Source organism: Pholcus phalangioides, unplaced genomic scaffold, assembly GCF_987345545.1.
Source record: "Pholcus phalangioides strain wild (caught in Gottingen) unplaced genomic scaffold, Ppha-v1.0 ptg000006l_1, whole genome shotgun sequence".
NCBI classification, from domain to species: Eukaryota; Metazoa; Arthropoda; class Arachnida; order Araneae; family Pholcidae; genus Pholcus; species Pholcus phalangioides.
Window position 1 is genome coordinate 3585731 of NW_028301599.1, and position 144179 is coordinate 3729909.

Consider the following 144179-nt stretch of genomic DNA (forward strand, 5'->3'; position numbering starts at 1 on the left):
CGTGTATTAGGAACCCCCTGTTTGTCAAAAATTGGGTCCCAAAAACGAGAGGGGGTTTCTTATACAGGAAGAGTATTATAGATATTATTTTTTCAAATTTCTAAATTTTAAGTTCCTTATACACATTAAAATACGGTACTTGAAATTGAAAAGAAATTGAAGAAAACAATTCCAAAAAAGGAGCTGAAAAATTAAAGAAAAGTAGGACGTAAAAACAACGACGTCTTCTTTTCCTGAAAGCTCCCCCACAACTTCGTCGAAATCCTGGAAAAACCGGAGAGAAATTTTCCATGTGAATTGCGTGAATTTACCGCATGATGTCGCTACTGGCATCCAATGAGTGCGTAAGGTTTTCCGCCCTCCCTCCCATACCCTCTCTTGAAAAGGAACAGAGAAGTAGGAAAGGAGGGGGGTGTAGGGGGTTAGGTAGTAATCCTACTTACCTTCGGAAGGTGGAGAAAGAGAAGAACAAGATATCCACTGTGTGAGTGTGTGGGTACGAAGTATAACGCAGACTTCCAAGTACGGACACAGTCGATGCTCTGGTTTTCATTCGGAGAGGATGTACCGACTGACCATTGCTCCGAACGAGACAACTAATAGTAATATGTGAAGGGAGATTGGCGTTTCTTTCATCTTAATTCATTATTTTTTTCCTGACGTTGGACTTGATCATTGTGCGGACTTTTTTTTTCTTTTTCCTGAAGGAATTTTCCTAATAATAGTAAGAATTTTCCTCAAGTAAAGGTAAGTTTTTTTCTCCTTTGGAAACTTACGAATTTTATGCACAATAATTTCCATATAATCATGACAATGACTCAAAAAAATTATATGACATTTGTTTTGTGGAATTTTATCCTAGAAAAATGGAAATAATTAACGCGAAGTTCTCAGTATCCACTTGGTGATCGATTGCAATTAAATTCCATAATTGCCAATTTTCTTTGGAAACTCGTGAAGGAATTTATGAGCATGGTTTTTGAACGGATTTACACATTAACGTATAGTGGAAATAATTGGATAAATTAAGCCTAAGAAGTTATGTATATCGAGATCTGAGAGGAATTTATTGTGGTAATTAGCTTAATAATACTTCCGGAAAAGAAATTACCGGAGAAATAACTACCTTGTGACACGCATTGAATGTGTTTTTCTTTTTTCCTTTACATTATAATTGCTATACCGAGTGGAATTCTTAATATCCGACTTAATGAGAGCTAATTAAAAAGTTCGGATGATTATTGGAACTCTTAATTTCCTTTCCGTCGTAATTAAGGAAAGTATCAGATGGGAAATACATTTTTGGAATATCATTCGTACGTGATTAGAGGAATTCGCCGGTAATTTAAATTTCTATGGGAATAATTCTTTTTTATATGATTATAAAAGTGTGCTGTGTCAGTGTGATTTTAATTGGATCTATTTCCTAGTAGCGTGGGCTTATTTTAGTGCTAATATATGTAGCATCACGTGAATTATTGACGTCCAGGTATGAGTTTGTGGAGTACCCTGTACTGTTTTATCCATGCTCGTGGAATTTTTTTCGGAATAACACTATATGAGAAACTTGTTTTCAAAAGGGAACATTTCCACTTTTTGCGTAATGCACATTTCAAATGTTTCTGAATCTTTGGATGAACTCTTTTGAATTATTCAACCGAGGTTATTCGAACGGGAATAGTTTTGGTAGAAATTACAATGTTTTAAGTGGGTGGTTTCTACCAAAAAGTTATACAATCATATATATGTAGGAACATATTAGTTTTGTCAATTCACTTCGGTATTTTTTATTCAATTGGGAACATAACAGAGCGGTTGTCCTATCGACGTCAAGAATTTTTTTTTCAAAATGCCACATTTTTCAAAAGTTCTGCACTTGCAATGTCGCACTGTTCAATAGAAGCTCTCGATAACGGACAACCGTGGAATTGAAAATTTTGTCTGCTAAAAATGAGAGAGTATCCGTTAATGGATAGTAAAATACATTGAGACCCGTTGATGTAATTCAAGAAAGTGTCCGTTAGTGTAGGTGTCAAAAGGTGTCCTCTAACAGGAGTGTCCGTTATTGGAGGTTCTGTTATAGAATGATCGTACGTTACTCACAAGAGAGAGAAAGTAAGGATATCTTACTTGGCTAGGTGAAACCTTCTGGAATCGACGGGTGACGTAGAAATTTCCAATTTTAAAACTTAATCAGTTCCAATCTTGATCAAAAAAGTAACATTTCCACTAATTTTCTTTCAAAACGGAACGTTTCCAAATTTTTGTATGCAGAACTCCATTGAATGTTGATCAAGAAACACAGAATTTAAATATTCTTGTACCACTGCCTCACGATATCTTTAGTCTTTATTTGCTCTGTAAAGCATAATCGCACGATTCTTATCTCCAATCAATTCCCCATGTATTCAGTTAATGTAATATTTCACTATGCATTAGGCCCACAAACTCAGCATATAAAATACACTATTTCATTAACTAAACATTGTTTAAGTGAGTTCATCTAGTTTAACCGAGTTTTCTAAACGTGCTGATTCTTCGTCCTAATTACGCCGGTTGAAACTACTGCACATGTCTTGAAAGTGAAAATCTTTATCAAGTCCGACATAACGACTATGAGTTATAACGTACTTGCTATAACGAGTAGTTTGTTAGTGGTGATCAAATGTTAAAGATGGGGGGGGGGGAAACGCTCGGCTATAGCGAGTTGAAAATCAAGAAACTTTTGCTTCAACGGAAACAAAATCCTATCATCATCCTATATTAAACGGCCAGTTTTTCCCTCCCAAGAATTAGATTGAGAGTATAATTGTTATTACCACTTATCATCGCAAATGTTTCTTGTAAATATAACCCTGAGGCACTTATGAGATAGAAACAGAAAAGTCACATTTTTAATCAACTCACATTTTAATCAACTTAATATTTTTAGGCTTTCCCGCTGTGCACATGAGATGTGTGAAGATTTTATTGGACTTCTGTATATCCCAGTGACACGAAGTTCACGGTCATTGCCAGGGATTATTTGAACGGAACTTGTCGTTTGAAGTCTGTGAATAACTCGTGTTAAGATAATCCCCGACTAGCAGAAAAATGAACGGAGTCAGTGCAGTCATAGAAATGAGCAGTGATACAATAATTGAGAATTTTAATTGTTCACTCAGTGCTCCTAATTGTTTTGAGAATGACGAATTCTATGCAAGAGACGTCTGGGAGAATCAACTGCTGCAAGAATAATACAATTTCACGACTAAAGTCATTCACTAATATTAGAACGCAATAATCATGAAGACGATTATAATGCAGATATAGGAGGGATTTTCTATAATTTTAGTAAAAAAAAGTAATCTGTGTTTTGCAGTAGCTGGCGGAGCAAAAAAATGGAATTCGCTTATGATGATAAGTCGGTTGTAAAGACGATATTCCCGGTGATTGTGTGAGTTCTCGTTATAACGGACTCTCTTACAATGTACACATCTTACGATAAATGCGATAAATTGGTTATCATCCATAGCCACTTGTAATTATGCATAATCAGTCATCATCTCGGAAAGGGTTGATACATTTTCCTACACTTTTCCCTTTTACAGGTGATCATGAATATTCAAAATGAGGTTGGTAAGTAATCACACTAAGGGCGGTATTCACCGACATGGTTTAAACTATAGTCACAATTTTTTGATAAGAGATCAACACGGATTGGTTAAATTCAGGTTTTTAACCAATCTATGTTGATCTCTTATCCAAAAATTGTGATTACAGTTTAAATCATATCGGTGAATACGTTTGATACCCTTTGTCGTTTTAAGAATACGAAATTATGCGAAAACGTCTTAAGACTAAAAATCATATCGACACATCAATTAAATTCAACCACATATCAGTTTCTTCCGTACGTTATGGGTGCGCTACCATAAAAATTAGATTAAATGAAAATAAGTGGTATAAATATGAAAAACATATCAAGTTATGTAATAATAGTTATATAATTACCTAGACATACGTTATTATCAGTCTTGGTAATATCAGTTTCTTAACATTTATCATCATTTTTAAACATAATCATTATCACCGATCGAATCCATCATCCTAGACTGAAGCGTGAGCAAAATGTCACGTAAATTTATATAACTTATTGGCATTTTATTATTACCTGACGATTATAGATAACCGGTGAATGTGCTAAATTCGCAAATGTTATCAAACTAACCAAAATGGTCGGTGATTACGCATAAGAACCGGCTATTATGCAGCGTCAATGGATTTATCACATTTGCCGTAACATATACCGCATTACCCCGCATATGTTGGCCGGCCATAAATCTCGAGGGACACCAGCTTTTCCGATGTTGGGGAGGGTCTGATCCGTTCCCGCATGCGGATCGATCGATTAAACCAAGGTTTAATAAGGCTCACCATATTCAATCAGCCAATCCATAGAATTTTTAGAGTGAAGATACACTACCGGAAAATACGGGTTTTCCCCGGCATGTTGGTCTCCCTCGCTTTTCCGGCATGTCGGCTAATGTGTGAATAGGCACATGTTTGAGCCAGGATAAATTTCTCACATTTGACTTTTTTTTTTTTTTCAAACCGAGCACAACTCAGGTCTATCGCCATAGGCAATTTTCTACCTAGTGAGTTGTGCCGGAAGTGTAATTGTGTGTACATAACAGTCTGAGTACGTATCTAGTGTTGTGTATGATTTTTCAGTGCTGCCATCTATATCTCAGAAGTGAAGTGAGTGAGTGTCGTGACTGAATATTTGTACTGTTTGTAGGTCTGTTACTCTCTGTGGCGAGACTTTTTAACGGGGGAGATCGGCTCGCATTTGCGCCTCGAAGTTGTTAACCACAGAAAACCAACTTCAGCCGACCACCACTGTGGCGACGGTGGGGCTCGAACCCGGGTCCCCGCGATGTGAGTCCGTCACTATGACCACTCGACCACCACAGCGGCCCCACTTTTGACTTGTGTAACTTTTGACATTCTGATGAAATAACACCTCAAAATATCAATGATTACTAGATGTTGTTTGAAAATTCTAAACTTATGTGGCGAATAGTTTAATATTCTGATTCCTACCGACAAAACACGTATCCACAAGCGTTAATCTAAAATTCAATCACAGCGCATTCCTAAAAGCAGACTCTGATTAGCCCGATAACATCACAAAAATAAGACATTCAAGCGTTTGAATCCCAATGATTACTCGAACGCAATGAACGGACTCGACCTTACGAATTATTCCGGGACGTTTCAATTCGTAATTTTGCCGATACTCTTCCGAACGTTTTGTCGAATTCCGGAGCAGTCTCTTGTTTGGTGCTGCAAACTCAACAGTAACGGATGAGTTGCTTCAACAGCGAAAAGATGCTGCAAGCGGTAGCCTTCCGGTGCCGGCCATTCACTTTGACGTTATAATTGAGCGTACAAAGAGACTGATGGACGAACCGCCGGTAGATACAGTAGCCAGTGGCGGTGGTGTCCTGGAAAGCAGATACAGAGACTGTGAGAAAGAGAGAGAGAGAGAGACGGCGAAGAGTAAAAGCAAATCAACTGCGTAAATCTAATTACTGGGATGTAGATGACCCTGTTTAATTCCCTTTAACCCGTTAGGAGTTCCGTGAAAATAAAACTTCTCTTAGACACCTATTGCTATTTCGGTGATCGTTAATGCTTGGCCGGAGACAGTTGCGATTGTGTTTGTAAGTTCAAAGGGATAGTTTTGGTGCTTTTATCTTGTAAAGTGACGAGAGCTTCTACAAACAGAGACGGATGAATCGTTTCTATCTCTCTCTCTCTACACTTCAGTTCATCTACTATTTAAGGTATCCGACTATCACTCTTAGTACTTATTTATATAAAATGGTACTGGAGTGAACTTCGATAAAATTTTTTGGATAGAAAATGGTCAAAATGGTGAAAACAATAATACAGTTTCGACCAACTATGGTACTTTGTATTAAAAAGTCATTTTTATGTCTAATTTTGTGCTAAATTTAATTAATATTCGAAACACGACTGTGGAAAAATTTCCATGAATGAAATGTTTTGTTTGTTTCACAGTACAGTCGAATCCCGTTATAGCTCCCCCTCTCCCGTTGTAGCGTTACCCCCGCTTAGAGCCACTAATTTTCAGCGAACAAATTTTCCATTCAGGTATTATAATGTGATAGAACCTGTTTAGCACCAACTCGTTATAACGCCAACTGTTGTTCGGATGTACCATGTGTTATTTCCCAAAAGTTTCTACAACATTTCTTCTATCATTCTGCTTTTTTATTCCGGAGGGAGTTCAATTTATCATTTTCATTCCATTGTTATTATCGGTCAGCATCACAATTGTTTACAGCATATTACTTGATGAATAAAGAAATGTGTCGTCAGTGGATCTACAAATTACATCGAATACCTGAACGTGTGTAGGGACCAAAAATAATCAACGTATTCAACGAAACAGATTGGTAAGGGAAAGCGTAGAATGAGTGTACTACACCACTTTGTTCAAGCCTGACAAGAAAAGTTTTTGAACAGCGCATCCTTTTACTCGCCGGTCATTACATTTCGAGTGATAGTGTCTGCCTTGATTTGCCCCATTCAAATCATGTCGAAAGCAGTTCTTTCAATATCTGAAAAACCGAAAATTTGTCATTATGAAACCAATACGGACTAAAAAAAAAAAATCAACGCCGTCATTATTTCCCTTTGTTTAATTTCTTTTTTGTACTTATAAAATGCGCCGCTAAATTTTTGTAGAATTAAAATAATTTGAAATTTATATGTATGTTTTTTCTCAAGTTTCTATCAAAAAATATTTAAGTAATTATACAGTTTCCACAATATTACGAACTTTCTCATATTAAAATTGAATGCGTATAAAACAGATTATTTTATTCATGGGGGTGGGGGAGGGTGTGGGAGAACACTAATATGTATATATATACAGTAGTTCACAATAAACGTTTGTAATTATGTAATGAAGCTTCTCCGAAATTTCGGCTATGATTCGATATAAAGCCTAAATCGTTATAGTGTCAAAATTCTTTGGGACGTATGGTGACGTAACAAAGGGGGTTCGACTATACATTCACCTAGTGATGTGTGTGATGTAGGTTCCGAAATTTAAATGTTCGTATGATAAGTTCATAAGATAAACACAAATCCGTTCATGTAGGTGTGAATTAGTTGAAATTAGTTGAAATTACCGTTATCAGAAAATTACACGTGACGGACTTTAGAATATGGTTCTTAACCTTTAAAATGCACAGAATGTTTAAGACTGGATCTGTAAAATGAAATAGAAACAAGAAACTACAGTTAGTTTCGGTTTTCTATTTCTAAAATAAGATTTCATAATGATTCGAATGCCTGGTCCAATTCACTTTGCGGAACTGCATCCAAAGCACGCGTCTAAGCTTGTTTTTTGTGGCACGTGGTGAGTTTTTGACTTCAGTTCCGCACTTTGTCGCTTTGTTTTAGGATCATATAACTGCTGTTTGAAATATCGTCTTCTCTATGCAGATCGACCTGAAAATTAAAACCAATTTATAAAAGCTCTGAATAATCCTGAATAATCCAGTCTTTCATAAATGGAGTTTCATTTTTATCAAAATATATTTTCTTTTCATAATTAATTAATTTCTTTTCATAACTTAAGCATATGAAAACCTGCATTTTGTTTGTCTTTATACGTATATTTTTCCACGATGCTATCCAACTATTTTTTTTTTTCAATTTTGTGCGCCAATATGTACGGTAATTGTACATTTCTAGCTTTAAAATTGGCTCCGCCAAATTAGATATAAATTGATATAATCAGATAAAATTCTGATTCTGTTTTAAGATCATACTAAAAACATCGTATTAACTTCATCCCCTGTAACAATCGATTTCAAGAAGTTTGGATAACTTTCAGCGGCTGAAATGATGCATGCAATTTGCATCTCATTGATTTTTTTTCATTGGCTAAAGTGTATGGAACTAATTTATCACAGAAAAGAGTTGTTTTTCCCAAATCTTCATGCAGGATGGTTCGAATAGTTAGATGTTTGAAGACTTCCATCGTTCTCGGTGACGCACAGCGATTGTTTGCTACGAAATAACGAATTTTCTTCAATAATCTCAGGTGTCCTAGGTCATCCCGTATGATGAACATGTTTTAGCGTATCTCTCTCATCCAACAAAAAAAAGTTTGTGTATTTAAAAAGAAAAGAAACTTGCCGTGAACTTATTTCATCAATTTGTACGTTTCTGTGGTATTTTTACCAAGTTTCTTTAAATTTAGACAACAGATCTTTTTTCCATCTCAATAATTCCACAGGGAAAAAAAAATTACTTCCCTAATTAACGTCCCTGTTGTTTGAGTTAGTTTAACAAACGTGCAGTACTTTTGGGAGTGCGTCGGCAAACGGTTGAGTTTTATCATGCTATCTTAAATACGCGATCACACTGGTGGTGCCATTGTTGGATGTGAAATCTAGCGCCAGTCCTAAAAATTCTTTGACACTATGCATATGGAAAAATATCATATTATAATTTCATGATGATACAATCAATAGAATTTTATATAGAACTTGTGTATTCGAAATATTCTCTTCAAAATATATCTCGAAAATTATGGTTATCCATACTTATATGCGACAACCATATTTTTTTATGTGCAATATGTATATTTCATAATAATTATTGGTTTTTTATTGCACTTACGTGATTGCTTTGTATTTTTGATATAGTTTAGATTTTTTACATAATTTAGTATATATTGTGGCCTTTGTATTTGTATTATTTCCCTGATTTTTAGCGATTTTATGAATGAAAATAAGCTAATAATATTCTTAGAGACGTTGATTTTTTTTATGTCGAGCTCATAAGAACAACTACTAAGTATAATAGGAAATTAGAGCACACAAAGAAGATCGCGTAAAAAATTATTTTTTTAAATCCAAGTATACGTTACGAGTAGAAGAAATGAAATATCTATAATAAATACGTTAATTAGATATTTTGCATTTTTAACTGGGTTTCTGTATTTTAGCAATACATGGCATCCATATTTGTTATAGAGACCTTTTTTTTCAGCCACATCGTTTGGCATTTTCGCTGTTGTGGCCTTGCATTTATTTGTATAAAGAATATTGAATATCACAGAATATTTATTGAATGTTCAATGATGACATTTATTAATAAATTCAATTGAACATAACGTATGTAACTAGTCTTATTAAATTCTCTGCTATCACTTTACAAACTATACATTGACTGGCGATGAATAAGATTTGCTTCGAAGTATTTGCTCAAATTTTCGAAGATATTGGCTGAAAAACGTTTGTTTTGAAATATTTGCACGCGCACCTTTAGCGGCGAAAGCAATGCTATCTTTAAAGCACGAAAACTTGAAAAGGCAATGAATTATCGTCTCACTTATTGGATTATATTTGATTACAAAGCGCACAAATATGATGCCTTCAATTAAAATAATAGTAAAATACTGCCATTTATTTCCATCAAACACTGAGTATTCCCTCATTATTCTACGTCCAGGGGGGATTCACAAATATTTAATACGATGTGCTCCATTTCCCTCTAATTTACAGTAATTCGATGTATTATGATCCGTTCAATAATATTTAACACCATCGACGAACGTGAGCGTAAACGAGATTTAATATTTGCATAGCAAATGCCCTTCATTATGGGGGGTTTTGTCGCATTACGCCTGTCCATCCCCTGTCAACATAAATGTCACTTTCAACCGTTTAATGTCTGAAGACGATTTGCGGATTATGTCGAATGTGTCACAGGTATAAATTTAATACGTGCTCCTGATAAAGCAGTGAATGGCGCAATTTACAGTTAAAAATACAGATACATATTTTTTTTTCTCTAGCATATTTGGTTTATTTCAGCCAGTTTTTTCTATCAAATCCACCTTCATCAACCTCATGGAATAAAATAGTGCTAGTTTTAGTGAAAGTCCGTCTTTCACTTCTAACCTGCACGAAACCTTAGAACAGAATCGTCGACATTTCAGACAGTACGGGTTAAATCAAAACTTTTCATGAAGTCGATGAGGGGGCTGTCCATATTGCGGATGGCGCAAAGGTCATAAGTTAAACAGGATCTCAACTATATATATGTGAAGGATTTTTATTCATTAAAATTTATTTCTTTCACTAAATAACAGTTTATATGGATTCCGAATACGTTTTGTACACTCATTATGAAAATATTTCTGATAAATTATTTGTTATTTGTTTCCGTGTGATTCTGGGAGTTTTCTTTACAAATTATTTTTCTCAACAATTCTGAAAACAGATTTCTGGAGGGTTTTTTCTCACCGATTCTGGATATTTTCTGTTTATTTCTTACAATGATTCTAAAGATTTTTCTGATGATTCCTTACAAAAATTCTGAGATTACTTCATTTAGTAATTTTGAATGGATTTTTATATTTATTAAATTATAAATGGTGAAATAGTTCTTTTCCGTTCAGTTGTTTTTCAGCATTTCTGTAGATTTTGCAAATATGCTTTTTTAGACACCGTCTTTTTGCTTCCAAAATACACGTTACACGCGATAATGAAATTACACATGTATTATGCAATTTACGTGTTTGTAATTTTTTGTTTGCAATACGTTTTTATTGGGGCAAACCATATAAAAGAAGTGTTAAAATAAAATTATCGAAGAATATTTTTATTAGTTCAAAGACCATCATAGTCAAAGTGTACGAAATCATTGAAAGCTGGAAATTTTCAGAAACAGCTTATCAATTTATTTAACAATATACGACTCGAAACATTATTAAAAAAACAGCAAAATCACCACAAATTGCAGATAAAGTAACACGAAGGTGCATTAGAATACATTACGTTATTGTAGGATTCAAATGTTATTATAAGGAATCACAGCCAAGCAATTTTTGAACTACCAAATTCACGTGAGCGAAACCGCGGGAACAGCTAGTCAATCATATATGGGCCTATACACGAAGACAGGGCCGTTTCAAAGAGTTGTGGGCCTAGCTCGAACAGTTTTTGGAGCTTAACTTCATCCCCGATTTTCCATTTCTCGCAAAGGTCACGGTATTCTAAAACATTATATAATCACAGGATGCCATAATATACAAAAGACAAATACATACTTTACGTCACTGTTACGAGAAAACATTATGGAGTTTCATATGAAACTGCAGCTATTATAGATATGATATCAAACGCACGCAAAAATACATAAAAAGAATGTTATACAAGTTTGAGTAATTTATTTCAATTAATTAATGTAAATTAATTATTTAAATAAAGTTATTCAATGTTAATTGCGAGACTTTACACATTTTGTGAAGGATTCTCGTGACAAATGACACATAACAAAAACTGAACACAGATCTCGAATATTTGCTACATTATAGCGACAACAGTGCAAATGCATGCGACAAAAGTTTAGGCACAAATTTTAAATACTCAGAAAGAAATCTCTTAGAAATCATGTAAATAATTTTAGGGACATATGCGGTTGCCATTGCTTTTTATAACATCGTTTTTTAACATGCATTTTCATCGACACAAGGTTTTATAGCAATTCTGGGCAAAACAAATTATGCTTTCTCAATCGCGTTTCTCAGAACTGAAACCGAAAAAGTATTGTTTTCTTGTTCACTTTTTCGTTGACTTTGAGGTGTGAATGGAAGCATGATGCTCGTGAAAGGTCCAGCTTAAAACACTTAATATTGCTTCAAAATGGTAATAAGTAGCTTTCAAGTGGTTGTTTGTACATTTCTGAATTGTGATTGTCATCTAAGATTGCCCATGAATGTCTGCCCATTAAAACGAAAAACTTCCACACCATCACTGAACTTCCACCTTACTGAATAAAGTTCTTGGACTTCTTTGTTGGATCATGCGAATAATACGAATAACCGTGTGGGTCATCTATAAATTCTACAACTTTTCATCACTAAAGAGTTCAGGCGTCATGATCCGCATTAATACGACATATGGTCTCGAGTCTAGTCCAATTGCACTTGCTTATAGGGACGTTTCAAGAATGGTTTGTCGATCATTTTGCTCTTCTGAAATTTCCGACTTCGTGAATTCAACTACAAACAGTTTCCTGTTTCCTCTCGAAATATTCAATTCTGTTTTGTTTTACTAGCAGTATTTTTGTTATGTCTTCATATTTGTCTTTCGTCATGCCAACTGGTCATTCGGAGTTTTCTAATGCTGGGGTTTATAATGCTCACCACGTCCTACCACTCTATAGATGCTTCGTTTAAATAGATTAATTCAATAGAAATTTGAAAAACACATTTATTTTGTGACCAAATACCCATACCCACAATACTTCCTTTTCCGAGGACTGGGTGAAGTTTGCCATGGTGCTTGTCTCACGAATGCATTCAAGATTCGTGTAGCAAACATGCGAAACACGCCTTTGTGACGTAAATTCACGTGGCAGATTGAAATGTGCATAAATTCGATTCTGTACCTATACTTTGCAAGCACGTAAAATTTGATTTTCAATTTTTTTCCTTTTAATTTTAGTTTCCCTGAGCCCTTCATATCATATATTAATTTTGTTAAAGTATATACTGTGTCGACGCTGTAGCCTAGGTCGATAAGATACTCACCTAAAGTAACAAAGGATGTTTAGAGGTGTCGCGATATTCTGTTCGTCCTTGCCATAAACTTTCCCGACACAGGGCTACAACAGAAACGGTGACGTGACTACAGAAAAAGATTGCTACCAGAGGAAGTCCCACCGCTCGGTGAGTACAGAAAAAAAGGCTGCCATTCGGAATCGGAAATAAATTGTAGGTCCCAATCTAATTAGCCCTAGTGTGCAGAAAATGACCATGGTGCGACAACAATGATGCAAATGAACCGATGGGCATGTACTGTGTGCCTAAACTTTTGTGGCGCACTGTATAAAACATTTTTAGCGGTGCAGTGAGAGGAAAAAAGCAAAGGAATTTGTTAAACTATGCGATGTAAATATCAGTGAAATCGTGGAGATCAATCATGCCATCCGTACAAATATCAGCAATTTTTCGTCTTCTTCCTCTTTCGTTTCGTATTCTCGAATATTATTTCGGAATGTTAATTTTCTCGAGTTTTTCTCCCACTTTTTCTTTTTGTTTTGAGGAATTTGCGGTCTGGGCATTAATCATCGCTTCCCGCGAAACGTGTTTTACGTATTTGCGGCTTTAACGTACGTTTTACAAATGAATTTACGTGTCAGTTGGATGTAATTGAATATTTCTTCTTTTTTTAAACAAAAGAGACCTGAAATTGTTCCCGTTTTTCCCTTTTTTTTTTGTTTCTTTCTTTTCGAATCAATTTGTATTTCATTAAAATTTGTTATCGAATGAAAAAAGGAAATTTATTTTATTTTTTTTGGAAATCTTTAAACTGAACATGGCTTCTTTATACGATTTAAAGTTTTTTACGTAGTTTGAAGTATCTTTTAACAATTTATCTGCGTACAATTAATCATATATATACATGAATTTGCCGCTGTGGTGGTCGAGTGGTTATAGTGACGGACTCGCGATGCGAGGATCCGGGTTCGAACCCCACAGTGGTGGTCGGCTGAAGTTGGTTTTCTGTGGTTTCCAACTTCAAGGCGCAAATGTGAGCCGATCTCCCCGTTAAAAAGTCTCGCCACAGAGAGCAACAGTCCTACAACGATAAATCATTCAATCATAACACTTCACTCATAGTTAGAAAAACTAGTGGCAGTTGGCAGCACTACACATAACAAGCATTACAGAGAAACAAAAAACTTCACGTCAGGTTTCACTACACGTACACGCACATTCCCGCATGTACCGATTCGTTGGGGGGTTCCGCGGGTGGGAGGGGTGCATGTGTGGTGTAGCAGTAGTGGTAGGGCCTCCAAAACATGGCTCGGGGATCCATGATGTTCTTAAGTCAGCCACCTCGTTGGGCAGTTTGCCTGTTGTGGCGTTGTATTTGTATTTGTACATGAAGACAGAGCCATTTCAAAGAGTTGTGGGTACAGTTTTTGGGATTCTACTCGGTCCTCGATTTTCCATATTTCGCAAAGGAGTAGCGGTATTCTGGAACGTTATATAATCACAGGATGTCATATTAAACAGAACTTAATAAAAATTAGGCATGACTGAAAATGCAGATATATTGAAATAAGTATTAATATTGATCACAGTCTTTCAGAATTGATGAAAATTCAAAACTTATTAAACTAAAGGAATCCTGAATCAAAGAAATCATTGAATCGAAGCGATTTCTGAATTGAATAAGTAATCATTTCATAATTTAATGACCAATTTGAGAGTTGTAGTATTAATTTGAGAGTTAAGGTGTTAATTTCAGAATTGAGGTGTTAATTTCAGAATTGAGGTGTTAATTTCAGAATTGAGGTGTTAATTTCAGAATTGAGGTGTTAATTTCAGAATTGAAATACTAGTACCGGAATTGAAGTAGTGCTAATTTCAGAATTGAGGTGTTAATTTCAGAATTGAGGTGTTAATTTCAGAATTGAGGTGTTAATTTCAGAATTGAGGTGTTAATTTCAGAATTGAAATACTAGTACCGGAATTGAAGTAGTGCTAATTTCAGAATTGGAGTAATAATTTTAAAATTGAAGTAGTACTAATTTCCGAATTGAAGAAGTAATTTCAGAATTAACGAAATAAATTATTTCACAGTTAACAAACTCAGAGCTAATAAAAACAAATTACATCATTTGTGTACCACCACAGTCATTTTCTGCACACGAGGGCAGACCGGGACCTACAATTTACTGCCGATTCCAAACAGCAGGCTTATTTTTTATACTCATCCAGAGGTTGGTGCGCTAACCCTTCGATGGGGGACTCCCTGCGGTAGTAATTGTTTCTGCGGTCGCTGTTTTTCTTGTACCATTGTCAGAAAAGTTTTCTGACAAGGGCGAACCGGGTATCGAACTCGCGACACATTCTTTGGTACTTTAGGTGAGTATCTTATCGACCTGGGCTACCGCGCCCTTCATCATCAATACATTTGGAGAGTATGCTGAATGACATATCTATAGGCACATTAAAGGTATCCCATAAATTCCTATAATAGCTTTTGGTTCAGAAAAAAATTATTTAACATTTTTGTGTATAGATTAAGGAGCACGAAAGCACGAAACAAGTCATGAAATGCTAGACCTGAACCTTTCTTCAATTTCTTGTGTTTGAAATGTTCGTACAGCTTCGGCCTGTGATTCTTGGCTGAGGTAAAAGAACTTCACACACACAATGCTTTATCCTCCGACGGTCACTATCACAATGAAAAGCTTTTCTAAGTGCTGATAACAAGAATATTCAGAAATAAGCTGTTAATCGTACGCCTTGTTTTTTATGACTGTGATTTGCATAATATGTCCGAAGATTAATTTCTGTGCAGCGTCATCTATCAACGAAATTTAAACTACATTTTGTTTCTGTACCCAAAGGAAAAAAAAAACTTTCCTTAGTGAGGTAACTTTCCCACAAATCGCATTTAAATATACCAATTTCTTAAACTTTTAAACTGTTAAAAAATTTATGGGGTTCTTAGTGTATTGTAAGTCATACCAAAGCAATTGTTTTCCATTGAGTTCAGAGAAATAAAATATGTGACGCTTAGAACTTCAAGTGAAAAGGAACTAGAAGTTTATAGAGGAGTGAGTGCTTACAAACTCCTCCAAGACGTTGATTCGGGGAAAACTCAAAATCCGGATTTTTCTAGGATTAGAAGTTTACTTTCGAGGGATGTTTCTTTTTCACGAATTTCGAAATGTTTAGATCTGGGAAGGCATTTGCAGTAGCTTTTCGCTATAGTGGACGATATATGAACTTCCGGGCCATAAGTTCTTAACGTTTTTTTTTTTTTTGGTACATTCTGTTGAAAAATAAAATATTCGACTTATCACATCCATCTCTCTTTCGGAAAAGAATCGCCAGCCTTGCATACATATATATAAAGTGATGCTTCTCTCTCCTTATTCAACCTAACGGTCACCATGAGCTTAAACAAGCATGAGAAGAACAGGTGCGAGAAACGATCTAACACTAGCTTATATGCGTCGAAGAAGTGTTAAGGGGAAAGGAAAGAATTCTACGAAAAAAGTTTTTTTTTTTCTTTCGAAAAATCGTATTAGGGATGGGGCAGATGTATTTTAGTATTTCCAAAAAAGAGAACTAATATCATACTTAGGTATAAAGAAGAAGAAATAACACATCTACAACACTTTTCCTAGCATTTATTACGATTAGGATATCCAAGTTCTGAAATCGAACCTTCGAGAAACATATATTACGTGCATGCAAATATCTCGAATCCGAAGAAAATAAGATCTTGTCGAAGAATTTGGAAAAAAAAAAAGAGATCGTGAGATATTTTTTAAGAGTTTTCTTTTTTCCCAACTCTGAAGTATATTCTAACTTTTCTTTTTCCTGAATGAGATTTTATTCCATGCAATTTCCGTCTTGATATTGGAAGTGCTGATGTGTGTTTCGATTGTGGGTGCCCACCTATCGTGACGTGACGGCTCGACATTTTCTTTTCTACGAAAACGGGGGAGGGGGAATCCCGAATTCCGATGAAAATGACTTTTTTTACCCTCCACAGTGATCTGTTGTGGTTTTCCCACACTATTCCGTGACGAAATTTCCATAAGAAATAACGAAAATACCGCACACGATATTCATTCACTACACGCTTCATTTATATCATTGAACCCATATTTTCCTAAGTATATTGTGCTAAGGAAAAACGAATTATTCGGTGTACATGGGTTTTCGAAATGACACATCGACAAAGCTGAATAAACACCAATATCTGACAGTAGCCTGGTAAGTTGCAGCACGGGATGGTTTGGTGTTTGCGGTTACGGTCCATTGGTTGATATGAGTAAACGAGAGCTTTCATGGAAAGGGTCCCAAGGTGACGTCTTCAAAAAGTTTTGGAAAAATTGACATTGATTCTACTTATTTAAATATGCGTAAAAATATTGAAAAAAAAATCTGATTGAATTATTTTGGGTCACTCATAAAGAAAGAAAGAGTAAATATCGATATTTTGAACTTCAATAAAGGCCTAGAATTAATTTTTGAATCCCTCAATCGTAGATCATTCAAAATCACATCATCAGGTACAACGTGGTCGAAGAAAGAGGGGGGGGGGGAATCAAGTTACTTTGTTTTTGTAGGTTAGAGAAGCTGTTTAGAGAAAGAAGAAAAATGATAGAGAGCTAGAAGTTTGTTCGGGAGACAGTGAAAAGAAGTTTTTCTATAGATATCGCCAAAGGGCGGGAGAGGCGATGAATAGACAACTGTTGTGATATTACGGTCCATTGGTAAATCTGAGTAAATTTTTAACAATTTTTGGCGGCTTTAATAATTGCACTCCGCCGCTAATTTTTTCGTTTTTATGTGTCCCTGGGTGAGATGATTGTACTTTTTTTATTCCATAAGTATTTTTTTTTTCCATAAATTCTTCAAGGGACCTTTTCCTTGTTAGATCAACAGTAACATGCGATGCATCGAATGTAGAGTGTTTTTCCAATTCTTATCCCAAGAAGGTGTTTCAGCAAGTAGAAAATATTGAAGGGACATGCTAGCATATATTGTGACCAGTTATAAAACCTAGTGTTATCATTTGAATCGTTTGAAGGGAAAAAATAGACCAGTCGTGAATGGAGACATCATCAGTTAATAAAGCTTCGGCTGAAAAATTAATTTTCTTTGTCTTCTTAATAATAATCTTCGGCGATAAATGATCCCTATTTATCGCTTGCATATAAGAGAGCGTCAAAACGAGATATGTGGAGAGGGATTTCGGAAACAAAACTTGACTTGCCTCTGCGCGGAATCGAACCGCTGAACAGTGGTTTTTTCCTTTTGAACATTATACGAGTTAAATACAAGAATACAAAAGATTGATTACCTGATTTGGAAACCATGTCTGTCCATTAGAGATCCATGAAAATCATAAGAACAGTAAAATTGTAGTATATTCTTGTGGCAACACGTGTGTTTTTTTAGGTGCTCTTACGGTGTTTTTAAGCACGTGGTTGCTGGTCACTATTAAAGCTTTATATGTTATTGATAATATATATAGTATTAGTATTTAAAACTAGAAGCTAGATCAAAATAAAGAGAGATTATGTCACTTTTGAATTTTGCACAAAGTGTATTGCTTGTGTCACCGCTTCTGTGTGGGTCATAACACAATAATCCAACCATCTACCATTTTAACTTTAAAATATTGGAGCCAGATGGCAGCACCACTAGAACACGAAACATTCATAACTCTGGCAACCTGAATACATTAGGACCACACATATTCTCAGAACACTTGTTCTAAAATGTACCAATTTGTAGAAATTCCCCAGAGGAATGATTACGAGGTGAATGTGTAGATAAGAAGTAGTAGTGCTTCTGTAGCGATGTGGTCTAGAACACACAAGGATACTTTGTACGAAAGTGATATAATCTCTCTGAATGAAGAGAACTTTTCATTTTCAAGAACACATTTTTTACGTAGAAATTGCATAGATATTTTCTACTCGATTGGAAGAATCCACCGCTCACTAATGTTGTTTGAACGTACGGCTCTACTTGGCAGAATTACTATATTGCCGCCGTGGTGGTCGAGTGGTCATCTTGACGGACTCGCATCGCGAGGTCACGGGTTCGAACCCCACTGGTGCCACATTGGTGGTCAGCTGAAGTTAGTTTTCTGTGGTTCCCGCCTCCGAGCCGATATCTCCGTAAAAGGTCTCTCCTAAGAGAGCAACACGCCAACAAATGGTACAAATATTCGTACACTTCACTCACTTCACTTCTGAAATATAAATGGCAGCAGTGAAAAACCAGACGCCACACTAGGTGTGCACTCGGACTCTTAGATGTACACACACTTGCACTTCCGGCGCAACTCGCGAGGTAGTAAATTGCTCATGCATGGCGATAGACCCGAGTTTTGTTAGGTTAGACTTACTATATTACTAGAGACGCCAGAACATATCGTGCTGCCACCTACTGTTTGAGTTGTGTCGTCTCTTCCCATCTGTTTTTACGACAATCCATATACAATGAGATAGCACTTTCAACGTCGAAAATTCGGAATCTGATAATATTCTCAATGAATAGCCAATAAATTTGTACATTCTTAAAAAAATAAAAAAAATTATAAATAATTTAGTATGTTATATATAAGTGTATACATAATATTAATTTTTCAAGTGACAAAGTTTTAAAAAACAAAATGTTTGATTACGATTTTCAAACAGAAAGCAAACAAACAAAAAGGTTAAAAAACTACTGTGTTTGCCCTTACGCTGAAGTAAGTCGGACAACAAATTCCTCTCTCCGGAACAAGAAGATCTCAATGACGAAGGTTTGCCCGGAAGAGATCCTCGTTAGTTGCTGCACAGACACTGGTGTGAAGATATCCTTTCGTTCTGATTAAAGTAATAAAGCTTCTGGGCGAGTATTAAAGTGATTATGGGTAATAATTTAAACCTTGTTCTCTGTAATGTAACAAGCGGCGGAATCTTATGTAATTCAAGAAGAATCATGTCGCGGCGATTATTTTCCAGGCTTCCAGGAAGGATCTGCTTCAGCTTCTTCCTTCCTGAATATCATCCTGTACATTGTTTTCTCAGATTTACGGTATGCAAAGGTTGTGTGTGATGCGGGGGCGTTGTATGGATGAGGAGAAAGTCATTCCGTAAGAGTTAAAACGTCGATCAAGTTGACATGTCCGCATTCTTTCGACAGTAACGTCGATGAATCTTGCGTCTTCTTCTCTCCCACTTCCCCTTTCGCTATCTCTCTCTATCGAGCGCATTCTCGTAGAATTCATGGCTTGTTTTTCGGACATTGATCTGAATTGTTGATTCTTTTCTTTTCCGCCGATTCCATCTCGATGAAGTCTTTGGAAGAAACGTGTTCCTAGAGAAAATGCTCGAAATATTCGAATCAACAAACGATTACACGTTTGAGTATTCAGTGTATTCGGAGTTGAAATCACGAAAGAGTATTGGTGAAACAGTTCGAAAAAAATGTCGTTCACCATGTCTAAATGTTATTGATTATATGGTAGCTGAACATATTGGTATGACTGTCTTGTCAAAATCATAGTCACTTGTAACCAATGTTATGTTTGTCGGATAACGTCGGTGACTAATAGGTTTAAATTCAACGGGATAAGATGAAAAAGAATTGTGGGTGCAAACAAAATAATTCTGATTACCCCTCATTGAATGCACTATCGGGAGGAATATACTTCCCGATATTTCTTTTGCTTCTGTGGACAAGACGTGAGAGAGCATGTCAATACCATTTACTTCGGGTGTGGAATCGGAGTCACCTGTTTTGCACCATCTTTGGCATAACTATATCATATTTCCCTGCGTATAATCCGGGCTAAAGTACAATTCGCTGATGCAAATTTCATTCACCAATAATGAAAACTTGTGTTTGTTGGTCACGTATCCGTGGTAAAGAATGTATGGTTACTATACTACAATATGCATTGGAATGTGATACTTAACTAACCATACACAGCTGCGGTCTGCCGCCGCAGAGGCATTTCACAGCCATATTCCTTCAGAATTGGTGGCTGTAGGAAATTTTGTAGAGCCTAAAACTGTCCGTCTATAATCTACGCGATTCCGTTCATTTCCGTGTTCAGGTGCTGCCATCTATCCACTGTTCACTGAAGAGAAAACCAGTAGTGAATGAACTTTTCTTTGAATGCAATTAAACTGTTTAAAGGTCTGTAACATTTTTTTATACATTAACAGTTTTTTCTTTGGACTTACTAAATACTGAATGGTGTGAACTGATTACTTGTTTTAACGTTCCATAAATAATTTAACTTTGTCGTACCCAATCCTTTCCGTTCATTGGACAAATAGAGTCACTTACTTCCAAAACATAACGAGACATTGGGACCAAGCTAATTGTAGGGAAATCTTGCTTACAAAAAATCCGTGGTTAGAACGAAATGCATCTCTTGAATGCGTAAATGAAATTCATGTCTGCTTTTTCAGTATTACCAAAGTGCGCCATTGTGCCGTACGTTGCAACTCTTAGAATGGTTTTGCACGCTGGAATAACTTCACACAGCTGGTGTTCGCGCCTATTATGTCACTGTGACTCAGATTTGCATACGGTTTCTTCTTCTACCCCAGGTTACATTTGCATGCATGATGTTCTTTTGTTTTTCTACCAATAAATTTCCACGGGAATGTCATTTTAACATTTACGGACTGGCCGTTTCGAAACGCGCTAGCGCTTTTGCGTTTCATGTGAGATCATGCATTCTTTGATGACAATTTGTTTGTACAGGTGTGTACTATAACCTTTCAAAGTTTTCCCCACCTTTTCTGATTCACCCTGTATACAGCGAGAATTTTTTTTGAACAATGGAGCACATTCTGCCCATTGCTAGCAAATAGCAATAACAGTGCTATCTACTGGACTACAAGGGAACCAAAACAATTTCACACTCCTACAGAGATGAATACTGGTACAATTTTCGTAAAATCATAACAATATTACTGCTGTAGTCTATCAACGTTGCAGAGGGACATATTTGCGTTAATTTAACAGAGACTTTTCCTCCTCAGTAATTTATATACACATTATTTATTCTTAATAATTTTGTATAATTCTACAATTGGGCCGTGAACAAAGATTTGAAGGTGTCGATCACGTATTCCCACATCGAGAAACTGCTTTGAAAAACAAGAAAGGTTGTGTCACCAACATCTGAGAGATCTCCAGTTATGATGCTCGCGAGTTTCTGAAACATCTAAGACTTAAAAACCATACTTTATACAAAATATGTGTTCGAATTTTGAAAAATGCGTGTGTGCTTGTGTATATGTTACGGTAAAATCCCGAAGACTGGTAATGCTTCACACAATCCTGACCCAGCTTTTTGGCCATACAGGATAATCCGTAACTCAGACATCGCCATCCTGCTCAGCACGCTTTTAGACCGATGGGCGAAACGAAGAATAATTCCCCGAATCGAGAGCCATCCAGAGTTTGATTCGAGGAGGTGCCCACCCTCTTAATGTCCGCCGTGTGGTTTTTGGCTATAGCCACAGAGCTAAAGCCGCTGACCCCAGGGCTTAGTGCAACGTGTACCAGGCTGAAGCCTCACCCCCACTGTATAGATCTGGAAAGCCCAGCCTGTCAACAGTAGGGTAAAACTAACCTATCTCACGGCGGTTGACGATGGTCTAAGACTGGTAAAACCTAGGTTTTGCCGGAAAGACCTAGGTTTTACCAAGGCAAATTGATAAAAGCCCGAAATACGCTTGTAAACGTTTTTATTTTGGACTTTTACCAAGTCCGTTTTTAATCAGGCAATTAACCATCATGAACTCATTAGTTTCTGACTCTTATTAGTTATAATTATTGTAATTATTTAATAATTGTAATTAACTAACAGATTAATTAATTAACGGCTTTCCCAGAATCAATAGACTAATTTTACTGACAAAAATTAAGCAATAATTAATTAAAATTATTTTTCTCCCGTCGTTGACCAACCGATTATTCATCATAATTAATTTTAACAAAGTCACCTACTCTGACCATGAATAATCATGACCATCAATTGATGGTCAACTTATTCATTATAAACGGGTTTTAACTGTTCTGAGTAAATTAATTAATTTACTCCGAACAGCATGAACTTTAAATCTCAATCATGGTAATTAGTCAGTAAATTATTAGATAATTGCGATTATAACAGAATAATAATTAATTAATAGATAAGAGCTAGGAACTATCAAGTTCATGATGATTAATCGCTTCAGTGAAAACGGTCTTTGACTTGGTATATGACGAACTGGTGGATAAGACAATTTTCTACAACTAAACGTTTTCTTTTTTAATCCAAGATAAACTGCTGTATGCCTGTAGCGGCGGGACAGCAATACATGATAGATTGATTACTCCAAGATGAAGTTGAATAGATTTCTTTTCAGCTCAGTGGTGATCTGTATAGCTCTGTATAACGTTCAACGAACAAGGGCCGTGGACCCCCTGGGTGTCCAGAAACCCCCAATTGAGAACCGCTGTAATAGACTAATATATATAAAATGCCGAATATTAAGCTTAGAACCAAGAATTTTGTAGGTTTCACCAGACTATGAGGCATGACGGAATATTTTTCTAGACATCACCGTGAAGGAAAGAAAAGACTTTGAAAACGTCTTTGGACATTTTTATACAGACCAAAAAATGACAGGGCTATTCAATATCACCTGAATAATGGAAAGTCTTTCAACAAAAGAAATATTTCAAAAAAAAATTTTTTTTTTCCTCTTCCTTGAAGTCCAAAGAGATAACCATAAGATATCTTTATCTCTCCTCTTCTCTTTTTTCAGCTCCTCCATGAAATTTTCGTTTTCAACACGAATAAATGCATTTTTCCCACACATGACTATTTCACGAAGGCAGGACACAAGCCTGTGATGCTCTTTTTTTTTTCTCCACCTCGGCCAATGCATACTTACACTTTTTTTTTCTCTTTTTTTCGGATAAATCTTTTGTATCCTGCTTTTTTTTTACTGTTTGATAAAAAAAAAAGCATGTAAATAAAACGCACAAATATTTTCTTTCCATAACATCTACTTTCTTTCACCATGTGGAAGTATCACATAAAAAGAGATATTTGGGAGAGAAAATTTCAAGCATGTTTTCCTTAGAACCTATGAAACCAGTTTATAGACATACGAATTGTATAAATATTGAAAAAAAGTCTGAATTCACAAACATAACTGGTCAGTTCTGTAATAATAAGTATAACAGCGGTAGTCGATTTGTTAAAGAGGAGTATTTTTCGTTTACTGGAATCAAAACTGATGACACTATTGCTCCGCTACTTGTGTGGAATTACTATTTCTCTTATTTTAGTATACGACCTGAACAAATTATGATCACCTTTGTTTGGCTCTGAGTTTAGAAAACTTGTGTGTTCAGTTAACTTATTGCAATGTTTTGTTATTTGCATTAAGAAAAAAGGTTTTCTTAACAACATAAATGAGCTCAGAATAAGGAATCGGACAAATGCATCAACTGGAAAAGATGAAATCCTGTAGATGGTGATGATCGTCAACATTTATTCTCGGATATACAGGGGTTTCCATCATAAAGCTTCTCGCGGAACAATTGATAGTTATAAGGCTGTCCCACGGAACCCTTGATGGAATGGAGGCTGTTCCACGGAACTCAAACAATTTTTTGAATATTTATCCAAAATACGTATGTCCCCACTGCCGTCTCAACAGCATCATAGCCCTAGAATAAATTAAAAGAGGGCTTAGTCACCACCTCATAGTTTACATGTTTATTGTCATAAATCATAGATCTATTATTGCCATAATCAGCCGGATCTTATCGTGAAATGCAACCGAGGTCCCAGTGTCGTGCCCGGGTGGGACTCGTGTGTTAAGATGACCCCGGGTGTCCGTAAAGTACACGTAAAATCTACAAATAATGAATTCTCACTTCTAGTGGGTAAAAAATTTCCAAAGAAAAGGCAGCGTTTTTGACACAATTTTCTGATGAAACGGACAATTCGGGAGTATTATGACATTATTAGGACCGAGCTATTAGCATCATTAAGGGAGGTATTCAGCGACATGGATTAAACTATAGTCACAATTTTTTGATAAGAGATCGACATTGATTAAATTCAGGTTTTTAACGAATCTATGTTGATCTCTTCTCTATCCAAAAATTGTTACTATATTTTAAATCATGTCAGTGAATATGACCCTAAGACTTCACTTCACTGGTTCGAATATTCGAATTTTAGAAACGAGTGCTTTGCGTTTAAGAAATTTACATGTTCGGTAGTGTTCTACCTTCTGTAGGAATTCAAATAGGCGAAGCTACTCTAGATGTTTTTTTCTTGAAAAGGAATATCTTGGTGTTTTTTTTTTCTTTTAAATGCATTCCCCGGTTACATTGAGTGCCATGGATGCATGTGGGGGGGGGGGGTGGGTGTCTGTAGTAATATTTGAAATCCAGACGTGTGTATCGTTTTCGCGAGGAAGTATGCAAACTGCTGAGCTATGAATTTCATCCATATACGGGCATTTTAACATCACTTACCCGAAATGCCCATTATGCTCTTGAGACGTCCCTAATGTTGATGCGTTGGCACAAGATTGGAGCCCCTGTCAGCTTATTGGGAGGCATATTCGTGAATCAAGATCTTTGATTATGACCATCACCAGAAGAAAGGTACACGTACAAGAGATATGACGTACGATTTAACTGAAATGATCATGATGCCAGGGTGAACACCGAAATGCTCGAAAGAGAGGAGGAATTCTATTCCCACATGAATGCGCCTTTAACTTATTTTCCAGGTATGATCCATATCCCCCCCCCCTCCTTTTTATTTCACTGGCACAGCCCTGTTGCATCTCTATGCTCAGAACTTACCGCTTCAGAATTACCTGTAATTTGTAGAGTGGTGTTTTCACTCCTCAGTTGAACCCCGGTTTCTCGTGTGAGTGCTCTACGTGCTAAGCTATGAAGACTCTTGAAGACTCCTTTCTTGAAGCATGTATAGTAAAACCTCTCTTACGGACAACCCTCAAATATGATCACCTCTCTTTTACGGTCAAATATAAATTTTCCCGTATATATAACAAAACTATTCATTTCAAATCCCTGATTAATGGTCACTCGTATTTTACGGAGGAATTTTTTTGTCCCACCGGTGTCCGCAAAAATGCATGCGCTAAACGGTTCTGTGCGATAGGCAGTGATAACAATCACCGCTGTAGTGGTAGAGTGGTCATAGTAACGGACTTACATCGCAAGAACCCGGATTAGAACCCCACCATTGCCACAGTAGTAGTTGGCTGAAGTTGGTTTTCTGTAGTTCCCAACTTCAAGGCACGAATACGAGTCATCTCCCAGTTGAAAAGTCTCGCCTCACAGAGCAACAGATCTACAACGGTACAATAACTCAATCGCAACACTTCATTCTTAGTTAGAAATACTGTTGGCAGATGACAGCACACGTGTAAGTTTTGAGTTAAAAATATGTGAATGTGAACTTCGGCGGCTTTCATCAGAGGACATTACTTGAAGTTTGACTTTTAGGGGTTTTTCAAGATGACTTGCTGGAGTAATCGCCTCCGGGAAAAGTTGCGATTTTGTACAAAAAATTCAGTAATAATTCATGTTATTCATTCATTTATTCAATATTGGTTGACCGAGGCCTATACAAGGGAATGTGGTGATGAAGTTAGACATAGATGATTAATGTCACAAAGAAAATCGGAAATTGTTTCACAATCAATAATGTTTGGGAAGTGGGGGGGGGGGGGGTTGTTCCAGTCGGTTATTGTTCGAGGAAAAAAACTGAATTTGAAACAATCTGTGGATGCAAAGATGGGTTTCAATTTTCGTGAATGGTTAATTTTTTTTGGAAAGTATAAAAGTATGAAAAATAAAAAGAATATATTTCTGAAAAACATTGCACGTGAAGATGAATATAACCTTCATCATCTTGGCTGAAGAAATTAGATCGAAATTAGTTATTTCTTCTGAAAAAGTAAAAATTTGAAAAAAAGAGTTGCTGAAATTTACGTTAAAAATGTATTTTTTGAATATCAAAAATGCAAAAAACCATCTTGAAAATTCTGAAAAAATGAATGCTCGGGTTTGACATTGGTTCATTTCTTACTTTTCCAAAGTGATAACTTTACCCGTGATTCTAATCAGCGGTGTCGACTGTATACCAATAAAAAAAGACATCCTTATAGATTACAACGTGTAACAACCTCCCGTTTGATGAATTCACTTTGTTTACGATCCCTCTCGTACTCGAGTCAAGCAATTGGCCGACTTTTTAACTTTCTTATCTGTTTCAACGAAAAGTTACTCGGGAATTCACGAGAGCTTCAAAATCTCTCTCTCCTCTCAGAAAGATAAATAAATATTTCCCGACTTTCTTTACGTTATTCTTACTTACTTTGAACTTTTCGTCTCTTTTATTTGCATGTATGTACGTATATATTTTTTTAATTTCTCGCGATGTTGAGTATGGATGGGTTGCATGGTTGTGTTGCTATACTGCTGCTCGAATTACCATCCTTGGGAAGTCATCCGTAAGCATACGATAAATTTTTTACCCTTTTCTGTACTTTTTTTTCTTAAATATGTTGCTTTTGGAAATTTTTTATTTTTTATTTTTCCTCTCATAAGGTTCGTGATGGTCTCTCTCTCCCTGTGTTGCCATCGCAATAAAGGGATGTTGAGTTAAGAATATTTTCCCATTTATTATTTGTTGGATTTATACGGGAAAATATTTGGAGAAGAAGTGAAATGACTGCTGTCTTCAGGGTGAAGGGTATAAGGGGGTGTTTTTATTGCTTTTCTACCTTTTCTTGTTTGACTTATTTACTAGAGAAGGAAAAGGATTGGAAATTCGTCTTGTCAGGAGAGTTATTTTGCCAAATAAGCGCGTTTCTTTCAGGTTTTTGACAATTTCGTTAAGCACATTGCATCTGTGATGTAGTTTTATTGCAATACATGCTCAGCATCCGAATGTTCATTGCAGATCGATCGATTTTAGAAAAAAAAAGACTGAATATAATGCTACATTAATATTATTTATAGCATTATTTTTCCTCATAAAAAGTACCATTCAGTTATATATACGTACTATAGAGAGGAATAGTCTTGCAATAGTGATGCATATTCAGAGCCGCTCTGGTGTGCGGGAAGTAGACCGTGCCCCGAATTTACTGTAATAGAAGTGAAACGTACATTTATTAAAAGTACATTTTTTTTTCTTTTGTGATGAACAAGGTGTCTTAGCTTTAACTGATTGATTCTGGAATTATTTACTCTTTATCTATTTCGGAATTATTTTTTTCCTTAATTCTGAATTTTTATCGGCCCTGGGATTTTTCCCTTCAGTAAGTATTCTGGAAGTATTTCTTTTTCATAAATTCTGGAATTGATGTTTCCATCTATTCTAAAATTTCATCGGTTCTGGATTTTCTCTCTCATTAATTCTGAACTTCAATAAATTCTAGAATTGTGTGTTTATCTCATCGATTCTGAATTGTCACAACTTTTGGATTTTTTTCTTCTTCCAATAATTCGGAATTTCCATTGGTTACGTATTGGTGAATTGCATCTTTCAAATGCAGTGAAACCTCGATAAATCGTCACTCACGTTCTCGGGAAATTAATTATCGTCACTAAATTATCGATAGCTTAAGCGGAGTGCCGTCAGTTTTCATGTTCACAAGTTTAAAACATTATTATAAATTTAAAGTAATACACAATTTATCAATAATATAATTATTATAACTATGAATTAAAACAGCAATACTAATGAAATTTATGGATAATTAAAAAAAATTGAATTTCTGAACTTTTTAAACGTTTAGTATTCAACTTACTGTTTTACGGTTGAATAAACTGGTAAACTTGTGATTTATACCTGATTCCGTTGTAGAATAGTTAGCATTTCTCTATAACGAAATTTAATGCATATTAATTTTATACATACATGGCACATTTAAGTTTTAGTTATTTCAATTTTTCATCAGTATGTTATGGCACGCACACGACGCAATCTCGAACACAGGGCCAAGTTTTCATTTGTGGGGTCCCTGGGCAAGGGAAAACAGACGTGGGAGGGCCTTCTCAACTGAGAAAAAAATGTCTGGTCGATCAACAAAGAGGCTTTGTTTAAATTTGAGGCCCCGAATCAATGGGGGCCCATGCAAGGGGTTCGGCTCGAACGGTACCTAACACTTCATGGATTTCTGTTTTTTTAGTGGAAAAAATTAAACTGCCTCGTTGTCACTTTCTTTATTTCGCCTGTTCCGTTTTTGGATATAAGACATTTATGGTCCTTTTCGAACATATAGAAGTGTTGTTATCAAGCTTTCTCTTCAAAAGAAGCCATGGGAATCACCTATTCCTTTCTCTCTCAATCTTTTCCAAAGTGACGAGTTAATCGAAATTAGCGACGAGTAACCGAGGATTCAATAGCATTGTTATCTATGGAAGCTGGACGAGACCGAAGAGAAATGACGACTTAACCGGAGTGACGATTTATTAGGATGATGACTTACCGAGGTTTTACTATATTTTTAATTTTTAATTCATCAATTCCAAATATTCATTACATCTTAGATCATTAGGTCTTAATTTTTATTAGTTTTGACATTATTTTTTCATCAACTTAAAATTCTCATGGATTCAAAATGTTCTTCAATTTTTGTATTAATTTATATTTAATCGAGTTTACATTTTTTGAGTACATATTTTTCAGCATTCCTGTATATTCTTTGATAATGCATGAATCTCTTTGCAGAAAAATATGTAAAATCGGGGCTAAGGGTTCCAGAACATTTTCGCCTCGGGCCACGCGTCTGGTAATGGCCATCCTGTGCATGTTCAAAGCACATCGAATACTCTACCGTAGCTAACATCGTTCCAGACCTTATATACAATGCATGCACGTAATATATATACCTTTTAACTTCCTCTCTCTGCTTTCTCTCACGTTACTTCATAATGCTCCATTATAATTAGTAGTAGCTGGTTATACTTAGTATATGTGACTCCTAAATTATGCGAATATTCAATCTGCATATGAATTGCTCGTGTGCGTTACTCAAATCACGCGGACAGACATCTGATGCCCGAACACTTCAATGTAATCAATTCAAATTTGATGTATTGACGCATACGGTTCCGATACGTGTTCTATGGCAGTTTGTTAACGCATGCGCTTTGTCCTAGCGGTGTCAGTGGAGTTACGAGTTGCTCAGACTGTTAAATTATGATTATATAGTTCACTACGTAATATAACAGAGGCGGCACATGTCGGCATAGCTGAAAACGAGGAGGTCGATAAATGAATGAATATGATACTTGGATCTTTAAATATACTGGGTGGAAAACAGAAATGAGAGACTAGTTGTTAAAATAGATCGGTAACTATTTACGCTAGACAAATGAAAGGAATGGAGAGATTCGCAATAGCAATTCCAAATGGATTCTCTCGATAACTTTCACTTAAATCAACTTTTCAGGAAGGAGAGGAGGGGGCATATGTATGGTATTTAATACTCGAGTATTTTTGGAATGGTGCAAAGCAACTGCGTGTCTTAACTTTACAATCCCCGCTTCCAATTAAACATACGAGAGTGACAAACTCCTTCAGGATTTTGTGCTAAAATGCCACTCCCGAAGTCACGACGTGTTAGCGAATGGGCCCACGTGACCTCAAGTCAAAGAAAGGCCCTGAACTGTTAAAGGGTTTCATTGATACGCATATACTAATACAAGGCCACAACATGCAAAATGTCCCTGCATTTGATGTTATATATTTAAAAAAAAATACAGAACCCCCCAGTTTAAAATGCATTGTCATTTTATCATGTATATATATATACATGATAGAATATTTTACAATGCTAATAAAATATATTTATGGTTTTCTTATTCTAAGTATGGTTAGTTTCTCGATTCATCCCCGTGCTTATCGTATTTCTTTTTTAAAGCGTCAATTGCGTTAGAATTTACTACCCCTGGGGATAAGCTATTAACAACCCTATTAGAGGAAAATCCCCTGCGACACCATAACATAAAATTGTCTCTTCTTAACTGATACTGGTTGGATTGATGAGATGTCGGTTTCAGCCGATCGATGTACTCCCGCGCAACTACTTATACGGAGAAATATTACGATTGCATGATGAATTTTTCTGAGAACAAGCTAATTTGATCTTGATTGACGCTTCAGAGTTTCTGTTGAAGCTGAGAACTCACGTCTAAGCTTCCCAGCCACCCAACCAATCAAACGGCATGGAAGACAACATCCTATATTTGTTCAACATGGTTTGAAAGCTACTTCCACGTTTTCTTGAGGAATGATAGGGTGAAACGTCATCGATAACATCCATTTGAAGCACTATACAGGATGATCAGCCTGAGCGGTAAAGTGATCGACTTTGACGTACGAGGAAAAACGGTGTCAGTGTCCATCGATCGGCTGAAACCAACATTTCTCATCAACCGATTCTGCCGTGTAACTGGTCAGAACCCTTAGTTCTGGACGTACTGTCCATTTTCCGGATCGTCTACAGTGTTCATGATCACTGATGCTACTCCACAGTACGCTATCACCTCTTACTGTTAGTGATCACTTGGTAGGGAGAGTGTGTAGCATTCCACGCAATCAATCCCTGAGAGTCGGGTCAACGACCTCGAGTGTATTACGTGATCATGGGGACTACTACTTCACCAAACACCTTTTCTAGCCATATCGCTATATTGTAATTTTACTGTCATTAATGAGATAGATTGGAAATGGAGGTGCTATCTGTTGTTGGTCACTCCAGGTTCGTTAGGGAAAACATCTTATCTATATCCTCCCTCGGGTGTGAACCTGGGACCGTAACGGCAACCTTCACGGTGGTAGACGAATATCTTACCACCACGCCACTCGTTCTTGATCACGGTGACTGGAGACGATCGTCTGGAAGCTGCAGCTGAGTGTCTCTACACCCCCCCCCCCACAGTGATAAGTTCTATATTTCTATCTCTGCTTTCTTCTTAATAAGAAGAAGCTAGAACGTCTTGAAACATGCCACAGAAACTGAATAGTACAATTTGGACCCCCAACACTTACGAAGCTTGATTCTTTCAACGGAACATCGCTTGTTTGATGTGGTTCAAAATAATTGAAAAACTATCAGCTATTAATTAACAGGTGTTAGAGATTTTAATGTATTTGATTATTCTATAATGGGACAGCCTTCATTTTTATTTGCTTTTTTTTTATTTTGTTATAAAAATATTTTAATGCCAATCACATCTGGCCTGACAATATTTTTTACACATTCATGCATTTCTTTCTATTCATCTAAAAAACAACTTTTTTCGGGACATAGTGTAGGAAATGGGTATTTTTTTTTCCCAATAAATCATCTTTTCTGTTGTGTTTCTTTACGTCGAATTTGTTTCTCTACGATAAAAATCACTCACCATTTTTTAGTGAAACCGTGAGAACAACTTAGTTCTATTATGTACATTGGATATTTGTGACTTTCCATTCATTATGTTAAAAACAACATACTTTTACAAAAAGAATGAATATTGCGTGAAATTTTTACGATGAAATGAAGAGTAAAAGTGATTCATTTTTTCATACATCATATAGAAGTACTGTCCACGTGCAATCCAACTTAATGCAAATTTGTTAGAACTCTATGGGTAAGCTCTGTTTTGTACATTTGCCTCTATACTTTTGAGACAGCATTAAAAATTATTTTTTTTTCGGCGATAAATCCAATCAGAACTTTTATACTCATGTCGAAATTATTGAAAACGGTATTTCCATTAGCTCTATAACTCTTTGTTAAAACTTTTTTGATATTGCTTTCATTGTTATTTATTGAAAAGAAATATGCAGTCTTTGCACTTCTGAGAGATGCACTCTAGCTACACGTGCTAACTGAAGGCAGATAAGTGTTTTTCACACTTCTAATCCATCCCCGTGAAAAAAACTTTCGTCAAAACGTAACTTTTAAATTCTAAACGAAAAATAGTTTAACTTGTGTCGTTTAAACTGAAACAACAAATTCTTTCTATAAAGAATATAACGTTTTCTTTTACAAAACGAAAAACTATTAAAGAAATAGGAAAAAAAAAATATATTTACTTTCTCTGTTTTTTTTAATAAAGTCAGGTGTAAAAATGCATTTATTCTTCGGTACCTAAAACGAAAACTTTGGGCACTTCAAGATATCTTTGTTTGGAAATGACACCAGAAGGAAGAAAAAACTAAAAACACAGAAACTCTCTCACTCTGTGTTTGTATGCGAATTCTTATATTCTATTTTATTTTTGGTATCTTTTTTTTTTTTCTGTTCGCATTTTTATCAAAAGCCTTTCCATTATTCAACTGACTTCAGAGATTCCATCCATGCGTTACACTTGACGCTTTCTTTTCCCTCCTTATCTTTGTAAGAATTGTAAATTCGTCCGAAACCATCACAGTTCCTCTAAAAGAAATATGAAGGAGAGTTTTTTTTGGAGAAATAGTCTTGGGCACGATACTGATATCTCTCTCTCTCTCTCTGCTTTTCTCTTTCTACACTTTTTTCAGATTTTTACGTCACCAGTGACTGAATAAATAAATTTTTCCATTAAACTCTATGGTTTTGTGCATCTGGAAATACACGCATATCGGGGTGGCGTTATATATATATATATAATTTTTTTTCCAAACTGGAGTATTTCTCGGAGTTTTAATACAAATGTACATTGCATAGCTATTTTTATTTGATACATGATTTGTACTTTAACATAAAAAAAACTATATATATATATGATGTTGCGTAATAAGTCACGTTCCCGTACACGCGGAGGAAAAAAAGGTTAATCATTTCAGTGACAATGACCAGATATCTCACGTAACTTGATTCATTGCATTTCGACAATTGCAAGCCAATCCGCTTCCTTAAAACTGTTATTTCGGCAATTCCAAAGCAAGAGATCTCTGTATAAAGTAGGCTTTTTTTCACGAATATTTTTTTCATTTCCCCCAACCTCTACGATCAAATGCCAGTGGACGGAGTCATGTATTGCTCAAATTTGGATAACATAAGGAGAGAGATGGTGTTTTTTCCTTCCCTTCGGGATAGTATAGGAATGTGGGTACAGTATGGATAATAGAACAGCCTCAGTATTTCTTCCTTCGGATTTGTTTTTTATTATTATTCTCGGAGTTTTGGGGAAAAAACTATCACCTGCACAAAATCCGTAAAGAAAACCATTTTTTAAATAGAAATTCTGGCATTCAACATTGTGCTGCTGCAAAGCATCCCCAGAAGGGTATAGTGATTTCCACTGTGGCATTTAGTGATGCGGACAAATTAAATTTTAAAACCTCTTGAAGGGTTAAAGACAACCGAAACAACTCCATGCTCTAGAAACTTGTGGACGTAAATATATGAAAATTTTAGAGTTATAATTTACTCTAAGTCGAAAATTTACTAATAAGTTTTGCAAATAGTTGCACCGCTGCAGAAAAAATGTTCATATCATAATAAAGATCAGATACTGGAAGGGAAAAATAGATAAGGAAAAAATAGAAAAATACGCGTAAAAATGTTCATCAATATAAAAAGACACCTTTTTACTTTATAATCCGGAATATCATTGATGGATTGAAGCCATAAATAATTTGTTGTGGCATCTTCTTCCAAGTACGTTGCTTTTGTCTGAAACGTATAAAAATTGTACGAATCACATGTGGCAAAATGCTAAAGAAGTGCTGTACGTGATTAAGAAAATTACTTCTCATTGACCTATCAGGGGCTCCACTGAATTGGCATCAAACCAACACTTTCTAGACTATGCAAAATGCATAGGAGTTATTGCCCTGTTAAAACAACATGCCTAATTTTTCAAAATATCACTGTCATCGTATGCCGTATTAGTGATATTAAAAACAAACGAGGCGATCTTAATTGACTTTCTTCACATCATTCCGCTTTGAATTCAAAAATGTTACACTGTATTTGGCCAAGTCATCTTGGTTTTGTATGTGCTGTTCTTTAAGGGAAGGTCTGCACTTCCGTTTTGAAAAGTAGACATTTGCAATTATTTTTTATCATATTAGGCATAGTTCGACTTTTGCAAGCCAAGTTGTATTCCTTATAAATTACTCAAGAGGGTTGTTTTTATTGATTACGTGAAACGGACATAACCCGAAAATTCAAGCATTTACCATCTTCACTTTCATAATATGGAAAACGGATAACAACACCAGGAAGAACACGAATCAAGCCCAATTCGGACGACATGAATGCTTTATAGCCACACATACACTCAGATACATACACACACATTCCGACATGTATCGATTTCTTTGGAATTCCTCAGAGGAATGTGTACGATGTGCATGTACGGTTAAGTAGTAGTAATTACGATAGCGTGAGAAAAATGCAAATTTCTTCATTCATGTAACATGCGAGTCCTCATACCTCTTACGAGAATCTGACCTTCACTATAATTTCATTTCTTTTTTTTTTCTGGATCATTGCAGCACTCATTAAAATTGTTAAGACCGGAAAAATGTTTAGTTTTATTTGTAGTAATGACTTTGAAATTTTTCAAATAGTTACATTTGCAGATTTTAAAGTATGTCGTTTTTTTTGCGTTTCCTTAACCTTTTTTTTCATTCGCATTAAACAAGTACTTGTTGACATAAGCGAGTATGCACGAATTTCTTAATTCATTGTTTGATATTCGATACCTTTGACAAAAAATTGATGATTTTAACATTGCAACGCATGAAACAATCCCCCTTTTCTTTCCGAAGTATCCACAACCAAAGTGCACCGTCATCCAGAATGAGAGTTTCAATAAAATAGCCTAACAGTGTATGTACGCGTGCCTTCTACTCGTGGCGTAATCTGGATACATTAAAAAGAGTAGAACATGTGTTCCTTGAAGAACATTGTAGAACATTGCTTTTTGAATGCAGTCGAAAAGTTAAAGAATATATATCTGCTGTAATTTAAAGCAAAACACACATAAAAATTATTTACTGAATAAACTCGGTACATTTTTTAAGAAAAAATTATAAATCAATTGAAATATCAATTATTTTATTTTGATATATTTATTATACTAAATCGGTTTGGCAGGCCATGTCACGATGTCAAAATTTCTTCAGCACAGGAATCGTATGACTGTATGATTCTGCTGTGTCACATATTGCATAGAGTCTAGACAAGAGTATATGCAGGTTGCATAGCTTTGTTTTATGCTCTCAGTTATTGAAATTGAGCATAATTTTTCACTGCAATCAAACATGTAACGTTTCTTCAAAAAACATCTACAACTCACCTTTGTGTAACTCTCTCGTGCACAGTTAGCGTATCTCTCAGGTCTCAGTCATGAAAACTATAATCTATTTCAAATAATAAGATTGTTATTTTTTTATATTATGTTATATTAATGGGACATATTTATCTCTCCTAAAAAACGTAAAAAACAAAAAATAATACGTTTCAATGTGATTTGACAATAATATTAAAGATGAGAATGTGATGTATAACAGGTCGTGAAAGATGAAAATAAATTACTTTTTATGCTTCAGAATTAATCAAAATTAATTAATTAATCTCGAGAGAAATATACGCCGTTATCTGATTTCATTTTCGTGATGATCTCGTGGTGAGGAGTTGTGATCATTGGAAACCCGTGAAATTGATTTGTTGCTTTGACTTTGATCATCAAGTTGAGTCATCATCATCCATACATTAATAAGCGTACAATTGTAATTATGATTAATTACGTTCAGCATATTGACTGGGAAATCGTAACGCATTGAAATGCTTTCTCTCCGTACGTGTGTCTCTGTGTAGGAAACCCACCGCTTCAATGGAAATTGCGTCTCTCAAGAGAAATAAACACACGCGAATCCGCTTCAGGGCTATTTATGGACGTTGATCAGTTAATATTTTGATGAATAGCCTCATTCACATTCCAAGAGGGCTAAATATTCACTCCGCTCTCCAGAACAGAGATATTCGGTGCTCCGAGAGAAGACAGAGAGATATAGAGAGTGTGCTTCTTTCACGTGAGCTGCATATCGATCGATATTATCGTTGCATAATCATGTCATCACTCATTCTCGGCTCTTCCGACGTATGTGATTTATTATTATCTTAAGTATTCCATAAAACTCGAAAAGTGATGAAAATAATTATCTTTCGCTTCCTTAATCGCACGTCTTTGAAGAATTTGAATGGGGAGAGGGAGAAGATGGTCTTCTCTCTCTCCACATCTCTCTATATATAACTCTCTAAAGATTTAAATGACTTTAAAGATTTCTGTAACGCTTTCCCGCGATGTTCTATGAGAAAGGAGACCGAAGAAAGGTTTTTAAAGTAAATGATCCAGAAGCAAGAACCTAAGTGGAAGGTTTTGCTTGAGCGATGAAATATGAGCGCTCTCCATCTCCCTTTGTATTCTCCCATTTAAGCGTTATTCAACTCGAACATAATGAATCTGATGAAAACATACCTGCATAGATGAAGTTGGGTTCATGAGATATTTTTGGTGCTGGAAAGAAGCGAGGTCTGTAGAGATTTTCCTTTTACTGAGTCGTTTAATTATAAATCTTAATAAAAAGTGAAAATTGACCAACTTACATTAAATCTCTTGCTGATTCTCAATTCTATACCCATAAAACCATCTTAGTTCGCAACTTCACAAATTGAATTGATGATTATGTTTCACTTATAATCAATTTTAAATTACAGCCGGGAAATTTGGGAAAAGTATCAAAACAAAGAGAAAAAGAATTACAGCGAATGATAAATGCTTTCTGAAACATATGCAGTGGACAACGCGTATTAGAATCATGGATAAAATTATCATATTGATACTATTATCATACTGATACTATTATCATATTGATACTATTATCACTTTCGCCACGTATGGGAACAGGCCGGCATCATAAAATATGAAAAAAATGGTGAAAAGCTATCAGTATTTCGGTTTTTATAGTTTGAAGCTATATAGGTTGCCGCCACACTCCCCAGACTTTTTTCCCCCATGAATTATCGTTATCAACATAGGAAACTATGTAGGAGTTCCCGAAGTTGTAATCCCCCCCCCCCCGTATTTATAAACATTTCCGTACTCAGCTCACAATGTTGAAATCTGACTCGCTATGATCCATATACGCTAGGAGCTGTTTTTTTTCAATGGCTGTGTTATGGTGGAGGCAAATTTAAAATTTAAAAGAAAAACGCGTCCTTCGGTTTATTTCTAGTTGACCCAAATAAAAGAAATGCAGGATTTTAGCTTGAAGAAAAAATATTCCTTTTTGAAGAATGTGGGGGAGAAAAACTGCACGATATGAGAACATTTTGCAATAAGTTATGTGAAAAAACAAAAAAAACTAACTTGCCTTGTTTTCACAAGTCCTGATAGACTAAACGCGGCGTATTCACATTTAGATTTGTGTCATCAGTAAGAGTAGAAAAAGGAAGAGTTTAGTAACTAGGAAGCCTTGCTACTAAACGTTAACAAATCAACTGGAATTCAGAAGAAACGACTACTGTAACAGAAATTATGTTGTTCTTTCCAGAAATCATCGTCTTGAATCACTAGACTTCCCTTCCACGCAAAGCAGATACTGTAAAAATGAGATGCCTTAAGAACAAAATTTTAGGGTTTGTGTTATTCGCGGATTTTTCGTATTCACAGTTACCCATGGAACGTAATACCCCCTCGCGAATTCCGGAGAGATGACTGTATAGAATACGCGGAAACCAGGATGAAAAGAAAAATAATTTTAAAATTTTGTATTTTTTTTCATTCGTATTATTTTAAAGTGACGTTAAACATCACGCCACATTATTCGGTATATTGCCCGTACGTATTATATTTTTAATAAATATCTGCAAGCATTTGTAGTGACTATGAAAACCAATGGGGTCATAAACTTGGCAACATAAAAGACTGAAGAAATGATCAAATATTTCTCCTGATGCTGCTTGACTCGTCAATGAGACGGTCACGTTTAACGACCAATAAACACTCTTATCTATTTCCAGTAAATCTCACTGTGAAGTCACTTTTATCGCACTACACTTTTTTTTCCCCTCTTGACATTTGCTCTTATATTTTGTTTCTTTCTAAACCTCCGAGAAGCTCTTAAAAATAAATAATGGCGGAATCTCTTCTTCTCTCGCATCAGATACAGCTATTTCAATATTTCTGTTGGCCGTAAATATTGGAAAAGAAAACAATTTCATCCGTGTTTTGACAGGCAGGTTGCGAGGCGCAAAAAAATTCATGAGCATGACACTCAAACGTCACATTCGATGCTGCAAGTGCTCGAGAGCGAGAGTGAGCAAAGAGGCACATCCTACAAAAACACTTTCCTGCAGCCATATACGTTTTTTTTTTTGCACTCTACTCTCGCTTTTTGGGCTCTCACACGAAATATTTCATGTTCAAAGTTATTATTATTTTTTTTTACTTTCAGGTCAGATAAACAGCGTGAGCGAAGTGTAATGTCAAGGAGTTAGAAAAGAGAAATGTAGAAATTTTTATAAAAGAACAAAATTTAATAAATGTTAGGAATATATAACATACGTTCTATTATTAAAAAGGTTGTTGTGATGGTTCAATGTTTTTCATTATCAATATTATACCAAAAAAAAAACAACTATGAATAAATATGCGTAATCTCCCTCCGCAGAATTCTGACATGCATAAATGATGGATGGAGAGTGACACGTGTTCGGAATACTTAGACGTATGTACGCAATAATGTGCAATTCTATCTTTAGTTGCTGAGCTACTACAAAGATTCAATTATCGAGCCTCGGTGAACCGAGTTTTGAGTTGCTAGAGGCAGGTTTTATAAATTGATTTAAAAAGTTTGAGCTATGCAATTGACATGAAAAGGCTCAATTTGCAAGAAACTGGTTCACGCAGTATGTCTATGCAACGGTGAGACTCACAAAGCCTTTAAGCTATACTTTACTTGAACTAAAACTTAACCTAAGCTAAAATTTAAAGTATATACAGGTTGCATAGGTAACACAGCGTATGGTATTTTACTGGCGAATCGTTGATCCTAGAGGAATACTTCCCAATTAAAAAGGATCCAAATAACGTGCAACACTCTGATATCTCATTCTAGTTGCAAGGGGTTGTATAGTTATTAAAATGGAATTAACTTTTCACACGGATCACCTGTGCTCTACTAGTTGTGGCCCTGTCTCTCCTGATGCCGACAAAGAAAACAATCCCTGTGTCTATGTGTTCACTGAGATATTCGAATGCGAAAAACGGAAGAAAGTTGAGAAAAAAACAGTGTTAAATACGGGTAAACCGTTCTATCAGCATTTAACACTGTTTTTCAAAAACTTCAGTCTTTTTTTTTTGAATTTCAAGGAATATTGCTCTTAGATTCGTGGATTTTTTTTGTTGGCATCAGGGCAACACGTTTGTGATTGGATATTTATACACACGGGGCCAGTATAAAAGTCATTTTTTTATATTAATAACCATTCAGCCCCTTGCAACCTGAATTCCATATCTGAGTACACGTTATGTGGATATTTTTCAAAGTATGCCTGTACAATCAACGATTCGCCACTGAAATACCATACCTATGCACCCTCTATATACATTTATATACACACCAAAACCACTACTACAAAAAAAATTAATAGAACCCCCTTATTTAAATTATTAAATTAAATTATTAAATAATCAAACTGATGCTCACAAGCAGCCCTTAGAATTATACAGTAATTTAAAAAAAAATATTCTAGGAAAAAGTCAATATATATTGTGTACAAGCGCCATCTACTTCTTCAAATGAAAATCGATGTTGAATTTGAAAAAAACAATTAAGCAGTTTTATTGCAAAAGAGCCTTTACAAAGTATGACGCTCGTTTCACCAATGTTTACAAAAAAGAATACTCTATGCCATATTTCTATTGGCATAGTATGTCTTAAAACTCATTTGGATATCATCCATTGCAATTAACTTTAATCAATTAAATATTGAACAAATTTATAAATATATTTTATATAATATAATTTAATGCTTAGTGAAATTTGCAATTGCTGGTGGACAATGAACGCATCATCTAGCCATTTCCGGGGGAAAAAACTCTTCGTTTAAGCCATGTTAACTTCAATTTTTGTCCGATTTGCGGATTTACAGGGAAGCTTGTTTGTTTTTCCAGTATTCGTAAGAAAAATCTTAGAGGTGGATTTGAATAGCCCCCCCCCCGACAACTGTTCCTCTTTTCATTGACTATAAGTTGTCGACGAGGGGTAAATAAATCATCATAACACAGGTAAGCAAGGAGATTTGACCTTTGCAATGCAACCCAGTCGTGACCCATGAAATTCAAGCCATAAAATTCCGGAGAAAGAAAAGTGATTTAGAAATCGGTGGATGTTAGTGATTCACGCAGTTGGTAGCCATTCACCGGAAACGTCGGATTTGACCGATTTGAGAGAGAAAGAGTGAGTCTACAGAGAGAGGGTAACGACTTTTTCCTCATTTTTTTTTCCTACTCTTTTCCCTATACTTTTCTTCAGGGTAGAAACCCGGATAGAACATACATGAAAGGTGGCTGATAGCCTTCGGATTCCATTACCACAGGGTTGGAAGCTCCAAACCCCCGTGAAAGTCATACCTGATAGCCCATTTATTCCTAGCAGCTTACGCTGATTCTAGTAACTATATATACGATTCCGAGAGCTGTGGCATTTTTTTTTTTGTCTGTACCACACACACTTTACCTTCGCTTCTTATATAAATGTATCCACATACAAGTACGTACATACACGCGTATACTGTATATATTGATTTGAAAGGCTCGCTTGACAGAACAGAGAAATCGTTGAGCTTCCGAAATATACTCTATCACAGAATGGTAATTCGTAGGTAATGGAAATTTATTATTGATGTGGAAAACACTGAACCCTCCACACCCCCAGGGCTCTATCCGCCACCATCGACCAATTTTACCTTACGCCACTGAAAGTTCCAGCGCTCTCTTTCTCTCTCTCTCTCTAGGTATAAAAGCTAGGCTATCATTTAAAGTGAGAGAGAGGAGAAGAAGCCACGCAGACATTGGTAAGGCTGGCGTTTGTTTTCGATTGAGGGATTCCCTTCAGGAATGTATAAATTGCTTTAGTCACTGCCTCTCCATGTGAGAAATAGATGGAAATGTTTTAGCAAGTTAATCCATTGCTCGCTTGATTCGTCGATTTCCAGAACTTGCGAAGTTTGCCAGTGGTATCTACGGTGCTATCTAGTATCAAATAATTTTCATCGTGGTTCAGTTCAGTTATTGAAATGAAATAACAATAATGCTATTCGTTTGGATGTTATTTGATGTATCTTTTGTCTAAAAATATTGGAAAATAATTTTGATTTACATTTTAGAGAATACATTAGAGTTTTCTGATGCTATGCAATTACATTTTTTGGGAATGATGCTATGCAATTACATTTTTTGGGAATGATGCTATGCAATTACATTTTTTGGGAATGATGCTATGCAATTACATTTTTTGGGAATGATGCTATGCAATTACATTTTTTGGGAATGATGCTATGCAATTACATTTTTTGGGAATGATGCTATGCAATTACATTTTTTGGGAATGATGCTATGCAATTACATTTTTTGGGAATGATGCTATGCAATTACATTTTTTGGGAATGATGCTATGCAATTACATTTTTTGGGAATGATGCTATGCAATTACATTTTTTGGGAATTTTTTTGAAAATGATCAGAAAAATAAAAAAAAAATATACATATGTAATAATTCAATAGTGATAGTGACACTTTTTAAAGTACAAGGTGGTATTAAATGAACTGACACTACTGAGACGCATTTAGTGCCCATTCTGATTTAAGTATTTTGATGCCACTTCATATACAGTGAAAATGAACCATGGGGAGAGGGGGGGGGGGAGAAGAAAGATTGAATAAAAACAAGTTAATTTTTTTTGAACTACTATTGGTCCAAATAAGCATATTTTCCAAGTTTCGATGAAATACGGCCACCGCAACGTGCGCGGCAGTTGTATTAGCTTATTTATAACCACCCTGTATACATTTGTTTTTCAAATAAAAATGTTTATCTCTGATGAAAGATCTAAATAAATGAAATTTTTGCCCCTGTCTATTGTATCAAAAATAATTTGTCACATGAATTTTCAAAGAAAATTAGCCTAGAAACTGATGATTTAAAATCTTAATTTTTACTATTTTTTATGTAATATAATGACTATTCGAATAACTTCGGATATAACCATGAAATATATTTGACTGAACCTAAAAATTGAATTTACTGATATCTCGGCATATTTCATGTAAATGTAATGTGAAGAAGGTTGATTTCGGATTTTATGACGGGAAGTACAATCTTCTTTCTGAAATTATTTATGAGAGCCACGTAAAAATTGTTGTTGTTTGAAAAATGCTCAAAATGTATTCCAAAAATTAGCTTATACCAATTTGAGAGTGAAAACAAAGTGTGTCACAAAAACAGTCGAAATTTTTATAAGGTTTCCCTGTATTCTAACTTCCAATTAAAAAATTGTTGCCCTATTCTTTCTGGGTCCAACAAAAGAGCTCCTATATTTTAACTGTTGCGATAGTCGAATCAAGACATGGATGATAGATACTCCCTATCCTATTTTGCGCGAATAACTTTCAGTAATAAATGCATTGAAAAAACAAACGTCAGTTCCGTACGAAGGTTTCTAAAAGCTGGTTGATTCGAAGATGAATTTAAGAAAGAAAGAAAGTTCAACTGCACGTACGGAGAATCGAAGCCACTTTCCTCTCACTTGCTGGATGAGCGCACCAGACTGCAGAGGCAACGAATATTTCAATCTTTTCTTATAGCTCGTGTGCACTGAACGGGACCGTGCATGGACGATCGAACATGTCAGGCTAAGCTCACAATTGCGGACACCGCCACAAGATGGCGACTTAGCCAAGGAATAAGTGGACGGGGTTCTCCACACCGGTATTATACATAGTAAAAGGTTATTATTCCTAATCGTCAAGCATTTTTTGATAAATTTCCCTAAATTTAGCATTTTTACCAGCGGTTATGCATAATACCCAAGCGGTGCGTCGTTAGTAAACATAATAAATCGTATTATATGATATACTATATATCAACATTCTTACATGTATTGAATCATTATATCCGGGTACGATCGTAAAATTTGTTATCGTAATCTAAGAGTACGATTGTATTCTTCATTGATACTAGACCCATTTGGATTTTTTTTTTCATATTTATCAAATTCACCAATTTCACTTGGGTGCTATACATAATCACAGATAATGAAGATGAATTTCAAGTATTTATCAAATTTACCAACAAAACTTGGTTATTATGCATAATCGCTGAAAAAAGTGCTAATGTTTCCAGTATTTATCAAATTCACCAAATTGCATTAGAATATTATGCATACATTTCGGTAAATGTATAATTCTCTTGGTATTTATCAAGTTTAAAAACAACGGTCTGGTATTATGCGTAACAACTGGCTATTACGCATAAAAACCATTTTATCATATATTTACCGTAACATATATAAACTACGTTTGATAAGTTGTAAAAACCGTCCAGTTCATTAGATTTTTGTCGAAAGTTACTTTGTTTTTCGCAGCATTGAACAAACATGATGCCATTAACTGTATTCAAATTGCAATTTCAAAAACATGACGACGTGTGGTGAAATACTTCATCATAATTCATCGATCGAAAATCAAAACACGCATAATATTCAATAGTGTGAAAAGCTTCCGCTCAAAAGTTTTTGTTAACTTTAAATTGTTTGAGTTCCAAAAAAGTTCTACACAATTTTTTTTGGGAAACAGCAAGCAAGAAAAAGGAAAAGTTTCTTTCCTCCTAATGAATCCCAAAATTCACCCAACTACTGCTTACAATTCTCCCAACTTAATGTACCACGATATTCGAACATACCGTGTGTTTTTTTTCTGGTTAGTTTTTTCCTCTAAAGTTATTCAAATGTGTGAGTGTGTTTTCATCCCTTAATTTCCCATGCATTGCATTATGACCTTCAAGATGTCTATTATGGATGAAGTGTCGGGTAAAAGAGGAGGGAGAAAAAAAGGAAACATTTTCTTTCTGTCTGAGGCATTTCCCTAACAACTTTCAAGATAAATTTCATAAAACCTCACAAGAGACGACGAATGAATGCCCTGAAGTGGAAGAAATAAACACACTTCTATGCGCCCGGTATTTCTCACGAGGTTAGTTCGCCTTCGTAGTTCCATTTCCACCTTATACTCTCCTCTATACTTTCGCTACTCCTTGTTCCGTGCGACCCAGTTACTCCACTGGCAGGTATCCAGCAGTACCAGTGTATGATTTTGCTAATGATAGGAACCTTACTCTATTTTTTTTTCCTGTTATTTCTCTCTTTTTTTTTTCTCTTACCCGTGTCGACCCTCCACGACGCCATAACCATCATTTCCGTCAAAACGGAGAAATGTCCTTCCAGGGGAATGGATACGTCATTAGCATTGCCTTTTCTCTGCTTGGAATTACAAATATGCTTAGGTCGGTATATTACGATGAAAAGTAAAAGAAATATGATGAAAAAAAATGCGGGGGAAAAAAAATGTGGAAAAGAAAAAAGTTCGGGATAAGATTACGGGGAATAGGAAAAAAAAATAGTTACATACCATGCATGTGGTTAAGTGCCAGAAATTCCAAAAAAGAGTGCACAATAAAAGTATCACGACGCTCTAATGAGTGGTACAAGCTTGACGAATTCATTTGGATGTTCTTTTCTAGACCATAAAAAAGAGGAAAAATAAGATGCATTAGACGCGTATATGTGAAAATATTCTCTACATTTATAAATAGTTTTTAATAATAATATAATAATAATAATTTATAGATTTGACCATTTGGTCCTTCAATGAGAGGCAGAATAGTTTAAATAATCATACGCATATTGCACGAAATAATGTCTTTGATATTTTTACTTCAAAATAAATTTATTTCGATATTGAATATACACTCTCAGATCCATAATCACATATTACATTTGAGAATACAAATTAGAATAACATCTTTTGATTCTCCCGTGAGGGACGTTACAGACGTTACTACAGAGACATTTAATTATAATCTAAAAAAAACTCATTGACGCAATGTGATAAGAACTTTCCATACTGGAACCACGATAATCCTCGTTATTGCATTTTTAGAATGAAACTTCAAAATTAAAAACTCTTACAACTCTTAAGAACTATATTCAAATAAATCCTATTAAAAAAACAACTTGAGTGAAAGTTTTGAAAATATTTTTAGTTCACGGAATTGTTCGTTTAAAACCTAAAATTAAGAACGAATACAAGAAATAAGCTTGTTATTCAAGATAAGCTCATCAAAGAAATGTCCAAATCGATTAGGGCGATTGGTTTCGAGTAGAAGTACGTGCAAGAAATTCCAAAAAAGTATGTGCAGTAAAAGTATCACGATGTTTTTATGAGCGGTACAACAATGACGAATTCATTTGGATGTTCTTTCCTAGACTAAATAAAAGAGATCCATAAGACACATACGTGAAGAAATTCTTTACATTTATAAATGGTTTTTAATAATTATGAGCACATTGCCCGAAATAATCTCTTTGTAATTTTGTACTTCAAAATAAATTTATTTCGAAATGTTTTCTCTCTTATTTTCGTTGTCAGATATTATATTTGAGAATATATATGAGAATAATATCTCTTGAACCATTCGTGTGTACTCTATGCAGAAATGTTTTATTATAATCTAAAAAAATCATTGAGACGAAATAGAGTACATAATCCTTTCCATACTTGAACCACGATAATCTTCATTATTGCATTTTTTGGATGAAGCTTCCACGATAAAAATATATACCTCTACATGAAAATAAATCCAATTAAAAAAATTATAATTCACGGAATTGTTCATTTAAAATCTAGAATTAAAAGCAAACATAAGGAATAAGCTTTTCATTTGAGACAATCACATCAAAGAATTGTCCAAATCAAGGAGGGGTGATTGGTTACAAGTAGCGGTAAGTGCAATAAATTCAAGAAAACAATATACAGCATTTCAGGTAGTTTAGCTTAAATACATAAGGGGACCGAGAAATATTCCATCAGAAAACAATATTAAGTTATTCAGTCTGAAATAATTTTTATGGTATGAGAAGCTTGTCAACAATCTAAAAGACCATCCAGTGAACTAAAGAAATATTGGAATGAAATGTAAACAGCGTGAGTTACTGGATCGAGTGCTGGGGTCGACTGAACGGTTGTCGACAGATATTGTTCAGTCATCGGTTTGCTTCGAGTTGTGGTGAATTGAACAGATGCATCGTTAGCAATATCGTGAAGAAGAGGTTCTCGATTCTTTGTGTTCTACGCGCTCTTTTGTCCCAATGGAACGAAAGCCCAGAATCCCTTTTGACAGAGAGATAAAGGCCGCGAACCCCCTTTATCGAACAATATTCAACACCTAATAACGTAAAATCATCAAGCTAATTTGCTATCTCATTAAAGCTCACGTTCACCCTTGAAATATCCTATCCGGCATCCCGGCATCCATACAGAAAGTAATACAGTTCAATCTGAATAAAGACCATCAAGAACTCGTAGACAATCTGGAAGACTATTTGTACAGAGATGAAATAACTAGTATTTCTTCCGCGGAGCTTCCCCTTCAGCCTCTGAAACAGCCAGAAATGACACGATTCCAAATCCGGACTTCAAGGGTGTTGCGACATGATTTTGATATTTCATTTAGATATCGTGTTTCAGTCTTCAAGTTTGTGGCAACACGTATCGAGAAAGCGTAGTGAACTTATACAAAATTTAAGTTTTTCAGGGTTCACTGAGGCGGCTTCCAGGAAAAAAACCTTCTCTACTTGTTTTGAAACCATAAATTGAACGATATGGGACTATTGCATATCATGTGAAGGAAGATATTTTAGAAAAGCATGCATTATTTTTTGCTGTACCGATGGTCATAACTAGGAATTTTCGCACCTGGGGCAAACATGATTTTGCTACTCCGACATCTTTAGAATTCGATAACTTTATAACAATGTTCTTTATTTTCACTTAAAATTGTCACCCCCCTTGAATTATTCCACCCAGGGCAGTTGGCCTGTCCCCTCTTTTTCCAGTCCTGGCTGTACATGTATTTCTCGATTTTTTTATGGTTTTACTCTAAGTTCTTATGGAACGCACAATATTTAGCATATTGTCTCAAAAATAAACCCAGGGCTATATAATAATGTTTTTTTTATGCGGCACCGGGGTCGACACAGGCTGATGTCATGTGTGACGTCATTACTCGAACAAAGCCGAGTGTGCTTCCTTTATTATCCTCTTAATAAACAACTGTGCGTTAACAATCTGTGCGCTGTCTATTTTTTACTGAACTCTTTCCCAAAAATATCGATTCGATTCTTGGTAGCATTTGCCTATTTATCGGATTGCTTCGTTCAACCATTCAAATATTTGAAATAAGAAATTTTGCATTTGCTTTTATGAGGTGACTTCCACTGAGAATATTTTTCTCTTCTCCATTTCAGTTGAATCATGGATATAAATTAATTTTTATTGTGATGATTGAAAGTCAACTCGAGACAGATAATTTCAATGATATTTTGAACTTTCTAGTTATTTTTGATTATGTTTTTGTTATCATTTGAATTAGGTGTAGTTTTAGTAGCCTTGGGCTCCTTTATTAACAACGTTTGAAATTATTATTATTATTTTCAATGGTAATGTGCCAAAGAACATTTATTAATTATTAACTATTTCTTAACTTAGCTTATAGATTATAAATATATTACAAAAATACCTCATGCACATACTACATCGTGCATAAAACAACACCATAAACGAGAGATCATTGAATTAAAACAGTAAAATCAGCAACTGAAATGTGAAAACAAGCTACGTCAATTCAGCACATTTCGTGTGCCGATGTTGTCTGAAAAACGTGTTTGAGCAGTGACATTAAGCCGAGGAAAGTGGACGAGGTACATGTTTAGTAGTAGTAGTAGTAGCGGTTCCGAGATCATGCCCATGCGTTCAAAGCGGCCAGTGAGATTTCCAAGGGATGAAACAGCATTTACAATAGTTAGAGATGAGTTTACTATTTCTAGGTAGAAACTGAATTTGTCGAACGCTTGGGTCACCTCTGGTTCGTTAACTCAGGCCAGAGTCTCCTTAACCTTTTTGTCTCATTCCCCTTTTTATGAGAATCCTTTTCACCCCATTTTCACTGTAGGCAACTCGTAGGATTCCATGCTATATCCGTAACATCTAATGCGATTGCCTCTCCCTTCCGCAATGGGCGATATCACTGAATTGTGGAAACACTTGTATCAGATAATCCCAACCAGAAATATCCAGCTTGTCTCGTGACATGATAGTTACGGATTTTAGTAAATATGTGCGCGGATAGCTTCCTCGTACAAAAAAAAAAAAACGTTCACATCTGTTGTTTCAGATGTATTTTGGTTCACTCGTTTCCATTAGGAAGAATATATTCAGATACCCCGAGTCGGTCTTTTTTTCCCGGAAGATCTTGGGATTATGCTTTGTGAGTTCGTTGACCAGGCACCACATTGAAAAAAAGGCGAAAGAAGCCGAAAAAGAACGAAGATTGACTCGGAGGTCACGCGTGACTAGACGATAGCGAATGTTTCCATCGAATGGGTCCATCCTTTTCTTTACATTATCCTCTGCAACGTCCCTCATCCTCCAGACTCCCATTTCATGATTTATGTATCTGAAAAGAATGAAATGGAATTTTCTTTTTTTTGCTCTTTTCTCTCTCTTTTTTTGTACTGTTCCGGTGTCAGTGGAATTCCGGCACAGAATGGAACACCTCTTTTTCATTTTAGACATTTCGAAATGTGATGCGGAACTGCACTGTCCATTCTCCGCCCATAAAAAAATGCGGAGTTTGATTCCACAGAGGCAAAAAACAAAATTGGACATCCGTAACTTTTTCTTTCCAATTCAAGAATCATTTTTCAACTATTCAGTTTAAAAATACTTACAAATAAACATTTCAATTTTGCTTTAATTTGTTCTAAAAATATATTCTCGTCTGAATTCTAAGCATCGTTCTAGAAATCATTGCCACAAGTAAAAAAAAATTACCTCATTAATGCCCATATTCAGTCACCTCTACCTATTGGATAACGGATAAAATCCTGCGGCACCAAAATTTCTCCCTGAGAGAAAATGTTGAAAATCTTCCCTTAATGTAATATTACGCTTCACATGTCAACTGTTACTTCATATCAACCACTATGCGCATGATGATTTATTGAATGAAACATTTGTAATTAATAAATAATAATACACTAAATTAGGATTTAAATGCAAGAATATAGTTGAGAGTAGCAAGTTGCGTCTTCAATACGTACATTTAGTTATGTTATTTTTGTTTCTTTTTAAGCCAATAGAGAGCGCTAATTTTACTAATGAAATGTCAAAATCTTAGGTAGTGTGAACATTGTAATTAAGTACAGTACAGCTATAATTAATTTTTAATGTCTGACTTATCCTAGAAGCTTTATCAGCATTGATCCTTCATCAGTTTTCAATATGCAAACCATACCATCGTGTAAAAATTGGCATTTAAATTATTCCCCGCCTAATCCGATATCCCGTTTAATCGGATATTTTGTGCTATAATCGTTAGTATCCGATTAAGCGATCAGCGATTCGCGAGTCATTTGAAGATAAAGGGAATATCCTATGCGCCCTGTATACCATACAGGGTGGTTATGAATAAACTGGAAGTGCTCAGACGCATGTTGTGACCATTCTGATGACGCTATTTTGATGAAACTTGGCATATAGGATATACGGACCATGAGGGGAAAAAGAAAGATTCAATTAAAAAAAAGAGTTAAATTTTTGACCACCAGGTGAAAAAAATGGCGCTTTTTATCGTCACCTAGTGGTCGAATATTGAACAATTTTTTTTATTCAGTCTTTCTTTTCCCCCCAGTCATCCATACATCCTAAAAAAAGTTTCGTCAAAATACCTCCATCAGAATGGGCGCTACATACGTCTGAAGAGTGTCAGTTTATTTATAACCACCATGTATCAGACTGCGTGTGTCAATGTAAGTCAACCAGTATTTTGGTAGTGAATTTCTATGGTGATTACCACAAACGAACAAAAAAAAGACACAGACATTATCTCTGTTTCGGTGATATACTCCAGATACCCCATCTGTCATTCAACGTCCAGTCACGCTTCTGATCTTTAAAGACCGTAACATGGTGTCGTCAGTAATCTGACAGAAGATTCTCGGAACCATCACACTGATAGATTCTCCTTCTTTTTTTTTCCGAACGCCCTACATTTCTTATTACTTTTCTTGCCTCCTCCAACGATTTCCAAATGACAAGATTGCGGATAATTGAACACTCGCAGAAGAAAATAATACGTGTCGCGGACAGTCTCTTCTAAATTAGGTTAATGGTTGGATCAAGGGCTCATTACCTTAACTTTTCTCTCTCTCTCTCTCTCTCTTTTCGTCCCGTAGGAGATGAGCAAGCACATGGTTTATCCGTCGGCCACACGTTTTCGATTCTCTCTTACTCACTTGTCTCCCCCCATTTTAACCGCCGATCGATTGTGGTAATTAGGGGCGTTGTTTCTAAACGTTTCCTGAGCATCCAGACTGTACGCTATTTTTGGTTCGCGAGGTAGTTCCCCGACAGTGGCGTATCCATAATAATGAAAAAAAAAGTTTTTTTTATACAGGCTACAACTTTTCATGTTCTCTGTTCCGAACAAACAAATTGCAATTTTTGTGGCACATATATTATTAGGCCACTTATGTTTCTTGATTGATAGTTTTTACAACTGTCTTGTACAATAATAATAAAAACGGGATGAAAAAAGGAATAGAAGTTTCAGGGAAAAACATATAATTTTTACTTACCGCGCTCACCGAACCCACCTCTTCTCACTTTACGGGTGAGCGCAGGAAACTACAAAGACAATGAATATCTCAATCTCACCTTAGAGCTCGCGTGCACTGAACGGGACCGTACATGGACGGTCGGACCCAACTCGGGCCCAAGCTTATAATTGCTGACACTGCCACCAGATAGTGACTTATCCTAGGATGATGTCAGTCTCAGCTATTCATATGAATGACCCGATTCCACGTAAAAGACAGTTGTATTTCCTCTCTTTCCTAAATCCATCTTCGCTTCAGTCAGCTATTAAAAACATTCATATGCATAGCGTAGAGTGACATCACATCATAGATATTTTCTAACTAAATTTTGGCATTTGCATTTTCTAAACTAAAACCATACCTCTAAAATGTATGGTTGATGAGATAGAAGCGGAATTAAGACATGAAGGACACCCTGTAAAAGTAGCATTAGCAAGACAGAGTTACGTGTGTTTCATGTTAAGTGGTGCTGCCATCTATCGTCAGTGTCATAAGAGAAAGTGACAGATGACCAAACCTTTTGTGTTATGTAAGTACCATGTTCAAAGTCTGCTGACTGTCTGCGGTTAATTTTTTTCGTAATGGATTACACTGAGAATGGTAGAAAACAACCCAAAGAAAACATGATAAATTGAGTTTCCATTATAAATTGATCGATTAAAAAAAAGGTTGAATATTTGCTCTTCGTGAAAAAAATATATTTATACAAATACAAACACAAGAGCCACAAGAGACAAATTGCCCTACGAGATTACCGAAAAAAGAAGATGTCAATGAAATATATGGGTATATCAATTATAACCAAAATACAGCAGCTAAATATACCTATGGCGATAGACCTGAGTTGTGCTCGGTTAAAAAAAAAAAAAAAGCAGCCAAATATAAAAGAATATATCAAGAAAGAAACAAAAAAGAAGATAAAGGCAAAAAGATAATTAATATATTATACACTGCCCATAAAAAAAATATGGTTGTCTTATCTAAGTATGGATAGATTCTGATATGTCCCAGATGTTTATCGTACTTCTTTTAGAACGTGTGAATCTTGTTAGAATTCACGACCCCTCCCCACGGAGGTAAGCTATTCCATTTATTAACAAACCCTATTTAGGGAAACACCTTCACAACCTGGAGTTTTCCCTTACCAATCGACACTGGTGACACCTCGATGAAGCAGTTGATTGACAATATATTAATACCTGACTCATGGTCCATCCTATTCATCTCATTGAAAATTTTATTTTGATCGATCATATTCCCGCCGAGACATGCGTCCATATTCAAGAAATCAGATCTTTCTTCATAGCTCAGGACTTTTTGTGACAACAAGAGCACGCGCAGCTCTGCTATGCACTCCCTCGACCAAGTCGATGTCATGGTACTAGAACCTTACGGCATACTCCAGTCGAAGACGAACTAAGCTTCGGAAAAGCGGAAGAATGACTTTAGGAAAACGCAAAAAAAAAATATTTTTAAAAATCAAACCGAACATTCTATTCAATTTTTGACCATTAGTGAACAATGTTCTCGGTAGCCCAATCGTTTCGTCAATGAGAATTCCCAAATCAGTGATTCTAGTTGCATCCGGGACAGTAATACCTCTTATCAGCAATAATGGTCACACTCCATTCATTAGCACCTGCCGCAATCATATTCAAGTTCGTCTGGAGCATCTCCTTCTCTCTTGGATTCCCAACTACCCCACATTAGTTTCATACCATCTGTGAATTTGCTAACAATCCCGTCGGCACCCTGATCGAGTTTCTAGAGAAGAAGTTAAAAAATATGGGATCAAGAACACTTCCTTGACGGACTTCACTTTTGGCACATGTCCAGTCAAAATTCCCCGTTCACCATAACCCGATATGACTTATTACTCTCAACCACGATTCTATCCAATTCAACAAGTTGCCCCCCCCCCCAAACAATGGCATATAAACGCTTTAAAAGTTTACAATGTTGGACCCGATCAAATGTGTTCTGGAAGTCATCATGAACAACATCTATGTTTATTCCCTTTTCCGAATCCTTGGCCATGTGACCATAGAAGCAAGGTAGATTGGTTACACATGTTACATTTATTGAAAAAAATATACCTATATGATGAGAGCTGGAAGAGAGAGAAAAAATTAAACATTTTTTTTATTTATATAACTCTCTAAGTGGCAATGACGAGGCGTGTATCTCGCCTCCTTAAAACCCTCTTACTTTAGCAAAAAGAACCCCAGACAAAATATTTTGTAAATTTGATTTCTCAATCACGCAGTTTTTTCTATACCCCGTAGTTTTTCACCTGCTGAAAATCCAAAGTTTAGGAAATGCCTACTCAATCATAAAATGCAAGACATTCCATAGTGGGTTCAGTGATTTCTGCTGTGCCGCTCAAACAAAGGGTTAGAAATATTTTCGTAGAAGCAATGTGCTATGTTTCATTGATAGTATCCACCAGTAATAAAAATTCTATGGTAAACTCCGAATTCAAAATGAGACATGGAAAAAGAAAAAAGAAGAAAAATGAAGCTGTGACAGTTTCACGGTGAATTCCCATTAATTCATAATCTGCATGGTGATCATGTAAAAATAATAATAACTTGTGAAAAACATCACGTTGTACCTTGTCATTAGTAGTATTTAAGAAGATATCATTGCATAATATATAACGAAAACATCAACCTGTCGGGGAAAAAAATATGAACGGAATAAAGAGACTACAAGCAGTATTTGCCGCGGGAAGAAGACATGAATTTTTTATCCTAAGCGAAATTCAGTGTATTAAATATCGATGGCCCTTCACGAGTTATCAATACCAACATATCGAGATTAAAAAAAAAGAGGCTTTAGGAAAACGACATAGGGCGTCATTATCGATATGAGTGTCGACACTTCCAAGAAATACGAAAAAGAAAGATCTCCTAAGGGCAGGCGGGAAGGAATAGTCCGTCGGACAATGAGAAATAAAGCGTCTGGATCAATGGAAAAGCAATTTCTTGCTGTAGCTTCCAGTAGAGAATATGGCAAAAAAAATTTTCTCCTCTGGCACAGGGTGCAATGGTAAAAAAAAAATATAAAGGAAGGGGTTGAGAATATTTTTAGCTGCTTGAAATAAAAAGACAGTATGGATCTATTGCACACTATTTTTTTTCCTGGTGGGGAAAAAAATATCCCGGAAGTATCTGTACCTTACATCGATCTAGTAAAAATCGATTTTTCTTTATACATTTTATTCTCAGCATTCGAGGGCCATATATTTCCCATTTCCTACTGTTTCCCATTTCCGGAACTACAGTACTGCATTTTTTTTTTGTTGAGGATTTACTATTATTTTAATATGTTCACATATGGTATGAAGAAAAGAAATGACAGCTTGACTTCAGATATAGTCGAAACGTCATCTTCAACATGATTCCTGACTTATTTCGTGTAACTTATCTTCTAATATGATTCCGTTGTCGTACAGTGTAGTATGTGTTTGAGTCTCTCATAGTATATTTCAATTCACGCCTCGAAATGCAGATACTGTAAATTTATAGAATAGGTTTTTAGAACTTTCAAGAACATTAAAAAAAAATTGGTAATTGGTTAATTTTTTTTTAGGTGAATTATCATTGTTTTCCAATTCACTTATCGTCATTAACTACTGGATGTTGCGCTTCTTATTTGGTCTGTACATTTCAGAAAGCCCGTTGAAAAATTTTCCTGTCAGCGTGACGTGATTATTCTGAAATCGTAGAATACCCAAGCACTGTATGAGAACAATACCATTCTGACATTTCTCGTACCAACGAGTCACCGAATACTTCACTTTGACACGAAACAATGTTCAAAATCATCAGCGAGATGGAGCAACAACATTTATAGCGAGCTCTCTCTCTCACGGCTCATGGTAGCTGAAGAAAGCTCGACGTGTTTCATCCATATCTCACGAAATTATCTGCATGGAAACTATTTAGAAAAGCTCGTCTATACCTCCACCCCCGCTATCCTCTTTCTTCAATTCGATAACTGCCAGGAGTCTAGAGGAAGTGTACAGTTTTCACACACAGTTCGCTCGCAAAGCGAAAATGTCACCATTTGTAACAGTAAAAGGCTTGCAGCACTTGACACAAGGGGACATTTGTCTTCGTTGGGAGAGACCCGTCCATAACCAACACAGCGATCGAAGATCGTTCCATTCCCTCCAACCCCTCCAACTTTCTATATCAGGACGTTAGGCCAACAATCCTTTTGCAAACATTCCCTTCACCTTCACATAGCCACAGTTCTCTTAAATTCACTGGGAGGAGGAGAGAGAGAAACTTTCTGGAATAGCTGGTAAGGAGAACCGTTGGCTTAATGGCATCGTACATCAAGCGCTAATATCTCTCCCTCTCTCGTACGTTATTTATAAGCGATTACAAGTTTCTGCTTTGAGCCTGAAAACTCTCGCGGACCGGGGGACAAACTCCAGAGTTTAACGGTCAGGAAAAGCACCGGCGACTGTCCACCTCCGCCCTCGCGAAACTTATTCAGACGCATGACCCTCGCTGACTTTGAGTTGAATTTCAAATGTTGCAGCTGTGAAATTGTTAGTTACATCGTTTGTGCCGGTTGTTTGTCAAGAGAGAGCTTCCGACATTATTTATTCATATTTACGGACACGTGCCCCCGCTAATGGTTCAAATAAAAGTTTTCCAGAGTTCTGGTTCGGTTAATTAGAAAAGACTTCTTACATGTGACCGAAAAATTACGGTATTTCATACTTCAAAAGAAGACCAATAACTATTCCTCTGGACGAGGGTATTGGATTTCGTATTTTGCGTTTAATAAGTTGATTTTTCAGTCCGATTTTTTTATTGGTGCTTAACGTATGTTCATGTTTTCACCGTTTATAGTCTTATTATACCCATGTTAAAACAGATTCTGCCTAGCAAGTTTAACCCTTTTAATTCTGACGGTAATTAAAAGCAACACCAGCACTTAAACCCCCGTAACATCCCTTGCATAAGTTGTTGAGTGTCGGTAATTTAAAGTATAAAGTTTGTATAATTGTTTCATGATTGTAACAGCACAAGTATAGGACTATTGATTTTTTTAAATAAATTAATAAAATGCAATTAGATATTTCGTCACTGTTAAAGTATATACTGCATCACACTTCGGGGTGTCTATGCTTTTACAAAACATTTCCTAAAAAAAAAATTATAGCTTTCTTTCTAAATAAATATTCATGGTTATGTAATATTCAACATATTTGAGAGAGAGAGAGAAAATTGGTATTTTTATCTTTATTGTAAGCCTATACAGTGGAACCTCCCCTAACGAACACTCCCCGTTAACGGACAGTTTTCTGATCCGCGGTACAGTGAAATATGGTTCCAATGTATTTCACTGCCCGTTAGTGGATACTCTCGATTAATAACAGTAAAATCAGGCAAACATTAATTTTTTTCCAAATTCTAATTTTTTTAATTTTTTGATCATAAACCGAGAATTTATCATATTCAACTTAGATTATGCTTAGGTTTAATTGCAAACTGATTTTGGCAAATAGATGAATAGTCAATTAATTACTCATTCAGAATCACTATGGTCTCTAGGATGGTGAATTCAAATGGCAATGTCGACTTTTGTTTGTTTTTTTGTTGAGACGTTTGAAGAAAGCCAATATTATAAGACTGATAATGTTGTCATGAATGTTTTGATGGCTGATAATGTTGTCATCTCTTTTCACATTTATTTTAATTTCTATTGCAAAGTATGTGTACTGCAAGTATATCATGTACGGATGAAAATAGTTAATTGGTTTAGTAAGAGAGAAGAAAAATGATAAATCTTTCCATATTTATCAAATTTCTCAAATTTATCTGGGAACTATGCGCAATCACCGGCAAAAATGATGAATGCACTGAAATCTAATTAAACTCTTTATCGAGACGATTTGTGATTATGCTTAACAACCAGCGGTCACACCTAATACATATTTTAACATTAAAATGTATTGAAACCCATTTCGCCGAAATCGAAACGTCGTACAAATAAACAGTCGCATAAACGATGTTCCACTATATATCCGATTAGTGGACACTCCCTGTTAGCGGACATAATTTTTGGTCCCATGCGTGTCCGGATGTTTTTAGTGTAATGCGGAGGTGAAACTTCCAAGTACCAGGTTCATTAGATTATTGTGTACTATATAATATTTTGAAAAAATACATATATTTATTATTATATATGTATATATTATTTTTTTGTGTTTAATTGGAACAAAAATGACCTACCAAAACTTTTTTATGGAGATCATTTATTCATAATGAGATACTGAAAGGTTTAAAAAGGAATGTGGATGTTTTTAACACGTTCAGTACGTAATATATTAGTGGCAACCACGTTGGACGATGCATACATAGTCTAGGTCCCAGAAAAAACTTTCTAAAAATAGAATACGGTAATACTCCGAAGTTATGCGGGACCAATGACAGACACGTATATAAGTCGAATTTGCACACAAATACATATAAATATTAATTTGGATCAAAATTTGGAACAAAATGTGTGTTTTTTCTTCTCACTATTGGTTCACCATAATAGCACTTGCGTATGTTCCCATAAAATGCAACTTATCTCATGACTACAAACCTTAAAATAACTATTCGCTAAAATATTTGCAAATGAAAGCAGTGTCTAACGCTTTGAATGTTCTGATATTACATTAACCAGAGGTGAAAGTAATAAGCTGTGTTTGTAGGCAGCAATAATCTTGTGATTTGCTTGAATTTCGGAAATTAGAAAAAAATCGAATAACTTGAATCGAATTCACGCAACTTGGGGAAGCTTAAGTCGGGGTATTCTGTATGTATTCAGACAAAAGAAAGAGGAGATTTAACAACGCGTTCATTATCGACTAACATCCATGTAACCCTTCTACACCCATCCTTAATTCGTGAGAATCTCTTATTCTCTTCATTAGGCCGTTCGTCAACTGGAAGGGACAACATGCGGCAAGCTACGCGAGTGACAATAGTCGACATTGAATCCGACGACAAAAGGGCGTCTGACGCCGTCCACTGAAAGCGACCTTTACACTCTACTCCGTCCGCAACTGCACTGCATGAGACGAGTGTGTTGGCTAAATATAATCTTGAAAAAATATTTGAAAACTGAAATTCAACAGAATTTATCAAGTCTTGATGAGGCACCTGACGTAAACTCACAAAAGCCGTTCTTGTTGCAAAAAATGACTAATTATATTTAAATGATTACCATCACAACCGATGAGCGGCAATTATGAAATTTTGAGCTTTTATGTTTACGCGGGCAAGAAGAGAGGAGACTCGCCTGTACGGAAAGAGAGACGCACCGGAGGAAAAACCACGGAGCGATGGCACATAAAAAGTAAACAAACACACTGCGCATGCGCAGATAATACAAGACTCGTATATTCCCAAACTAAGCGGAGTCATCGCAATTGATGACGCTCTCATACTTCCTGTGCAATGTTATCAGTCTTGCGAATATGGGCAACTGCGCGACTGATTTATCGCGTCAAGACGCTGTCGGTGAATGGTCTTAGCCCTTAGAAAAGAACAAAAGATGAAATAAGAAAAAAATAATACTCAAGAGAGAGAGAGAGAGAGGAAGTGAATAAATGTTTTCAATCCTCAACTTACAGTACCTGAATAGCAATAGTACAATAATATAAACAGAATGTAGGTCAAAAATGGAACATTTTGAAGTACAATTAGAGCAAATTCCTCTTCAAGAAAGTGGCTAAGGAATCTCTCTTATAGATGTACGATTGTAAAAAAATCGTAAAAATTAATCGTAAAAAAAATTAATCGTCAAACAACATGGGAAAATAATTGAACGTATGTTAGGGCAGTTCCTGCAGTCAGATTCTGGATGGTGTAATAAACTCGACACCAACCGAATTTGCAGGCGTGGCGGGATGAATACACGAGGAAAATTCAACTTTGTGAATATTCAAAGCGTTCATACACAGATTTCACGTCTGGAGGGCAACGCTCGCTAAATGATTAGTTTTGTGGGCCTTAAAAGAGCTATTGCTTATATAGGATATATATATATATATACAGGGTGCACAGGTAACAGGAAGTATGACATTTTACCTAGTGGCATATCGTTTATCGTAGAGGCATATTTCCAGTCAGAAAGAGTACTCAAATAGCATGTTTTACTCAAATAGGTCATTCGTGTTGCAAGGGGTTGTATAGTAATTATAATGAAAATGATAACTTAAAATATGGACACCCTATACTCAAGAACCTAATTACAAAGTAGTTGTCCCGTGTCTGCCCTGATGCCTAAAAAATTTCACATTTCTAACAGCAATATTCATTGAGATATTCGAATTCGAAAAACGGAGGGAAGTTGGGGAGAAACGGCTTTAAAAATGCGAATAAATGCTACGCGCATTTAATGCTGACACTTAAATAGTACTACTACTACTAGTTAAGCCTGCATACCTTTGTACGTACACATTTGTCTGCGTAATTTCTAACTGATTAATGGCCGTATTCACGGAGCGACTGTTAAACGGCCGGTCGAATAACATGCGGATGACTGCTATCGCGTATGTTAGAAAAAATCGGTATTCTCGGCTAACCAGTGAGCGGCTGTGACAAGGCCACGGCGTTTAACAAGTGATGATGATGATCTTGATGCTGATTCGTCAATATCGATCACGTGTTTATTCTTTTTTCTTCTGCTGCTGCGAGTGTTTTTGAAAACAAGATGGAGGACGATCGCGTTGGCTATCGCCGCAAGATGTTATTTATTTTTGTTATTGGTAGTTTTATTTTATTGAATAAAGTAACGAATTAGAGAAATTTCAAGAAACAGATGTTTGTAACGTTGGTACAGCTCTTCATCCGCTTCGACCTCGTCACAAGAAACATGCTCGATCGCATTTCTGGGAGATGGAGGAATCTGATTATGATTCTCAAGCAGTTGATGAGGTATGTCAACGCTTTATTCAACAGTTATTTATATTTCCTTTTATAAAATTATTATATAAACAAATTGAAGTATCCAAAGTGTGATATATAATGTTGCTGAGTGGTCCCTGATTATCCCTCAACCAAGGTCCCCACATCCTGAAGCCGGGGCCCCATGCCAGGATTTTCTGTGGGCCCTTTGATGTAAATTTAGAATGTAAAAACAAAAAATTATGATCAACCCATCCCAGGGCTGAAGCTCTGTCAACATCCCCACCTCATTTTCCCATGTGACGACTAGTGCTTTTTTTAATATTACAAATGCTGAAACAATATTAATGTCCGATTTCACGAAAAAAAAAAGAAGTAGATTTCTATTTTTTCCATATAAAATTACAAATACTTTTCTATTCAAAAGCAGAGGTTTATGTATGTGTATTCGATTGAGACATCAAAGAAATGCCAGTTTGTAAACAATACTCTGCATTGTTTGTAAACAGTGCCAATGGGGATGGAAAGAGAATATGCTATTTAATTGTGAAACATCATTTGCAAGAGTATAATTACTATTAAAAATGTAGAAAAAATTACATTCCGAGAAAAATTTGTGCAACTTATTATTGATGGCATGGTTAATTTAAAGCAATTATGAAATCATTTGATAAATTCTACCCTTTATTTTATGACCCAGTGTCGAGCACACAAATACTTTAATTTTTGTGAATGATTTTTGTTTCAATTTATGATTTTTACGTGGGGCTGAATTGCACAACTTTTAAAGAAAAGTGAGTGATACAGAATATTTAAGTGTATGTGCATTGAAGAAAACAGTTCTTCAATGCAAAACATCTTAGAATGAAGGTTACTATATAAGAATAGCTTCCTTTATTAATCAAATTTGGTTTAATTTCTTTTGTTGTGAACTTATTTCTGAAAATTTATCTAATTTTAAAATAATTGTTTATATAATAATTTAATCTAAAGGTTTCTAAAATCTCTATAACCAAACTTTTAAAACCTCTCATCATGACCAGGATTAATGGGGGGGGGGGGGGTGATTATACCAAAAATTGTTTTGGTTGTAATGTTTCAGGCAACTTATATTTCACAATATACACGAAATTAGTAAAAAAATTTAAATTATTTAAAAGAAAAATGAATATTCTCACCTCACATCTCTAATAAAATTATATGGAATAAAAAAATACGTTTAGAAAGAGTTTAACTTAAATAAGTGTTGTGCAAACAGAAAAATAGGTTAAGAGTTCATGAGTATTAGATTATTTCTTATTTGTAGTTATTTTCATTGGTTTTGAGTTTTAAATAAGCTATAAAAATTGTAATCTACATTATTAGTTCACTGTCATTGTTTCATGTATAAAGTAAAATTCCTGAAGTAGTATGAAATATAGTTGATGCTTCAAAAGTTGATACACATTAATTTCTGGCTACTGTACTTTATTACAGAATTTGATCAAATCAAGTAAACCTCTCAACTCCTAAGCAAGCAGTCTACAGGCAACACTCTTGGGGGTTCTGCACTTCTTTTCACAAAAGATAATTCGACAATTTGTCTGAGATGATCATACAACAAGACGGGCTCATGCAAATTTTTTTTCTGCCTTTTAATTATTCTATCAATACATTTATGAGTACAATAAATAACAATTATAGTTTTGAAAGTTTGATTGACTTTTTTTTCGAAATTGTCAATTTTTTTTTTCAATTGATTTTTAAATATTATTTCAGAGTACAGTGTCTTTACAAAAACATGTTTTATATGTTCACCATTTTGCAGGAAAAATTTAAACGTCTCTATGTTCAAGGTATTCGAAAACATGCCGCCTCGTATGAGATTTGTGGGCTGAAAAAATCTTGGAAATGACAAAATATGGAAATACATTTTCTCATCTGTGCATTAGATTACTAATAACATTGGACTACGAACAGATTGTATCAAGAAGCACCATTTATCTTTGCATTGAGAAGCTGAGTTTGACAAAGAAAAAATTATATCAAGAGTTATGCTCGAAAAATGCTATATGAATGCACACTCATATTGAGCATCCAGAAGTACATAATTTATATAGTTACCCACATTTTGCAGTTATGCAAAATATATACTGTGCTGTGTAATATTCAAATACATAATGAAACTGCACAGTATAACTACAGTACACTGCTCCATCATGACATTAGCAACAGAACCAAAAATTTGAAAAACACATGAGAAGTTATGTGCCATATGAAATTTATAATGTGGCTCTGAAAAAAACACCTAGAAATTTTAATCAGTGTATGAACTTCGAATCATCAAAAATACAGGAAAAAAATTAGTGATTAATTCTTTTTCTTTCAATAGTTTAAAGCAGCGGTTCTCAACCGGTGCTCCGCGGAGCCCTTGTGCACTCCCTAGGGCTCCGCGGCTCGAGGAAAATAATAAAAAACCAGTAAAATTTAAAAAAATGATTAGAAATATTTTTAAATAGTAAAAATAAATCAGTTACTTTGATCAGTAATTAAATTTTTCCACAGGGCTCCGCGAGTCAGAAAAGGGGGTTGAGAACCGATGGTTTAAAGTATATTTTTTTAAATTACCAAATGAACAGAAAAAATTGAATGCAGAGACAATGAAATAGAATTCGTTTCTAATATATATATATATATACACGAATATAGATTCAAAGTCCAGAAAATGAAATTTAAATGTCTTCATTATTATTATTACATATACAGCCGATACGCTTATAACATCCCCACAATGTTTTCTCGATTATTAAGACTAATTATTTTCATGTCCCCACATCCTGGAGCAGGGCCCCTAGGCTGGGATCTGGCTGGCCCTTCTATAGTGCATTTATAGCGTGAAAAAATTATAGTAATTGTCCCGGGACAGGAGCCTTGTCAGCCCCGTCCTTGTGGAAACATGGGCGGGGAGGCATTCCTCTCCCCCCCCCCAACGTCAAAGGTCTATATGAATTAACATCATCGTGCCCCCCCCCCCCCAGACTTCCAAGTCTATCTCCGCCTATGTGTGGGGGCCACGGTCCCAATCATTCTCAACAATAAGATTTTCCGTTTAAAGCGTTTTCCCATGATGGTTTATGAAAAATGTTATATAGGCGGATCCAACTGTATAAATATATATTTGGTAATTCAAACGTCCGTGAAATTTAACTTCGAATTGCCCAAAAGCGCGATATGCATTTCAGAGTTCATGAAACTATGAAGTACCCAAGAAAGAAACCGAAAAAAAGAATTTGAATTCCGCAAAAGAAATTACCAAAAAAAAAAAATTCAAGTCTGAAATTGTACAGTCGAATTCCGTTATAACGAACTCCAAGATACCGGAGAAATCACTTCGTTATAACGAAATTTCGTTATGAAGTTATTGCAGGTTTCAGCATTGCTACTACGTAAACTTAGCTGGGGGATGAGAAAAGTGTTCATTAAAACGAGATTTTCGCTATAATGGTATTCGTTAAAACGGGATTCGACTACATTAGAATTGTCAAAAATATTGAAAAAGAAAAACTTTTTTAGTCCGCAAAACGGACTTTGAATTACCAAGAGAAAGAAAGAAAAAACGAAACTTTAGAGCGCGAATAAAATTCGAATTTCCGAAAAATACCCCAAAAAAATCGAAGTCCACGAAATAAACATTAAAGAAAAGTGGTGAAGTCCGAAAACACACTAATCGCGCATGCGTTAACATGCCTGTCATTTTTTAACAGCCCAAATAGCAGTGGCTACATTTTCACGAAAAAACCGACTGCTAACCGGTCTGTGAAGCGCGGAGAATACCGTTTTCCAAATAACCATCGTTTTAGCAGGCGCTTGCATGTTAACAGTCGTCGGTGAATACGGCCATAATACACGTTGGAATATATATGTGGTATGAGTGTTGGTTCTAACGTATTTATGTTTCCATAGTTGCGCTTGATTCGTGTTCACGCTGGTGCTGCCATATTCATTCCATATCCTGAAGCGAAGATGGTAAAAGCCTAACTTTTTCAGTTATGACGTATCATGTTGGCGGTCCGCCTGCTTTCTGCAGGGAGGCGTAAGTGGGAGACAGGCTCGAAATTCAGACGACACTGCAGCAGTCTCATAATGAAACATGTGTACGTCTCTCAGTATAAACCATCAATATTCAATATCATCAGCCCGGACACCCTGCACGTATGGTACAGGGAGACCATCCCAAGATGGTCTCTCTGAGCGGTCAGCGGTCATGTCTGTCTGTCTGTCTGTACGTATGGTGAAGAAAATATAAATAAATAAAATAAAACTCACGTGATTGTGAAAGGGGATAACAACACTTCTCAAAAGCAGCGAAAAATTGTATTTAAGGGAGCACAAAACAACAAAATTGAAACTTTCAAAATGATCAATTTTCAAGGCACGCTTCTCTCCGCCTTATTGTAATCAGATAATCATCCATATATCACCTATGTAATATGAGTATTATGTTAAAAAATGCCGCTAATCATCTTTTTTTTTCCTCGGATACGTTTCAGTCCTAATGTTTATGGTGCTCTTCACTTAAAGAGAGAGAGAGAGAAAAAGCTATTTTTCCCATCATTTAACATTTTCTTTCTCATTGTATGGGTATAAAGTATCGTAGCAACGCCATAACCCTTCTGCCTTCAATAATTACTCATTAAAGATGGATTGTTTGATGTTGGACTCGTGTGTGTAAGAGAAAGAGAGAAAGGAAAAAAAAAACACCTTACATTATTATTTTATTTTAGTATTCTTATTTTTTAGGAACACTGCTCTTTTCAATTCACATCCGACCCTAAACCATTCGTCCTTTTCGTCCATTGCTCCTCCCTTAAGGGTACTTTTCTCCTGGTTTCCTCTCGATAACGTGACACAGTTAATGAGATTTATAATGTTTCTCTCTCTCTCTCTCTTTTTCAGTCGGTGCTCATTTTTATTTTATTTTGTTTTTTCGGTGTCATCATTCCGAGAGTCAAATTTTTCGTTCGTACGTGCTGGATTTTATTCGAGTAATGGCTGAAGGAGAACGGGAGGGAAAAAAAGCAACGAGTAAATAATCACTTGAACTAATAAACGGGAAATAAAAACTCAAAATAAAGTACGTGAAACATAAACAAAATAACCAACGTTACCATCCTCCGCTGAATCATTTATTGAATTGGAAAACAGTAAAAATACGAAAGGAATTGTTTATCTATACGAATAAGGGGGGAGAGATGGAGGGGGGGGGGGGTACAAAACAAATAACGTCAATACGTATAAAAGAAAACAAAGTATATTTTGATTTTTTTAAAGGATCGTAAAATGCAGGGTTTTGCCACCATTTTCTCACCATTTCTCCTCTAGTGAGGAGGAGAAAGATTTAAAAAGAGAGAGAGGATAAAATAAATTACTGTTGACTTTGATGAAGATTTAAATAAATTATACGTTTGCTCGAGGGCTGCTCCACGTCTCTTGGAAATAAGAGGAAAAAAAATTACATTTAGAAATTCGTGTTCCGAAGTATAATCTGTTTAATACATTTTTTCTTTCCTTTTCCTGGACGTTGAATTCAATCGATTATATTGAATTATTGTACCATAGATGTTCGTGATACCAAAAAAAAGTAGAACGAACAGGGGGAATAAATGACTTTCTCCTCAATAAGAAATGAATGTCTTAGTTCTTTTTGATAGCTGAAGAATGTGTGTGTGTATGTGTAGTATATGTATGCGGGTGTAGCTTTGTCTGTCTTTATCGGATGAATCCATTGTATCGTTTTGAGTGAAGTTTCTTAGAGAACTGTGGATGCTGGAAACATGTCTATATGTCAAATTGTCTTTCACTATCAGCTGGTGGATGTCTCGAGAACGTTTTAGTTCGGAGTTTGTTCGTCCATGTACCTATACGTGATAGATGTCTCTCAATTACAAAGAAAAAGAATAATTGTTTGAGTGTTGCGACTTTTTTTGGCGATAAACTGCCAACGGCGGTGTATGTCTTTTTGAAGTATGCTATACATGAATGCGCTACGTAAATCGTAAGTTCGAGCAAATTGTTTATTTCGTTTCGGTTCTCAACCCGCTGGTAATCGGATGAAAAGCGTTGAGGGGAAATATTTTGGAAAAATTATATTTAAATAACTTTATTTATTTTACACATTTATTTAGTATAAAAACCTGTGAAAGGCCAAAGGGCTCTGTCGAAATAATGAATTTTGATCCTCAGGTAAACCCCAGATACGGTGACAGATGTCATTTTCATCATTCGTTCCATTGGGCAAAACCCTTGTAAGGATAATGGTAGTTGTAATTTTGGTTCATAAGTTTGCTCACAAGATGGCAGTATAAGTTCTAATATTTTTTATCCATCTTTTTGTGGCTACTTTTCATTGAACTTTGACAACTACAGTATAAGCTTTGATGTCAGTTTTCTGGTTGTGTTCGTATGTATTACATGATTTTGCGCTGTTTAATATGACTAGATCTAGTGATCGTCCTTCTCTATCATTAAGAGAAGGGATTCCGAAGAGAAAAAATTGATGTAGCTATCCAGTACAGTGGAAAACGTAAAAAAGGAGATTGTGCACTTGCAAAGGAATTCAATGTTGAGAGAACACGGTTATGTTCAATTTTTTTTTAAGCAAAAGGAACATCGCAAGAAGAAATGCTACAACGGAAATCAAGCCAGGAAAAATAAATTTCCGAAGTGCAGAAGACAGAAGCCTGCACTTGTCATACAAGCAGTTGCTTACGACCAGTTTGCTTCAGTAAAGAAGCAAGAATCTGTTGCTGAAGCAGAAGTTTCTGACCGGATTCTTCAAGAAAATGCTCGAGAAGCTGCAGAAATCAGATTCATCAAATTCGAAGCTTCAAATGACTGGTTGGATCGTTTGTGTGAGTCACGAAACTCTAGGAAATTGTGCGGTGAACATGTTGGTGTCAATGATGAGGTGTGTGAAGAATGGAGTGAAAAATGGAAAAAAAATACTGAGGGATATTTAGTCAATAATATTTACCGACTGTGGACAACGGGTGGCCCTCGGGCCGTATTCAGCCATGTTTGAAGGAGTTGGAATAGTCAGTAAAACCCACCTTCTCCTAACCACATCATGGCTCGCTTCTGTGCCTCAATGAAGATATTTTAGCAGATGGTCTAAGACCTGGGCCATGCTGCAGCAAGCTGTGCATATATGTGTTGGTTCGAAGTTGGGAACCATTGTAAAACAACTTCAGCCAACCACCACTGTGGTGCCGGAAAAACCCATGAAACATCGATTGATCAGTTTTTCCAAAAAAGATGTAAATTTAATTTGCAAACTTTCTATAATATTTATTTTGCAATTTCAGTCGCTCATCTGTGCATTAATCAAGTGCTTTACATTAGTCAAGGCTTTAAATGCATCTTATACTTTCAGAATTTCTTTCATTCGAATAATGAATCAATTTAGTTGTTGCTAATAACTGAAATGTTGGTTGGACACGCGTGTCCACAGAAAAGGAAATTTACTATACATAAACCTAAATTTCCAAAATGGTTATCTACAAAAAAAAACTCTCGAAATACTTAATATGGGTTTTCCCCCGGTAGAGCTATAAACCAAATGTCACCAGCTGTCCTTTTCAGTATTACAGTAAAATCCTGTTATAACGAACTCCAAGAAACAGGAGAAATCACTTCGTTATAACGAAATTTCATTATAAAGGAATTCAAGATTTAAACTTTTTCGTTGAAACGATGTTTTCGTTATAACGGTATTCATCAAAACGGGAATCGATTGTAGTTTGTGAACTCAAACTTGTCACATGCACATTACTCATTAAATATAGGAAAAACTATTTTTTTTATGCGGTATATCATGATGTACCTAAGAAATACACCCGCTGTTTGGATCGCATGTCGCACAAATATAACGGTAATTTACCGAGACGTTTCCCTCCCAAACATAATCATGCGTCGTATAAGTAATACTCATAATGATGAGGGGGGGGGGGGACTTTTCTTAGAAATTTTCGGACATCAAATGACTTTCTATCGTTGCGTATGAATATCAAAATAATGTGATAGAGATGGAAACGAAACGGCCGCGTATCACGCTATGGAAAACGAAAATATTGTCGCTGGAATTTATTATACATACACGTTTTAATAATACGAGGTCTTCACACGGAAAGATCCTGTCGATACTTGTCGTTGTCAGTCAGTGCCGGTAATAGATTTTTTGGTCCATTTACTTCATTCCATATAGGCTGAAAAAAAAACTTGCTTCTGAAACCAATTAAATGTCGGTAAGGAAAGACGATAATACATAGGCACAAGTAAGGAAAAAATACAGTCGTTAAACCATTTTATGGTGAATGATACAGCCTAATGTTGTTTACTTGCCGTGGTTTATTGAGTGACACCAGGTAATATTGACTAGAAAGGAGGAGGAGTTGCTCTTAGCTATCGAATTATTGTTGTTTTGTCCACAAAAGTCTATTTATTTGGATATTTTCAGTAAACCCATGCACGTAAGTCTCTATTACCAATAACAATTTTGAATTAGCGGAAAATACAGGGTGGTTATAACTAAACCGACACCACTCAGACGTATTAGTAGCGTCCATTCAGATAGAGTTATTTTGATGAAACTTGCTATATAGTATATGTGGATTGTGGGGGTGGGGAAGGAAAGATTCAGTAAAATAATAGTTTCATTTTTGACCGCCAGGTGAGAAAGAGGCGCTTTTCATTGTAGTTGTCTTTTTCCCCCCATGGTCCAAATAATGTATGTACCAAGTTTTAATGAAATATGTCCATCACAACGGGCGCTACATAGGAACGGAGTAGTCCCAATGTAATTAGGCTGAGTAGTGTCACCTTAAGCAGTCTAGTCTCACTTTGAGCGGAGTAGTGTCACTCTAAGCTAAGTAATGACACTCTAATTATACTGACACTACTCCGACCTATGTAGCGCCCGTGGTGGACGCACTTCATTGAAACTTCGTATATTCGTTATTTGGACCAATGAAGAAAGATAACTGCGATAAAAAAGCTCCAACTTTTTTCCCCTTGTCGTCAAAAATTTAACTATTTTTTTGAAGTTGAATATTTTTCTTTTTCCAATGGTCTGTAAATACTATATACCAAGTTTCGTCAAAATACTTCCATGAGAATGCCCACTACATACGTTTGAGTAGTATAAAGATATTCATAACCACCCTGTATTTTGTTAGGCGTATAGTAAAGATTCTCTGTTGGTGATTTCTTACGTGGTACTTGCATCACAGGCATATACAGCCGGAATAATCAGTTGTTATGCATATTCACCGGTAAATCGTCTCGTTAAGTAACATAATCACCAATGGTATTTGGTAAGTTTTTAAATCACTAATCGTATCGGTAAGTCTGATAAATTTATCTTTTATCGGTGATTATGCATAATATCCTAGTGCAGTGATGGGCAAAGTTTATAGGAGCAGGCCAAAAAAAAAAATTCTCTAACATTGATTCACAATTGGAATTTTTATGCTTAGAAGAGAAGTGCTGTGTACTTTGTAGACTGCCGCGGTTTCCTAGCAAATGAAACACACTGAACCTTCACAACTGCGAAAATAAATACGTATATTTTCATAACTATAAGCTGAATATTATATCTAGTAATAAACAAACATTTATTACTAGCTATAATACCCAGCGCTGCCCGAGTTATGCAAAATACCTAAGCGTCGTTGATGAATTTGATAAGAACTTGAAATTTATCATTTTTATCTGTGATTATGCATATTTCCCTAATGTAATATTATTACAGTAGGGTATTGTATATTCTCATATTACGTGAATTTGAAAAAAAATCCAAACGCATCTAGTATGTGTGATTAATAGTCTGATCTCGATATAATAACAAATTTTACGATCGTACCTCGATATAATGATCCAATGCACGTATGAATTATTATGTACAGTATATGATATGGTACGATTTATCACGACTACCAACGATGCGACGCTTGACTATATATAATAGCCGGTAAAAGTGATAATGTTTTAGTTCCTATTAAATTTACTAACGACTCTTCTGTGCACAGTCGCCGGTAAAAGCGATTAATTTAGAGAAATTTCTCAAATGTTTTAAATAATTATATATAATGTAATTATAAAAAATATAATGTAATTATAAAAAATATAATGTACTTATAAATAATATAATGTAATTATAAATAATATAATGTAATTATAGTTATAAATAATTACAATAATTTAAAATAATTAAAATATTTAAATTTATTAAACCTACGCTTATGTACTACGTACAATCGCCGGTAAAAGTGATAACCTTAGAGAAATTTGTCAACTTACCAAGATGCTTGGTAACTATGGATGATAGCCGGTTATTATGTATAATAACCGCATTTATCATATTGTACGTTACGTAAACACGTTTAAAAAAAAAATCGCCTCGCTTCATTGCTGAAGCCCTGTTCACCAACAACCGCGTGGCTCACCTTTTCAACCCCTTGACCAAGTACTTCTGAAGATATGCTGTCCAGAATCGTGCAGCATATTTTTGACCTTTGGGTCCTACCTGTGGCCATATGGCCCTCCTTGTGGTCCTAGGACATTCGAAGAGGGGGCGGATGAAAATTAAGTGATAGAGGGACGTGGCAGAGAGTGGGGGGGGGGGGGGCTACTGTGAGAAAACTCTGATTTGAAGAAATAAATAATTTAAGTGAAATAAGGTGAGGGAAAAATTGTCATCATAAAGCATGGACTTATCCGGTCACGGGTAGAGGGATCTTGAGACAGCACTGCATAGAAATATGGCAAGAGGGAAGCTCTCTGACCTTTAGCCTGGGAGTCTAGAGGCCAACCTTATTTACAAAAATTTTGTTTACTATAAATTAAATCAAAAATTAATTCGATAAGCAGGATGTGGTATCTTTCCGGGATGCGGGTGGGGGCCCTGGATAAGACAAGGGGTCACAAGAAGAAAATAAGGTTTAAAGGGCCATGAGCGAAAACAAGGTAAAGAAAGGCCGGTATGTGAAATAAGTCTCGGGAAAGCGCAAGGATGACTTGCCTACCTCGAAAGAATTATAAACAATTGAAAACTTGGTGGAGTGAGGATTAAGTTGGAGTCAACTGAGATTGCTCCCTACTGGAAGGTGAGCAATATGAAAATATACAGAAATCCCATCATAAGCTGTTAGTGATATCGGAATATTAAAAAATTCTAATAAATTCAATAGTATTACATAACTCCAGGTTTTAACATACCGATTGCTTTTAAATCACCATTTTTATTTGCACTTCTCTTGCTTTCATTGAATTTATCCTCAACGATTTACCCTCAACGTAAAATGCACATTTATTGTTATGTCCGGCCCTTCTTCCATCTAGTCTTCTAGTCCGAGAACTCTGGATTGTGTGATCTCTGTATATGGACGATGGCTGCAAGTCTTCTCAATGGTTGTTCACCATGTTCTTTTTGCCTTTCTCAACTTTCGTTGCACCCGCAGCTCCACCACTTGAGAATCCGAGAGAAGTGGTTCGGGTGCGAGGAATTGAGTACGGGCCGATACTCGAGCGTGTTGTAGGTTTCCAGGAACCACCAAACGACGTGGTTTGCGGGAAAGTTCCACGCGGCATGTTTGTGGCAGTGAGGTATACCGCTGGTCTTGGGTCGTTGAGAGTTTTCTTCTCAGGGTGAGAAGTCCTGGTGATCACGTTCGGTTGGAATCCAGGATTGAAAAGCTTCGCCGATCCTCCTGCTGGTAAATTATCGCGGACGTTTCCCGGCACGTTCCATGGCCCGTGAGCGGAATAGCCCAAAGATGCAGAAGCTGTTTTCGAGGTATCTGCTGCGTCTGGCCCAGGTCGTATGTCCGGTGGGCCTTGATGGAAGAGCACCGCTGCCGGTGCAGCTGTCGCACCCGAAGCATTAGGTGCGTCTGGCACAGGTCGTATATCCTTTGGTCCTTGATTGAAGACCACAGCTGAGGGTGCAGTTGGGGCTCTCGAAGCATTAGGTTCGTCTGTCACAGGTCGTATATCCGGTGGGCCTTGATTGAAGAACACCGCTGACGGTGCAGCTGTCGCTTTCGAGGTATCTGGCGCGCCTGGTCCAAATGGCCCATCCTGATCAAAGAGCCGCGCAGTTGTAGTGGCATCGGATTCGACGGGTTCGGAATGAACGTTTTGTGGTCCACCATGGAAAAGTCCCGTTACTGCGGCTGATTCTGTCGGGCAGTCGGGGGCGTTTTGTTGCGGGTGCAGTTGGTGCACTTGCGGCGGACACGGAATTAGGTTCCTCGCCGCCCTGACCATACGCTTTACTTTGTAGAGGCGCTCTGTTATATCGACGCCATAGTTCTTCGTGGAGAAGTCTTTCAGCTGCGAGAGCTTCATATTCCCTTTGAAGTGCTTGAGCGCCTCGTGAAAGATCTCGGATTCATTTGGCGGTTTCTTCTCTTCCTGATCGGTGATCTTTTCCTCCATCTGGACTGTCGGCGGTGATCAAAACGCTGGAGAAAGTCCAAAACGCTGAATTTGTTTAAAGCTTAACTCTGATAACACAAAAACAAAAATCCCTGCTACACAATCACCTGTATTTGACTATTTGGCTACTCAAACAAAGTGTTTTCCTTCAAAGAAGAACAGAAAGCCACAACAATGCCTTTTATTTTTTCTTTTCACTGTCATTGTTCAATCCTTAAGAATGTGCCGTCTATATGAAATAACTAGCTGTTACCCGTGGCTTCGCTCGCGTGGATTTGGTAATCTGAAAATTACTCGGTGATGATTCTCCGATAAAGCAGACCAAAAATTCACGAAGCCTTTAAATAGGCTTCATGACTATCTTTGAGGTCTGAATTTTCAGAAATCCATCTGTTAGCGGGTAATAATGAAATATACTACTGACTAATAATATGTTAGTAAAATATAATTTGAGAATAGACCAAATTCCATAGTAGTATTTATAGTTTTAGCGTTTTCGACTCTGCCATAGTTGTCCCATATGACGTTTCAAACGCCTTATGAGAGGTTAATTTTGAAAAATCCCTTTTTTGTGAGTCTCTACATTATGAAATAAAATTACTGACCAAATCAATTAGAGATTCAGCGAATTCGGTTCGGAGTGATTTCTCTATGTGTAACCTTTGAATATCCTCCCTGACCTGTTTAGGGGTTTGAAATTTTGAAACATAAGGAAAAAAATAACCCTTCTTAGAGTGCAATTTTACGCGATAAAATAAAATTACTGACCAGTTTTTAAAATTACAGAGTGGTTTTGGCTGGGGGGGGATTTCTCTATGTAACATTTGAACCCACCATGACCCCCGATAGGGGTCTAACTTCAAAAAATTCCTTCTTATTTAGTCTTTACATCATGAAATAAAGCAACTTAATTAAGAGTTTAATAGGGTTTGACTGCAGTTCTAATTGTTTTTTATGGCTTATCTCACCCTCTTGGTATATCGCTCTTCTAAATGATAATTTATTAAGGAAAATGAATCAATATTATTTGGAAGAGATTCCGTTTAATGGACCAGTTATGATGTCAGATTAGCATATACAATGCCTACCAGCAATTTATATTAAAATATGTTTAAAATATATCTAGTGCACGTAGAAAAAAACCTCGAACATAGATATGCACAATATTTTCGAAGCATTTGAAAATTGAAAAATTCGAAAATGTGTTTTGAGAAAATTGGCGTTCACCAACTCCATTAAGGAAAAAAAACAAAATACTGCAAGAAAAATTCTGAAATTTCACGAAATTGTTTATCCAACATGTAACGGCATGAATACCGTTTCAAATTTTTATTTCATTTAATCAAAACCTACTTTAAACTTCGGTCATTGTCGAGGAAAAGAAGTTTTGAATTTTTTGTACTCAAAATATTGGAAAATGGCTTCCTCAAAAGTTTAGAAAGTCTTCCAATTACATGAAAAATTGGAAGATTGCGTCAATATGGAGTATCATGATAGTAGTGCAAAGTCGAAAGCTATAGGATTGGTTTTAATTTAATTCGGCGTATATTCTGTACGATGAAATCCTTCGAGTGTTTCATTTGAAAACAAAAAGAAAGACTTTAAAAGGCATTTCTATTGCTGCAGGTTTTCTTTGAGCATTTCTTTGAGCAGGTCGAAATGAAGTGTCTGACGTGTATTGACCCACCGTGTACATATCCCAAAACCAAAACCTGGTCGTGGTAGGCAAAGCAGTACAAGTTTACGCGAAAACAGAACCGTTGAAGGGGATTAGCTTCAACGCAAAATATGATTTTGCCCAAAAATTATGAAAGATTCTGGAGTAAAAATCTCAACACAGATACAGTTCATAGACAGATCAGAGAAGCTTGCATTTCATTCATAAAAGAGTAGTTGGGAAATCGCCTGTCAGAAGGAATCACCAATGAGATTTGGAGAAGGGAGGCTGAAATGGGCACGAAATCATATGTTTTAAGGAGAAAAATAGCATGGTATCATATTTAGTGGTGCAAAAAAATGTAACTGACATGTTCCAGACGGTTGTTTTCAGCAGACAGTAAGGTGTGACTTCGATAACGGTAGGGACAGTATTTGTTTCTAATGGCTTCCTTAACTACTGAAATTGGTCGCCAAAACTCTGATGCTAAGAGGGCGCGTCAGTGGAGGTCCATAAGATGCTCACCTAAAGTACCAAAGGATGTGTAGAGGTGTCGAGCTCGATACCTGGTTCGTTCTTGGGAGAAAACTTTCTTGACGCAGGGGTACATCAGAAACAACATGACCACCGGAAAAATTTGCTACAGCAGGGAGTGGCTCGCTAAGGGGTTAGCACACCAACCTCTCGGTGAGTATAAAAAAAAAAGCTGCTGGTTGGAATCGGCAAAAAATTACAAGTCCTGGTCAAATTAGCCCTCGCGTGCAGAAAATGACAGTGGTGCGATAAAAATGATCAGATGATAAAATGATAAAATGATGTTTAAAAGAGAGCCTCGAGAAAAATTTACTACTGATTGGAGAAGATTTAGTAGGACTAAACTTGGCATTTCTGTTCGGATGACATTTTCATAAGATCTGCTGCCACAAAAAAGCTTTTTAATCGCGAAAATGTATCGGCTTTAGACCGGCCATCGATGAGTTCTGACTTGAATCCAATTAGTAATGTACGGGTCATACTTACCATGAATGCCTTTGCAAAATGAAAAATAGTATTTTTTTTGCGACTGTTTATGACTTGAAGATTTCCATCGAAAAAACATGGTATAGTTGTTGCAGATGTTGTATGGTTTGTTGTTTACGGATGTCGAAACCTAACAGAATTTAATCATGGAAGATAGTGTGTTTGAGGTTGTTAGAAAAAAAAAAGAAAAGTCTGTTAGCTATTAAAAGCCTGTATATTTTGTAAATCTGAATTTTCTCTACACATTTGAAGCAGCCATTTTTATTTTTTTGTATTTTCGATACTATAAATATTCTAAACGTTCTTTCGTAGAAATGTTTTTCTATGAACGTAGAAATGTTTCCAGTATTATCCATTCAACTCACCCCTTCAACTGGTCACTCATACGGTCACTCACGCTTTCACTTGATCACTCCTACGGTCAAAATTTCAGGGGCGGAATTTCTGGTGATGAAAAGTACCGGGGACGAAAAGTGCTAAAGGCGAAATGCAGGGAACGGAACGTTGAGGGGTGGGGGCAAATGTTAGAGGCGAACTTTCCGTAAACAGTTTACCCATCTCGAAGCACCCGAAATATACCACGACACACTTTTAAGCCATCCCAATAGTCACCTAAACATTACATCTCTCTCATAGGCAATCCATCTATTTCACACGAACCGCGTAAGATAAAAGCTTCAAAACACGTGCATAGAAAAATGATCAACAAAGCGGGAAGTAACACGAACACCATTCTATTGCAAACAAACCATTGCTTACAATTTCATCCACAATCCAATGCATATAAAGATTTTAATAAAACCTTTTCGAAACCAGAACGGTAATTATCGACAATTATCATTAAAATAATTTCATTTCACTGGAAGAATATACACATCCCGGCTCCAATTATCTCGAAATAGAATCCAATTATTTTCGATCGTAATCGAGGGAAGTATGTTGAGATCGGCGGAATCTTCGGGACCACCACACACGAACATAAATATATGTACATTGAATTTACGCATACGTATGTGTACCACACATCTAATTAGTGTACTAGTCCCTATTAAAGGAGATTGGAAAGGAGTATTATTTTCTCGAGACCGAAAAGAGACGACGACGTCGACATCCCCATTGACCTTCTTTCAAGTTAAGAACTCGAACGAAAGCTATCGACGGAATAATTCAAGTGTTCCCAACGTAAATCGCTTAAGCTTGTTCTAATAACGTCTAATCACCGAGGATAATTGATCCCGAAACCAAACGTTGATGGGAAACTTCCACTGTATTTAAAAAAAAAGACCAAGAGAGGGAGAGAGAGAGAAAGAGAAGATCTTAATTGATATTTTTCACTTTTAAGAATATTTCAATTAGACCTTATTAAATTCCCTTGATTCCTGTCTTTTAAAGAGTAAATTAACAAAAGACCTTTTCGATCGGAAAAGGTCTTTAATAATAAGAATAACCTCAAACACCGAGAGCACATTAAAATTTGAATACCAGTCCAATTTAAACTTGGGAAATTTTCGAGTGGATATGTAGCAAGTATTTCCAAACTTCGTTCGAGTTACAAGTCCTTAATTAGTGAATTCGGTTCTTTAAGCGTTGATTATCGTTTTCTATTTCCATCAGATAGAAAATTTTGGGGTGGGAAATTTTTCTTCAGATTCCAATTATACTCATCGAGTTCTAATATAATAAGTCCCTTTCCTTTCTATGAAAAGCCTAATTAAGAGATGATTTAAAGAAGACGGAATACTTTCCATAACACATTTTTATATAAATTTACGAGCTTCTCAAAGAATTTTTCCCCTTAATTTTATTTCGGTATATGTAATTCCTTTTTTTTCCTATAAAATTTGGTTTACCTGAAAGATCTTCAATGGAATTTTGGTGAAGAAAAGAATTCTATCGGATTTTCTATTCAGGGATATATTAAGTGATGAAAGTAATCTAAGAACATTACTTGGATTGAATTTACTCGTCTTATATTCCTTTTTTTTTTTGTAGAAAGTAAAATTTATTAATAAACGATGTTTGAAGTGTGTAATGTTCTCATTAATGGAATTGAGTATCGGGAAATGATTTTTTTTTATCACATATGGCTTCAGGCGGAATGGATATATCCATTTGAGAGAGTAATTCTATAAAACTTTATAGAAAAGAAAATCTTACATCACCATGTTCGTCATGTTCGATATTAATTAGCATCACGTTTAGATGAATTGGCTGATATATATATATTTTTTCATATCCAGCACAAGTTAACCATGAAGAATCACGATGGTGTAAGTAAGAAAATGCCCTACCGAACCGCACATTAACCTCATACACATTTTTATGAGAGAATTTCGAAAAGATGCGCAAGACGCATCCTTTTATGTGCTGTGTATCTGACGTAAAGGTGGTTGGTGAGGAATGTCTGCTATATATTTCCGGGAAGTGTTGCCATCTGCCTTCTGGGTTCGGAAGTGACAAGTCCGCAGTTTATTGCCTTTACGCATTATGCGTGAATTTTACTTATTTATTTATTTTTCTATTTCCTCTCTGTTGGGAGACTTTTTTTAATGAATTCCTTTTAACATTACATTTTTTTTACCAAAAAAAGTCATAATCTGCTTCATCCTTCGCGCACAACCTGGCGGAGGTTTTTTTGATCTGGATTTGGCTAGACTATTGCTATAAATACAATATTTATCCATCATGAGCATCTTGTTGTCCTTGAGACAGTGGAATGTTATTCGATGAAAGTTTCATGATGCATTGCATTTCGAACTTTGAAAAAGCACAAGACATGCTTCAGACAATACTATTGACAAACGAGTCTGAACAAATGCTCACAAATTCAAATGCTCGACTTGGAAGAATACATGCCCGAATCAATATTTCGTATTCTATCCTCGGGCAAGTGGTTTGAAATATTCATGTCCAGGAAATTGGGAAATAGATTAGTCTAGTCCAGTTGACTAAAAAGAACCGATCTAAATCCAATCGAGAGCCTATGGAAACTGATGAAGAAGGATTTAAAACCTTGATGTTTTAAGGGTTTCAGTAAAATACTGACACATATCGTCTAAAAATAAGCTTCTGGATATTTTTTGTCCTATAAAATGAGTACGAGGACAATGCGTGCTGATTTCTACTAAAACAAATTACTTGAACAGTACAATTCGGGCAGGGTAGCCTAGGTCAATAAGATACTCGCCTAAAGTACCAACATATGGTTAAAGCTTCCGCGAGTTCGATGCCCGCTTCGCCTTGTCAGAAACTTTAATTCTACGTCCCGGTTTAATTATCCCTCGTGTGCGGAAAATGGCCGTAGTGCGACCAAAATGATCAAATAGCATTAGAATTCCCTTTTTTTCTACGCTTTGTTTGCAACATATTTTTGTTATACGCTGTATGTGAAGTAGTATTCAAAATGCAACAAGACGTAAAAAATAATTTCAAGGTGAGATTAGGTCTCCCTATTGATTTTTTCCCCCCATGGGGTTATTGATACCGGTTTTATATCAAGGGTGGCATATTTTTTTGTGTTCGTCGGCCAACATAATGGTCAGCTGCAACGTCGCGGTGCCACGTTGGTGTATAAGCCACACCATTATTTAAATGGTTGAATTATTAAATTACTTTCGTCACCAGAAATAAATACTTTCTAAACAGTTAATCAGGAAATCTGCCCAAAATCCCTTCACGGGCCAACTATTGGTCACTAATGTTTTATATCAATGAATTATGTGTCCTTAAATGATTAGATTCTTCAGATTACCAAAAAGAGAAGATTACAAAATTGTTTTGTAAACATAAGTTTTTCCCCCAGTGAATACTATGCATAAATTTCATGTAAATTGAATATTCAATCTAACATTTCATGTTTTTGTTTTCTTATTCCTGTCCTTTCAGCTGTAGATTTGTAAGCCTAAAAGACAAATCGATCGCTGAGCGGAAGAGATAAGCCCGGATAATCGCATCTCTTCTCGTGGCAAACGTGTTCCGGGGATGCCTCTGACGGTACCTCACTAAGGTGATGGAGGCTAATTGGCCGTTTCAGTGGAGCAGCCCTCGCTACAGATGGACACTTCCACCTTCTACATGACTTCGACCATCATGACATTATGGGAGTTTTTCACATTCACCTTCCTACAAGGTAATTTATTGATTCGCATTGCAACTGATGTGCTTAATCAGGTGTACATGGATTCAAAATGGCTCTTCGGTTCACCCCATAAAAACGTAATGAAAACATTTTTATTCACAAAAAGGAATGTAAACTGATGCAATTAGCTTATTTTTAATTGAAACAATACATCACCGTAGCAATTTAGTTACCTGGAAGGAATGTTTTAATTAGCTAAAAAGGTTAACTCTTACAGAGTAAAATGTACAGTTTACTATACAGGGTGTCCTGTAAGTGCTGATGCTGCCTATATCTCATCAACCGTTTGCCGTAGAGGTATGTTTTAAATTTAAGAAAAAATGATCAAAATGTGTTCAAAAATTATTCTGTACTAGATTTGAGAGTGAAACTACAGTTTGTGGCGAAATAAAAATTCAAATTTTTTATACCGGTCCTGATAACTTTCCATTAGAAAGTCGTACTCTTTGTTGTCTTTTCTGAGTCCAACAAAGAAATAGGTTTTTACTGCAATATTCGATGAGATATTCGAATTAAAAAATCTAAAAAAAAAGTTAGGAAAGGACAGCTTAAAGGTGGGAAATGAGCGTTGTTCGTTAGTTCTTCTGTTATTTCCGAACATTTTCCGATTTTTGAATTAAAACATCTCAGTGAATATTGGAGTTGAAAACATGGGATTTGTATGTTGGGCTCAGAAAAGACAGGGTAACAGCTTTCTAATTGGAGAAAGACCAGGGGGAGTTAATTAGAGGAATAACGGACAGTATAAAATGTTAGATTTTTGTATTTTGTGACACACCGTATTTTCACTCTCAAAACTGGTGGAGGGTAATTTTCGAACACCTTTTTGGGAATTTCTCTTTGAAATTGAAGTCATACATCTACGACAGGTGGTTAATGAGATAAAGGCCGCATTAGCATTTACGTGGCACCCTGTATATAGGATCAATAAACAGGTAAAATCTTGTTTAGCAAAGTTTTTTGTTTACTCTTGAAGTAAACAACTCTTGCCTGAAGACTGTAGAATTCAATTTGATAAACAAATTCCGTATTCATAGAATAATGAAATCCTCGTGCGGAATTTGTTCCAATCTCCGAAACCAGAACGACCATAAATACGAGAAAATAAAGACCACGATTTCCGTGCGCGATACGGATTAGAAATTTAATAATTAATGAGAGTTTTAATAGTTGATGTGGCCTTTTAAAAGATGGAAATTAGATGTTCAAATATTAATGTAAACGAGTGGATTTGACGTCATTTACCAGGGTGTATGTTAGCTTCACAATGACACGTAGATTTGACATCCAATAAAATTCAAAACTGTCAGCTGTACATATAAATCAAGAGATTTGGAGTATTCTGATGGTTGGTTCATTAGGTATATGAAAAGGGGGGGGGCAGCTCTCTCTCATATTTAAACATCGTCCTCGTCGTTAAACTTCGTTTGAAAAGTAACGTTAATCAAATGCTTAACGATTAAGAGTTAATAGTTTAGAGAAATTCTTAAATCTTGACATCCAAGACACAACACAATTTAACGAATTAGTTATTTCATATCTCTGTTAACTCATGCCGTAATTCAAGATGTTCAATAAAATAATACATTTCGGAAAATGTTTTTAACTCTAGATACTCATCTGCATAAAATAATAAAGTGAAATAATGCAAAAAATATGGGGTGGGGGGGGGGGAAATTACTGTTTTTTTCCCTTAAAAAAAGTTAGCAGATCTTGCTTTTGACGTTCAAAATTGATTTTGTCAAAAGACATGATTCTTAATACATAAAAATCCAAAAAAAACTGCCTTTTTACCCGTCGAAACCTTAAAGTGGAAAAATAAGAGACACGAAAATCAATAAACTGTTTTCTAGAATTAGCGGTTCGCTTGTAAAAATAAAATGAGAAGACTTATGCACTCTATACAATTTATATACATTTCGTGGTCAATGTCAGAAGTCTGTCAATGTGTTAAATAGTTGGAAATAGTAGTACTTAAGTAGGAGAAAAATGATATTAAAGTTTGATTTCTACAAGAAATCTCAGTTTCTACTACCATTAATATCTAAAATCACCTTAATTCCCCATCACCATAAACCTTTCACACTCGATCATTCAGAATTTTGGAATCTCAAAGATTTTTTTCCCATTTTTGATACCCAAAAATGCACTAAAAACATAAATACCAGCAAATCATTTTTTTTTTCAAATATTCAATTTTTTTGAAGAAATTATCTACTTCGTTCAAATTTTTTTTTCAGCCAAGACGATGCAGTTTATATTCATCTTCACATACAATTTTTTCCATACTTTTTTTGCTGAATTTACGTAGAAACAGTATATTTGCATGACACTTATGTTATTTCTTTCTTTTAAGCTGATTTGAACATAGAGCTGAAATATTTGACTTCCAAGGCACATGAGACTGAGGCGGGTCTAAAAAATATGGGCCTCCCCACATTTGTTCGACAATATATCTCCACGGAAAGCAGTTTTATAGTAATATACCTTAAAATGTTGGAATAATCTGGAGATCCATACCTGAGATCAAATACGCTTTATAATTTTTATAATCCAAATCGAGTGAAATACAGTAGCTGGAAATTTAATATCATTCTTTTCGAATCAAATTTATATGCTGCTATTTGACTGTTTTGTGCTCGACCATGGTCATATACTGGTACAATTAAAACAACAGCTTATTAGAATAACGGATAATGCTATCATTTGGGTGTTGTTATCACTTTTGCACTGAATGCAGAGAATGAACCGATTTCATAACATGGGAAAATTCATTTATAGTTGTCACGAATTCGGATAAGGTTATCAATTTATTTCCCGTCGAAAGGTTTTTGCGAATTTTAAAGTTTAATTATAAAATTATTTTTCCCTGTAAGTTATCGTTATTAGGCTGGAACGGGCCCGGGTTTTGAATGCTGGGAACTACGTGGCCACAGAAGGCGCCAACTGAAAGGGGACGATTTTTTATCACGAAAATATCATTCGATTACACTTAAAATATCGAGAATCGGTCCTGTGCTGGAAGACTATGTAGGTGGTTAGGTGAAAAAGGCTAGGAAGGCTCTCTATCGTTAATAAACATTTCCATACCTTAATCGGGCCGTTGTATTCGCTGTGATTCATGTACGTGTGGGGCTGCTTTTTCAATGGCTTTTCTATAGTGAAGGCCAAAAAAACCCCCGAAAAAAATCCCCTTTCTTTCAGTTCTTGATCAGTTTCTTTTCTGTTGACCAGATTCAAATTTACTTTTATCAGATACTTTCTCGAGCGATCTATGAAACGTACGTCATTCAAAAATCAAACGTAATTTGCGGCACTTCCGTTATGAGGACTCACAATGATTAAATTAAAATAAAAATGCAGAATTGTAGTTTAAAGGGGGTAAAAAAAAAAGTTCCCGTTTTCAAAATAATGAAAAAAATTTGGAACAGGACATTTTGAAACCAATTATGTGCGAAAGGAAAATAAAGTTGTTACAGTTTACTAATGCTCGTTTACCATACAACCCGCTCGACCAAACGGGATGTATGGTCACCTTAGTAGGAAACGGGATTTTCCTCGAATATAGTTATCATTTGGTTATTGTTATCAGAAAGCCCGAGTACCGATGTGATCACATTAATCGACGTGGACTGTATGAATAATTAGTGGCGACAACAACAAAAAATTCTTCAAATAAGAAAATACATTTTATTGTGTGTAAAAAAGTGGTGTTTAATTTCCGTTCACTTCTTTCCTTTCTTTATTTACTGTTTTCTTCTCGCTGCCGTTCGAAACATGAAAAAGACGTTGATTGAGAAGAAAAAAAAAATTTTTTCTTATCTTATTTGACACTCAGGAAATTAAAAGAATTTTCACACTTTTTTTACATTCAATTTTTCTCATTTTCAATACTTCAACAAAGTTTTTTTTTTCTGCTTTTTCTTTTAATAAACAGAATTATTTCTACTCATTTCAGTATTATTTTCTTATAAATTAAAAAAAAGTCCACATTGTGTGAAACTTTGTGAAATTTGCAATCAAAAAAACCTCAAGTTTTTTTTTGTTACCTAAATTGCAAATTAATTTTTTTTGTTACCAAATTGGTGATACTTATGGTGATCGTTATAACCACTCCACGTTACAGCGAGCATTCCATTACAACGACCGGTAGGATAAGTCCTAAATGTTTTCACAGAACTGTCATATATGTATTTAATTACGGTATAACGACCCTCCCAATATAATGTCCGTTTTCAAGATCACAGCGCGAGTCGTTATATCAAGCGTCGACTGTATAATTCTTTGTGTCCGCAGATTATTTATTATAGTTCTTATTTTTAATAAAGTTCGCTTCAACTGGTACAAACTAAGGGTTATAGGAAAAAGTTTTCATTGAGAAATCAATTTTAAAAAATATTGAGCCTTGTCAATGATGGAATGGGAGGCTTTTATCGAGGCGAGATATCTCGTCATCGGCACTTATAAGGTTAAACACATTTAAAAAAATCCTCATATCAGTTTTTTTTTCTCAATTTTATTGGCGTTTCATCGAAAGTAAATCTTTCGATGCCATATCAGTGCAATACACGGTTAAAACCTTTTCAGACCCTGGTACCACGAATGTGAGGGCTGCTTTTTCTTACTGTAAAATTTTTTTCTTTTATCCTCTAGGAATTAAGCTCTGAATTGAAGGATTGTGTGGGTTTTAAGTCAATATGGTAAATATGAACTTTTGGGGCTCACATCAGAGGGCAGCACTTGAGGTTAAACTTTCAGGGAGTTTTTAAGACAGCTTCCAGGAGAAGGTGTCTCCCGCGCGGAAAAGTGTTGCAAGTGTTATTTCATTGCTTAAATTACATAAAATTTAGCAATGAAATTCTGGAAAAAATTTTTTATGTGAAGACGAATATATCATGCATCATCTGCACTGAGAAAATTTGAACGAAGTGAATAATTTCTTCTAAAAAAATTGAAAATTTGAAGGAAAAAAATTGAAAAAATGATTTGGCGGTATTTACGTTTTTAATGCATTTTTTTTGTGTTAATGGGCGAAAAGTCTTTAAAATTAAAAAAAAAAAAATTAATGCTCTGGTCTGAACGGGTTATGGTGATGGGAAATCAGAGTGATTCCAGATGTTAATAGTGAGTGAGATCTCTTGCATATTTATGAAACGTTATATTAAGGTATTTTCTAAAAAAAAATGGATTTTTATTATACGATGAGTTGAAAAATATCACGAAAATTCCGAGTAAATTAAAGAGTTGACCTGCAGCCGGTAGCACTGGTAAATTGGCAGTTTTTTCAGACACTTTCCGTGCTTGGTTCTTATTATCTTCTGTATTATAATATACCGAAATTATAGTGTTTAACCAGTCCAACAGTTATTTTTCAACAGAATCATATATTAAGTGTCTCATGTCCTAAATCACGAAAGAAACTTGCTAGAAAGCACTCGTTTCGGGAGCTACAAAATATTTTTACTCTCCACGTTTTTGTATCAGCACAGATCGCCATAGTAACTTTTAGAAAACATACGGTAGGTGCTCCACTTAACGCGAGCATTTCAGAAAATAAAAGTGGAACTCTCTCTCCCAAAAGAGATGATAGCTGATAACTTCGGTGAGAAGAGAGGGAACTGAAATATTTTCGGTTGTGTGTGTGTGTGTGTGTGTGTGTGTGGAGACCAATTACAAATATTAGCTCTTCTCTCGGGTACAGAAGTCAATTTAAAATGAAATATCACCCACGCGTCAACATAACTCTTTGCAACCACAATTTCAGAATCCACTGTCGCGAGTCCGTCCGAACCATTCCGCATTCGTCGCTCCTCGTTTCTCACTTTGCGTTTGCCAGTCTAGTCGGATAGACGCCATTGATGGTTGCCGATGATTTCCAGGGCGGGAATAATAATAATAATAAAAAGAAATAACGGAGAAGTAAAAGAAAGGTTTGCTCCAATGCCTGGCTAATAATCCCGGGGCCAAGTTGATTGATGTTGCACCTGGTATCATGTATCACGGCCGCAACACCACTCCCGGTTTTACCACAAATTCTCGTCGAACATGAATCCCTCCACTGACGTCATGGCATTAGGACAATGGATTTTTACCTTCTCCCTCCTAACTCTTTTCACGCTCTTGTTCTTTCCTAATGCTGGCCGACTGTATATCATAGTCACTTTTCCTTAGCCCCGGTCGATATCTCTTCCGTATCCTTCTTTTTCTTCCGGGATCACCGAGTTGCATTTCTTAGGCGTTAAGAATATATTTTTTCCTAAGATATTTTTATTGGTGGCTAGAAATAATCTAGGACTTCCCGAATTATATATTAGTAGTGTATCTCTTTAATAAATCATTTGCTAGATGTTCTCTATGGTTATTATAATTGGCTCATAAAAATAAGGAGACTATCAGTCACGTATATTTATGCGTTAATTAGTATCTACAGTATACCATCCAGTAAGCAATAAATCAAAATGTACGGCTATTTATTTCATTTAATTATGCCATATAGGCTATATATATATATATATATATATATATAGAATGGTATTCTAATCTTTTCCCTCCACATATTCAAAAAGCTACAGGAGATAATTATCTGCAGATAAGAGTTCAAACAAATATTTGTGGAATACAAATTCACGAATTCACGTTTGTGAAATACGAATGGCTGTGGATAACTTATATCAATATATAGAGCTTTTCAGACAGTTTGATTCGGAATAACATTGCCAAACTGAAAGTGCAATTCAGGCATACGATAATAATTCAAAAATGCGTAGAATCATAGGTGCGCAAATGCCCTCCGGTGCTGGTACAGGGAGTTGTGAATTTCACAGACTTTTAAAGCGATCCCAATCTCAACAAGCATGTACCGATTCGTTAGAAATTCCGCATGGATTGCATTCTTGCTACTGTTACTCAACCTTATATGTACCTCGTACACATTCCTCTGACATATATGGCTAACGAAGCGATATATGTCAGAATGTGTGTTATGGGTGCATGTGTGGCCCTCTTGTTGTCAGAATTGTGATATCATGATTGCTGAATTCGAGATTGCTTTAAAAGCGTGTGACGCAACAACTTCCTGTAGCAGCTCCGGATAACATTTGCGCACTTATGTCCCTATGTGATTGTGGATTGTTATCGTATGCCTGAATTGTCCTTTCAGTTTGGCGGGTTTATCGGAATAACTCTGCATAGCACAGGTCGTCCCTTCAAACTTTCTATCCGTGAACTGTGATTGGATACGGAGTGATTCTAAATCCATGGGCCAACTTTTAGGGGTGATATAAGGCTTCTCTAAACAGACAATTTTGGTCATAGAATGTGATATCGAATCGCAATAGTAAGGAAAGTAGAAGGTGTTTTTACAATTCACTAAAACCAAATATATTTTTCTGACGGATTTGCTGCGATAAATGCAATCAGCCATTCAAGGGTTGATCGCATCTAAAACATGTAACGCAGTAACCTGCTCTGTAATCGTTCTAGCTTCAGTGAGTATAGATTGCGGGGTGGACTCCATATAATAATAGCGCAGTATTCCAACGTCGGGGACACATGAATCCTGAGAAGTGTTGCAATTGGTATGATATTGTTGTTGCTCCTCACCACAAAACCTAACAGCGTTGAAAATCGGATAAAAGTAAAGCAAAAATCACTCGAATAAGTAGAAAAAAGTAGTTGAGAGGCAAAAATAGACCAACATAAACATCTTAGAAATCTAGAAAAAAAATGTAGTGCATGGTTTGTGTCTAAATTGCAAGCTATCAGGCATCGTATTCAGTCATCGATTACATAATGATATATCTTCCAAACTGAACAAAAAACAACACAAAACATGCTCGAACTGGAGATGAACGGTTGAAAAAAAAAAGGAAAATAGGGAGGGGGGACTTGGAAATTGAAGCTGTGTTTTCCCTCGATTCCAAAATTTATGACGATGAAGAAAAATATCTCATTACTTGCATATATTTGTCAGAACGCACATATTCTTCGCAGACAGGTTGACAGTAATTCTCAAAGGAGAATTCGCCCCCACTCTTTTATTTCGTCTTTGCCATGAATATCATGGGCCCAGAGACGAGAATACGGGGGCGGGGGCTTGGCGTCGACGCCTGTCACGAGGCCCTAATTGGTGTCAAGAAAATAGCTGAGGACAGCTTCCGCTTTTCGAAAATTTCGCGGGATTTTTCACACTTTCTGTCATTTCTTTGCGTTTATGTTTTATAGTATTTCCAGATCCATGGGAATTCTCCAGTCTGCACCCCCCTCTTTAATCACATATTCATCTTTGGCGGTCGTCGAGAGACGTTGCGACGCGTTAATTAGCACAGTCACTACGTAAGTGCGATGCGGTGAACAGTTTTTGCGAAGAAATTAGTCGACTCTGAGTTTTGACGTCTCTTCAATGAATAAAACAAACTTTGGAAATATTCTGGCTTTGCCTGAGTTTAATATGTGCTATGCCCATACAAATAATCTCGATGTGCGTTTATATTTCAAGTATTATCTCTGAAAATGGGCAACGCGACAGTCACCATTACTGGAAATTCTCATGGTATGTGGTCCCATATGATATACAGGGTGTTATTAATTACGCCCGCCGCATATTACTGGTGGCTTTTACAGGTTCGTCCTTGGTGGCTACTTGCAGTCAGAAAAAGTATAAAAAATAATGTGTAGAACTCATATATGGTATTCATATTGCAAGGGGTTGTATAGTTATCATATATATATATATATATATATATATATATATATATATTAACAATTTATATGGACACCATTTTCTTAAAAACCAAATTACAAAGATGTTGTGCTCTGTCTCTCCTGAAGTCAACAAAAACGTTTCACGCTCTTAAGTGCAATATTCACTGAAATACTTGAATTCGAAAAATGGAGGAAAGTTGGGGAAAAAACGATATCCGTAAGTATTTATACTGTTTTTCCCAACTTTCTTCCCGGTTTTGAACTCAAATATCTTTGCGAATATTGCATTTAAAAATTCGAAATATTTTTGTTGACCTCAGCAGAGACAGAGCAACAACTTTTCGATTGGGTTTTTGAGGAAAGAACGCCTCATAACAAGATTTTATAGTTTTTTTTTATAATTTTAGCAACCTTTTGCAATACGAATCACATATCTGAGTTCTACACGTTATTTGAATACTTTTTTTAATTGGATGTATTGGTACGACGTTGCTGTGTGTCGTACTATTTAAAATAATAAAACTCCAATGATTTTATTTTCACTCCAGGTTGAAAATTCTCATTATGATTTAATCCACATCTAATTTATTAACATTTCAGTATTGCATTATTCTAGCTTCTAGCTTCCTTATTTCGCGTCTAGAATCAACGTTCCGGCAGTAAAATGCAGCAAGTGGAATAAACTAAGTAACCACAAGTAATGGCCTGTATAATGGTGTATCTCCCCAACGAAGATACTTCCAAATGATGCTCATATAAATCTGAAATCACCCTAATACGGATACAAAATCATGAAAACTTAAATTTTTAAATAGAGTGGATACCGCTTATTAGAATCGTGGATAATGTTTTCATTCGGATATCATTACCACTTTCGCAAATTACGGGGCGGCTAGTGCGCATCCGCTATAATCCATGCACGTGTAGCGCTTCTTTTGTCATTTCTTTCGTATAGTAAAAGCATGTATCGAGGAGATATGATCGAAGTGTTCAAAATTTTCAATGGGATGGATAGGATGGACCATGAACTTTTAGTACACCGCCAATCGACTGCTTTTACAAGGGGACACCAGTATCGATTGGTGAGGGACAATGCAAGGTTATGGTGTCGCAGGGAATTTTTCTCCAATAGGGTTGTTAATAAATGGAATAGCTTACCCCCGGAGGTAGTAAATTGTAACACAATTGACACGTTTAAAAAGAAATACGATAAACATGTTGGGGTAAATCGAGAAGCTATCCATTCTTAGAATAAGACAACCATAAGTATTCTTTATGGGCATTGTATAATATTTTATCATGTGTATATATTGTTTGTAATTTGTGTTAATTGCATTTTTAATTGGGTTGCTGTATTTTTGAAACATATGACAACCATATTTTTATGGGCATCTTTTTATCAGCCACCTCGTTGGGCATTTTGCCTGTTGTGGCGTTGTATTTGTATTTGTATTTGTATTTGTATGTATAAGGGAAAAGAATGAGTCTTTTTTTTTTTTGTGGTTCACGGTCAGTTTCTTACGTCTGACCACATTTTAAATTCCTCGGTCGACAAACTTTGACAATAATTGTCAATTACTGACAAGAGAATAATCTATGGGGTGTACTGTACATCATAAAAAGTACCGTATAATTCGTATTACACATATAGGCAGCCAAATGCAATACTTGCTGAACCATTCGAATCCAAAAATCGGAGAAAAGTTATGAAAGAACAGCAAAAACTAATGGAAAACGCTCCTTTCCCCTCACTTATGTTGTCCTTTCTCAACTTAGAGACTTGATATTTTTTATGGCCTCAGAGGAGAGACAACAGGGCAACAGCGTTTTAATTCAAAGTTGGAGAGCAGGGTGATCGTATAAAAATTCTGTTACACACGGTGTTTTCACTATCAAAACTGGTACAGGGTAATTTTTGAACGCCTTCTGAGCATTTTTTTAAGAGCACTTACAGGACACCCTGAATATCAGCCATTTTCCAACATTTCGGTGGCGGGGAGGGGTTGACCCCCCTTGGTTACCCCCCGCCCTCTTGCTACGGTCTTGGGACACATAGTCATAGTACTTACAAATGGGGTTTTCAGATATAGTTATCAATCGTTTATTCTCATCAGAAATTCCGATTCCCGATGTAATCACATTAAGCAGCGTGCACATAATATACTTGGCTGTCTATCAATAACCTAAATTAGCGCCTAGACACGCAAGACTGGCCATTATCGGAATCATTGCTAGAATATAACGTCTTATTTTGTTATTTATTGATGAATTATATTTTTTTTTACAGCCCTAGTTCTGACGAAAGCCTTCAGAATAGTTATGCTGGATGTGCCGTCAACAATAACTCTGGGAGAATCGGTCGAATTGACCTGCAGCTACGAGCTGGATAACGAACAGCTGTACTCTGTCAAGTGGTACAAGAACGACGTAGAGTTTTACCGGTACGTCCCCAACGACTGGCCACCAGGACAATTCCTGCCCTTAGCCGGGATCAAAGTCGACGTGAGTAGAAAAAACTTCCATTTACAGTCAAATTAATATGAGTAAAATCGTTTTTCCAGTTCCGAACACTACCAGTCTCTAAAAGAGGGGCCTTGATTGAATTTGGCCCTTGAAGCTTTCCACCATGGCCCTCAGACTATTATTAGAGGACAGATAAAAACATTGAAAGGTGATGAAATTAAAAATATATGTAATTTGATAAAGCCCAGTGTGAGATGTTTTCCATCATCAGAGTAATCTTGCATATTTGTTAAATTAATAATATCATAAGTATGGAAGACCAAAAACAGTTTGAGGGTTCCTGGCTTCATATACAGTAAACCCGTCTTAACCGACACCCCTCAGACGCGGTCACCCTTCTTTTGAAGCCAAATAATATCCCCTTTTACAATAGAATAATGAATTTAAACCCCTGATTAATGATGACCCCTCTTTTACGGACAATTTTTTCTGGCCCACCGGTGTCCGCACAAGAGATAGGTTTTACTATAAAGAAAATTAATTCATCGTCCAAAAAAGCACACATAATTACAGAATCTACATAGATTCTGAACAGCGTGTTACTGAAAGAAATGATTCAGTATTTTTTTAAGGAATAATTTCATAAATATAATAGGGATCCCGCTTATAACATTAAAATATTTACGAAAAAACGTTGTAAGCGTTCATAATTGATTGAAAATCGATTCATTAATTAATGAAAAAAATCATAATTAGTGAAAGAAATAATTTCAAGAATTAAAGAAAGAAAAACAAATTTCAAAATTTCAGAATGAATTCAAGAATAATTCCATAATTACCGAACAATTAATTTTAGAATCATTTGAAGTGATTATAGAATTAAAAAAAATTAATCAAAAGCTGCTTCAGAATAGGTGAAAGAAATGACTTTAGAATTGGTCATAATTAGGGCTGGGAATCGATTAAAAATTTTTACTGGTTAATCAAAAAACAATTCATCAATTAATTGAATTATAATAGAATATTTTTGTGACCAAATAATATTAATAGATGCTATAAAAATACATTTTATTCATTTCACTCACCTATTCGGTAGATGTAAACAAATATAAGAATAGGTAAAAAAGAATAAGGCTGCCCTCTTCAAGCAATTTAATATGCTGAACATAATTGGCTAAACCTGTAATTTCTTCACCTTGATCTTGTCATTTTTTAGAAAAAAATCGGTTATTTTTGGTTATTATTCAGATTTCGAACTCACTTTCGATTATACTGTCGCTGGATTTTCTAGAAACTCCTCTCGAATGGCACTTGTGAGGAGATGAGCTGATGCTTCCAAGAATATGAAAATCTGTTCATAGTGAAGAAAATAAATTTTGGTCATCTTTTTATGAAACTCTTTTGATATAGAACTTTCACAGCTACACTCCCATAAAACTCAATATGAAACTGAAATTATCAGGTGTTATTGAATCTAAATTGATCAAAATATTGATTCAAATATTTTTAAATATGGTCACTTATACAAAATGTTCTGTATAAAACATGATTTTTTATTGACATTATTTAATTGGTTTTTCCAAAAAAATAAAATCGAGTTAATTCACAAACTTTTATTAACATTTTTAATCGAATTGATCGAGTCGATTGACTCAACTAAAAATTTCAAATGCGATTAACTATTGATCGATTGAGCGACCCGATTAATCGGACCAGCCATAGTCATATAATTGAAATTATATGATTGAAATTATATGATTGAAATTATATGATTGAAATTATATGATTGAAATTATATGATTGAAATTATATGATTGAAATTATATGATTGAAATTATATGATTGAAATTATATGATTGAAATTATATGATTGAAATTATATGATTGAAATTATATGATTGAAATTATATGATTGAAATTATATGATTGAAATTATATGATTGAAATTATATGATTGAAATTATATGATTGAAATTATATGATTGAAATTATATGATTGAAATTATATGATTGAAATTATATGATTGAAATTATATGATTATGAAACAATCAAAGAAACAATTTTAGAATAAATAAATAAGTCTTTATTTATTTGAGGTCTCCCATAGACCCTTTTGGGTTAACTTCTGTTAGAACGCCACCACCACAAGAGTTATGTTCCTCTTGAATCTCGATTCAACCTTGGAATTTTAAATTTGAGTCGGTAGCCCGCAGTCTTCGTGAAACGCTTCAATTTAGCCCACAAGGTCTGAAAGGTTCTGAAAACCCCTTCCTCTTATAATTTTCATTGCCACGCCAAAATTCTGTCAAGACATAGATGTTCTTTCCGGAACGAGATCCAAAATTTTATTTGAACTACGATAGCAGATTTTGTTTGAAAAGTAAAACCTAGGCAGTTCGCTGTTTAACTAAGGGAAGCCCTTCATAGGCCGGCATTATATTGTATTTAGAAAAAATATTTTATAAAACGGTAAAACTGCAACCAATAAAAACGTATCGGTTGCATTCGAGCGAATGTAGCCAATAGACTTATATGTTTCTTTTTTTTTTTTTTTTTTTCAAGTTCGATAAAATATCTTTTACCAAACTGTTAGAGTGTAATTTCGGCCTCGGAAAGTTTACGCACATTTCGTCTCCGGCATTTCACCCCCGAAAATTTTGCTTCTGACAATTGGCCCCTCCTTTTCCGCCTTCCATGACCACTTGAGTAAGTGAGTGACCAATTAGGTGATGAAGTGTTTAGCGAATGACAAAGTGAGTAGGTGAGTGACTTTATAAGTGAATGAATAACCAAGACTGATTAAGTGAGTAGTCGGTGACCGTGGGACTGACGAAATGAGTGGAAAAGTGACCGCGAGACTGAGGAAGTGGGTGGTTGAGTGACCGCATGAGTAAATGACCGTTTCAGTAACCAAGTGAGTGGGTGAGTGACTGTATGAGTGAATAGCCGTATGACTGGCCAAATGTGTGACCACATGAGTGTGGTCACTCTTACCACAATACACTCATTCATACGGTCACTCACCCACTCATATGGTCACTCACCCGGTGACTCATACGGTCAGGGTGGGCGAAATGTACCGGGGAGGAAACGTACCAAGGGCGAGATATCAAAGGCGAAATTTCTGGATCCCCTCGCAGAATGATTGTATCGGAAGACGATATTTTTATATTGCATTCCACTGTGCTTAGAAACTTGGTGTAAACAAACATGCAGAAATACATGCTTCTGGATGCAGAAAAATATGTTTTGCATATTTCATTGATATAATGCGCCATCTATACTATTTAGGTTGAATTTTATGTGAGATACGTCATTTTTTTTAATACAACGTTATTAAAGAGTGAAATTTTGAATTACAGTAATTTCACACAACTTTATGGTCCAACAAAACACCATTTGCTAGATTTAACATTATAACTTCTGTATTCAAGCTATTCAAAATTTTTTTTCGCTGATATTGCCTTTGATTGCGCTGATATTGATTAAAGATAAAGCATTAACATTGAACACTTTTTTATTTCTAACGTAGCCCAAATATGCATTTAAAAAAAATAAATTTTGGACCATAGTGTGTTATGAAGTCCCATCGAATATTTCGTGCTATAAATCGCTCAAGAACCATAATTGATGGGAAAAACACAAATTTGCAGAAGACAGAGGCAAATTGCATATTTATTCGTTTTAATGCAACCACTTGTTCTTACAAAAGAAAAAAAAAATTGGAATCGAACCATGGTCAGAAGTTTAGTTTCATGACATAAAGACTTACGAAGAAGGGGTTTTCGAAATTCGACCGCTAAGGATGGGTTCAATAGGGAAGGTGTCGTATGGAGAAATATCATGCTGAGCCGAAACCGCTGGAGCTATAAATATGAAATTTGGTCAGTATTTTTGTATTTTAATGTACGGATTCACACCGAGACACGGTTTTTCAAAATCCAACCCCCTAAGGGAGGGAGGTTCAAAGACTATATGGAGCGAAATAACTGAGCCGAAATCGCTGAAGCTATAAATACGAAATTTAGTCAATATTAAATTTTATACTGTAGATGCCCACTAAGACGGGATTTCTGAAAATTCAACCCCTACGAGGGTCATGAGGGATTCAAATGTTATATGGGGGAATCATCAGTCATCATAGAGTAATTTTCAGATTACCAAATCTACGCGAGTGAAGCCGCTGGTAAAAGCTAGTGGTCCATAAAAATGGACCATAGTTGAGATCAAATTGCAATTTTCTATTATTTTTCCTATAATTATTTTTATACACATACAACTAAACTGTAAAAATTTTTATTAAACATATGTAAATACTAATTTACCTGTAACACAGAACATCAATAACGCAGAACAGCTTGATGTAGTTACTTGTGGCCGAGAAAGTCTGCAGCTGGGCAACATAACGTGAAAAACATAACCCCCCAACTAACAGCTGATTCGCAGGAAAATATCGGACAGAGGGTATTCTAACCAGATCTACATGTAACACCATCTATGTTTTCTATCTCTATCTCTATGTTTTAGTATTTAAATAGTCTCTTTTGGATGTTGCTAGCATTTCGATTATCGATGTTTTAGTGAGCAAAGGTGTTTGGACCATAGTTGTGTGGAATTACGGTATTCCTTACGGTAAAAAACTATGCAGTGATGAGTATTTTTAATCAAACTCCACCATTCTTTCATCAATTAGTTGATTTAATAAAGAAAAATATTAAATCATATGCCATGTACTTTATACAGTAGAATAACATGTTTCTCCTAGTTTCTTCATCTCTAGTAGTTTAACATGTTATTTTAACACTGCCGTCGCCTGGCAGTCGAGTGGTTAGGGAGCTAGCTTCTCACTGTGCAGGTCTGGGTCCGAATCCCGGTCTGGGCATGGATGTTTACTAACACTAACAAATTCCCAGGACGGATCATGCCAATCCCTTGGGAATACGTGTGAATCACGTTATTATTTTTAGTAGTTTAACATGTTTTACTGCTGTATTCGTAAATATAGTGTACTGTTATTTTGATAAATATTTCTTTTTTGCACTCTGACATCGGAATTTTTCATAAGTCGAACTAACGATAACTCAAAGTTTCTTTTCGGCAGCCTCGACTCATCGAGATTTAACTGTACAATGCTAAAAAATACGCGTCTATATTGGTATATAATGCGACTAATTCAACCCATGGACTCCTTATAAATGAAGTACAGCGATGCAATCACGAGATATTAATTTATCGCTCACGAGAGAGTCTGAAATAACTCTCCAAGATTTCACTTAATCTCGTATAAGATCGTTAAGGATCATGTCACGATGCTTTTAAATAAATGGATCCCGATTTCATAAGTAGAGTTTAGATCTTAAGAATCTCCTCGCTCGTGAGACGATATTCCGATACCAAGTTCGAGAGCATCCTACTAATCCTCCAATATAATCTTAATGTACGCTGAGGATTAAAATCTGAAGTTTCATATCAACTGCTAAGTAAGGTGCCCTCTAGGAATTTCTGGACTAAATGAATAAGCTGTGAGCAGAAGCCGTGTTGTAAGATAGTACTTTGAAATGAGATTTTCTAGTTGAGGGTGTCTCTCTACCATATATTGGAAGGACGATATTTGAAATGCAAACGATGAGATTGCAACTAAATATCGGGAACTGAAGTAATAAGAAAGTAACTTGAAATGTTTCCTGTAAAACTTCCTGTTAACTGCATTTATTGCTGTCCTCTTTTTTCTCAATTTTGCTCGGTTTTTTGAATTCGAATATCTGGACGAAAATGGTACTTAGTTAGAAATAATTTTTTTTTGTTGGTATCAGGAGGGACAAGGCAACAATGTCCTTATTGGGTTTTTGAGAACGCACAGGGTGTCCGTATAAAAAGCTAACATTTTTGTTTTATCCTTCTACCGGCCGAATTCAAATTTAGATTGATTTTTTTTTCTTTTTTTTCTTTTATCTCCTATTCTGATCCTTCGGTTTAGACACACCAATAAAAAAAAAAATTCATGAGAAAAAACTTTTTCTTGTGTTATCTGGACTTGCTCATCTCCATAAAAACAACATTAAAATTTAAAAAAAAAGAAATTTATTCTTCCTTAAAATAGGCGATTCAAAAAAAAAATAAATTCATAGTGTATGTTTTGAAATGATTGAAACCTTTGTTCTTTGAATGAAATATGAATCTCACACTTTCAGTAAAAGAAAATTAAGTGTTTTCATGAAGAAAAATTGGACAATTTTTTTTTTGTTATGATTAATAATACATGTTTCCCTTTGGGAATATTGGCCGTTAAAAAGTTAATACGAATACAACCCCTTACAACATGAATGACATATCGGAGTACTTACACATTATTTGGATACTTTTTCTCTCTGGAAGCATGCCTCTATGATCAACGGTTTGCCAGTAAATAGCTGTACAAGCTGTTAGCTATGTTCCCTGTATATCTGCTTCACCATTATAACAGATAGTTTTGTTTTTATTCAATAGATGACAGCAGGTGTCCGAGTTTAACGCAGTTTTTCGTATTTATAATAGCGAAGTATAAATATGAAATATGTATTCAAGGAAATTCAGTGATAATATTTTTTGGGCATGTAAATTTTATGTACATGTCTTGTAAATCATGTTTTATGCAAGCATTTTTAATCATCATTTTGATCAAATTATGCTCAACGAAAATTGATGATTTTTGTTTCAAATTGAGTTTGATGAAAGTTTTAGAAGACGATCAAACTCCATGGTCTCTATTGTCAGCATTAGTTTTTGTATTCTTGGAAGCATTTGTTCATCTCCTCACAAGTACCATTCGGAAGAAGTTTCTAAAAATACAAGCAACAATCGAAAGTAGTTTCGAAATCAGCGAATTCTAACTAAAAATAACAGATTTTTTTTAAAAAAATGACAAGGTCTAAATGCAAAAATTACTGGTTATAGCAATTATGTTTAGCATATTCAATTGCTTGAAGCGGGCAGCCTCGATTTCTGAACCTATTCCTATATTTGTTTACATCTACCGAATAGGGGAGTGAAATGAATGAAATACATATTATTTATAGCATCTATTAACATTATATGAGCATAAAAAATATTCGATTGAAATTCGATTAATCGGTCGATTAATCGATTAAAAAGTTTTGATTAACCAGTTAAAAGTTTTAGTAGATTCCCATAATTCATAATGGTGTCATAATTCATGTGTGTTTTTAAATTATATTATAAATGTATATATATATATTTTTTTAATGTGATACGAATTCTACTTCAACTTTAGTCAATGTTGACATGAAGCTTCAAACGATTTTCTGATATGAATTCGCAAAATTAAATTTTTTTTCATATTTCTTATGAAGTTTACTATAATTTCATAAATGTTTTTGAAGTTAGCCCTTTTTATTTTACCACGTTGTTGGAAAACATACACCGAAATCAAAAATTTGTCACTGCTTCTTTCAATTTTTCATGCCGATTTTTGACCTCTTTTCCAGGGGTGAGGGAATTATTTTATTTGAAAAGGGCACAGTGGACCGAATAAGTTTGGGAAACATTGGTATAAGTCCATCAAAAAATTATTGAACCGTTTACAATAATTAGATAATTCTTCTTCTTAAGACATTGGAAAGTATTCCGAATTATTTTCTCGTGTTGTTGTCTGCAGAACTAATCATGAATTTTAAATTAAAGAAATGATTAAAGATGATGATGAAAAGAAAAGATTATGATCATTCATTGGAAATATTCTCTATAAGTTCAGTAGTTTGATGGTATGTTTCACTAAGAGTATAAATTACTTTTCAATGCAATAAACAATTATTACATGGTATTCATGAATTATAGCTATTTATATACGTAATAATCACAGAAAATAATCAGGAATGCTAATTAATTCAACGATCAGAATGTACTTTCTCCAAAGCATTTTTATGAAAATAAAGTGTTAATATTTTTAAAATCATTTTCAAAATATTTTGATAGACTCTTTTAGGAATTGATAACATCATTTTTATGTCGTGTAGGTTTCATACCTCAACTCAATCAACAGAAGTATAAGACTCATTCAAAAACTAATCAAGAGATATTTCTATAAACATCGTATAAGATAAATTAAATTGTTTTCACTCTAAATATATTTGAAGTAAAGCCTCTTTCCACGAGATGGCATCCCTTGATGACATTTTTTTGCCAGGCTTAATAGGGGCTCCAAATGAAAACCATTCTCAAGTGGACCGTAGTTTTATCAGAAAAGAAAATAAACTATTTTATTATTAATTCATACCACGGGGAGAAAAAAAATTACTATACAAGAGAAAGGAAGCAAGTAAGAGGAGAAAGAATCCATTGCAAGAGAGCTCCACATTTTATTACTTGACATCATGACTGTCAATCTTTTCAGTTAAGTACGAGTAAAAGTGCGCTATCTCTTTTCGCAAGATGAGGTTGTTTAGCGACAAAAAAATAAAAAGAAAAGGGAAAACAGAACGTATATATCCGTATGAAAGTATAAACATTCTGCTATTTATCCAGGTTTTCCTCTTCCAGAAAGCGATACCCGTAAAAAGCGTTTAGTACTCACTCCCGCACGTTGTCCTAGACTAGCTTCTGAGAGGAATCGATTCGCGCGTGTTTTAGAGAAGCCCGTGGCCACTGGAGGGTCCTACAAAGGGACATAAACTCCACTTTCGTAGCTGTAAATGTCTATCCTATCAGCAGTATATATGCCCGGAGAGGACGTGTTTACTACGGCTAGACGTTTTTTCTACGTTAGTGCCTCTATTTCTCTTCGAAGAAGAGTCACTTCAAAGGATGAGGACAGACTCTAGTTTGTAGGACTTTGTGCTCTTTCTACTCGACTCTGTCTTTTTTTTTTTGTTCTAACTTTTCGGAACGAAGGGAAAAAATTCTTAAAACTCATTTCTAATTGAAAAATGAATGTACAGTGAACATTTCTCAGCGGGCTTCAATCTGAAACATAAGTGAATTTAGTTCCGCATTGATAAAAATACTTGCCATTACAACAAATTCGAGTAGCAGAATATTTTCGTAATTCTTCTGGTTCGGTAATACTTCTACTTTGATTGCAGAAACATTATCTATTATCATTTAGTCGTAATGTATGTTATATAAATTCAACATGCCTAAAAGTACTACTATAAATGTCAAAATTGGAAAGAATTATTATGCAGTTGAATCTGGACTTCTGAAAATAATTCTCTTCTGAAAGTGTACCATGAAAACCGATAACCTATCTCGTATCGCACTTTTCGCATTTAAATTAACGAATACGCTATTCATTATTTTCTAAACGTAAACAAAAATTAACTACCGTTTATGAATGTAAATTACTACCATACAGGTCAGTGTTTCTTAATCTTTTTCGTTCATGATCTTCTTTGGACCATAGTTTAATCTCGTGGTCCTCTGTCCTACTTAGCCCCCTCCCCCTTCCAAATATTAAGGTGAAAACCCTTTTCACATTTTGAATTCATTTTTTTCCTTTTTTTGAGTGAGTTTATAAAGATCAAATGAAATTTAAGTATGATCGATCTCCGGACCCCTAGGATAGTTTCGGACTTCCTCTTTTGGGAAGGACTGGGGGTGGGGGGAGTTCTATGCATGACCATCTCAACATCCTGCGGAAGTGATATTCTCGGACCCCGTAAAAACCTTACCCATAAATAGACTCACTCTCAAAAGCATGGTACTAGGTCTTGTCCTATATGCCCTCTATGGACATAATCCCACCCCAGGCTATGCTTGGATGTACCTACGAGGTGAAATGGTCCTGTTTTATGGGTGTTGCTTCTGGAATGTGAAAATAGTCAAAATTTTTCCACCACATATTTCTCTTAATTTTTTAACTATATATTCCTTTCCCACCATATTATTTTCCCACAGCATTACATTATTTTCTTAACTACATATCTTCACATCTGATTCCTTTTCATGCCTCTCTGTGGCCTTCTTAGCCTCCTTTCATGGATCTCTCCCCATTTGATTTTCACCCGTGGCCTCCTTAGAATATCAGAGGATCGCAAGGGGGCCATATGACAACAGGTTGGGAAACACTGCTAAGCTACAATGGAAAACGGAGTTAGTTACATCTTTTCAGAGAAATGTATCTTCCACTTTCATCTTTCTCACGAATTGAAACATGTTAACAAATACTTTTCGCTTTTACCTTGGATTACTCGATAGTCGAGTTAATACTACAATTATGTTGTCGATTTTTTTTTTATCTTACATATTATAAGCTGTCAGTTATTATTTACTTCCATCATTTTTCCAGTCACTTTGTATGATAAAAGTTTCATTCGCATAATATAAGCTTAGTGGAAGTTGAAAATGGGATAGTACAATGAAAAATAAAAGCAAAAACATTTCGGTTATTTTTGCAAGACCTGATTGACATCAAAATTAATTAATAAATGTTCTTTAGAATTTAACAATATTTCAACTTTCTATATGTATTTCAGTGATTGTATGTCACACTGTGTCACATAGACTATAAAGGGTAGTAAAAATTAACTGGCACTATTCAGATGTATGTAGCACCCATTTTTATGGAGATATTTTGATTTAAGCTGAGTAGTGTGAGTTCAGTAATACGCATACTATTCCGACCAATGCAGCGCCCGTTGTGATGAATGAATTTTATAGAAACTTTGTTTATACGTCATTTGTACATTGGGAAAAATATAACCTTAATAAAAAAAGGCCACTTTTTAACTGGTGGTCAAAAATTGAATTATTATTTTTTATTGAATCCTTATTTCCCCGAATTGTCTATATATCCTATATATACACCAAGCTTTTCATCAAAATAATTTTCCATCAGAATAGGTGCTACATATGTCTGAGTAGTGTCCGTTTATTTATAACCACCCTGTATTTTCACAACAAATGCGCGTAAAAACGCGTAACCAGTACATAAGTAGTCCTCACATCTTTCAATATGGTGAAAATCCTCAAAAACTACCATTTGTCTTTAAATTTATTCCAAATTCTGTTGACTTATATTTTTTGAAATATGCTATGTTACATGAATATCACTATATACATCTCTATTACTTTAGTCTTCCTGAAAATTTCCAATACATTAAGAAAAAACTGAATCCTTTAATATTGCATCAACATCGTAAGCATATGATAAAGTAGTCTAAAACAAAATTGAATTAAAATCGACTCAAAACAAAGTAAATTGCTTATAATTGCTTATAATTGCTGCTATCAAATTGAATAGCATATTTACGATCTAATTATAAATATTCGATTTATGAAAAATCAAGTCAACACCAATTACAAATAAACCTTATAAAAAAATCACGAAAGTTAAAATTCGCATCGGACTAGAATTTCAGCTGGCTGAAAACTTTTCTGAAAAATAAGAATGTCATAAAAAGAATTCTACGTAACATTTATAAATTCTCAAAAAAATTTCTTCTTACTAAACTCAAAAATACGGCAGAAAACAACGATAATAATAAATTCATACAAAAAGAGTACTTGAAAGAGAGAAAAGCAAGAATTTAAAAATGATACATGAATGTCGAAAAATAATGAGACATCATTTCCATAAGTGGAATATGTAAATCCTAGCATGAGCACTGCTACATAATAATGCTACTCATGAGAAAATTCAACTATGAATAAAAATATACGTATTCATGTTAGGTAAAATGAAAATAAATATTATGTGAAACTATAACTTCCGCCAGAAAAGTGGTTTTTATATCGTTTGCATGATAATGATAAGGTCTTCCTGAGAGAACCAAAAAAAAAAAAGTTATTTTCTTGCCTTGTACGCTTCCATATATTACATGAGGCATAATATTTTGCCTAACGACACATCAGAGAAAACTCGAAGTGATTTAGAGTTCAGAGAAACGAGATGAAAAAGAAATATTAAACGTATTCTGGCACAGCTCTGTTATATATTTACAAAATAAACTATGGAAAATACACAGTATATACGGTAAGAGAAAAGGGAAAAGTCCTGTGAAAGAAAGTAGAAAAAAAAATGCTATTTTTTTTTCTAGGTCATTTCTTACCCACAAGAGACTACTTTGGGCAAAGTAAACCGATGAAAACAAAACATGGAGCCTGGGAATAAGACAAATTGCGAAATCTTGTGGATGGAGAGGAAAAAAAAAAGGAATTCTATAAAAAAAAAACGGGAGAAAAGCACTTGAAAATTTCCCTCGGGCCCGATCAATGAACGTGGGTCTAAACAAAAATTTAAACCAGAAGAATTAAAAAGGACAAAGTAAATAAAGCGAGAAATTGTGTTTCGTTTTGTGATTCTTACTAAGCAAAGGGGGAAAAAAGCAAACAAAAGAAACTTTTTTTCGTTTTAAGTGATGAGAAAGGGTTTCTGTTCTCAGAATAAAAGTATATATATAGATTCTGAAGTACTTATAAGGATACTTGGGAAGAATTCGGTCCTCCAGGTCTCCGGTATATAATCGTTTTTATCGTCGAAATACAATAACCAGTTCCTATTGAGAAGTCGTTCATCATTCAATGTCCAAATCCTTTTCTAAGCGTGATATTTTTTTGTATGGTTGTTGCTTTTTTTTTTTTGAAGCTATATAGATGTTTTTATTGTTTGTTTTTTTAGTAAGGAATGTATTATGTTGCTATTGGCTGTAGAGATTATTTTTTACGTGGTAATGATATAATTATTTTGAATTGTAGCTGTCCAAATCCAATGCGAATTCCGTGTACCTACAACACGTAGATCTCAGTACCACCGGCATCTATCGATGCGAGATATCAGCAGAAGCCCCGTCCTTTGACACCGCCGAAGCGGAAAAAGAAATGAAAGTTTTCGGTAAGTGTTTTACTTGGATGCTAATGTGTACAGAGTGGTTATCAAATATATTTGCTATTATACGGGCAACCTCGCGGCCACAATAGTCAAGGATTGCAAATAAAATTCGGGATATAGGTGTTTCCGTGTATTTGCTCCAGAATGACAAGAGAAACAAAAACCTAGCTCGTGTGGTTCAAGGCGCGAATGCGAGCCGATCTCCTCTTTAAAAAGTCTCGCCACAGAGAGCGCCAGACCTACAAACAGTATAAATGTAATTCAATCATACACATCACTCACTTCACTTCTGAAATATAGATGGCGGCACTGAAAAATCAAACACAACACTACATACGCACTCAGACTGTTAGGTACACACACACAGTTACTCTTCCGGCACAACTCAATAGGTAGTAAATCGCCCACAGATGGTGATAGACCTGACTTGTACTCGGTTTGAAAGAAAAAAAAAAAGTTCGTGTGGTTACGGTTGCAGCAACTGAATTTCGAACACTTTTACCCATTGCAAAGTGATCACGCAATAAAAAACGTTCGAACGGTACCCTTGTAATATGACGTACATCGGCTCTAGACGCAGACAAAGGAACGTGAAACAGCCAATGCAGATGATATTTCTGCCACAGGAAGTTTCCCACCGGGGGGTTAGCGCACCAACACCTTCTTTCTCCGTCTTCGTTTAGAGTTGGCGTTTATCATTATACAGTTGCCGTTCTAACGCCATTAGTGTATTTCCACTGCGCAGATCACTTTGCAATGTATAAAAACGAGTGTTGCGCTTGAAATTTTTTTCAAACTTTTGCTGCCGTTTCTATTCATTCGCGAGCACATACTCCGAAGCACCTATATCTAGAATTTCAGTAAAATTCGTTGATTTTTGCGACACCTAGGAAGTCGTATTCTGACAAAGTCAGTTTATGACCACCCTATATATAACTTTGGTAAGAAGTAGAATCAATTTAAAGTGAATAGAGATCACTGCATAAACATGTACTGAGACTCCAGTTTAATCATCTGATTTATGAACTTGACCGTTTTAAATAATACATCAAAGTTTGGATCTATTATTGCAAATTTTTTAGCAGTCGATAATAGAAGGAAGTAAATTTTCGATAAGATCAATTCATATTCACTCAAACAAGTATTTTTCATATACGTGCACAATTTTCTAAAATTTCGGATTGATTTTTTGACTGATATTCCCTCATTTTCAAAGTATTGACTTTTTTTCAAGTTTAACTTGAGGGGTTTTTCACTTGCTCAGGCTTCTAATTTCTTTCTGCGCAGAAAATGTTTTTACTATTATTTATTTTTTCATTCTATTCATATGATTATGAATAACAGACAATTACAGAAAATCGTACTTAAGTTTTTCATTAAAAAATTATAAAATTTTGATTCAGTTAACGATTCAAATTTACCTTTTTTAAAGTGGACAAAAATTGAAAAGCTCTTTGAATTTTTTCCATGGGATATAAATAATCTAGTTTTTAGACAGATTTTGTAACTCAATTAGATTATGAATCTATGTAATTATATCAAGTATCTAGATATCATCATACTGATTTTCCATGAAGCCATATCGTTTGGGTAGATTTAGTTAAATATTTATTTTCATTAGCGCCCCCTAGGGGCAAAGATTACGGGGAAGTCAATTTCGGGAAGAAGCAGATACACGGGCAAGTCAATTTCGGGAAGAAGCAGATACACGGGCAAGTCAGATAAGTGGTTAATCCCTTACCATTCAGCCGAAGTGGGTTCGGGCAACTCATAACTGCAGTTTTTGCAATTAGACGATTTTTTTGAGGCGAGAAAAATTAGTTTTTCTTATCGTCTAATAGGACAAATTGAGTTGATCTTTTTTTACTTATACAGTGCACAAAATTAAATAGGGAAGAAAACTTCCATTTATATATTTGATACATTTTTCTAAGACACATTCTACAGTTGGGGGGTGGGATTAATTATTTTCCTCTTATGCTTATACGCATTTGCAATAATTACTTTGGCTCGGATGTGTTGGAATCTTCTGATTTCGCAAAGCTTTAAGAAATTATAATTTTTTGTCTTTGTAGTACTGCCTTCAGAAGGACCGACTCTGACCGGAGGCAATCAAGAATATCACATAGGAGACACAGTAGTCGTCAATTGCACATCGGCGAAGTCAAAGCCCGCAGCCACACTCCGATGGTACATCAATGATGAACTGGTATGCTTGAGACAATGATTTTTATCGACCTAATCTAACACGATGAGTCCCTACTGATTTATACGGCAAAATAGACTAAAAACTGTAGTTCTGGGATTAAAGATCTGCAAAATTGTGTTGCTAAAATTACCAAACTTTTACTTTTTAACTTACTTTGCTTTTACATTGATGTGATTCAGCGTATGTATTCAAACACTTGAGAGAGCAATCTCGTCGAGAACTGATTTCTTTCCCGGACATTGTCAAGATTTTTCCAACATGATATAGAAAAATTAGACATATGAAAACTTTTGATGCCTTGATGTTTTTTTTTTCTTGTTATTGGTTATATATGTACACATTACGACATTCAATTCATAAACTAGTACTAATAAAAGAATGGGTACAGAAAACAGAAAATCTAGTTTATGTTGTTATAAAAAAAAAAATACATATATTATAATATATTTTCTCAAACTACAAGATTAAAGGGTGATTCACGTGTCCCAAATTAATAACAATTCAAAGGAATTTAAAATAAATTTAGTTCTGAAATGAAGTAAAATGCAAAAAATATCTCCAGAAAATATTAAATCCAATAGTGACAATTTCATACCTGTAAGATGGTAAGATGGTTATTGCGAGAGATATAGAATTTAAAATTTATATGCAGGCCTCTAATAAAAAGATTATTAATCTGACATATTTGAGTCACTTCATATCATTCGAGAATAAATTTGCTCAATAACATTTTAATCAAAACTAATCCGGGCATCGAGTATAGGGGATTCTTTATATTCGCTTTCTCATACGGATATTTTCGTATTCCTTTTCATACCGTGTCGTTTCAGCATCTAAATATATTAAAAATCAAGAATTTTATATGTTATCATCGATAACTAGATTCATTCTTATTCGAATATTACGAGGTGAATTTCTTTTGGTATAAGATAGATAAATGCAAATTTATTCATTGATTTTTTTCCTTTGAAAGATTAGTGGCAGGGTGGAAACTTCAATTTTTATATCCTTCTTCAGTTATGAATTAACAGGAGTGAAACCATCACTTCCCCTATATCATTTTTCTCACCATTCTTCCATATTTTATTTTAAATTCTAGAATGAACGATACATTAGTATTTTTTCTAATATTCTTTGCAAAGTTTTCTGTACGTGCACAGTATCTGACTTTGCCTATAGAATAGAAGCTACATAAATTAAAAGTTACCACGTTTGTGATTCAACTGCTAATTAGATAATTGGAATTCGATTTAAATATGGGGTTGATTGGGTTAAGTCTGCTGAATTCCCTTTCTCAATAATATATGGTCATAGACTCAGAAAATAATGATTCAAAAATTTTTTCACTGCCGATAATAAGACACCCACATATGGCCACACAGGAAGCTATGGATGGCCCGACTTAACCCTGACCAACTCTCCAGTGCTGGCACAAAATATAGAGTGGTACGTAGGGGAGGAGACGACACAGAGTAGTCATTCTTATATCCATATGTCCATAAAAACGACTACCATGACTACGACAAGAAGAAGTTATCGCACCACCCAAAGAAGGCTCCAAAACTTTACAGGATATCTTAAAAATTGCATTCCAGACCAAATAGCTAATATTAAGAGATGTTATACTTCACAAGACCTGGAGAAAGCGACGGAATCCTTGTTCCAAGTACTGACGACGGCGAGTGACCGGACACTTCTTGCAGCCGAGACCAATGACAGAGTCAATGACAAAAAGAATCAGTCGAAGTGGTGGAACAGAGAGTTAGAAATCGAAAGGAAACATTCAAGAGCCTTGAAGAGGCGTTTCCAGAAGGCATCAGAAGAGGACAAACCCAGGTTGCGAGCGATGTTTTGTAAACACCGGGCGATGTATACAAAAATGGTACGTAAAACTAAGATTGCGTCTTGGAGAAAGTCATGTGAAGATGCAACGGTGGTTTACGGCACCAACTATCGAGCAACAATGAAAAGTAAATTTTTTCCCCAACTCATGATGGGGAAGACAGGTAACGAGACAATCCTAGAAGCGGCCGCCCGACAACTTCAAACAATACATCCAGATGTCCCAGACTCTTCAACCCAATCCACACAGGATTCTTATGAGGTAGCAGCATATCCTGACTCTCCTAGATATCGTGATAGACCAATTTCCAAATCAGAGATAAGAAGGATTATAGACAATTTAGACAATAACAAGGCGCCTGGATTGGATAGAGTGAATAATCGAATGACCAAGGCAATCAACAGATCCTTTCCAGATCTACTACACACCTTATTCAACAAGTGCTACTCAATCGAATGTTTCCCAAGTCATTTTAAAATCGGAAAGCTCCTCTTATTTCTTAAAAGAGGCCGTAACCCCAATGACTTGAGGTCATATAGGCCAATATCTTTACTCTCCTCTGTTGGTAAAATATTGGAGCGAATTATAGTTCAGCGCATCATGTATTACACGGAAAGGGTTGACTGGTGGCACAGTCATCAGTATGGGTTCCGACAAGGCAAATCAGCTGAGATGGCTTTGGAAGATATGATGATAGAAATTAAGTCTCAGCGAGACAAAGGAAACGATGTAGCCGTCATATCTCTAGACATTGAAAGTGCCTTTGATAACATAAGGTACGAATCTATCCTTCGCCGAATCGTGGAAATGCCTGTCCCTCCACAGCTCAAGGCAATTTTGTGTGACATTCTGCACGATCGACAAGCTGCGATTGTGACTGCAAACACCAAACATGGCCCCCGCTCTGTCCCTTGTGGGATATAAGCAGGCTACCTTGCGGCTGGGCCATGCTGGAAGAAGAAGAAGAAGAAAAAAAAAAAAACAACACCGTAAGCCACAGGGCTCATCGCCTCCGAATCACGGCAATCACATCCCCAAAAATCACACCCCCCCCGGAAACCCCCGCCATGGAGCCCGGGCGGATCGCCCGCAAGAGGCCAACGAAAACATTCCGAGCCATCCGCCTTCATCACTGTGCTGTGTCCCCAACCATCAGCCAATCTGCAACACCAACTTCTCTCATCTTGTCTTCTGTTGGAAGGGTTTTTTTTCATAGGTCCGAATCTGAAAATAGAACATGAAAAACGGGATACAAATGTACAAATTCAGGTCCAATGAACTATAAATATGTGAGTGGGAATTATCAATATTGATCAATTGCTGGTATTAATAATATCACAAGGCTGAAGGAGCCGGGGGACTTTCCATTGCCAGTTAGAGACTTATTTAGATATGGATATTATAGACCTAATGACGAGATCAAGTCCGGAGAAAGTACAAAGTTCACTTGAATATACAAGGTTCAGTTGCGCACTAGTGGATTCACCGGCGGTATACATTCGAATACATGAATATATTGATGAAAAACAATAATTATGGCGTTTCGTATAGCAGTTGCGATTGTGACTGACGCGGGATCGACTACTAAATATCTGCAAAAGGGAGCACCACAAGGGTCGTGCTCGGGTCCTCTTTTATGGAATCTAGTTCTCGACGAGCTGTTGAAAATGGAGTGGCCAGCCAATATCCGTGTCCAGGCCTTTGCCGATGATATACTTGTTATTGCGTCTCACCAGACGATCAAAGGAACTGCAGAGCTAGCGGAAACGGCGCTCCAATCCATCACAAATTGGTTATTATCCCATAGCCTTTGCCTGTCTGCGAGCAAAACGAGATTTCTCTGGATCTCAAAGAAGCGTCCCCCATCGATTTGGATGATGGGAAAGACAATAAAAAGAACTACGGTATTGCAGTATCTAGGAGTTTCCATTAGCCAAGATCTCAAATGGGAATCCCATATCCAGAAAATGAAGGATAAAGTTGCTGCTACCCTGCAGAAGATGCGACTTATGGCCGGAGGAAAGTGGGGCATTAATCAAGAAATGCGCAGAATCCTCTATTTGACGGTGGCAGAGCGAACTATGGCTTACGGCGCGTCAATCTGGTGTGCATCGCCTCAGGTACAGCTTTCAAACAGACTGAACTCAATTCAGAGAGGATACCTGTTGTACACCTCAGGAGCTTATAGTACAACCCCGACAAATGCTCTCCAGACTATCTTGGGCCTCCCTCCGTTGAGCCTGAAAATGGAGTTTCTAGCTAAGTCGGCTCGCCTACTCCAGCTCCGCAAAACAGTCTCAACGACGGAAATTACATTGGATCCTCAGGCATATGAACGAAAAATAAAGGGTTGGTCATCCCACCCGTCAGTCGGGCTGCGGAATAGCCAAATACGTTTTGGCGTACCAGAAAAAGAAGGTGAGCTGCTTCAGTCATCCACACTTATATACTACACGGATGGATCAAAGTCGGAAAAAGGGACTGGAGCAGCATACGTTAAGACTAAAGGTAAACAAGTAATAGCCCGATGGTCGGTCAAGCTAAAGGATGATAACTCAGTGTTTCAGGCTGAGCTTTTCGCCATCTACAACGCAGTCTTAGATGCTTCTTTACATCGAAAAGCTGCCCTAATTAGATCTGACAGTCGCTCCAGCATACTGGCGGTCTCTAATCCTCAGTCTAGTCATGAAATGGCTAGGACAATAAGAAAACTTCTCTGCAATCACACCAGAATAAGCCTCTCTTGGGTAAAAGCACATATAGGCCAATGGGGTAATGAATTGGCGGATACCACGGCGAAGGAAGCTACCGAAGACGGAATCATTACAGGTGACCTGCTGCTTCCCGCATCACACGCCAAAGCAATCCTATGGAAGGATCTAATGAATAAATGGCAACAGAGGTGGGATGACAACACAGAGCCCGGTCGATCAACTCATAGCATCCTGCGACATGTAATGCCTCGGAACCATAAATGGTCACGTGAGATGATTATGTTCGTAACGGGCCATGGTCCATTTCCGGCTAACCTTCATAGGTTCAAATCAATCCCCAGTGATAAATGCTCATGTTTGGCCATAGGCACGCCTCTTCACTACGCAACTCTATGCCCCAAGACAACGGCTTTCCACTTCAGAGAGCCAGCTGAACATCTGCGAATACCTTGGCTTGAGTGCATCCTGAAGCGGGAAGATTCGAAAAGTGAAATACGTAAACTGGTCCGCTTTCTAGAGCAGCACCCTGAGGATATCAGAACTACAGTCCCGGAGCCAGAACCAGATAGAGAGCCACCTATGCCAGTTAGGAGATCCACTAGACTACGACGTCAACTACACCCAGACAGCGATCTCGTACATCTGTTTAGAGAAGAGGAAGAAGAAGAGCAGCCTGAGTAGTCGAGAATAGTTTGATCCACGCTGGCTTATCGAAAAGATGCATACAGGCAGCAATTACTGACGAATATCTTTGGACCAAATCAAACTACACGGTGCAGCGATTAGATCAACCCAGCAGCAGATTGACAGCTCTCATTGATGTGATAGTTACTGATCCAATGAAAATCCCTAAAGAGAAGCAGATCAAATTTTATCAAGAACTATTCCCGATTATGACGATTATTATGTGATTTATAACCTGTGATTTACAATTGTGATTTATTTACATGAATCACCGTTTTTCAATTGCGAATTTTATACTTGTTTACTGGCGAGGTGCGTAATGGCACCTGCCCATGTATGTAATATATCTTTCTCAAGATCAATAAATGGTTAGGTTCCCCCGGAGGAACCCGAGTCCCCAGGGACAATGTGCTTATATCACTGAGTGTGACAGAGCCTGGGTGTCTCTCGGTTCCTATCACTATCACTATCACTATATCTTTCCCACAAACTGGATCATGTTCTTTGAGACACAAGTTTTTAATAAAATCTGATTTATTATCTGAAAAAATAATGCAGCAAATTAACTTATTTTGTGTTTTCAATTCCTTAATATATATATATAAACAGAATTATATTTATATTTTCAAATTTAAGGTTGGAACTGAATACGAAACGGAGTACTCGACGACGCTGCATGCGGACGGCTTAGAAACTTCGAGTCTGGGACTAAAATTCACGGTCACGACGGAGCATTTCAGGCGAGGAAACATGCGTCTGAAATGCACGGCTACCATATCAAGGATATACACGATGAGCAATGAAGAAATGGTCTTCAATGGAAGGCAGCAGACATCGGGATTGCACATTAGTGAGAACATGAGTTGTAAGTATCATCAACTTAATTTAATAAGATGCAAGGGTAAATATTTCTTCTCGAGCATAGTGAAGATTCCGATCCAATTACATTACAGCCCATACTAAAATACAAAAATATTACGAGACGTACAGGCAAGTGCCCATACTTGGCACAGCGGCCTAACTTAGGGCGATTAGCTTTTTGTTCTAACATGTTGGTACCCCTGACGGTTGTTGAGATTATGATTAAAGCAAATCATCACGTCTGTTTGTTGTTGCGCTAAACATTTTATTATCGTTTCAGAAGTGTAGAACGTGTTTCGGTTGAGAAAGTGTTTTCATGTGTTTTCCTGAAGAAGTTGATAAGATTTTAGCGGCCATCATTTGATGAAAATTGTTTGTTTGGGTTCGAAGACCGTCGTCCGTTTGAGTTAGTTCTCAACGTTTCCCCAACACTAGTGGTTGGCATCATCAGGAGAATTGATAAAACAATTAAACAATTTTATCATCAGGAGAATTGATAAAACAATTTTATCATCAGGAAAATTGATAAAACAATTTTATCATCAGGAGAATTGATAAAACAATTTTATCATCAGGAGAATTGATAAAACAATTTTATCATCAGGAGAATTGATAAAACAATTTTATCATCAGGAGAATTGATAAAACAATTTTATCATCAGGAAAATTGATAAAACAATTTTATCATCAGGAGAATTGACATGTTAGATGGAATGCCGGTTCAATTTTTTTTAAATTATCATTATTGTTACTCACAACTCAGCTATAATAGAAGAAAGTCTACTTTGTCTAAACTTGGAACACTGTCCCATATTACGCACATTACATGGAACTACAGATTAATTTCATGGGAATGGCAATAGATGCAAGTTCAGATAGGCAGCCGTTTTATGAGAACTTGAGCAAGGTTTGTTGATGTGTTTTAATTTCCTGATGTTGATGGCACTGATGAAGTTTTAATGGATGGGATAATTAAGATTTGTGAGAAATCTCATAGTGTCTGCCGATATCGCCGCACTTTTGTCCTCTAGTTTTCCAAAAATTTAAATGTTTTGTTCTTTTTTCGTCCGCGTCAGCCAAAGTGGCTAGACAAATTTACATTTTTCAATTGTGTTCTAGTTTTACGACTTCCAGTTTTTCTTTTTTTTCTGTTTTTAAGGTTCTCTACTTCCTAAGTCCATTTATTACTTTTCTAAATATGTGCTGTTTAGTTATGTGTGATGTTTTCTTAACAGAGAACTTACTCTGTGATTTTATCATAAAGGTTGTGATGTTATTTTTGATGAATAAAATGATTGCTGGACTGTTTGCACACACAGTATGATATTTTATTAGGACTTCTTTCTAAAGAGATTTAACCGGTTCCAATCTAATGCTAAGGCACTTAAACATGGGAAAAAACACTCAAAAACTATACTGTCTCAGGTTAGAGTACCCGCGCCTAACTTGGGACAATCGCCGTTTTACTTTTTTTAGATGCACACGTAAAATTCACAAGTTATCAGTGCGAAAGGTCTAGACACCCCTCAGGAAGTATTTTATGTTATATTTTAACGTTTTATTGGAGGCTTGATTTTTCAGTGAAAATTTCATAATTGTCCCGAATATGGGCACTTGACATATTTCATCATAGCAATTGACATTAAAATATAACTAACATGATATATTTCATTCATGAGATTTTATTATTTCATTCCGTTTAGTGCGAGATTCTGCGAGTTGTATCCCGAGGTTCCAGTCGTTGATTATCACAACGTTTGCGTGTTGTTGTTGTCTTCTGTTGTCGCAACCCTAGATTCCTCATAGAACAGTCTTTTTGTACGTCAGTGTTTGTAAAAAGGAAACAAAAAAAATAAAATACCATGAAAAAAAAAAATAATAAAGCAATGGTAAAAAAACAAGCCATCATTGTCTCAAAATGGATGAAGTATATATATATACATATACATACATATGATATAAATATATATTATAAGTTGCATTAGTTGTGAAAGCCTAATATTACTGCTGTAATTTTGATACAACCGCAAACGATCATGATGACACCTTCTTGATGAATAAATGTTATTTCCCTTTGCTTTTGTCTCTTAATTGCCAACGTCCGAGTTGCGTCAAATGCGTCTCTTACCGAGAAACTTCAAATTCGGAGATCTCTGTTTAGAAGATAGTAACGATTTCCATGAAAATGTTCATACATGTACAAAATATATTTTTTTCATATAATTACCTCGATCTCGTGAGTTGATGAATTCCAAAATAAAAATATTTAAGTTTAAAGCCATAGATGCATTTCATTAAATTCTTTAACTATCAATGATTTGGGTAAATAATACCTAAAACATTTTTCGCCTTTGTGCAGTGGTATTGATGTAATTTGCCATAGCGCTTCTCATCAACTGTCATCTTAAAATCATCAGATGAAGTCCATCTTAACCCTTACAATGACGGTATATCTCGCCTAACTTGATGCCTTTTATTTAGACAATTCCAAGGTATTTCGTGTACTTAAAACGCTCTTATTTTAGCAATGACGAGCCCAGCTAGCTCTCTACAGAGGGTTTTGCTCGTTCCATCCCTCAAACTGTCAGCTCAACTGCCAGTGGGCGGAGTCAGCTTTTGATCAAAGTTTGATAACCGAAAAAAGGAAATGATAAAGGAATATGAGTACAACGTAAGCAATAGAAAAATGTAGAGTATTTATCTTCCTTGGTTTCTATAAATATTTTCCTTTCTGTTGGTGGGGGGCGGGGGGAAATTCATCAGCTGCACAAAATTGTAAAGAGATATTCTTTTTGAAAAAATTCATGGAATTTCGAGGATGGCTCATTGATGTCTACTGTGGCAGTTACAATAGAGCTCAGAAAAATTTGAAAAAAAAAAGCCTGAAGGTTTAAGAAGTCACATAACTCTACTTAAATGGCTTACTAAAAATGGCTTACTTAAATGGCTCGACTTAATGGCTTAGGTTGGTCAACTGCCTAATGCCGAAAATAGGTTGGTTGATCATAATGATATATTTTCTGGGTATAACCAACTGCAACTTGTTGAATGAATGAACGCTAATACTCTGGCGCCAGACGTATTCCGTTGCCGATCTCTCTTCCAGCCCAAATTCGTGGCAGAGTCCGGAACAAGCTGCAACCTGCTGCGTTTATTGGGTGGCTGTGTTCATTGACTGAGGAGTATGGGCTTAATGCCATAGAAGTGACACTATTTGTAAAAATTTTGCAGTCAGTGAAACACTAGAGGAAAAACATAAGAATACAAAGTCCAAACATCCCTGAACCTATCAGCCATTCATTGGTTCCAACCATTCCAGTGAAAATAAAGTCTCAGTGCCTACGCAAACGCATGCCACAAATTGCTCAAAAATTCATTTAAAGATAAAAAAGCATTTATATCTTATCATAAAGGACCATTTAAAAAAATTAGAATTCTTCAAACCTTTCAAATATGTCAGCTCTTCATTTACTCCCGTATTTGAAGAAAATTATTTGAATTTCTTTTGTATCACATTTTTGACATTGAAAATAATTCTTAGATAGTGATACGAAACTTCAATCTTAAATTATTTTGAGCGAAAAAAATTAATATAGACATGAAAAAATACAAATTAAAAAAAAATATAGGAAAACATCAAATTTTTATATTGTAATCCTGGCATAAAGCCGGTATCACGTTATAAGAGTTTTGTAGCTTTGAAATTAGCTGTTACGTTGTTATTAACCGAAAACAATGTAAGCATTGGTGCGGCAAAACAATGAATGATGATATTGTTCCAAGTATCAATCAAAATATAGAATACAAATGGAAAATAAACCTTCACAAAATCAAAAGCTCTTTATAAATCTTCTATAATATACCTTGAAAAACGGTGAGTGTTTTAGTAACATAATTAATTTGAATTCCAAAAGTTAAAAAATTCAAAACTAAAATGCCACTGTTTCTTCCTAATAACCAGTGAGTAAGTTTTAACAACAATTTTAGTTTGCATTTTCTTCTTTCTAATACGTTAAATCAATATAAAATTTATGCAATAATATTCTACACACAATCTAGAAAGTCAATATAAAACTGATGAAGTATTTAATTAATGAAGGACATATTTCCAGCGAGCTTCGGTAAAAAAAGTACTATATTTGAATTGTTTTTCAATTTTTCTGACTGAAGAAAGAAATTTTCTTTATGAAGACTTGATTGAAATAAATTATTGAAATTTGAAATCATCAACAGAGAAAAAAATTTCAAACGGAGAAAATTTAAAATCACGAGTACACCTAATATTATTAGAATTAAAAACAAATACTGTGCATAAAATTTCGATTCCAAAATGTCAATGAAATGTGGCTTTTTACTTAAGATATTCAAAAAGTAAAGATTTAAATAAAAATTATAAGAGCAAGAAACACCTTTATGCAAATGATGAGGGGAAAAAAATCGTTTTTTCTGTCCAAATTCCTATCGAAAAACCATTCTAACGTAACATAAAAGTTGATTAATGCACTTTCAATTTTATAAAAATCCCAAATAAAAAACGAAAGAAAATTTATAATTTAAATTTATTTAAGAAAAGCCAAGAAAAAAAAAATGTCTCTTTCTACCGCGATATCGGTCTCTCGAAGGTCTTTTTTTCGAAATATAAAGCAATCGGAATATTTCCGATGGTTTTGCAGCAAACGTATTTTTATATATTTTTTTCCCATGATTTATATATATAAGAGCCAATGCATTCATCTGCATAAGATGGAAAGTGGTTGAGGGAAGAAATTTCCAAAATGTGGGAAAGAAGAGAAAGATCGGTATGGTATGGAAAGGAAGAGAGAGAAGGTGGCTTTCATTTTTCAATTTCCATAAGTAATATCTCAAGTTATCAATTCCTTTCCCATTCTCCCATATCAATATCGCGAGGATACGCCTCTCCCAATTCGTCTCCGTTTCTCCCACTCCTCTCCTAAAAACCATCCGTGTTATGCACACACAGCACAAAAAAAAAAATATATTATAAAATCTCCAGAAGCAGTACCAGATCTCTCCGCCACCAGTACAGCCAAGTATAAGGAGGAAGACCTTGAATACAAACCTCTCCTTTTTGCTTTTTTTCCTCTTGCTCCCTTATAATATTATTATTCTTCTAGAAGGTCTTTGAATTATGGCTTTCATTTCTTCACGTCGGCAATTTATTATTCTTTCCCTCTCTCCACTTTTTTCGGGTATTTCTACGCCTCCCCCCTATATTTCCCCGGACCAATACCTAAGTACTTTATGTGTATGTGTAACTGGAATCTACCTTCCGACCCTTCTTTAGCGACAGCATCATTTCAGAGATCGATATCTTCAAGTCCCTATACTTTTTTTCTTTTTTACCTACTTTTAAAAATTTTAGGTTATTTTACTTTTTTTTTTTTACGGTGGTTATTACAGTAAAAGCATCCAAGTATATATATATATATATATATATATATATATATAAGTGTGTGTGAGTACTAAGGATCAGAAGACGGATGGCACGTTAAAGCGATCATCGGACAAGCCGTCGAAAATTGTACTTTCTTGCGTGATTTTCTCTTTTCTTAATGTACTTTAAACACGATCCGGGTGGCAGTAAAGGCGGAAAAAAAAGTTACATATAAAAAGAAAAGTGGGAGTTGTACACGTCGTATATTTTCTTCTCCCTTATGGGATATACTTAAGTGAAGAAATTTCTCAAAGAAACTCTGATGTGCTTTCGGAGGATTTGTTTGTGCCGTGTTTTGAAAGAGTCCTTTGAATTCTTTCTTTTTTTTCTTAATCTATCTCTTATATAAGGCGTATTTTCTTTTTAATTCTTTTACACAGGGTCGTTCTATATATTCTGTTACGTAGACAATAGATGTATCGTGTTATACTGACATGAATGCAAAGCTTAAAAAAAAGCACGATTGGAGCGTTTATATCATAAATTTCGTCGACAAGTGTGTTTGACTTATTTTTGAAAGAAATGATAATGCGCGTAAATCATTCGACATTGAACAAAAAAGCAAGTGCGATATCTTTAATGTGAAGAATATATAAAGATTTATTGGTAGAATCGTATTTTATATAGAGGGAACATTGATATAAATAATTCTCGGAATATAACTTTATAATTTTAAGTGTTTTCTCGCATAATGTGTGAACTAACCAGTTCACACATTATGAGAGAGGTCACCAGTTCTTAAGGAGAAAAACTAGAATAACACCATCATGTGAAATAGGAATATAACAGTAAAACTTCGCTACAATGATATTCGATATAACAATCAATTCCTCTACAGTGGTTTTTTTTCTCAAGTTTTGTTTGAAAATGTGTATACGCCGATGTTATCGATAACTGCTGACTCTCGGTATACAAATCCATCTACAGCAATATCTTTTTTTCGTCCACGGAGTATCGTTATTTCGAAGTTTCACTACATTTGCTAACACTATACGGCATTTAACTATTCCTATATGCATATAAACCACAGATTAGAATTTCGTTATTTCGTACATAAAATAAAAATATCATCGTATAATCAGCACGTGAAAATTTCATTCATTAATGTAACAGTTGCTCGCCCCGTTTTTGTATGAAAAATTTAGATTATTTTTATTTACATTTATAGTCATCAATATAAATTTTGTACAATTATTAATATTTTTTTTAATTTAGTTTTTAGTATTTATTTTTTATTCCATCATTTCAGAACAAATAAACTGCAGATAAGACATTGTAGTATACAGAGTGTTCTGTAAGTGCTAATGCGGCCTTTATCTCATCAACCTCGTATCGTAGAGATATCATTCCAAATTAAAAAAATGTTCAAAATGTGTTCAAAAATTACCCTCTACCAGTTTTGAGAGTAAAAATACAGCATTACAAAATGAAAAATCTAAAACTTTATACAGTCCCCTTCCCTTTAACTTTCAATAAAAAAAATGTTGCCCTGTATCTCCCGAGGTAAACCAAAACGTTCCATGTGTCTAAGTGTGGAATATTCGATGAGATACTTGAATTCAAAAATCGCGTTAAATTTATGAGAGAACAGCAAAAATACCAACGGACAACTCTCCCTTCTCTCATTTTTATGCTGTCCTTTCCCAACCTTTCTCCGCATTTTGAAGTCAAATATCTCAGTAAATATCAGTGAATATTGCACTTAGAAACTTCCAATTATTTGTTGGCCTCAGGAGATTAACAACTTGCAATTGGAGGTTAGAGGATAGGGGCAATATGGAAACTCCGTTACATTATTTTATCACCCATTGTACTTTCACCATCGAAACTGAGACAGAGTGATTTTTAACACATTTTGAACATTTTGTAAATTAGAACCAATACCTTTATGACCTACGGTTGAGGAGATAAAGGCCGCATTAGCACTTACAGGACACCCTGTATAATTGACATCAAACATTTTTGTTATTTTTAAATATATAATCCATAGCATACTCAGCAAAATACGGTTCGCAATATTTTTTGATTCAATAGCACACTGTAGATATCCAACAAACGTAATTACACAATCAATTCAATCCGAAACGTCAATTCAACGATTCAGTTACATTTAAGGGAATTTAGTAAATCCCAAATTGCAAGCTGCTTGATCAGGGCTCTTAAAAATAGAGAGCGATTGCACTGGCACTAATGAGTGATTACAGATATTTCTTATGTTACATTTGAATAAATGGAATCAATTCTTTTGAGTGAAGATGCTGGAATTAACTTTCCGATGTACCGTAAGGTAAACAACTTCAATTTCACAAACAGCATGTTAACTTCATGAAAAAAAAACAAAAAACCACACATTTGTAGGGAAGAGCATGAAAACATTCGTGAGTTCCTTCACTATCAAATTTAGGACTTTACGCCGTGAATGAAATAAAAATAAAATTCGGTGAAGTTTCCACTCTATAACAAATGCATATTATTATTTTTTTGAAATGCAAGTAGATTTTTCATTTACAGACAAAAAGATTGCAAATTCCAGTCACCACCACAGAAAAAAACATGTCAAAAACAAAGTTCCCAATAACAGTAAAAACATTTTTCAAAGGCAAGTAACGTTGCGAACAATCGCTGAAATTATTGAAAATTCACCAATCGCGGAAAATGATGAGAACAGCAGGTCAAAATGTAATTCAACAAAAAACGTATGTGTTTGACAAACGTGGGAGATGCATATATTTATTTGACAACAATTAATTATGACAGAAATTATTGTCATATAAAATTTACTGTCATAGTATCATATAGGATATTATATAATATTTACATATTATAAATCAATGAATGATATTTGTAAGCCAATGAAAAATATTTATAAGCCAATGAAAAATATTTATAAGCCAATGAAAAATATTTATAAGCCAATGAGAAATATTTATAAGCCAATGAAGCTCATGATTTCGAAAATTCAACCAAGACATGATAAAATTGTCGGGACAAAACGGGCCATTTTATAAAAAAACATTTGAGGGCTAAAATTACAAAATTATCTATAAAATACGCACCATGCGGTCACTATTAATAAACAAAGTTCTTTCCCGCGAGCGGCAGAAACACCGCGTATCTGGCCCGCGGGCTCGAAAGGATGTGCGCAGACTGATCTATATATACACTGTGGTCTTCTATCTCTATTCTTAGGAAGAAAATACCATCGCATTTTGTACAAGATGGAACTGATTTAGCCCAAATGCAATATATACCCAAACCCGATTATCCTTCCAGCGTAACCACTAGTCTGTTGAAAATATTAATAAGACTTCAATTACTTTTCCACGAAATAACATGCAATTTCGAAAAAAGGCAGCTGGTTGTCTCTCTAACATTAATTCGATTTAGCAGTTGCTACTCGGGGGGAGAGCTCTTGCGGATTTCGGTGTAATCGAGTAGCTAAATATATCTTACGTTAGATCGGAGTACAGACTTGCCAAAGAGAGTGGAGATGAGTAAACATTCCATCCAGGTGTACCGACGCACGTTGTGCAAATTTGCAATAAGGGTGACGAGATAGAAAAAGATGGGTGGTGACATTTAGAGTAATTGAGTTCGGTTTTCCGAGTATCAGTAATGTTCGCTTTGAGTGCAACGCCGTCGTCACTGATGCACTTGAGAATTCTCCCAACGCAGGACGAACTGTGTTTGTCATCGTCTATTCAATTTGCTAAAAATTGTGTGTGTGTGTGCATTTGGAAGATTCGAAATTATTGCCCGAAGCATTTTAATCAGATTATCTTCTGTACTTAAATCTAAAACCAGACAAAAGTGATGACGTGTGTATAGGCCTATACGTATATATGAATGGGCATACTCTGAATCTCTAAAATGTTGAAGTAGCTGTATTCAATTGAAAGTAATACTCCATATCGTTATGTTTAGCAGGGACACATTATTCGTACATCATGTTTCCTTTTTTTGCACACAAATCGGTTTTTACCGTAACATTTCATTAAATGTGTTTTTAGTATATGTACATTGCATGAAACACGAATTTAAATTACCTTTATTTCTTACTGTAATCATGGAATATGAATTTTCGAAAAGACAAAAATGTTCTAATTTACAACAAATACGTTGAAGAATGTAATGTTGTACCTTGAGGCAGGGTAAAATTACATTGAACATTGAAGGAGCGGATACACCCCGCTTCCCATCTCAAGGAGATATCAAAGCGTTCACGAAAGACAGGTAAAATTACAACGACAAGACATTCTTAAATATTAGCTAAATATTGAAATGGAAAATATTAATATAATGACGCAAATATGATTATATTAATATGTATATATACACAAAAGTACCAATATATAATGGAGGTAAGAACGGATATATGTAAATGAAATGCATAACTATTCTACATTATGCTTGTAGAAAGAAAAATTAAATATTCTCAAATCTTTAGTTCTGTCAGTTTCTTTGATGCTAAAGTAATTGCGTTAGAGATGCAACATCCGAGATGTGTATGTGTGTCAACATATATTGGATATATATGGAAATAATGAGTGATCAAATATTTTCATACGTCTCTTCCAAATGAAATTTACTTTGTAAAAGTTCTGTTTGGTCACGTCCCGAATTGAAAACTTTGTGTGTGTGCTTATATACTTGAAAGATTCCAAATTATTGCCCGAAGCATTTTAATCAGGTTACTTTTTGGTACCTGAACATAAGACCAGGTAAAAGTGATGACGTGTGTGAATCCTGACTATGTTGAAGTAGCTATATTCAGTTTATATTCATCTCGGTTGCATACAGCGTGATTTTTCCTTGGTCACACAGAGCACGTGCAATATCCTACATATGGAATTTATAGTGTGAATAAACAAAAAAAAAAAGATAAGAATCGTCTCGTCCTCCGAACTGGAGTCCTGTACATGGGTAAAATCGTGAAAAATGAAGGTTCCTTTCATCCCATTGGTTTCGAAGATTCCGTTCGCGATATTGTACCAGCGAATGCAATGCAGTAAAAGCGCAAAGACCCATAGAAATGATGAATGAATTGAATAACGGACGACGACGAACACTTTGAAAAGTGCTTCTTGGATCGGTACAAAATGGGTACTAGAGAAAAGCCAAAACCATTAAACCATGGTAGAGAGCGTCTGCTCTCTCTCCTTCTCTTTCCATCTCGATATTAATGCTCTCATAAGAAGATTGCTCAATTCAGCAAATTTGGCACTGACACCAGTTGAATATATCTACAGAGGTCGAAATAAAAAATACCGTTGCTCTATGTAGAACTTCATTTTAACAATAAACTTAGAAATCTAAAACAATTATATTTTGGGAAATTAAGGGTCTTAACATGAGAGAAGTCATGAAATTTCCCAACAACCTGAAATAATTCGTTTGAGTGTATTTGCATGTCATGGCATTTCCGCGGTGATAATGAACGATTCCGACTTTCTAGTGTTAAGAAACTGCATGTCATGTGAAAACATTTTGTAACTGGTAGTATACGTCTACAGCGAACGGTTGCAAAGATAGTCCTATAGACAGACAACTTGATGAACAATGAAAAAAATGCAACAATTCAATTTATTTCTAAAATTTTTCAACCAGCCTTTCATTCTCTCTCAAACTTCAAAATTTAATTTCTTGAAAAATATTCGTCCCACGGCAATAAAACGCGTTTTGTACTCTATAAAGGACAAACATTTTTAATCACAACCAGAGAGATTAGGAGGGGACAATTAAAAATTTAGATTCTGTAATTAAAAAAAATTACGTAAATTTGTCCTGTAATTAAAAAAAAATTACGTAAATTTGTCAAAATATGAAAATTTACTTTTGCATTTTTTTCTGTTGGGAGTTTTATTCTGCGACCAACGTTTGATAAGATTAAGAATTTAGTGACGGCTTCCTGGACACATTGTATGAATCAAATCATTGCGATAATTTTGTGTCTGTGTGTGTGCGTATATATCTCTATACAAATCTACAATTTTAGATCGATCGTTACCAAATTTTGCATATATACCAAATGCGACCCGACTTGAACGATAAGCTACTTTAAAATTTCGTCAGAGCAGAGCAAATGCCTTAAACGGGCAAAAAACTGTCGGGCAACAATGGTTTTTAGACCTCAACTTTCGGAACGTTTACTTTGGTTACCTTGGTTCCCTAGCAATGCGTTTGAGACGTGCATATGCCTTTATAATGGTTTGCCACATTTTCAATACTCTCAGTAATGAGGCTTTTCGAATAGACGTCATAATCATCATCGCTTTGAGGGTCAGGTAAAGGGTGATCCTCATAGAAATCAGTGTTAAAATTCCCGATTTTAATGTAGAAATGCGAAAATTTGGTGTTTTCTGTCACATCAATAATTTTAAAAAATGCATTGAATTCTCGATTTTCGAGCTCTTGAGTTCGCTTTGATATATACGAAGCCCGGGAGGTTAAATATGAAGTAATTATCCGGACCTACTTTTGAGTTGGATATCCATGCAGTATAACATTGATTTCAACTTTTTATTTATATCTTCTCAAGCAAGAAAATTAAGTTCTCCGTATTGTCTTTTAATATTCAACTGCATAAATTGATATAGTTTAGGTTGTTTTAAAATCAATTATGGGTCCGTAAGGTACATCGAAAAAATTCCACAGCTTCAATTAAGCATTTTTGGAAGCTGAAACAAGCAGATCGATAACTTGAAGTTCGGGAGGGGGATCGAAATACCTAGCGCCCCTTAAAACAGGAAAAAAAATATTCGTTTCTATGTTTCTTTAAATCTAGATTTGTTTATTTCATGAAATCGCGCAGGAAGCCACCATATTGGTTAACTTATCGATATTAACACGGTATGCATGTCCCTCAAAGAAAGAGGGAGATATCACGTGATCCAAACAATCTCATTGACGAAAACCCGGGCAGCGCCGGGTATTATAGCTAGTATCTATATATATATGTAAAATTGATTTTCTGTGTGTCTGTCTGTGTGTGTGTATGTTCTCCATACAAATCTACAATTTTAGATCGATCATTTTGCATATATATACAAAATGGGACCCGACTTGAACGATAGGCTACTTTAAAAGTTCGTCAGAGCAGGGCAAATATCGGCGAAAACTGTCGGGCAACAATGGTTTTTGGGCCTCAACAATCACTTTCGTAAATTTTACTTTGGTTACCGTGGTTCCCTAGCAATGCGTCTCAGACATGTATATGCCTTTACAATGGTCGGCCACTTATTTTATGCTGCCAATATATGTATAATAGTTTATGCCTTTATAATGGTTGCCACATTTTCAATCCTCTCAGTATTGAGGCTGAACCATCATCAGCATCACTTTGAGGGTCAGGCAAAGTATAAGAAAAAAAATCAGTGTTATAAAATTGCCCATTCTACTGTAGAAATACGGGATTTAGTGGGGTTTTCCACCACATCATTAATTTTAAAAACTGTACTGAATTCTCGATTTTTGAAATATTGAGTTCGCTTAGAAATACGAAGCCAGAAAATTAAATATGAATTAATTAGCCGGACCTACTTTTGAGTTGGATATCCATGCAATATAACATTGATTTCAACTTTTCATTTATATCTTCTCAAGTATTAAAATTAATGTCTCCGTATTGTCTTTTAATATTCAACTGCTTAAATTCACGTAGTTTAGGTTGTTTTAAAATATGGGTCCATAGAGTAGCCTACATCGAAGAAATTCCACAGCTTTTACTAAGCATTTTTGGAAACAGAAATAGAAGATGGGTAACTTGAAGTTTAGTGGGAGAGATCGAAATACCTAGCACCCCTTGAAAAAAGAAAAATATATATATTCATTTCTAAGTTTCTTTAAATCTACATAGATCTGTTTCTGTCATGAGTCCCGCATTGAGTCCAATATGGATGTCACCATATTGGTTTACTTAGACACGGTTTGAATGTCCCTCAAAGAAAGAAGGGGGGAATCACGTGATTCAAAAAGCATCATTGAAGAAAACCCGGGCAGCGCCGGGTATAATAGCTAGTATTTGATAAAATTTAACGAAAAATATTTCAACTCATGAAAAAACCGTACAAGAATGAAACAAAAAATGATATTCAAGTAATCGCATATCTACAAAATTTATTCCCGATCTTCAGTTTTCTCTCATTACGTTTCTGAAATTATACAATTCATATAGTAACATTCATTCCATTTACATATTTTAATGAAATGGAAAAGAAAAAATATTGAGTAAAAGGTACATGTAATACAAAGAAAAGGTTGAAATGATTGATGATTCAAAAAAAAAAAAGTAAAAAAGGAATTGGGTTGAAAAAACATCTTAGATATTAGAATGGGTGATTTTTTTTTTTGTAACGTAATGAAATTCTGATTTGATTTTTTCCACATACAATAAGAACACAAAGGAAAAAAAAAACATTCTCGAAGTTGAATCTTACATACACTGGTATATTACTGCAGTCAAACTCCGTTTAAACCATCTGTTTAAAAAAAATTAGAGAAACTTGCGATGAGAGAGAGGAAGAAACTGAATGTTTCTTGTGAAATTTGAATAATGTTTGCAAGAATTTGTTATCATGAAGAGATGCGGTACATTCTTTACTCAAAATTTTTTTTTTTTTCCGTACATTCAAAAACACAGAATTACAAACGATAACCCTTCAAGAAAAACTCGTTCGACATTTTCTTCTGTTTTGTACGTAATTTTTGTAACAGTTAAATATGGGGAAAATATAAGATTCCGAATAAACGCAAGTGACTAAGGGGAAATTTTTTACAAAAACAGCTGTTATATTTTTTCAGCATATACCAAGACTTTTCCGAAATATATTATCTTTGAAATATATGATTTACTAATCATAATACTTATTACACTAGGATTTTATGTGTTTGCGTAGTTTTTAATTTTTTTCCCCATATTTCGTTATTTTTACGTACTAGAGAATATTGCATATTTTCAAAATTTTAAGGCATATATTTTGCATACTTCATAATTATCGGTAAAAAGTAAATTTTTTCCTCGCCATTCCAACCGCACTTCAGACTCGTTTTTACGGTTTTTGTTTCTGACGAAAGCGGTTAGGGCTAGACTCTTAGGATGAAATTTTATAACGAAATTAGGGGGTTTTCAACCATTTAGCAATGGCATTTAATTTTTAGAACATAAAAATACTAGCTTTTCAACGACACTTGTGTGTCTCTGTAAATAGATTGACTATCTGAGTCGGTGTCGGTGATGGTAACTCGGGGTAAAAATTGACTAAAATTTGTTAATTGGGGTATTTTTGTAGCGTTTGTCGGAAATTTTGAGTCTCTTTATGAAATAAGTATGATTTTGTTTTTAAAATTTTATGGAATGCTTTTCTAAAGCTAAACATACTACTAAGCTAGGTATTTTTACCTATAGACGGGGCAGCACATTAATTCTGAATTTGTAGGGGAAAAACTTATTCAAAAGGGAAATTTTTACTCGATGAGATTATTAAAACGAAGAATTTTATAATAAGTAATGGTTCAAAATAGTTTAGACTCTGCATTAACACTTCTCATTATCATATTATTTTGTTAAAACTATTTTGTTATTTTGTTAAAACTATTTTGTTATTTTGTTAAAACTATTTTGTTATTTTGTTAAAACTATTTTGTTATTTTGTTAAAACTATTTTGTTATTTTGTTAAAACTATTTTGTTATTTTGTTAAAACTATTTTGTTATTTTGTTAAAACTATTTTGTTATTTTGTTAAAACTATTTTGTTATTTTGTTAAAACTATTTTGTTATTTTGTTAAAACTATTTTGTTATTTTGTTAAAACTAACATTATTTGAAATAGGAATAAAACATATTTTAGAACATATTTTTCGTTTTATAGGGCATATTTACAGTTTTGTAAGAGCATATATGCATTATTTAGAAGACACCAACGAATAAGGCAAATACACAAAAAATAATAAAAGTCCTAATGCATTTCAACACCAATGGGTGCCGTCTTCAGAGGAAACATTTAACCACTAGTTTCGCTGACCGAGTTTCCCATTTGGGTTGAATACCAAATCTTCACGCTCGGTTGCTCAGCGGAAGAAGTACGTCTGTTCACTTCAAACGTCGTGGTCAGAATGAAGCTGTGAGCCTGCGTGAGATACTAATGCAGCGTCCTGATTGGACCTTTGCGGAATAGTGCTATCCGATTGGTCCATTCGAATTTTCTTGTAATTCCCGCTCGAAATGAATTTAAGCCATGGTGTTGCGATCGGGGGTGTAGATTTATTATCGTTCACTAGTATATTTTTGAAGGCCCGAATATATGTGCCTTCGTAGAAATCTAGATCAACTGTGGACTTGACTTTGTGAAAAACTCTCGCTTCTTGAAATTTGAATTTGTGGCCTTCTTGCCAACAGTGAGCGGCGATGGTCGATTTTTCACATTCCTGATTCTTAACACAGCGAGCGTGTTCATTTAATCTTGCTTTTATGGGTCTCCTTGTCTGTCCTATATAACCAAGAGAGCAATCACCACATGGAATGTAATAAATGCCCCATTGTTTATTCTGCGGTATAGCATCCTTAGGGGGCATGAAACCAAAGTTTTTAGTGGGCACATCTATGGTTGTTAGATTAAACTTCTTAAGAATCGGCCTGATCCTCAGTGAGAGCACTGGATCGTAGGGTATGACTACACTTTCTCTGAGTGGTCTCTCTGTAATATTTTCTAGAGTGGTTCCTCGTGCCGGTTTCAAGAATTTTCTACTTAATTCGTCAACGATCTTGGTGTTGGTCTATTCCGCAAAGGTCCAATCAGGACGCTGCATTAGTATCTCACGCAGGCTCACAGCTTCATTCTGACCACGACGTTTGAAGTGAACAGACGTACTTCTTCCGCTGAGCAACCGAGCGTGAAGATTTGGTATTCAACCCAAATGGGAAACTCGGTCAGCGAAACTAGTGGTTAAATGTTTCCTCTGAAGACGGCACCCATTGGTGTTGAAATGCATTAGGACTTTTATTATTTTTTGTGTATTTGCCTTATTCGTTGGTGTCTTCTAAATATTCTTGGGCAAAGTGGATCAACTCTTCCATATATGCATTTTTTATAGAGCATTTTTTTAGTAGTTTATAGAGCATAAAAATTCTCGCTCTACTTGTTACACATAAAAAAATGTTTAAATCTTTCTGATCTTTTCATACACCTGTGAGTAAAATCCAATTCATATTCTAGTTATATCGAATATTGACTAATTTAACAATCATATGAAACGCATTAATTTTAAAACGCATACCGTAAAAACATTTTGTTAACTTTGTTTTTTGGAGAATACAAAATACGTGCGTACTGAGATGGCCGAGTTTGTGGCTGCGGCTTCACTGAATACAGTGGAATCTCAATAATCTGAGATGAACGGAACTGAAGCCGAGGGAACCGAGAGATATCTATGACAAAGGTTGATTTAAGCACATTGTTCAACGGAAACTGGGATCCCTCCGGAGATTTATTGAATATTAAAATTACACCACGCTCCGGTCACATCACCGGCAGCAAATACAATTTTTTATACACAGGCAGGTGCAGTCGCACACATCGCCAGTGAATTCCAGCTAGTATAATCAAATCAAAATAAAATGTATTAAATTAAAGCAATTATGTATAAAATTAATAATAAATCTATAAAAAAAATCGGGAATAAATCTAAAAATCTGGAATAAATCAATAAAAAAAGTAGTGAATCAACGAGATTACTTTATAATTTTTATATAATGTGATCTCCCACCTATTTCTTAAGGCATCTGTGATGTGCCCAGGGAATTTGTTGGTTGACATCTCCGGGATTCGAACCTAGACCTGCACAGTGAGAGGTTGGCTCCCTAACCACTGAACTTCCAGGTGGCACAGTCTAACCCTTCCAACTCGTTTCTTTGCACCTAGTTATTCAAACTTTTCCCTAATTTTTTGTTTGTTCCAAATTCAATGGCTTAATTCACAACAGATTAAGCCTGCCAATATCCATGGCGCCTTTAAAACGGAGGCTGACTGGAGCTCCAGCCTTCGGGCCCAACACGAATGTTACTCATATTGTTATAATTTTCACTATAAACGCACACATCATATATAATCATAATATTACTGCAAAAATTATTACACTATTAAATATAGAGAAGCCTGTAAATTATTCAGCCCTAAGTGGCCAACGAAGGTCACAGCATAGGGATCAAGACGCTTTTAAACTAAAATTAATCGCATATCTCATATACGAATATATCTATCTATATATATAAAATTGATTTTCTGTGTGTCTGTGTGTATGTTCTCTATACAAATCTACAATTTTAGAGCGATCGTCGCCAAATTTTGCATATATACCAAATGGGACCCGACTTGAACGATAGGCTACTTTAAAATTTCGTCAGACCAGGGTAAATGCCCCAAATGGGCAAAAAACTGTCCGGCAACAATGGTTTTTGGGCCTCAACAATCACTTTCCGAACGTTTACTTTGGTTACCGTGGTTCCCTAGCAATGCGTTTAAGACGTGTATATGCCTTTACAATGGTTTGTCATTTCTTCAGTGCTGTACGTATATGTATAATACATTAGTTTATGCCTTTATAATGGTTTGCCAATACTTTCAATACTACTATTCATACAAGATATACGGAAGACTGGATGTTGTGAAGATATTTATTATTTCAGATGTTTATTTTTTTTTTAAGGAAGGAAAAAACTCATCTCTGCCTCTACCGGGAGTCGAACCCGGGTCCCTCGATTGCCGGACGAGTGCTCTGACCACTAAGCTACAGAGGAGATAGAGATTTTCCTTCGCTAGAGCGTATATATGCCGAACGGAACCGTGCAATGGACGGTGAAACCGATCAGCTAATAGCTCATGGACGACGAGCCACCAGAGGGCTATATATATGACATGAATGTCGCTCTCCACTTGTTAATACAAGATATACGGAAGACTGGATGTTGTGAAGATATTTATTATTTCAGATGTTTATTTTTATTTTTATTTATTTTTTATTTTTTTATTTTTTTTTTTTCCAGAGCACTCGTCCGGCAATCGAGGGACCCGGGTTCAACTCCCGGTAGAGGCAGAGATGAGTTTTTTCCTTCCTTAAAAAATAAACATCTGAAATAATAAATATCTTCACAACATCCAGTCTTCCGTATATCTTGTATTAACAAGTGGAGAGCGACATTCATGTCATACAATACTACTATTCAATACAATTACATTTCAATACTCTCAATAATGAGGCTTTTTGAATAGACGTCATAATCATAATCAGCATCGCTTTGAGGGTCAGGAAAAGGGTGACTCATAGAAATCACTGTTAAAATTGCCGATTTTACTGTAGAAATGCTGAAATTTGGTGGGGTTTTCCACCACATCAATAATTTTAGAAATTGCATTGAATTCTCCATTTTTGAAATATTGAGTTCACGTAGAGATATACGAAGCCCATATAAAATAATTAGCCGGAACTCTACTTTCGAGTTGGATATCCATGCAATAACATTGATTTCAAATTTTTATTTATATCTTCTCAAGCATGAAAATTAATGTCTGAGTATTGTTCTTTTAATATTGAACTGCATAAATCCATGTAGGTTAGGATATTTTAAAATTAATTATGGGCCCGTAAAAAGTACATCGAAAAAATTCCACAGCTTTAATTATGCATTTTTTGAAGCGGAAACAGGCAGAGATGGATAACTTGAAGTTCAAGGGGAGGGAGAATCGAAATACCTAACATCCGTTAAAAAAGGAAAAAAAGTATATATTCATTTCTATGTTTCTTTAAATCTAGATTTGTTTATTTCATGAAGTCGCGCAGGAAGTCGCCATATTGGTTAACTTAGACACTGTTTGCATGTCACTCAAAGAAAGAGGGAATATCACGTGTTCCTAACAGCCTCATTGAAGAAAACCCGGGCAGCGCCGGGTATTATAGCTAGTATATATATATATATATATATATATATTTTTTTTTTTTTTTCCGTAAATGATTAATTTCAGTTAATTCGAAGGCTGGAAAACCAGTCAGCCTACGTTATAAAGACGCCATGAATATTGGCAGCCTTAATCTGCTGTGAATTAAATGATAACCCCACTATTGGCAACCATTTGCCCCTTGGGTAGTGTAGTTTTTGAGAATGTAACTGTTATTTAATAAAATAAATTGAAATTGAATTAATCCGTAGAATTAGGAACAAACAAAACATAAGAGCAAGTTTGAATAACTAGGCGCATAGAAACAAGTTAGAACGGGTTAGACGGTTGCCTGGAAGTCCAGTGGGTTCGAAAAGCAGGAAAATAGAGGTTTTTTGAGAAGGTATTTAGAAAAATTTCAGCACCCCTTCGAGTTTTGCGACTTTACTGCTATTATAACTATTCAACTGTTATTGAGTGAATTATTCATTGAATTCTAAATGCTTCTCTAATTCAAGAAATAATCTTTTTTTTTCCGAAAAATACTAGTTTTGAAAATTTAGAAATTTGCATTTGTCAGAATTGAATATTTTCATGTTTCAAAATCTTTGTGTGAAGATGAGATACACGATTTTTTTTCTCAAACACACAGTTATAACCCACATTTCCAACAAACACACCCAGCACATGCACAGAGAGATTTCGCTATTGAAGATAACTATAATATATATTGATAATGGAGAACAGTATCCTTTATTCACGTCTTCTTGCAGTTGAATTGGATGATTACTATTACTATTTCGATACGTGTGTAGATTTCAGGTCCGTCGTAGACTCCATTTCGTTCTTTTCAGGACCTCTAAAAAATCGTGACCAGTCAGTTCCTTATAATTAGAGTCCGGAATTTCAGCCACGAATAGTCAAAATAGGCATCCAAAAATGCTAAAAATGCTCGTAAGTAGGCACTAAAATAAAGTGTTTGTACTTATTGGAAGGAAATAAAAATAAAAGTCTAGGTATTTAGTGTCTAGGTTAGACTGACTCAACATCAGTTACTACGTCTACTCTCTCAAGTATGGCTAATATTAATTGCATTATTTTCAAAATCAAATTGAGTTTATGGAAAAATAAAGTATTTGTTCTCCCCTTTCCCCCAGTACAGTTGAAGAGCTTCCTACATTGAGATGAGCATTATTGAAATGAGAGGGAGAAACTCATCAAACAGTATGGGTGACAAATGTCAGACAAAGTACCTGGGTGGGGGAAAGAACAGACAGGGCAACAAATTCCTAATTTGTGAGTGTTTTGAGGCACACAGCGACTGTATAAAAATATATTTTTTTATTTTAATAATTACACAACCTCTTGAAGCATGAATGACACATCCGAGTAACTTCATGTCATTTGGAAATTTTTTCTAGTTGGAAGTATAGCTCGAAGATATCAACGGTTTGCAAGCAAAATGTCATAACCTCGTGTTTGTTATTCACCCTGTATAATATATATGTAGGAAGTGCGGAGATAAAGGAATAGTCAGGTAATATAGCGTACAGATTTTTCTCAGCTTTCAGGTATGACGTCCAATTGGTTGACAACTCAGTTGTCAACATAATCTCGACTGCTATGGGGGAATATTTGTTTATGTACGTCCTCAAACTTAATAAGTAGACCCTGGAAGTTCAGGCAAAATGCCATAAATGTCTGCATTGACATTTTTTTTTTCGTGCATTTCAGAGACCATATTGTGTAGAACTTGGATATATTGAGCATGGAGAACCTCAAAAGTCTTGACCTTTTTAAAATCCCTAATTCTCTCTTAGTATTAATTATTATCAGGAAACCCCCCCCCCCTCCTTCCATCTTCATTTAAACGCGAATAGGTGCAACTGCCTGAGAGATAGAAAATTGGTGTTGTCCAGCTTTAACTTTGTTTCGACCAGATAGTGTTATATGTGAATGTTTTTGTTTCCGACGAACGCGCAGCTATGTAGGAGACAACCTGAGAAAAATCAGGAGTTTGTTTCTCTGAGGCTGCATAACATGTTTTGTTCATGCATTGGACTGCATTGTATATGTATAGCTGACCGATCACTGCCCCAAGAGGTCAGCAGTTGACGTCTTGGCTCACAATAGCCGTACAAGAGTTGACAGGGCCTGGGGTTCACACTGTATTGTGTGGGCGGGGGGCATTTTATTGGTAATATGAACAAAAAGTAAATAGTTTATTTTCTTTATAATAATTAAACATGGTACCTGTTTTCAACTATAAAAACGATAATGAATGCTTCAAATAATGCAACAAATTAATGAGAATCATTGAAAACTCGAAGGAACCCAGCATCACTTCCTCTAAGGGCTCAGCGTCTGGTATCGATGGCCCTGGAATCGAACTAATACTCGTGGGGGAAGGGGGGGGGCACAAATACTTCATTTTTTCATAAACTCAATTTGATTTTGAAAATAATGCAATTAATATTAGCCATACTTGAGAGAGTAGACGGAGTAAGTGCAACTGATGTTGAGTCAGTTTAACCTAGAACTTAATACCTAGACTTTTATATTTATTTCCTTCCAATAAGTACAAACACTTTATTTTAGTGCCTACTTACGAGCATTTTTAGCGCCTTTTTGCCTGCCTATTTTGACTATTCGTGGCTGAAATTCAGGACTCTAATTATAAGGAACTGACTGGTCACGATTTTTTAGAGGTCCTGAAAAGAACGAAATGGAGTCTACGACGGACCTGAAATCTACACACGTATCGGAATAGTAACAGTAATCACCCAACGAAATGTAATGAACATGTGTAAACTTTGTAAATAAAAACATCAGTAGAAAGAATTACTGAGCCTCGTTTGTTGTCTTAGGTTTAGTTATGATGGTCTGACATTTATCTTGCAACATTATTTTCATTAAAAAATAACCCCATAATTAAATATTTTTCCAGGAAAATATTGTAAGATAAAATACATAAACCGGAAGAGTTCAACTCGAGAGAACGAGAACTTCCGTCTCATCAACCGTCTCCAATGCACCACCTACACACAATAAAAGTATTTATTTTTCTGGACCCATACCGTGAGTAGAAAATCGCTTCTCACCAGCACACCAAACGAACACTCTAAATATATGGATACTACTACTACAGTATGTACTTCACCTTCGTTTTCTCACGGAAGCGGAAAAAGGATCCAAACCTCTTCTTCCAGCGTTTAGGCGACCATCCAAAAACCCCTTCTCTCTATCTCTCGAGCTCCTTCCGTTTTCTCATTCCAGTTCTTGTCGCATATAAATTGGATCTGATTCCGCAGCCTGTGCTATCAACTGCCGTTAAACTGGCAGCCGGAAAAGGGGTTTTGAATGGGAAAGGATTGCAAGAGAGAGAAGAGTATATATATATATACACATAAAAAAAGAGTCAGTTTGGGGCAGATATTGCAGCCAGTAAACGAGAAGATTAGGGAAATCCTCTTTTGTTAGGTCCGGAACGGAAGTGCCAGAGAAAACTGGATTTGGATCCTCTTGGAGAATCAATTTGTGTTCGAGAGTACGGGAGGAGAACGGTGAAAATGAGAAAAGGTTGAGAATGTTGTTGTTTTTTTTTCCTTCAGTTTGTCCTCCACAATCTGTACAGTTTCCGTCTGGAAGGTGTTGATCTCTATTAAGATCCTTTGTTCTCAATGTGTTCAGGAAGAGACAACGCGACTAAATTCTCATTTTTACATTAAATATCCAGAATTAGATGGTATTATGTAAAGAAAGATATCCTCTTCACTTCTTAACCCTTTGGCTGCGGGAACGGCCGGGGAAAAAAATGTTTCTTTCGCTATAGAAGTCTAAAATTCCCCATTTTTTTTTCAGTTTCCTTTTGCGAAATATGATCTATCCTTGTCATCTACGGAATTTGCAATGTCATCATCACAATCAAACTCAGACATTGCGAATTCAATAAAATCTCCTACACATCAGTGACTGGAACCAGACACTGTCACTACCAACCCCCGATATATCTCTTCCCCATACAATGCAAGCAAACCTGTCTGAGAATAGAGAAATAATAATAAATAAAACTATAATATATATTCGTACGTCATCTATACTTGATTTGAAGAATTTCATCTTAGAAAAAAATATTAATTATTATCATCAAGGACGATTGAGAAGGCTACTAAACCCATAATGTGTGGATGATGGGAACGCTTTGGGAGTTAATACAAGGCATACAGAAAACTGGGCTGGGGTAGGGATGCTGATTTTTTGAAAAGAAAAATTAGTCTTTGCTCTAAGGGGACTCGAACAGACGCCCTCACGTAAGCCGGACGCATGCGCTACCACAGCCATAACGTTATGGGGGGCATAGTAGCAGAGGGTAGACATTGATCTCTGAGGACCTATTGAGAATAGACGATATCAAGTTTCAAGAGCCAAAGTTCTACTATCTACTTTGTAGAACAAATCATATGATGTAGTACATCGATTAGAATAGTGCTGCTGCATGTTGATTCAATGACCAATAAGAGGCCTCAAAAAAAAGGAAAAAAATATTTATATCACAAAAGTTGCTAATGATAATCTCAGATAAGAGAAGCTGATGAAAATATATCGATTATGAAGATTGTGTGATTTATTCACCTCCGTCATTTTTTTGTGATTACTAATATTATATAAACTTATTAACAGGTGATGCGCATGGAAGGTCTATGCACCTGCCTACGTATATGAAGTTTGTTTATGCTACAATGAATGGTTAGGTTTTTCGCGGAGGTACCCGAGTCTTTCCGGACAATGTGCTACTATCACCTAGTGTGACAGAACTTGCTGAGTGTCTCTCGATTCCTATCACTATCGTTACGCTATAGGAGCAGATAGAATACGCTCCAAGGTGGAAAATATGCTTTTTTCATAGCGTGGTGGTAGCTCCCTGTTCTGGTATTGGCGCCTAGAATTTTCTTTGTGTGGTTACTAAATTGCAGGCTGAAAACAGATCAAAATGTTTGCAATTCATAACAGCATATCTGCTATCATGCAAGAGAGTCACTAATGCCCTAAAAAAGTCAAAAGAAACATTTCTTTTGGACATTTTCTTTCGGGTAAAAATGTTTTCAGGATCCATGATTTTCTTACGATTTTCCTAACCCTAGCATAGTTAGTTTACCTTTTGAATCTTTTGAAATATCTCATACATTTATTTATATTCTTTTCAGAGCAAACGTCTTGTCAGCATTTGCCCCATAAAATACACTGGTGTGTTGCATGTTTGCATAAATTATGGTTCTCTCGATCCTTTTTCACTTGGAACTCTATTATTTGTATTATTTTGCATGATAAACCTACAAACAAGAAATTTCAAATTTTCTCACTTTTTTTTCAAAATTAAAAAAAAAAAAATTTCTGAAATTTGAGATTTCGATTCCATTTGAGAGTTTGAGAATACGTATAAGCATTGGTTAAACCGGATTCAAGAAATTCTTCGGTAAATGACAGAAACTTGCATTTTGAGGAAAAATGCTCTCAAAGATTGAGAAACATATATTATTACTAAATTATCTTTTTCCAAACTCAAAACTGCTCACAAATATTGGAATCCACCCAAAGTTTGAGATTCTTTGTATTTAAAGAGTTTGAATTTAGACCACACGACTAAATTTTCATCTTTATATATGAAACTAGGGGGGCTCTGCCCCCCTGCCGCCTTTGGCGGCCAACCCCCACCCCCCCCCCCACTTCTCTCCCGGACATATCTTGTTTATTTCGTCCCACTTCATCAGCGTGCTATGGAAAAGGGGAAAGGGACGTGTGAAAGCACCAGCCTACTGAAGAAGCGAATTTTAATGAAAATAATAATAAAGCAACAAAAAACAAATGAGATTCATCAAGCACCCCCAGAAACTGGGTCCCCAGATTCAATTCGCTGAATTTCAGTGGGGCCCCACACTGGATATATCTTGGGCTACCGATGTGTTGCAAATTTTACAATGTTAAACCACAAAAATCAATGAGATACATTCAGGGGCACCGAATTACAACCTGCCAACATTTCCATGAAGCCCTGACCTGCAAGCTTGTCGGACACCCCCCTGTGAGAATTTTTCATTTTTATCAATTTTGCAACGAATAAAATCCAGGGCCCCACATCCAGTAGCGGGGACACAATACGCAGATTTTTAGTGGGGCCCCAGACTGGCTATATCTCGGGTTTCGGCTGTGGCAAAGTCTACAACAGAAAAGAATGAGATTCATCCAGGGCCCCCAAAATCAAACCTGTAAACATGGGGCCCCCCGACTTGGAAGCTTGTCGGTCATCCCCCGGTGCGAGTGCCATGAAAAATTTTCATTTGTATTCGTTTTACCAACGAATAAAATCCAGGGCCCCAAAATGAAACCTGTAAACATGGGGCCCCCGACTTGGAAGCTTGTCGGTCATCCCCCGGTGCGAGTGCCATGAAAAATTAATTTTCATTTGTATTCGTTTTACGAATGAATAAAATCCAGGGCCCCCAACCAATTATCCGGGACACCAATTCGCATACTTTTGGTGGGGCCCCAGACTGGCTTTATCTCGGGCTTCCGCTGTTGCGAATTCTACAACAGAAAAGAATGAGATTCGTCCAGGGCCCCAAAATGAAACCTGTAAACATGGGGCCCCCGACTTGGAAGCTTGTCGGTCATCCCCCGGTGCGAGTGCTATGAAAAATTTTCATTTGTATTCGTTTTACCAACAAATAAAATCCAGGGCATCCAAAATGAAACCTGTAAACATGGGCCCCGACTTGGAAGCTTGTCGGTCATCCCACGGAGCGAGTACCATGAAAAATTTTCATTTGTATTCGTTTTACCAACGAATAAAATCCAGGACCCCCCAACCAATTACCCGGGACACCAATTCGCATACTTTTGGTGGGGCCCCAGACTGGATATATCTTTTGCTTCCGCTATCGAAATTTTTCAACGTTAAAGCAGCAAGAAAACAATGAGATCCATCAAGGGCCCCTGGAAATGAAAACTTTTTACTTATACGTGAAATCTTCCCCGGGTACCCCGACCCTGTGTTGGGAGCACTGCTGTTGTGTGTGTATATTATACATATACATACCTCTCAGCATGGACCTCCCCCCCCACAAAGGAAGGGCTGACAGGGGCCACAACGATTCTTATCACTTTTTGATTTTTCACACTATAAATTAATCACAGAGGGGCCCCTGAAAAGCTGGTTTGGGGGCTCGAAATCTAAATTCCAGCCTAAGGGCTCTGCTGTAGGATGTAGGAGCCTCTTGGTACATGCACATAACATGGTCCCGATGGGTCAAATGGGTCCCGATATGTGAATATCGACCCAATATCGATATATGATATCATATCGATATATGAATATATGAATATGAATGTACGATATATGAATGTGAATATCGATATATGAATCGAAACCGACTTCCGTAACAGATTTCCGTCACTCAAAAATTTCACCCACTTCCGTCACTCGGTTGCTTAGGAACAGGCCCTTTTCGAGTTTGTTTGTGATTTTATATTATAGAATAGATATCTAGAATTAGAGTGTATTAACTCTTTGCACTCGAGGCCTTTTTCGCTCGGGCGAACCAGCAACTCGAGATGATTTTCCGCATATTTGATGAATTTCTTACAGCTAACTTAAATGATTTCACGCACAATTTAACGTTTAAAATGTTTATATTTTAACATTTTATAAATCTTTATACTTCAAATAAATAAATAACTTAAAGAACTCTAAAGGTTCTTTTATGTCTGCAGATACTTGCGGTCCAGCTGCTCTTTCGCCTGATACAAACGATATTCTTTGAGAAATTTCTTCGGGTTCTGCTCACGTTATCTATTCTGAATTTTCCGTCTCTTCTGCGGAATCACTGTCGCTTAAAAACATTCAATGTGCATTTTCCCGATTTTTTGCCTCTTACACCTCTTACTTCATCGCTATCTTTATCACTGCTTTCCTCCTTTCTATCGTCAAATAGTCCATACATAGACGTAATTTCATTCTTCATCAACGAAAAATCGAACTCATCTTCACTTGAACTGATTCCTTAATCTCATTCCATGCTTATTGGGCTACTTTGAAAATAATATTCCTATTGCCACGACTGTCGAGTTCGAACTAACGCGATGACGCATATATAACAATAAATGTAAAAAACGAATTTAAGATTAAAGATTTGCCGTTTTATACGCATGTATCGTTGAATACACTCATGAAGCGATATTGCCCAAACCAAACCTAAACATCGTTACCGCTCGAATTATCGCGTCAAACCGAGTAGTGAACGAGAGTCACCTCTCGAGTGCAAAGGTTTTATTATGTGTATCTCTCAAATGGAATGCTTCACAAATTTTAAAAATTCTTTGAAAAAATCTCAATCGTGTACGATAATCAAGATATCGTTCTTTGGGAATTTTTGTAAAACGAATTTGTAAATATTTGAATAGTTTAGATACTTATAAAACACTGATAAATAAACATCCAAAAAAGTCCACTGAAAACAACGTTTCGGTGTTTTCCTTTATTCATGGAATACAAACAAATGTTATACTATAAAAACTTTTTTTTGAAGAAAACCTAATTTGTTTGAATCACTTATTCTAACGAAAAAAAAAATTCGGTTGAAGAAAAATAGTGGTATATCTACATATATTTTTAATTTAGTCCATTTTTCTCATTGATAAACTGGATATAAAAGTAATTCCTCAAACATTTACGATGTTATTTCGAGTCTCCTGATTGGAAATACATCGATTTTGTGTTTTTTTGAAGATATACAAACTTTAGAAGTCGTTTAAAAAAAGGCCTATTCATCAATCTCTTATAAAGCTATCATTAGAAGCATCCGATTTTCTTGTTTTTTTTGAGATGAACGATTTTTTAGCGATACATACGGAAGGGATAATACATGAATAGTGATTTTCTCGTATTAGATCTAATTAGATTTCCCACTGACGAGCCATAAACAAATGAACCGAGCCGAGATTTCCGTTCCATAATCTTTTCGCCTAAAACGTTGAGAAAGAAAAAACTCAATTATCTTCACTAAAGAATGTTGCCGGATACTTTTTTCCTTGATTTCTTTCGAACGCTAGTAAAATTTAGTTTATAATCCATTAAACGAGATTGGCATAGGCATCAAGCAATATAAGTAGGAGGGACAAGTATATAAGAGTGCATGCAGTAAAATATCGATAGTTTTACTGTGAACTATAAGATTCTCACAAACATTATTCATGAACTCCGAAGAAAATAAATAATTAAAAACGGCGTAATTATTATTTCAAACAGCTGCTCAACATACCGTATTACCTATTGTCTGCTTTGCAACTCATATTTATGAAAATACTGTAGAACTTGATTGATTCGAATTTGGATAATTCATACTTCTACGAACTTCCTTTGAGTTTTCTATTTAACTTAATGTTAAAATTTCTTGTTTAATTCAAATTTTCTTTTTCGTATTTTTTGGATAATTCGAAATTGGAGGATAAAAATCATGTTTTTTGTATGAGAAAATTCAGTTTGGAAAAATTCAAATAAAAACCACAATTTGCTTTTCTCGATCAAGTTTTTCTCCACCTTTTTTTCCTTATATTTTAATGCTCATTTCAACGCTGGAGTGCATCGCGAATGTATACCACTTATTAACGATTATGCTTTTCAATATAACAGATTAAGGTGTACCATTCAAAATATATATTTTTATCGTCATCAAGAGTATGGGAAGTATCGGAAAGTGTTCAGAGATTGTAATACGTGAATAAAAGTGTATTTCCTTGATAGCTTAAAAATTATAAGCGAAATTTGGGAATTAGTTTCGTAACGGATGATCATGAACTGTTCTGCTTCCGTTAATTAGGCTTTCAACATGGTCAAGATATTCTGCAGTGATGGTGATTCCAGCACAGTGGAATTATGTTACAGCTAAGATATCAATATGTATATAATTATAAATTATTAAAATTCAACAAATAGTTTCGTAATTTATGATAAAATTTTAGTAATTTATAATAATAATGAAATTGTTTATTGTGCGTAGCCAAATACAAAAACACAAAAATAATACACAAGCACGCATACAAAAATAAATGAAAATGAGAGAGAGAGAGAGAGAGAGAGAGAGAGAGAGAGAGAGAGAGAGAGAGAGAGAAACACAGACAAATGATATATACCGTATATTGAAAACAATATTCAAGCAGGAATAAATAATGGAAAAAAAAATTAAATTAAAACAATAAACAACACATTTTTCTAAAAATATCAATTTACATCAAAAATATGTAAATGAATGCTATTACAGATTGCGAACAACTGATTATTAAGTTGTTTTTTTAACATTTTACAGATACGGGATGAATAATTCGAATTTCGAATAATTTGTCATTTTTTCCAGTTAATTTCGACTTCCAATTAAACAAAATTGACTTTATATTATCGTGTAATAAATTGTATACAGTGTGATACCTCTTTTGCATTCCCTTCCGCCTCTGTGTCACCCTGCTACGTACGCATCTTCTCATGATGTTCAATAAACGAGGTATACAAAACAAAAAAAACCTATGGTTTCGGTTATTCGCGGATTCACGTAGTCGCAGTCACTCTCTGCGAATACGGCGGGCCGGCTGTATAAAAAATTAAATGATACGCATGTCCCGTAACACAGGACACAAGTGGTCTGTCAAATTGTTTTAGATATTTTACTGCTTCTTGTTTTCAGAAGTTGAAAAACACTGTTTTGTATCAAACTAACACATTCCACTGTAGCAGAAGCATTCATTAAAAAGGCTTTTCATGTATTTCATATACATTAAATGCATCAAACTTTCACACATTTCTTACAATTAAATCTGGACTCGAATCGAAAGTATAATGTTATCATTACATTAATCTTTCTTTTGAACTATTTTAATCAGTGACGAAAAACATATTCAGAAAAGTTAAATTATATGGGTATTTTAATACGCGATTACATTTTTTAAAATATATATCAAGATGAATGTTAGAAAATCATTAAGTGGAATTAAATCTCGAATTCTGATGAGGGAAACAATAACTGAAATGATCTTTTCCAAAAATAAAATAAAATGTGATATTCAATATTGAATCATTTTAAATTTCAAATTGAAAGAAAAAAATTATACTAATTACTTTATCATTGATTTTCTATCTAAAATATCGTTGCTAGACACAAATGGCTTCCAAGAATATTAAATACTAGCTATGATATCCGTCGCTGACCAGGTTTTCTTGAATTACTGAGAGGATTGGAAATGTTACAAACCATTATAAAGGCACACATAGATACACATACACATATACTGACAGGATTAATGGAGTGACAAAACATTGTAAAGGCATATACCTGTCTGAAACTCATTGCTATGGAACCACGATAACCAAAGTAAACATTCCGAAACTGATTGTTGAGGTCGAGAAATTATTGTTGCCTGCCAGTATACGCCCATTTCAGGCCCATTACTTGCCCATCTCTGACAAACTTTTAAAGTAGCATACCGTTCAAGTTGGGGTGCATATGCAAAATTTCGCGACGATAGATCTAAAATTGTAGATTTGTATAGAGAACATACACACAAAAAGAAAATAATTTTGTTTTGTACAGCCTTTACAAGGAAAAAAATGCATTTTCTGATAACGAATTCAACTCTCTTATGTAACTAGCAATAAAATATTTTCATATTTCATAAACATATTAAATTATTGAAACATTCTTTTTAATGTATAGATTGTCTTAGGACAATTCTGTGAATAAATGTGTTTTTAAAATATTATGCTATTGAGAGGTAAACATTTTTTCTGTTCTAAAAGTATATAGGTATATTATTTCAAAAAATATATTAGATAATACCATAACATTTAACATTTCAGTAATAAGGTCGTAATAATATGAATGTGATTTTTCTACTGGATTTATAAAATTCATTTTCTAAATCAAAAAGAAAATCAAATATCTATTTGCATAAACGTCTTCAAATATCTCTTTTATTGGTTCACGTTTATGCAAATCAGGGGAAAAAATGAGTTTAGAAATCTCTCTGATGTCGTTTCTTGTATATGTTATGAAATATTGGGAGTATTTTTCTTCCTTAAGTTATTCTACGACTATATAAAAATTGAGATCGGAAATAAGGGTCATCTCCATCAAGCAATTCTTCAACAGTAAGATAATTAATCACTTACTTTATTATTATTTTTTCCTAGCATATAATGTTACTAGACATGTAAAAATATAGATACTAGATGCTTATATCAAGGATAAAAATGTATTTGCTGAGAACAAATTCAAGATTATTCATCTATGAAATGCATGTAACAAGTATCCAAGAATTTTTAAATATTTGATAAGAGAGATAGTATCAGAGATTATTAAAACTATACCTTTAATGAATAAATTGTATTAGAATAATTCTGTGAATAAATTAGGTTTTAAAATTAATTTAGTACGATGAGACATACACATTTGTATGATCTTGAGATACATTTAAAAAAAATAATATTATCAGACATAATTTTATTATTTAAGAAGATTTTGTATTTCAGTAAAAAAATCAATAATATGTAGAATATTTTCCAACCAGTTTTTTAAAATTAATCACCTAAACCACACAAAAATA

At 35.4% G+C, this 144179-nt stretch overlaps 1 protein-coding gene across 1 annotated transcript; it reads left to right on the forward strand.

The window, feature by feature from the left end:
- Nucleotides 1-479: 479 nt before the first annotated feature.
- LOC149085678 (uncharacterized) lies at nt 480-114229 on the forward strand. Its single transcript, XM_089232476.1, has 7 exons — nt 480-747; nt 79600-79843; nt 90843-91057; nt 103710-103845; nt 105918-106051; nt 111929-112157; nt 113857-114229. Exons 2-7 carry the CDS (start codon nt 79768-79770, stop codon nt 113946-113948), a joined length of 882 nt encoding a protein of 293 aa, XP_089088602.1. The 5' UTR covers nt 480-747; nt 79600-79767; the 3' UTR covers nt 113949-114229.
- The last annotated feature ends 29950 nt before the right edge of the window (nt 114230-144179 follow it).

Excerpts from the sequence above, each read along its gene's own strand:
- LOC149085678 (XM_089232476.1), top strand. The coding sequence starts at position 79,768 with ATGGACACTTCCACCTTCTACATGACTTCGACCATCATGACATTATGG. Across the intron at positions 103,846-105,917 it reads AAAAGAAATGAAAGTTTTCG|TACTGCCTTCAGAAGGACCG; the intron begins GTAAGTGTTTTA and ends TTGTCTTTGTAG. Across the intron at positions 106,052-111,928 it reads GGTACATCAATGATGAACTG|GTTGGAACTGAATACGAAAC; the intron begins GTATGCTTGAGA and ends TTCAAATTTAAG.